The sequence below is a fragment of the Corvus hawaiiensis genome, chromosome 2 (assembly GCF_020740725.1).
Source record: "Corvus hawaiiensis isolate bCorHaw1 chromosome 2, bCorHaw1.pri.cur, whole genome shotgun sequence".
Taxonomy (NCBI): Eukaryota; Metazoa; Chordata; class Aves; order Passeriformes; family Corvidae; genus Corvus; species Corvus hawaiiensis.
Genome location: NC_063214.1, coordinates 11,467,155 through 11,611,333, shown reverse-complemented (window position 1 = coordinate 11,611,333; position 144,179 = coordinate 11,467,155). Strand labels below are relative to the sequence as shown.

Sequence of the window (144,179 nt, the reverse complement as noted above, 5' to 3'; positions counted from 1 at the left end):
GTTTGGCTTCTAAAGAGGGGAAAAAATGATTATCGTTTAATCTCATTAAAAATAAACCTTAAAAAAAAAAAAAAAAGCTTCGTTTGGTTTTTTTTTCCAAAATTTCCAAGTCTACAGTTAAAAGTTAGCAGAGCTGGAAACAAAGACTACATGAGTCATGAGTGGAAATAATAATTGAAAAACCCAACAAAACAACTCTGTATTTTAGTAATAAAATTTCAATTTAATAAAGGTAATAAGCGTGATAGTAGTCTTTCCAAGCTCTTTTGTCTCAAATTATTCTTGGCAAATATTAAACATTTTCCTTTTCCTTTACCAAGTAATATAGATTCATTCAGGGCACTGAAATGAACATGAAAAATAGATTATTGTACACACATGAAAAAAATTACTGTGTGACTAAACCCACTACAAATGATGTCCTTAGTTCTCTAATTCACTTCATGAGAAAAGATAGAGATTAAAGCAAATGCTTGTGGAACGGATCGCATCGTCAAAGACTATAAATAGGTTGCAATAAATACAAACAGAATCAGTCTTTTCTTTCAGGCTAGAGCAGGAAATTAAATACTCTGCCACTTCCTTCAAAAACTGAGGAAAGAAATTTCCAGAGAAAATGGAGCAGTGTTTGCACCTCATGCCAATTTCAATGAACAGGCCCCAAGTTAACAGAGGTGTTCTGACTGAGGTGAGGGGATTTGGGGTCAAACTCTCAGGTCACTTCAGCAGGATGAAGGTTGCCATGGAAAGTGGAACAAGAAGAATCAAGGCCCTCATGTGAAAGACGCAAAGACCAACTCTGGAGGAAGATGTTGGCTGGTTTGCTCTTTGTTTGAAATGCTGTTTGAATGTGTGTATATAGGCCGTAAGTTTATTTCTGTGTTTAAAAGGAATAAAACTGGGAACAATTTTGAAGCCACCTTCAGGTCTTCTATATACAAAAAATTTATCTTCCAAGCTACCATTAGGACATTTGATCATTAAAAAAAAAATTTTTAAAAGTGCTAACAATACAAAGCTTGTGTTTTGAAAGAGCCTACTTTCTCACTGGACTAACGTGCAATTCCTATAAGGAACCAAGTGTAATGCTTTTCTCAAGGGCCTTTTGAATGGATTATTTATTGCTGTTTCCTGTTCAAGTTTTTATGGGCAGGTCAAGTGCCAGAGTGTTGCTCTGCTCTGTCTGCCAAGAATGATAAAAGCTGGACTCCAGTGTGACAACAGGACCATATCTAATTATTAAAGCAAGCAGTGCATAGATTGCAGAGGGGTCCACCCACCAACCCACTCACCCCTGATTTTAATTTAACAGACAACATCTTCATGGAACAGTAAACAGCAGGACCAACAGCAATGTTAATTTATAATGGGTTCTTTTCAAATTTCATTTTTCAAATTTTCTTTTTCCTTTTTAAAAAGTAAATAAATACAAAAGAATGTATTCTCTCTTCTTCCAATTTAATCACATAGTGGCAATGGGGACTAAAGATCTCTTTCACAGCCATGAGCGAGTCACAGTCATGCTGCTCTACTTGAATCCCCCATGCTGTGCTGTCAGTGACCTTAGTGGTGACCTGAAGTAATGGTTATATTTCTTCTTTTTTCTGTCCTTAGGAGTAACAATTCAGCCTCTGTATTCTAGGCATTAGTTCTGTGCTTCTAGTACTGAACAGAGACCAATCATTATACCAGTGAGCATTTGTTACATCTTCTTACACAGTCAGATTTTCAGTGCGAGTTCATTTGAAGACAGACACAACACGTACAGCCCATGATTTACTTAAGGTGTCAATGGCAGGGGTAAATTTATTGTCCTTGAGCACAGTGGTAAAGTGGATCACTTGCTTCCCATTGTAATCAGTTCCACAACTGGCAGACTTTTGAAGAGGTTCACTTACTAACAAGGAGCTTTCTTGGAAGAACATCAACTACTCCAGACAACATTCAGTCCCATACTGTATAATGAAAATTGTCATACACATTTACATTTGCAATGAATACAAAACAATGAAAAACAAATGCAAAAAAAACAGAAGCCATGCCAAAATTAAAAAGACTTCTGCGTCTCAAAGTTTTTCCAATACTGTAATCTCTTTTCACTTCTGAGTTTTCCATTAATTCTGTGCTTCTTTTGGCAGTTCAGAAGAAAAGTAAGCTAAAAATGTATATGGTTTAAAACATCTAATCCTTCACATTGGATGAAAGCAAGCAGAGCCTCTGCAGATGTACATATTAATGAACATTTAACTGGGAGGCAGATGCATAGAAATAGGAAGCATATGGAATGGGGCAACAGTAAACACAATAAGAGCTCAACGCAGATCTGGACACAATGGAATTTAATATTTTTTTATGCTCATAAGGTTCCCCACAAAAATGCACTCAAACATTCAAGATTTAAGACATATAGCTTACATTTGTTGTCCAAAACATGATCTGAGAATAGTGATAAAGACTATATTCTTTTTATCAAAATGGTGCCACTTATGCACAACTTTTTGGTTATTAAAAATCTGATGTACTAAACAAACTGAATTTGAAAGCAGGATAAGAGGAGACTACTGTTTCATGTGTGAAAGAGTATATTATTTCAGAAAAAACCTGTCTTTAGAAATACTTCAGTGGATGCTATTAGGACATAAGAGGTAAAAAAGGGTGACTACTTTGTGGATCTGAAATATAAGAGGCCATATTCAAAATTACAAATTAGGGATCTGGGAAGAAAAAACAGGATAGGAGCTGAGTCTGTTCCCTTGATGGTCTGTGTCATTTTCAGTTTATATTTCGAAAACAAACTAAAAATAATAAGAATGTAAGTGTTGTTGCTTCTCTGCAAAGGAATTCAGAAAAGTGAAGTAAGACTGCAATGTATATGTAACAAAACTCAAGTATAAATCAGATCTTTGAATTTGAATCAGAAGATGAACAGTGCTGAGTTACTACTCAGCAATAACCACAATAACTATAATTACGGTAGGTGTTTCCTCAAGAGAGAACATTCCTAAAACCCTACCCTGGAAAACAGGTACTTTGTATATTGCAGAAATAAGTGGGTATTTTTTTCCAGAATGAAGTAGAACTCTTTTACAAATATTTTTGAGCTTTATTTCTTTAATATCTTCTTCATCGATATGTTAACTCCGTGCTTTAACCAGGAAGGAAAATACATGCTTCATCTTTATACATCCCAAACAACCTAGAGTGAGTTGTTTTCTAGCTACTGGCATAAAATGAGAAAAAAAATCACACAACCAACCACAAAAAAAGCCTACCCAAGAGTCAAGAAGAGAGGAGAACTTGGTCAGCAAGATTAGAAGCTGGCAAAGTTGAAACAGAACCTTCTTCCTTATCTTATGTGCTAGGTGCTGCCAAGATGTGCATGATGCCAGTTACCATGGAAAATGTTTACCTGGAGTATTACGAGAGATCAAGGCCTCCAAATGGTGAATATGGGATGATAGCTTTATAGTCAGACAAAAGGCCATGTACTCAGGCAGAGAAGAAGGCAGCTAGGCAGGAAAATAAAGGCAAGGAGGACTCGAGTACTGGTACCCATTTGACAGAGTACTGTAACCATCAACATTGCCTTGCTCAGAGCCAGCTGGGCCTGCAACAACACAGGAGGAGTGCCGCTGTGCGAGGCCATCTGAAAGTGTGCCATTTATGGGGAAGATGAGTTAAAGCTGGGCTGGTGACAGAAAATAGCTATCAGGGGAAGCAGGGGAGTTGTGGGACTCTTCTGGGAGGCCTCTGCAGGAACACAGCCTGCTTAAACCCAACAGAATAAAAGCTGGCAGTACCTGAGAGAGCTTTGTATTCCTACACTGAGGGCAAACACCAGGCAGAGACAGACAAGAACTAAAAAACAACTGGGCTAAACACCCTAAAGATGTCTCAGGTGGAGCTCTTTATAAAGCCTAAGTAGCCCAAGGGCCACTGCAATATCTACTAGCAACACCTCTTTTAAAAATACACTTAAGCAAAATAAGTAAATAAAGCCTGCCATGTACTTCTGATACAGAATTGCTTTTTTTAACAGTTGATTAGTCGAGATAAACCTGAATTTCAAGCACCCAGACATTTTTCATCTCAGAAGAAGTAGTTTAGTCTTAATGGGCTGAACATCCTTGAGTTTAAGGGAAATACTGTTCTTCACCCAATAACTGTATTTAATGCCCAGTAGGACAATGACCTTCTCTAAGGATTTATGTGAAAATAAGTATGTTTTCATCACTCAGTTAGGCAGGCTTCTTAAATGGTAAAAATCACTAGGAGGAAAGAGAGCCCCTTTTTGGTAAGAAAACCTAAGCCCCTAAAATGCAAGGTGACCTTGCAATTTGTAAACCGTGCTTCCCTATTATGATAAATTATGGAGTAGATAATGTGAGACAGCATTGTTTAATTTCATTTGCTGCCATCTTGGTCCAGAACTGTTTGATTTCAAAATATCCTTTTTCCAATTCAAAGATGAAACATCTATGTAAACACAAAATAATTCCTAATACAGGAGTGACAAAGCATGATATTTGATTTTGTCACAATAAAGAGATCAAAAAAGACCAACTGAGCAACCTCGTATGTCTCACTGAACTTTTCGGTTTATTCCCTATAAGCATTCAAAGTGATTTTTCCAGTCTAGCTATTAATGTCACCAGCAATATGAACTTTCACTACATCTCTTGGAAAGTATGTCATAGTCTGATAAAACCTTTAAAGCCAAGATAATTTAGAACAGACATCAGGAAAAACAGACTTCATTTCATAGTCATCTTATTGCACCTCACTTTCAGCTATTTTTTTTCCTCCATAATGCTTTATACACTCAGAGATGGTGAACGCGATTTTGTCCTGTCTAGGTAACCAAGCTATATTTTGGGGCCTGGAATTTTCATGTGTTTTTGTAGATGGTTTCTACCGAAAGTGGAGAAAGCCATTTTGTCTAATGGGCAGTAAAAACGAGCTGCTCCAGCTCTTTTGGAACACAGATGCTGAACAGTGGTGACATGAGTGCACCTGCAGTGGATGCCCACTGAAGGCTGGATTGCAAGAGCTGATCCCTACATACATCCAGAGAAGAAGAACACACATTTTACAAAAGGGTTTATGTGTGAAACCTGTAAATTGCTGATGTGCCACTAATCTGTGTGCCAGTGAGTACGTGGAGCCCGAATGCCACAGCCTTGTAACCACAAGGCGGCATTAAATACAACACAGGTAACTTGTGTGTAGTGTGTGCACGAGCACATCTGTAGACCTATTTGAGATCTTAATGCAACATAAACCTGAAAATAGAAACATATACTGCAATGCCAGCTAGCAGTGAACTGTGCAAAACAAATGAAGTGAAGCTGTTCTGCAGTATGCCTGTGCACAAGCACATCCACAGTGTTACGTCAGAGCGCAAGCACACAAGGCTACACAGACTTTGTGGTTCTGCATTATAGAACCTGCCACAAAATCTACCCCAGTCAGAAAACTGTTTTCCAGAGTCTAGAAGAAGATTTAATTTTTCAAAATACAAACTACGTTCCCTAGCTCTTTCCAGTCATCAAGACAGCTTAGGCATCTCTTATTCCACCAGCAGCACAGTGCACTGGGTGGATATATTTATTTGCATGGCTGTGCTGCAAAGCCAATGACATAATTGATGTGGCTGAAAAAAAAGCCCCAAACATATCTTTTTTCCTCTACTCCATAGGGTTACTTTTTCAGCCAGATCTGTTATTTTACTAAAGCCAGGAGACAGTAGGTACAATGAAAAAGCAGAGATGAGTTGCCAAAGCAAAAGCTGCTTAAGTGCTGTTGCTGTGTGTGTGTAGCACAGTCTTAGACAGAAATACATGTATGCTGATATATATAAATACATCTGTGTAGGTATGTGTGATATGCATGTATATATGCATATATACAAGTATTATGTACAAATTTACATACAGTATAAAAAATTAAAACTATTCTAAACCAATTTCTCAGGCCCCCTAGTCTTAACATTTGCACTGTAACAGACCTTCACCTCAACAGCAGCATTAGTCCAGGCTCATCCCCTTCCCGCTGTTTTTCCTTATTCCCAACTATCACAGTTTCTGAAGAAGCTAGAAATGTATGCCATCAAACTTTACAAAGTTGCTGACGAAGTCCAGAGGAAACCAAACTAATTATACAGTGCTTTATCTGCATGTTAAAAAGGTAAAACAAACCCCACCCAAACGTTTTGCCTGTGAGAGTAAGTCTTGGTTGGTTCCTATTCAGGTAAATGCGTTTACAAAATATCTGACAATGTCATCCTGACCTCTACTGGAAACCCTCAGCATTTGCAGGATTAAATTGTGGAACACCAGCAAACTCAGAACTAATAATTTAAAGGTGCAAAAAGTACTTCCCAGCATCTTTCCTACTTTAATTACAAGACACTACAGGTAATAGCAGAGAGCTGCAATAGTACCAGCAACTAAAGAGCATGTAAATAAAAGTACTTTGCAATAGGCTCACCTCTACAGCTGGGTTGTATCTTCCCCGACCATATAGAAGGCTCAGTCACACTCGCTTTTAATCTGATCATTTATCCGTATTCATTTTTGAATGTCCATAAAGGGAATGAAAAAATAAGCCACAATAGGTACAAATATTCGCATCCCAGGAGTTCCTAAAGCCCTTAGTGTTTAGGAGATTAATCTGAAGTTCAAAGCGGCATTCAGAAATAGGCAAGAAAATTATCATCTACTAAAATCTCAGGTACTTACAAAAGAGTTATTAACCCTTCTAGGTCCGTACAAGAAATCACAAATGCTGCACAATTCCCTTACGACAAACCCTGGAAGAGGTTAGAAAATTTAATGCCTGGAAACTGCAATTGAAATGTGTAGTTCTGAATTTCAGTGCAACCACATCTTTGGTAAAACATTAGGAGTACATCAAAATTCCCAGAATGGCTGCATTTAGGCTCACTATTTTTTTCAGTACATAAAATCATTTTAAGCCTGTGAATAGCTTGTAAAACTTTTCTAGTATTTTGAGCTATTTTGGTGTTTGCTAAAGCAATTGCTATAGGTGAGTCAAATTTAGAATTGTTCTACTCTGCTTGTATCAGACACATAGACAGCCAGAACTCACCGTCCCAGCTGGGACTGCTCTTGCAAAATCAGTACATAACAGGTGAGGTCACAGCTGGTGCAAACCATGACAGCTCCAGGGACCCACGAGAAGACAGACACTCAAGGTAGATGTAAGTCCTATGAGGAGCAGCTGAGGGAGCTGGGATTGTTCAGCCTGGAGAAAAGGAGTCTTAGGGACATCTTATCACTCTCTACAACTACCTGAAAAGCAGGTGTAGAAAAATGGGGGGCAGTCTCTTCTCCCAGGCAACCAGCGACAGGGAAAGAGGACATGGCCTCAAGCTGCACCAGGGAAGGTTGAGGTTGGACACCAGGAGGAATTTCTTCCCACAGAAAGGATTGCTAAGCACTGGAATGGGCTGCCCAGGGAGGTGGGGGAGTCATCCTTCAATGGAGATGTTCAAGAAATGACTGCACATAGCACTTGGTGTCATGGTCTGGTTGACAAGGTGGAGATCAATCAAAGGTTTAAATTGATGATCCTGGAGATCTTTTCCAACCTAAGTGATTCTGTGATTCTGTGACTATGAGAAGCAGAAAAGGGAGGATCCTGTAGTAATGCACACACTGAGCACCCCCTAACCACACAGGGAAGCGTGTACTCTGCATACTATCAATCAAAGCCACCTGAAGCCATCTGGAACATGCAACAACACAAAGTCTGGACATAGCACAGCACATAGGGCTGTTAGAAAAACTAGGGCTTGGCCTGCTGCAGAAACCAGAGCTTTGGCAGAGAGCAAGAACCTTTCTGACAGGGGTATTTGACAAGAACAGCATTGAAACCAGAATTACTTTAACAGAATGGAATGACTGGATGTAACCTAATATTTAAATGGCACATGCAGGAAAAAGCTCATATTGGTGCATCCCCAAATGCTGCATATTCTCCCACAGACAAATCTGGCACTTTGAAGGCTGAACTGAGAGTGGGGGGATCTCCTTCCTACCCTTACAACTTATGGAGCATCTCACATGCCAGCTTTCTTCTTACATAACATAAGGTGATAAATCTGCTTGTCACAAATAAGTTATGGAAGAACACAAGGTTACTAAATGCATCTTCAAATCAAGGCCAGGATTCTCCTTCAGTGCTAGATCAAAAGCTCAAGTTATATTTGAGCTCTAATAAGAAAAAGCCTTATTTATTGGTGGTTGGGGCATAGGGCCAAGAAAACTTCTGTGTTCCAAATCTGTAGCATCCCAAAATTCTTTACAGTTTTGCACAAGTCTGTGTCTCCATTTCTCCATCACATAAATAGGGATTATAGTATTTGGTTACCTTGTAATAGCTTCAAAAGAGTATATATAGTCCTTTTGTTTTGTATTTAATAAGCTCCTACACTACAGATTTTGCCATTTAAATCTGGAAATTTTCAGATGTCATTGAAAAGAAAGCATGGGAAGAGATGTGAAACAGAAAAATAAAGTGATTCTTACATTAGAATAGCATAACTTCAGGTCTGATGGGTTATACAAAAATATCCATAAGGGAAAGTCAGAGACCCTTGTTTCTCTAACTGGCTTAGCAATAGGGGAAAACCAAAAAATTCCCCAGATGACAGGCAACAAAAAAAGCTATTCAGACTTAATTCTTTCTATATCTGTTAGTTTCATTCACAACAGCTATTTCTTACAGAAAATAAGGCCTTCAGCAACCCACAGAGCCCCATGCCCCTGAGAATATGACTTGCTCTGCATACCTTTCCCCCTCATGCTCCAGAGGGAGTGATTCCTGTGAGAACCCACTGGAAAACAACACAAAGCCAAATATCGGCCTTTGAGGCAAGCAGCAGACACACTGTGGCTCCCCATGGAGCCACACATCACTCCAGAGGGCACCATGGGCAGGTATTCGTGCCGAGCAGAGGGAACACGCCTGGGAGCAGCTCCATGTGCTGCACCAAAGGCTCGAGGGCAGACTCCTGACGTGCACCCATGGCCCCACAGCTGGCATTCCTGCCGAGCCAGGCAAGAAGAGAGGCTTTCCACTTTCCACCGAGTGCTAAATACAAGGAGACTTGGAGCCAAGCATGGCTTTCCCAAAGGACCTGCTTGGTGATGCGCTAAGGACAGAGCTGGAGATGGGGATCTGGAAGATCTGGGAGGCATGTCCAGTGTGAGCCAGCCACACAAGTTAGGCTCAGGCACCAGATTTCCAATGGAGTACAAGCAGGTGCTAAATCCTTATTTTTTTAATAACAAGCATATTCATGGTGGTTCCTTTCACACTTTATTACTCTAAGCCTATCCAAGCACCCCCACGACTGACATTCCGGTATCTTCCTAAAGAGAGGGACCAGCTCTCACAGCAAAGAGTTCATGTGCCTTTTCAGACTTTGCAAGTTGAAGAATCTCAAAAATATACACATGGTAAAATTTTACTGCATTTGGCAAAGAAGAAAGGAAAAAAAAAAACCCTTTCAAGTCTCAGACCAATTTTGCACTATTTCTTGAACTGAAACAGTTTCTCCCCTGAAAATTTACAAATCCAGCGGAAGTGTTTGATAAGTAGTCAGTGATAAGAAGCAAGAGAAGTGATGGCCAAGGCTCACATTAGTAGACAGAAGCTCTGGAGACTCAGACTGTGCTGCAACAGTCTCTATTTATAAACATGATGCAGCCAACTTGCTGCACAAGGGTATTGTGGAGAAAAGATTCTCACAGTCTGCAGGATAAGAATTCCACAGGAGCAAAGAACATAACGGTGGGCATACAAGGGAAGAGAAGATTATTAGGAAGTAATGCCTTTCTGTGTCTATACAGATCACAATAAAATTCCTGCTACTAATTTACAATATTGGCATGAAAGTTATTCCCACTATAGTGTCAAAAATGTATATTTAATGGCAAATAGATTAATACAAATACTTTTGAGGCCTAAAAAACATTTCAAAGTCATGTCTTATTTCCAAGGATGCAAGTGGGTTGTTTCTTTTTTTTGACTTGTAACAGTAAGATCTGGGCAAGGTACAAATAAAGGTTCTAGACCAGAATAGCTTAACGAAATAGTACCATTTATACTTTAAATACACATGATAAACAACTTTGAAAAAGAACAGTATATTATATTTAAATGTGAAAAGTTTCTTTCAAGTTCAAACAATAAGATCCAAAGCTAGAAGCCAAGCCACAATTCCTTATGTACCAGCTGTAATATAAGATGTGGGTTATGTCTTAGAGTGGTCCTCTACCAGTAGGAGTCCCAAACTGAACAAATGTTTTCCAACAATCCAGTGATCATGGCATAGATTTAAACTACATGGAAAACCAAGGGGACACAGAGAAGAGATGCTTTGAACTACACACTGAAACTCAGGTTTTTCCCACCTCTGCCAAAGATTTCTTATGTAACCTTTATTAAATCAACTACAAGCACATATCCCAATACCCAAAACTTAAAATCCTCAGCCGGCATCATCAAATTTGTCCATCAATTATTAGATGATTGAAATACAGAGAAGATATACATAGGTAGCCCACTGCCATGGGGACACTTAAGTATGACTGTTCAGAACCTGAAATTGTAAAATTTTAAACATCTAAACTCCTTGTGTTGAGGCAATGAAAATTTCCTCTCTGTGTGTTTGGTTTTTTTTTTTCTGAGTTTCATTCTACTCTCTCTGCAAAACAAGCAATACTATTTTTTTTTAATCTCAGAGTCTTGTGTAACGAGACTTTAAGAAGATCAAGTTTTGCCTCTTTCCACACACAAAGTGAGAGAGCAGAACCATAATTATGGGTGGAGTTTTCAAGCACAACTACAATAAAAATACCACTCTAGTCCTTTCTGTTCATTACTTTTTCTTAAGGGTCACTAGGCTTGAAGGAAATCATATAAGGCATGTAGTAAAACAAAATGTTTTGACAGTGGACACTGACAAATTGTTTCAGTCTCAGCACAAAAGATGAATAATTTGTAACTGGTTACAGAATATATGCTTTAGACAACATGTTGTCTGTACACTGAACTGCCTTGCAGAGGGGAACAAAAGGCTTTCTAAATACAGCTGAACTTGGGTGTAGGTCACAGGACAGAGCCTGTGATAAGCTATAAGAACATCCAAGGCAAGCACAAAGTGGTCCTGAGAGCACATCTGTGGGCAACACAACACTGACAGTGCTCAAATTGTTTCAAGCGGACAGTCTTGCTTATTTCTACGTAATTTCTTTCTTCATTACTTATTTCTACGTAATGCTATTACACATAAAATAGTCATCCTTCCCTGATGTATTGTATTTAAACATGTGCTACTGTATTTACAGCATCTGTTCCCTCCTCGGGAGCAATTAGCATAGGCTGCTTCTAATGAAATTGACTAAAGGAAAATTATCCAAAAGGTCTAATTTTTCCACAAAAATTTAAAAGAGAAGAAAATCATATGCAAAATCATAGTCATACCTTACACCAAGTTATGCAACTATAGAAAAATGAAACAAACAAAAAACCCCAACAAAAAGACCCAAAATCAGGTGCACCATTACTAGATTTTTTTTCCTTTTTTTCCCCTTAAGTCAGCATCTCCTCCTCACAACTTCCTACATATATCTGTAGGATCATTTTTGCTTCATCATTATTCTTCTTCCTTTTGCTCTCCTACAATAACTTAACTCAAGGAAATATCAATCAAAATACCACCTTTCAAAATATATTTTCATGTCTGAATTTGCATGTTCTGTAATATTCAGAAGTAGAGACCTGCCAAAAATGAATCCTCAATATGTACACATAAATCCAAGCAGGGAAACCATAATCAAATCTGAAATTGCAAGCCAGCTCTGGAAAAAAGCAATCTCTCCCAAGCCTTTCTGAACGCTCAGGTGTGTGATTTTTTTGCAGACCATTCTGATCATCTTCCAGAAGTTCAACACACTTTGGCTCACGAGTGTTACCAAGTGGGACCTAAAGGCATTTTCAATGGGGTTCAAAGTACGTGGGAAGCAAACAGATCAGAGAGCACTGTACAGAGAATGTTAAGGATAAATTGCATTCATGTCACAAAGCATTTTCACTTTTTCAAGGAATCCAAGCTTCAGGCGTTTTGCTGCCACTAAAATAAAAGATTTTTTCCTGAGCTTCACATTTGAAGAACAGGATGTTAAAAAAGCACATTACAAAACAGCATCAGCAGCCACTACAATTTTTTTTCAAACATGAGAGGAAGGGGTAAGGCTATCTATTACAGATCATATAAACCATATTAAAAAAACCCCACATCACCAGATATGGAGTTTATTCAATAGAATCCACATGTACATGCTACAATATGTCTTTAAATTGTGTGGAGCTGCAGAAACAAGGGTAGGTTTGGTGAATAAAAATTGGGTCTGTGCAGGTTGTGCTGGTCCCTCCTTTCCCACTCGTCCCTTCAGTCCCTGGACAAGTCAGCGAACTCACTTTATTTACAGCCTAAATTGTCCTCCTACTGAGAAGGACAACATTGCACCTCTCAGCAGAGAAAGCTCAGTATATTATATACAGTCCAATTTTAACTATTTAATTTTTCATAACTCACAAAGAAAAAAACTAACCAAAAATAAAAGCAAGTTAATTGTCCTGATTTTTCCTTCTGTACACTTGGGAGGGAAATTCCCTGGGGTTTACTGTCTCAGGTATAAAAAAGTTAATGTTACCCCCAAACAGAAGAGGCTATCTGAAGAGTATGAAGTTATATCACTATGACACACAGTGGTCTCTGAACTGTTCAGGAAAAACTAAAACTCACTTCACCCAGCACCTACTCACTTCACCCATGCATCTACTTCTTAGACAGACAATAAATTTTTTTACAGAGGCAGAGTTATGCAATCAGCTCTCTTGTGGAGAGACACCTCTTAGGTAACTAAATCGAATCCTCAATCAATTGTCCACAAAAATAAATTAAGATCTCTTTTCCAAACTCTAGAAGAATATTCATTTTCTTCTGTTTTGTTTTTATGAGAGGACACGGTGTCTTATTGTTTAGAGAAGAGGAGTAACACTAACTCTGTTTTACACGTAATACATAAGCTCCAAAAAAAAATCTTTTGAAGCTTCCACCAAAATGTTTGTCTCAATCTTTGTGAAATAGCAATTTAAAAATATATGAACAAAATACTGCTGAACAATACTTAAGAGAGCAAGGAAGTGCTAGAGAAGCTTCCAGTATATAATGGAAGAATCAAACAACTGACCAGTTTTTTTGCATTTAAACCAGAATAACCTTCCCTTTCTTCTATGTCTCTGCTTCAGTTTAGTTTTAAAACTAAATGGAGTATTTTAAAACGACACTAAAACCCAACTGATTTATGAAACACTTTATAAACGACATCATCTTGAACAGGCCAGCACTAAAACATTTCATGGTGACTGGTTCGTGTCATTTGCATTTTCCCCTCTGAGGGGAACAAAGATTTACAGGGCTTCGTTTGAGTACTAACTTTGAATACAGAGACAAAGTGGCTTAAGTACCTTATCCTGAATGGATGAAAATTGAAACCCTTTCAACACAGCAAAGGCTTGCAGTACATACAACATTTACAATTACTAATGACCAATTATCTGCTAATTAAACACAAGTGGCTCTGCACCCTAACCAATGGCTGCATTGGGATACCACAACATTTATTTTTTCTAAATGGTAATTACTACAAAGCTTAATGTAAGGCTGAGGAGGCAAAGTTTGAATATTGGCATGTAACTACTTACACCTGAGTAACAGGAAGTGCTGAGACTGAAGAAAGAACCCCATCTCTCCAGTCTTACATCTCACCTGGACATTAGATATTTTAATCAGAATTTCAAGAAAGTATCTATATGCACTGGGGATCCAAAGCTGAAAAAGAAAAATTTTGTCCACAATTTTTCCGGAACTTTTTCTTGTGGCTTGAGAATTTCTGGCTGATTGGTCCTTTTAATAGCTCATCTCTTATCACTTGCTTTTTTCCTTCTAATAAACTTGGAAATTTCCATAAAATTCACACTAAAACCAAGTTGCACCAGAGAGGAAGCCATGTTCTATAGTAAGGAGAGAGGTGGATTTGAAAATGCAAGGAAAGTTGTCAGATGCCTTGGCACAGTTTTACTGTCAAATTGGACATATATCTCAAAATATTTTGTTTTATTAATTTTTGGGCATAAATTGAAATCTTTGTCAGAACTTAATATTTCTCTGTCCTAAAGAGGTACACTGATAGCAGGCACTAGGAAAAGGGTTCAGGCACCTGTGCAGCCTTCGTTCCATCCTACATCATAACACGGCACAGGAATGTTGTCTTCATGAAGGGAAGGAGTGGCAGGAGGCACCACCCAAGCAGGAAGTCTGGACATGGGAGGCAAAAAAAAAAGCATAAGGAAGAACAGTGAATAAACTTGTTAAACTCTTGCATAAAAATGGGAGTCTTTGATTAGAGAACACCGAGTGAAATAATTATTCTAATAATTCTCTTTCTGAGTGGTTCACAATGTAGTGAAGAAATAAATAAACAAACATTTCTCTCATTTCAAAGAAAACATTTTGGTTTTTCCCCATGGCATGAAATTCCAAACCTTGATATAATATCCTGATCTTTTTTCTCATAACAGGGAAGTTATTCTCAGAAGAAGAAAGTTCTTCCCAAAGTCCTGGAGCTATTCTGACTGAACTCCTCCTTTATCTAGTTTCCCTTATATGAATTGTGAAAAGATCTCTCACCCATATGCACAACTTCATACCTTGATGGAGTTTTAAAGTAATTCCTAATTTCTTCTACACAAGAACAAATCACTTTAAAAATAATCATTCTTTGGCCAAAATCACATTAAAGCACAACATACTCAACTGTTTCTCTCATAAGTGATGGAAAAATTTACAAGAAAAGGCAGAGGGATAGAGAAATGAAATAGAATGAGATAAAAAAAAGATGAAAAGTTTAAAGAAGGGGAAACCACAGTTTCTGAGGGGCACAGGAACAGTAAATGTGTATGTGTGTCTGTGTAAATAGCAGCAGCTATACAGGGAAAGAATAATGTAAAAGAATAAAAAGGAGTCAGTTTGTTTTGCTTGTAAAATAGACACTGATTTCTTTCCAGAAATGACACTTCAGGCTCACCAGTAACTCTTTCTGAGTTTTATATGTTGCTTGCTCTTTTTTTTTTTACGAAGACAAAACAGTTAAAATGCCAAAGAAGTTCTGATTCAAACTGATATCCCAAGACCTTGTTAGCAGTCAGTACAGAGAATTCCTCTGTAACATGGAAAAATAAATATTTCTGTCCTTTTGTACCAAATCTGTTTTATGTCATGCTATAGTTTAACTATTAACAGGACTCTGAGACGATTAATGCAACAGCAAGTCTCCTAACTCAGAAAATAGCCTATATTTTACACTGGGGTTGCACAAAAACCCTCTTCTAAAACAGACACTGACAGAGATTAATAGTAGATGCTGTAACTTAATCTCAGAACCCCAATGATGTCAAACCTCTTGAGCATCATATACAGTTTATGGTAGGGTATTATCACAATCCTTCAATGGAATTACAGTTTTGTAACTAATCTCTCCCTATCAGTTACACTACACAGAAACTGTGAAGTCCAAATACAAAGAGACCATAGGTGTGAATGATTGCACTTGAGTCTTTTTCCCCAACCATATTTCTAAGCCCTAGAGTGATAAATGGCACAGCAGTTATAAATGGGCCATAGGGTCGGTGGAACTAAAAGCTGAGAGTTCAAAGAAAAGTCACAATTCTTCAGAGTTCAGCAAAAGGCCAGAGACTGATGTCACAATGCTTAATGATAAATGGCCAGGGTTGTTATGCTCCAATTAGAGAAGATAGGAGATTGGCAAACAACCGTGGCAATGGGAACACTACAGCCTCAGACCATTCACATCACCTTGCAGGTTTCTAAGTGTTATGGTTTTCCTGTATTAGTCTAAAATTCTTCATTGACAGAAGCTTAATAGTCACAAATAAACCAGCCACAAGAGGTTGTGGTAATACAGAAATTAATCACACAAATTTAACATAAATCGGTCACATCTACAAGCGTTCATGGAACAACTCCAAAGCGTGAGGAGAGGGACTTTGTCATGAACAAGAGTTATCACAGCAGACTGAAGGCCAAATCTGACAATTTAGCTACCTAAAGGGAAAAAAAAACAAAACAGGAACTATAATTTAGGCACACACAAGTTCAAAAGGATGGTTCAGGAATAATCCTGTACCAACACCTGAATCTCTATCTGTGCCACTCAGAGAAATGGAAGCCAACAGCATCTCTCTTTTGTGGAAAGGGAATCGTGTTTAGACCACTTTTTAGGCATTGAAACAATTGGATTCCAGGCACACACACATCTCACAATAAACTCTTACAATCCAAGTGAACACCCTTCCCACCAGGAGTGTTTTCCATCCCGCACTAGTGTGCAGTCAGGAGATGAAAACTGGTGGATCTGTAAGGTTTGCTGGCAGGAGGACCTGGCCTTTTGCCATTCCTGTGCAGGAAGGAAAGATAATTTAAACTCATTCAAACTCCAATATTACTTCTACTTTTTAGACACCAGACTAATGTATAAACAGTCACCATTGAAGTGAGGCCTGGAACAAATCTTCCTGCTATATAAGATCCAGATTCCAGATAGGCTAAGTTGGAAAGATCACCAGGCATCTCTAAAAAAGATTTCCTGAACCGACTTTCCAAGTGTTTGTTCAGAGTTGAAAGCACCAGACTCCCAGACTATTCTTACTATGATCTTTTATGGTTGAATTTTAAGGAGCATGGTCTAAAACTGGATCACAAAAGTGATCACTCACTGCAATATACAGAAAGACTTGCATTAGGAATTAAATTCCATGCATTTTCTACATCCTGCTCTCAAAAAAAACCCAAACTTAATCTTATTATTTTTTATTGTAGCTCTGCAATAGCAGTAATAACAACAAAGAAATAGTTCTGTGTTGAATATTTTTTACATAAAAGCTTGAACAGTAATGAACTAAAAATAGATATCTATTTGGCAGAAGATTCTCAGAGACAGCACGCGAGGAAATTTTGCATGAAACAGCCTGAAAATGTTCTCCAGAGATGTGTATCAGTGCCTACAATGAAATTGCATAAATGAAATAATTAGTCATCCTCACTTCTGTATTATTGGCTTACATGATGGATTAAATGTCCTAGTAATGTTAAACCGATTCATCTGTGAATGAATGACCAGGCCCCAAGATTTAAAAGAATTTGCTCACCTTTAAACACTGGAGTTGCAACAGGAATAGGAAACACTGTTCACAATATCCAGAACATTTCTTAATGGTTTTTTTTAAATATCACTCTGATTTTCCCTATCAAATCGCTCATTACCATGGGACTTCACCCTTGTTTTCAGAACTTCACTAAAAATAGTATAAATGTTCTTAAATAAAACTTTCATAAAGCAGGAAATGGGGAAATTAATTCCCCATCTCATTCATATGTACAGACTGAACAGGGTTTCTTTATGTGCATATATAACATCTGCTAAATGAGTGTTCACTCCCTCATTACAAATACTCAATGTGTAGCTATTCAATTTTTCACTGCAGAGTCACTACTCTTGATTCAGAAAGTTCCTGAACTACAAATTGTTGAAGGTTAGGAAAATTATCCTGGGATAACTCCTGGGAAGTTTTACTGTTTGCTGATATGTTACACTTTCTTCCTTCAGCAGCCAGTGCTGGCAACTGCCAGGGATGGAATGCTGGGCTCTGTGGTTCCAGTAACCTTGGACTGGTTACAGTCCTGCAATCACACACACACTGCCCATGCAGCTAACACTGCTGCCTTTATTCTTATATGTCAGAGAACTGCATTTACTGCATTGAGGTTTTTTTCAATATGTTCTGGAATACACGCTCATCTGAGAGCAAGAAATATGTTTTCATCTAGGTGTATACTTTCACATTTAAAAATATTTAGAGGTAATTTTCCAAATAGGCCTGCCTTAGCAAGACTGCAAGCCTGACTGATCTACAAATTCTCTGCAACTTAAAATGAAACAATTTCATTTAATTTTGTTGCTATCACTGGCTCTCCTTCTGAAGCATACCTGAACACACACCTGGGCACAGCATGGGCAAATCATGTTTAGTCTGATCTCATAGTTTGGGTTGGAAAGGACCTTAAAGCTCATCTTGCTTCAAGCCCCTGGCCAGGGACAGGGACACCTTTCACTAAATCAGAACCCCAACCTCAGAGCCCCATCCAACCTGGCCTTGAACACTTCCAGAGATGGGGCATCCACAAAGTCCCCTGGACAATCTGTTCCAGTGCCTCACCACTTACAAAGCAAATAAGTATTTCCTACTATCTGATCTAAACCTACTCTCTGTCAGTTTGAAGCCATTCCCCCTTGTGCTGTCACTACATACTCTTGTAAATAGTCCCCCATCCTTTCTGTAGGCTCCCTTCAGGTACCAGAAGGCTGAATTAGATCACCTCAGAGCCTTCCCAGACTGAACAATCCCAATTCACTCAGCATTTCTTCATAAGAGAGGTACTGCATCCCTTTGATCAGCTTGGTGGCCCTTGACAGCTGTAGCACAGGCAGGACAGACAAGGAGGCAAGGAGCAGGTGGCAGCAGTTTGATAGGAGGGCTGGAGTGGACAGTGAGGAAATAAAGCAAGGAGGAGGCAATGAAGAAGACAAGAAAACAAGGCTAAAGTCACATGGATGTCTCGCAACAGACTGATCTATGGGACAGTGGGTCTCTGTCACTGAAATAACAATCAGCTCACAAAAGCTCACTGTCATGCAGTCATCCTCTATTTAGCCAGCCAATTTGTAGCTCACTTAGTGGGGACCACACTCATTTTAGACAGGAATTTTTAATTCACTGTTATGTGGGATAATATTTAAATTATCTGTACTTCTTTGCCTTCTTTTGCACTTCCCTCCTTTTGCAGTTCCCTCATTACCTCCACACCTTTCAGGCCAAAGCTGAGATCTCACAGACAGTCTAACTTGCTCCACAGCCCTGATTCACTCCTTGCAGGTGAAGGCAGCAATGCCTGGCATTTAGCAAGCATTCTGCAAGAGCTAGCAGGGAGGTAAGAGAGGGTCATATGGTCACACACCCATTTCACCCGGCCAGGAATACCCATGTGGTGTTATTACAGACTGCCCTACAAACTAACAGAGAAATCCTGTGGAAGGTCAACACTTAAACAACAAGAGTCTCATCAGGAGAGAAACCAAGGAGTTTCAAATTTTATTCACAATTATGGGCCCAGATTCAGAACATCCTGGTTCTCGGGGCTCATCTGGCCTTCTGAGACAGAGACTCACACATCTGATTTGCTCAGAGTGGGATTTTACATGACAGAGAAACATTGTGTTCAAGCTGTTCCAGAAGTTAATTCGTCTCAGTGATTCAGAGGGGTTTTGAACTCTGATCTCCAAGATCCCAAAGCTGTAACCTGATCACCAGTTATTTTGGAGAAAGTTCCTCTGGCTCTGCTGGAGCTATGCCCCTTTGTATAAACAGCACAAGGAGACGCTGCCTGGACAGCTGGTGGCTGGGGAGCCCCTCCACTCATGCAGGCAAGACAGAAACCTCAACATGAACCTCAGCTTCCTGGTAGGAGTTTTCACAGTGGTGTTACTTGCTACATGGCAGCCCAACCTTTCTCTCTTCTCCTCTTCCACTCACCCACAGGGTGGTCAGGAAGATTTCTTATGAATCAGATCAGGTTTCTTTAACTAGAAAATTTCCCATCAGCTCCACTCGTACAAGGCAGAGCTGTGTAGGCATCCTGACAATTCCTACCTGGAAGCAGTCTGCTGAAATGAAAGCTAGAATTCAGCTTTAGGGGGGGTCTGGCTTCTCCCTGACAATTTCAACCTCTGAGACAAAATGAGTAATTTTGAGAGCAAAGATCAACCTCACTTGAGAGCCTGGACATCAGAAACAGGCAATTGTTGCAAGGCAAACACTGAACTTTGAAGTCCTGCTCTTTCATTTCATACAGCGAAAGTCCTTATCACTCAAACTTAAACCACAGTGACTTTCCTCCAAAGTGCACATTGCACTGAAGCTCTCTTGCGAAAGACTCTGAACTTTTATCTTCCATTTTGAGAATACTGCTTGAAAAAATACAATTTGGCACTTCAAAAGAGACATTTGACTTGTCCTTGTCTCAAATGATTGCCCCTTATAGCCGTTGAGCAACTGCAGCTTTGGGAGCATTTCAAAGAGAAATGCTCTAGCATTTGGTATCAGAGAAAGCAGTTTGAGCTACTGTAATTCCCCATTATCATTTTCTTTGAAAATGTACTATTCCTTAGCGAGACACACAGCTTAATTTTCTCAGTCCTATTTTTAAGCTGTGGTACCTAACAAGGCTGATACTGAAGATGAAGAAAAGGTGGTTTAATGTATTTCTTTTCATTAAATCTGAAGAAAATAATAGCTGCATCCATTTGGGGTAGGAATAGATAAAAAACATCATTAAGTTCTTAAAGTTTGTGTTAAAATGCAATCTGTTATCCTTAAGAAAACAATCATTATCTTCCATCTCAATGAAATATAATGTGTGTGTACAGTCATACATATGTATGCCAATGCACAAAACCACAGGTTTTTCTTTTTTAAATTTAAGTGACAGCATATGAAAACAAACACACTTTGATGTACATACTTATGCTCTAAAATCATTTACCATACTTGAAAGGCCAAAAATCCCAACAACAAAAATAAAATCCCAACCCCAAACTGAGAGTTACCAATATTTCTCTGCATTTCATTTAAAACACTTCATTATCCGTCCTGCTTTCTATTAGATTCTCAGATATGCTCCATCTGACTTAAAACCTTATAGCAAGGTTACCAAGAGGAACAGAATCAGGTCAGCACATTAAACTAGATTTTTCTTTTACAACAGCTTCCAGGCAAATCTTCAGATTTTCCATGTTATTTACAAGGACATTAAGAAGGTCTTGTGCTTTCTACCTCAGTGATTTATTCCTCCCATATGCAGATGTGGTAATTCTTTAGAAGCTGGTTAATTAAATGTTCTAGCAATAACAGTAGGATCTTGACAGACTAACTTTGATTTACCAACCTTATAAAAAGTCTGTCCTTACCTTTCAGAATCTGACTTTACTGTGGGATGTGCTAAATGAGAATAATAATTCTTAAAATAAATTAGCTAAAAAAGTTAGCGTCTTACACCCCAAGATATGGCTGCAAACATAGTAAATGCTTTTACATAAGGATTTGACAATTTGTTATAAAATATTTATGAAAAGTATTTGTAATATCAGGAGTATCAAAAGTTAAGCTATTATTAGAAATGACTTAGTGATAACAGATGCTGTTAAACAGACACCTACTGCTTTTGTCAAATACAATTTGCATAGCAGCAGTACATTCCTACGCAGTTTTGTTAGGAGATAAGGGAAAAAAAGATCTTCATTCAGATAGATTTCTTTCTCTTTTTTTAACTAGCATCTACTTTGCATTCAAATAGGTCTAGGTGGTTTTCTAGACACCACTATACTTAACCCCAGCTATGAGGAATCAGTATTAAGGTCCAAATGTCAAATTTTCTTCTATTCTATTTTCACTGTGTGGGCTGTCTTAATAACCTTGATTTGATACAAAGCACAGAATGTCTGGAACCACATGTGTTTTCCTGAATTTCTTCATGCTGGATTTAAATATTCTTATTTTAACTGGCACACACTACATAATGCAATACATTATTACCAATAGAAAATTCGTCAGAAACCATCTCCTGTGCATCCTGCCTGCCCTTTCCAATCTCCTTCCCCACATCCCCTCTGCTGCAAAAGGCTGATTCACCAGGACTATTAAATGATGTAGTGCTGTATGGTGTGAACCACATGATGCCCCTCTTGCAGAGAGTTGTACAGTGGTTGTAAGAAAGTTTTCAATAACTACTGGGAGGTTTGTATCATAAGTAACTGATAAATCTGGAGTTACCGATTCTCACTCAGTTTATTGATAGAGGCAATAGTGTTACGGCTTTAGATAGTGAATTCACACGAGAATTAATTGCTTGCAAAAGCTTTTAGACAAGAAGAATCCCTGTAGAAAAATATATCTGGGTAACATCAGATGTACATGAGATAAAGAGCAAGTGGCAAATATACCAATGTGTTCTGAAAGATATTTAGGTAAAACTAGAGGCATCTTCTTCAAGAGGCTATTTCCTAGCAGTGTGATATTTCTGTATTTACATATTCCATCAGGCCCAGCAAAAAATTCAAACCTTATCTACACTGTAACAGCATATGCAATCAAGGATAATGTTCTATAGCAAAGATGCTAATATTTGTGTCCTTAAATGCAAATTGGAAAGCTGCAATTTTTCTCAGAAGATAATGTCACACCATCAGTCAGTCATACATACAATCACATTTTATCTATCAGCTTTATCACCAGACTGGCAGTAACCAGAATACAAGTACTGGCGTCCTGCAAATAATGATGACAAATAAATCCCACCACTCCTGCTGCTACCTAAACATGCTCAGCAGCTTCCACAACTGGACACTAACCACAAGACCAAACTGGGACAAAGTCTTCCCTAGGCTGCTTTTGTTTACTTTTAGGGAAAATACTGTTCTTCAGTTACTTTAAGTTATACAGCTCAACAAAAAACTTATAAATATTCTTCCTACAAAACTTAATAGTATATGTATATCAAAGTCACCATTAGCTTGCCTGGAAAATCCCTTAAGAAAAGTCTTACCTTATGTGGAGGAGACAAATTAAACCCAAGTTTGCAGTTTGAGACTTTCTTTTTTCTTCTAAGATGAATTTATCTCTTTTCAGTTCAGTACCTCTGTGCTCTCTTCTGACCTAATTTTGTCGGTGATAAATGCCAGAGTTGCAGTGGAGTCACTTGAGCTCCTGTAAGAAAAGAACTGAAGTAAAAAATGAATGCACTCAACATTCCTGCTCTGACAGATTGCTTGACAGGACACTAAAAGCCTTGCAAGGCTATAGGTGAGGTAAAGCCCCAGAACCACCATTCTTTTAGACAAAATTGCATTTCGGTTGTCTGCTAATTATTCTGTACTAACATAACGAAGTTAAAGCTCATTCAGACTAAGCAAGTCTACATTTTGTTTTATAAGATTAATTCCCAGGGTACTGCACGACCAGAAGACATTCAAATTAAATTTCAGCCTTAGTTTAGACAGGAGAAAGACAAAAAAATGCTTTCTACTGAGAGGCACTGCAAAGCACAGCTGACACAGAAGTTTCTCAATTTAACTGTTTTCTGTTCCTCCCCTACCCAAGCTTCTTGCAGGGAATCACTTGTTGATGGAGGGTCAGCAAATTGGACAGAAGAGTGAGCACAGGTGCACCTGCTCTTGCAGAAATGGGCAGAGAACAGCCACAGAAGGTGTGGGGAGGCTTCCCATCCCAGCCCTTCTGGGGGGATCCCAAGGTGTGTCAGAGGCCCTGCCACAAAAGTCCACACTGCAGGGTAAGGCAGGCAGGACAGCTCAGACCCCTCAGGTAACAACATTAAAAGGGCTCTACTGGCCTGGGTCAAAAGTTCTTCCAGCCCCATATCCTGTCCCAAATGCTGTCCTAGGGGTAACACAGGCAAGCATACCATGATTTTTTGCTCTACTCTTTGCTCCCAGCTTCCAACCTGCACCCTTGGGGCTTATAGAGCCAACAGGCATTTCTTTGCAGGCCTATAGCAGGGCTAAAGCCCTCCTGGACTTACAGGATTCATTTCTCTCCACCTCAGTAAGAGAAAAGTCCCTCACAGAGCAAAGACTTCAGCTGGAGGGGAAAACTGAAGAAGTTAGATCAGATAATCTCATCACCACTCAACACATTTAGGAAGAGGAGTCTTTCTTTGGAAACTGAAGCAAAGCATGTGACACCTTATGAAGCAGTTGGTGGGAGGCCAACAATTAAACAATTGTGGCTATATGTTATACAATATGAAGCCTTAAGATGATGTAATAAAAACATTATTAAATGTTTGCTTATAGCAGAAACTTAACAAAGTTGGGCTATTTTAATACCATGATCAGGTTCACTGATTCACTGCAAATGCTCCAAAGTAATTTTAACTTCCCAGAAATCATGCAGGTATATTCTGAGGTCTCAGTTTGTTGAACAGGCAAATGTTTTGTTATGTAGGATCAAGGAATGCCCAATTCCATCTTCTATTAGCAAAAAACCCCATAAGATATTTTACCTGAAGCATATGAGAACAAAAACTGTCTGTTTACACTGCTAATGAACACCTGTTTCATATTAGATGAGCAAGAAAATATATTCATCAGAAGAGCAAATTTTCCTCTATTAAAACTGCTCCATTTTTCCTAGTGTCTCCTCAGTCTTCTGTGAAAAACAAACAAACTCAACCCCAAACCCTTTTTAAGGAATAGGATTACCAGATTTTTGGACTACTAGTAAAACACAATATTGTAGACATATCAAGGGTACAGTGTTTCCCAAACCTATGTAATAAAATTCCTCAATGTCTGTAAATGATTGACTGAGGCTCTGAAAAGTCAATGTTTAAAAGCACATTTCAAGCCTGACTTTCAGATGCCCAAGTGAACAGTTGAAAAAAAATCAATATTTTAAACAGTACAGCCACAGTTCCTCTGCACTCCATTATTGTTAGAAGATGGGTACATTCACATCAACACCATAAAACAGCACACCCACATTGTTTAGGTATTATAAAAACTTGCAGATCTACATAAGAGGAACAAATTTATGAAAGCATTATAGATTGCATTCTTGTTTTTAAAGGAAGAGCAGATGGTTTTCATACATCCTGTTGCTTAAACACTTCTTAATCTCCTACAAAATATTTGGATTTTCAAAGGTTTAAGGAAATTTAGTATTGCTCCCCAATGTCAATGACACTAAGGTCTTTACTGAAGTAGTGTCTCTTTTGGAAGCTCATCTTAAATTCAAAAGAAAATGTGAAAGGCATAGACATAGATGTAGCAATCATTAGTACTCATTCTTCACCGTCTTTATCCATCTTTTTCACAGTACTTAAATGCCTAAACCAAACAAAAGCAACCTCATCATGTAAAAATTTATACTTAGGAGACAGCTGTAAAAACCAAAACCCAAAACAAAATAAAACAAACAAACAAAAACAAACAAACCCCAAAAACATACAGAAAAACCCCCACCCAAACAACAAAAAAAAAAAAGGTGGGGTATAACTTGGGCACCCAAAATTATTTTGCAGCAATGAGAGATAAAAACCTCAGTGCATCAGTCACTTCTGATAGCAAAGTAATAGCATTTATTTTCTAATGATCTTTTTTTACAGCAAGAAATATAATCTTGTATGAGTAATAGTAATCAGAGTGCCAGCTATAGAAAACACAGCAGCAATATATCCATAGTTTCATACTGCTGCTGTTACACAGTTTCCTAGTTTTGGCACCCCTTTTACAAACACTTTTTAGCTTGTGGTTGAATTGTTCAGGCACTTATAACTTTTCCTCAAGGTGCTGAAAGGATTTTAGAAAAAGCAGTTGGGACTGCACCAGAGAAAGGAAAACAAAGTCATGTTTTACACATGTGTCTAATGTTGCTCTCTGCCTTCCATGATATTAAAAAAGAACAGGATTTCCAAAACTAGGATTCAAAAACTGCATGTTTCCTCCACTTCCAAACCAAGCAGGGCATTTAGCTGGAGGAGGGATTTAAAGGAGTACACTCAGCACTGGTTTGTAAAGCAAAATGGATATAACTTTTATCAATATTACTACTATTAGTTTACAAGGAGCACATGGCACCAAAAACTATCAGGGCTAAAGACTGCTAAGGCCCATCTTCCTTACTTGTCAGTCCCACAGGAGTCCTGGTGGGGCAACGGGCCTTACTATTAATTACTTAATTAAATGCAATTACTATTACTATGATTGCACTACTGCTACCAGCAATTGTGCAGCACAGTGCTGAAGATTTTTTGCAAGGAAGCATCCACTGTGTGAAAGCATCTCCCATGAGCGCCTCTGGTTTCTGCAGCACCATGCCATCAACTCTCAATTCAATTCTCTGTCCTCTCAACTTCCCAGGGATCATGGGATGGGAGTTGTCTATTGCGGACTTCTTTATTCCACCTGCTCCCAAGAGGAGCTTGCATAGTGGTTTGATTTACTATGAGACCCTGATAGTAGCTCAGCTGGGCAGAGCACGGTGTTAATAACACCAAGGTTGTGGTTTTGATCCCTGCCCAGGCCATACACATAAGAGCTGGACTTGATGATTGATTGTCGTGGGTCCCTTCCAACTCACAATATTCTGTGCAATCTGAAACAGGACAGAGAGGACTGGAAAGCAGCTCATTCTGACACGAGTGATGACAGAAAACCTCTTTCCCTCTTCTTCCCTCAGGAGAAGTACAACTAAATAAGGACTAAAAGCTGGATCCTAGGACGAGTTGCCACTAAATGGTCATTTGAGCAAGGGTGTTTTGCATTGGTATCCAAGCGGCTGCTGCTGTTTGTGCAAACAGTGATCCATGGTAGCCATGCAAAAAGCCACACACAAAACACTCGTGACCTCTGGAATCTTACAGTTCACTTGGAACACAAAGGCTTTAACAGAGAGGAAAAAAGGTAAAAATGAGAAGCTGAAAATGACAGCTTAAGTCCACTTTTATCTTTAGCACTTACCTCCCAGAAATAGCTTTTTTTGAAGTTCCATTTAGCACAGAACTGGCTAATAGGTGATTAATTCCCCACGGTGCACTCTCTCCAATAGTTTTAATATCGGCATAATAAAGCTGAATTTTAATTGACTTTGATGTTACAGTTACCTTAAAATGAGTCTTATTCTGCTTTCAACTAAGTCATAAGTAACATTTTCTTTATAAAGTGACAATATTATTCAAGACTTGTGATGTGAACATATCGGATACCCTGGGTAACTAATATGTTCGGGAGAGTGTTGGCTCCACACAGCACTCTAAAACCTGGACAATCACATTTGACCTATGATCTCTATAGATTTTTTCAGTTTCTTTTATGCTCTTTATATGGTTCATTACTTTGAAAGTGATTTTTAGACATATTAATTTTTCAGAAGTCAAAATAAACAAAAAAACTTTAAGGTTATTTTAAGGTTGCATGTTTGCAGAGGTATGAGTAGCTTTGAACTGAAATATTGATTATCAGCTTTCAAGGTGGAACTACCAAGCCCTTGCAAACAAATCTGCTTGAGTGGCAGCCTACAGACATCCAGAACTTGTTAAAACATGAGTCTGAAGGGTTTTGCCTTTTTTCTGAACATACAGCATATTCCATTTTCTCCTTTGTGGAGGAAGAATCGTAATAAACACACAAACACATGTATACATATATGTCTATCCATACACACACATTTGTGCCAATCCCAGATTACAGACAGCAACTGTTCTGTCTCATCTATAGGAGGAGCAGATGAAGACTGACTTGATAGAACATAATCAAGACTTTTTTTAAACATATTTTCAGTTTTCCTGAGTGGGAAAGGAGCATTCAACCAGCTTCACTAGAAGCTTGTGGTTCTAGAAGGAAGACTCACCCCCCCAAACAGAAATACAGACCTCAAACACAGGGCCCAACCTTACCCTTCTTTTATTTCTGCTCAACTTCCTTTCCACACATTGGGGAAGACACATCTTTCTCCACTCTGTCTTTTAAAATTAAAAGATGTTCAAGATCATTATTCACTTTTACCATCTCTGATTTTAATATGCTAACAGCAGAACTTTTCTCTCAGCTGGGGTTTCAAGAACACATTCTAACACAAACCAGAAGGTGATGGTGAGACTACACATCCCCAAGTCTTGTGTCCCTCCCTGCCTTAAGTGAGTGTCAGGTCCAATTGCTGCAGGGCTGGGTTTGCTCTGGGGTACCTGCTCATAAACCACGACTTGGCTTCCAAAATTGAAACCACATTTCCAAGAAGCGTATAATCAATCTTTCAGAGGAGGAATAGGGCAGCAATCTATTTTTCATGCTTTTATAACCCCTCATGACAACGTACCACATTAAGATTTTTTCCAAGTGTGCGTCATTTCAGACTGTACAGGTCACAACTACATATCCCCAGTGAACATTTCCATTACAGCATAACCTCTGCTGAATGAACCACACAGAAGACTTACAAGCCTTGATATGTGAGGGGGGGATACCACTGCACTATGTTAGTTTTAACACACAGGACAACTAATCAGTTCAGAAATCTCCCGGTGTAATCTAGAAAGAGTTTAGCAACTGCAAGAACAAGGACTACCATGGCAAAAAACCAATTTACTGCATGCTTTGGTTCTACAACAAGGCACCAATACAGCTGGAAATAATGTAAGGGCAGGCAAAGTACTGGGGATTTTGAGTTTATATTAAGGAAATTGCCCTTTTTATTTTACTACTTCCACCACTGTAGGTGGTACTCCATTAAGAAAAATTCCTTACCTCAGTCTGAAATTCCATAGCTACAGGTTTCTCACTCGAAGTGGAACCTGGAAAATTTGCATGAATAAGGCATGAGCCTTATCACTGAGTACAACTGCTGCACATATTAACTCCATCCTTGACTTTTGGCAAAGCTTCTCTCTGAATATTTCACAACGAGTACGATGTGCAGCTGAAGAAAGTTCCTGATGCTTCTCAGCAAAGCATTTGGAAGTGGAACCATGGAAAAAGTTCAGCACCAGAAGCATGACATACTTCCTTCTGTTCTGCGCTAGAGACCAGGCTGGCAGCTGGGGACTGCTGTCAGCCCTGGAGCTCTGAGCAGTGACAGAAGTCCATCGTCACCAGGCTGGCAGCCCTGTGACATGCTGCCAGCAAGGCACGGTGTGACACGGCTGGGACAGTCAGGCTGAGCTCTCTGGAGCAGGTAGAGCATCAGCTTTGCTCCAGACAGCAGGAAGGGGAGCAGCAAGCACGGAGCAGCTGCTGTGTTAATTAAATCCATCAAATGGCAGCTCTTTAGCATGAACACAAATGGCTCAGTGCTGGCCTCAGGTTTCCAGCTCTCACAAGCCATGGAAAAGTAATTTTGATGGCTAGAAAGAAAAATGCAATGGGTCGTGAGAGTGGGGGGCTTTAAACTCCTCATTATACGAAAACTGGGTATCAGAGAGCATTTCTGCTGTACGTTGGTTTCTGTTTCATAGGGCAACTTTGTGTAAACACACATCTATCTTCTTTCTTGCCCATATGACCTCACACATTGCACATTCGGAAAAAAAGAAAATTTTGTAAGTCCTAAAGCACATTGAGTAAGAAGAAATGCCTGCAGGAAAGATCTTGTAGATATGCTACAGCAACACAAATTCATCCATCTCTATAACTTTGACCACAAGTCACGGTATCTAAACATCTCAGGTTATCTCTGACATGTTCATGTAGTGCTATTTTGGTCTTGCACACGTGGCACTGAGTGGCACAGAAGCACAAACACTGTACACCACTTTAATTCATCAAGAATTAAAAAGTCACCAACAGAGCTGGTCCAAATATTTTAAAAGACTAATCATACCTTCCAATATGCCCAGAAAATAACATCATTCTATTTTTTAGCTTTTCATACACACACACACCCCCCTCCAGTTTGTCCAGTCATTCTCAGTACTCTGTAATGCGCATCTCAAGGGGAACCCCTTCCAGTCTGTGGGATGAAGAAATGTAATATATGCCACAGGAGGGACAAAAACAAAGGCAAGACAGCATCAAAGGAGAAAAAAAAGCGCTTTGTGAGAGTTTTATTTCTTCTTTCAGCCTCCTGATAAAATCCCAGCTGGTTCCATAAGCAGGAAGTGATGGAGAAGACAAGGCAGCAGCTACTTGGGCATCCTGAGAACCTGCACCACCTTCCTCTCCTGTAGCCCTGACATGGCAAAGCAGGGACACAGAGTTTTCCCTGCCCTCCTTTCCCCAAGGAGCAACTCAACCCTGCCTGCCCTCTGCTTGTCAGCCCTGCAAGTGGAACCAATAGCTGGCTGCACATTAGCTCAGAACATGCTGACATGCCACTCTGGAGAACCTATTTAAAAGGTTAATAACTTTTTAAATCCAATTAGAGGGCCTAATTAGCTAAAGCAATCTTTGGTCTGCCTACTGAATCTCAAACTAGGTGAGCACAATAAAGATTAATCTGTTCTTCATTCTTTTGCAGGTAGCAAAGGGGATGCTGGAGCCCCTGAATGCCTCAGTTTTCAGGTGGGCACCAGAATGACCTGATCAAGCTCAGGTTTGAACTTGCTCTGAAGTTCAAATCCAGCAGAAAAGCTCAAGCCACAAACTTTGTGTTCCACTGTCATGATATCATGATGCTGATACTTCAGTCCTGACAAGCACTGCTACACTTGCTATTTTTGCCATTCTTGGGCACAGGACGTCAAAATTATCTGATTTTCTAGAAAGAGTAGCAGTAAAAAAAAATTGGCAATTTTATTTCTCACTCAGGTATCTCTGTGGAACTTTTCCTTTGTGACCTCAACTACGCCAGGTCATCTTGTATCCACTGTTGCTTTTTCACATGTACACGCTTCCAAAGAAGCAGGTAACCCATCAGTTAGTTACTAACCCACTAATTAGTAGTTAACTTGCTCTAGGCATCCAACTGAAATCTTATTTCATTATTTCATAAACTATTCTTTCTCTTTCCTGCTAGACATCCCTAGCAGACATAAAATGTGAATATATAAATAAGCAAAATTACTATTTTCATAGAAATTTAAGCAAAACCAAAATAACCTACAACAAAAGCTCCTGAAAATTTCCAGTGTGTAGCTCTCCTGAATCTCCCATTTATACACAACCTTAAAGGTAGAAAGGCTAAATTCACAATATGTCAAATTATTTTTAAACATCTGCTAATAAACTATCCTGAATTCTCTTGTTCACAGGCACACCTGAGTCTCAAAAAGCCCCACTGATTTTCCTAGGAATGCTTCCTGGGAGCTGGTACATCTTGCCACAGCCATGGCACTGGTACCAATGACAAAGTGAATTTCAGAGGAAAAGGACCAGTTGCTAAGAACACCACCCCAGGCTGTTTTAAATTCAGAAAGCAGATTAGTATGAATCTGCCACAGGAACTGCAGCCATTACAACAAACTACTGAAAGAAGCTGCCTGTCCTAAAACAGTCTCTAATCACTTCAGGCTTCCCCTGGTAAAATCTACATCTCATTTCCAGCCGAAGGGAAGAAAGGAATTGTTCAGATTCACAGGAACACGCAACTAAAAGTGTAAAATTACTTTGCCCTTGCTGCAGGTCTTAAGTGCCCTGAGAGGAAAAAAGGCTTCCACGGGACCTCTCCGGAGCCCTTCTGCTCGGCAGAGCGTTCACTGCGGGAAACTCCAAGTGCCTACGTTTATTTACACAGCCCCCCCCCGGGTCCCGACGGGCTCGCAGGGCTCTGGTGCTCCCGCAGAACCATCCCGGAGCTCGGCCCCTCACGGACCGCGGGATCCCGGCCTGCAGTGGAGGCCGCGGCCCGGCAGGTGCCGCTGCGGCCCCGCGGGAGGCCCCGCCATGCCCGCGCTGCCCGGGAGCGGGAGCGGCCTGGGCTGGCCGGGACCTGGAACAGCGCCCAGCTCCATCCCGGCCACGGGCAGGGAACGGGAGCGGCCAGGGCTGGCCGGGACCTGGAACAGCGCCCAGCTCCATCCCGGCCACGGGCAGGGAACGGGAGCGGCCAGGGCTGGCCGGGACCTGGAACAGCGCCCAGCTCCATCCCGGCCACGGGCAGGGACGCCTCCCACCGCACCAGGGTGCCCAGAGCTGCATCCAGCCTGGCTCTGAACGCTGCCAGCAATGGGGAGTGTACAAGCTGCCTGGGCAGCCCACAGTTCTCATCACCCAAATCCACACTGAGGTACTCTCAGTAAATATACATAGACGGAACAAATTCAGAGTATTCCAGAATCCTTTTACCCTAGAGGTCCCCACAGCCCTCTCAGATGGCAGCTGTGTCCATGGCTGAGGGCAGCGTTCACGTTTTTCATGGAGCACGGCAGAGATACACTTTATCCCTTGGCAGCCCCTGTTCCCCGGGACAGTGCAGCATCACAGGCTCTGAAGGGATCACTGCCAGCATTAGGCTCTTCAGAAAACACAGAAAGGTATAAAGCAAACCAACTCCAACCCAGAAAAACCCCAGGCTCTGTAAAGTCAGCAACATAAAAGCATTGTCAATAGCACACGTTCCATATATTTACAGGAGAAAAGCTGTCCAAATTAATGCATTCATTTAAAATCATTTCCTATGCAGGTCAGAGAAAAAGCTCAACAAATTTGGAAAAAATAGATTAAAAAGTATGTACACTGCCACTAAGCACTCCACTGAAACCTTCCAGACTCTTTAAGGAGATAGGCCATATAAGAAATAGAAACTTTTAAAATATTGTAATACAGTAAGAGCTTGATCAAAACTGAACTTCAAGTATTTTAGCTGCATTCCTCATCACTAGGCTGTCACCATGTTAAGATTTTCAGACAGCAAAAGTTTCAGTTTCATCACATCCGTGTTCATTTGCAGTGTGTCTGATGTCATTTTAACATTTTTATCTTTCTCCGGTGTAGGAGGCCTGAATCGGTAGGACTGATGCTGAAATTTTTAACTCTGGGGCTTAACATGTAAAAGTAGATTCCCACATGCAATCCTGCTGCACATGCTGTTGGAATATTTGCTATCACTGCAGAGCTGTGAAGGCTGTTCAGTGAGAGCACACTGTGCTGGTGTCAAAGAAAGCCTAGTGCCAAGTCCAACTCTACCGGGTGCTGCATGAAGCACCATCATTCCCTTCAGGGAGACCACTGATTACCAAAGGAGCTTTCCCATTACAATCTCACGTCTTTTAATGCTGTCTGAGATGGCCACAAGACCAAAATTTATGATTTATCGCAGAATCACAGACTGGTAAGTTTGGAACCACAGTGGGTCATCTGGTCCCACCTCCCTGCTCAAGCAGGGCCATCCCAGAGCACACGGTACAGGATTGCATCCAGACACTTCTGGAATATCTCCAGTGAGGGCCTCCACACCCTCTCTGGGTGATCTGTTCCAGTGCTCAGTCACTGCACAGTGAATTTCTTCCTCATGTTCAGGTGGAACTTCCTGGGTATCAGTTTCTCCCATTGCCTCTTGTGCCATTGTTGGGCACCACTGAGCAGAGCCTGGTCCATGCTCTGACCCCTCCCTGCAGACACTGACAGACATGGATGGGGTCCCATCTCAGTCACCTCTTCTCGAGGCTGAACAGCCCCAGCCCCCTCAGCCTTTCCTCATAAAAGAGATGCTCCATCCCTTCATCATCTCTGTAACCTCCACTGGAGCTGCTCCAGGAGCTCCATGCCTCTCCTGTGCTGAGGAGCCCAAAACTGGACACAGCACCCCAAATGTGCCTCATCAGGGCTGCGCAGAGGGGCACAATCACTCCCTGACCTGCTGGCAATGCTCTTCCTAATGCACCCCAGGGCACCATTTGCCTTCTTGGCCACAGGGCACACAGCTTTTTTGTTTATTCCATGGGCAGTTTTGTGATGTCATGACAAGAGAGGTTTCTTCTTACTGGAAACTTCTTTCCAGAGGAAGCACTACTAGGGAAGGGAAGGAGTCACACACATCCTACAAAAAAGCTCTTCATCAGGGAGCAGAAATATAAGCAATGACTACAGAAATACGAAAATGCTGTAAAACCTGAAGGATACACTTTGCCATGAGTCAGTCAGTCAATCACAATGTAGCTGAGTACTCAGTAAGCTGGATTCAGTTGAGTGCAGGTTTAAAATAGGATAGTCCTCTTCACTGTTAGAAAGTAAGGCCATCCTTCCCTTATCCAACAGGGCTTGTACCCTAGAAAGGAGAGGCTCAGAAAGGACTTGAAGTGAAAATGAGCTCGCAGGTGTGACACTACGCAGGAGTATGGCAAAGCTGGCACTCAGCCGAGGAAGGAGACAGCTGAGAGACTCAGCTGGTGACAAGGAGGGGAACAGCCAGAGTGCAGACAGTGACTCTGGTGGAAAAGATGGGGCTTTGCCCAACTGTTTTCAGCTGTCCCTATTCCAAAAAAAAGCATGCCGGTCCCCCTAAGGTTCCTGTCCAAAATACACCTGTTTCCCCTCTTCTACAGTAGGGAGCCCCACTCCATCATTTCTCATGGACTAACCCAGCTTTGCCTACATTATTGAGAAGCACTGAGTCTCCTCTGGGCAAAGAGTCTGTTCAAACCCAGGAACAGGGAACAAAGCCACCTGCAGAAATCCTGATGAAAGATCTCTGTCTGCTCATACCTCTGAGCGTCTCTGTAGCTGACAACACCTGTCATGTCTTTTCTGAAGTCTGCAGGGACCAAACTCCACAATACTCTCTCTCTGGAAAGAGGTGTTAGAAGTACAGTACTTAAAAGCCCTCAACATTTACTCATTGTCCAGCACTTCCCTGTAGACACTGTTTGCAGTTTGCACAGCACCCTTTTATAGATGGCTTGTGAATAGCATGTGCAACCACTCCAAATCATTCAGTCTTAATAGCAGAAATAACTCAAGACAGATTAGTTGAAACCTGACTGTAGTACTTGTGTCTCTTCCCCTCTTAGCCAGAGCTTACCAGTATTTGGTATCTATCTTAAACCTCTTGTAGCTCTCTTTGCCACACAACTCATCTTTTCCTTGAAAAAAACAAAGGAAAAAAAAATAAACAACCAAGCAATCAAGAAAATGATAGTCTGCCCTGAGCCCACTACTTAGTTTCAGAAGTGCCTTGGTTGGGGACAGTAGGCAGTTAGCCAGGTAATAGCATAGACATTACTGAGGATAATTACTGCAAAGTTTCACAACTTCGCTGAACTGACAGAAAATTCTCATTGGAATGCACCGTTCTTTATTGCTTACCAAGAACTGACATTAGACATTTACAAAACAAGCCTATCCAAAGAAAACATATAAAATTACTACAGAGCAGATAAAAATCCACCCTACATACTTTTAAATCAGTGTGCTTAGCTGTGTGCCTACTCCAGGAACAAAGACAAGAGAACAAACACACTATGCATGAAAGTGCCTTCCCGAAGGGATTATGACCAGTTTGAACACTTACCAGATCTTACCTAGAAACTTCTACTTTCTTAGAAAAGATACGCAGCTTTCCTAACCTTGTGGGGAACTGTGTTAAGGGAGAAATAATGTCATTTTACTTTGTTATTAAACAGAAAACATTATGGCTCTTCTCTGTCAGCTGCAACCAACAGGTAATTAACTCCATCACATTCCATTTCAAACAAATTCACAGAGCACAAAGCACCATAAAATCTCGTAAGTCCAAGTAGCACAGGGATGTCACTGTCTCCAGTGGAGTAGACCAATGGTGAACAGAATCAGTGCTGTTTCACTTTCTCCCTACAAAGCATTTGAGTAACAGCCTTAAATTGAACCAAGATAAGGGGAGAGGGGAGTAAATTCCTCAAACACAGCAGTATAAATGTATTCTTTGTATGCAAAGAATGCTGAGGATTACATCCTACAGAAGGAAACTGAAGTGATAAATCATCTGTTCAAGCATCTTGCAACAATCACAAAACTAAAAATCACCATCAGCTGAGGGTGGAACAAGTGCCAGTGCCAAGTACAATGACAGGTTCTAATCTCACGTTGAAAAATAATGGAGATGACAAATTTTCCTTCAGAAATTCAAAGAGAAATTATATGCATTTCAAAACAATGTACTTGTTCAAACAGACTGAGCAAGGGAGGGAGGAAATAAGAAGTTTTTTGGACATCCAAACTCAACTTGGACTGTGCAGAACAGTATTATCTTCCTGGAGGAATAGGGGGATTATTTGATTTTGTGGGGGCAGTTTGTTTTTGTTGTTTTGGTTTTTTTTTTTTTTACTTTCCAGACAAAAGAGCTTCATAACCAGCTTACAAGAATGTACTTTACCTTGAACTATTTAAACTTACAAGTTTTTTGGTTTCACCAATCAAGGTTCCTTACCAAAGCCAATCACTCCAACATCTTCCCTAAGAACACAGGAGGTTTTCTTCAAATTGCATTATATAACACTGACTTCTTTGCTTAAAACTTACTTCAACAAATGTATTTTTTTTCTAATCCACATAAAAGTTTATTATGTTTACATAGCAATTCCCTCCAGCTCATGATCCTGTATTATTGATAGTTTTTAAGCAACCCCTCCCCAGACTCCCACAGGCTTCCCAAGCCCTTAGTCCACATTCAGCTGAAAGTTTTACTGTTACAGATTAAAGGTCACAGACAAAATGAACACTTTGTTTCTTGAACAGTATCTAGAGCAATTACTGCCCTTCCCCTATTGCCTGTATATCCACGAAGTGCAAATGGGTCCAGGGAACTTTAACACAGATAAAAAAGCAGATATGGTCCTGAACAGTGATAGGAAACACCCAGACACAGAACACAAACATGGGTAAGGACTGCAGTTACCAACTGAAATCAGCACAGCAGGAAAAGCTGCTTTTTACCAGAAGTTATGTTTGACTGCAGTTTTAATAATTCAAGACAAAGTATAAAGATCAGGGTAAACTGAAGATTATTGCACATGAGGAACAGCGTCTACAACCTTCATAAACCAGGACAGTGCTGATACAGTACACAAGACACCCCTCACACTCCTAAAGTGCTCAGTTAAGTCAGGCTCCAACAAATTATTTCCCTTTTTCTTTTTTTTTTTTTAATTGATGTGCCAAGACATGGTACAGAAGAACTCTGCAGTTTAGTTAACTCTGGCTAACTATCCATAACTTCCCTCTTTCAGGCTCTCAAATGCTAAGCTGCCAGACAGTATACATGTGGATGGTGTTATTCAGCCCACAGATCCTGAACAGGCATTTCCAGGAAAAGCAAGACAAAACCTGAAGCCCACACTAATCAGATGGAAGCAGAGGAATCCTGGCTCTGTATCCTGGTGGTGAAGGCACAGTGGTTAGTTCAAGGTGATGGTGAATCAAAGACTTAACCAACTACAAAGCCTGGAAAATTAATATTCAGGTGACTTCACTGGGGAACAACAGGGAAATAAAAAGTGAAAGAATGAACCATGGAGCCCAAACTTTAAGAGGTACGTCAGTTTAGATATGAAGAGAGTGATGAAGAATGACCATATCCTAATACTCATGATAAATCCATCCTGTGACCATCATCCTGAAAACAAGCCTTTCCCACTGTGCATTTCCCAGCCTGCGAGAAGTGGATTTGGGTTGATCCCAATCACCAGAAAGCAAGTCAAGCTGTTCTTTCAAAGTGCTACCTCAAGAAAGAGTTTTTGAGAGGCAAGAGTCCTTTCCTGCTACTTACAGCAAAGATCTGAATTTCATAATTGAGAACATTCCACAGCCAAGTCCAAGATTTTAAGGGCATGACAATAAAGCTGGAGCACATGTGTGTACAGCAGCAACAGACGTGTCTGCAAAAGTTCGGGGGCTTTGCTCCCATATGGATCAGAACGGGAATAGAAATGCTGAACCAAGCAGGAATGTTCTGCTGGTTCTTGCCTATAAAAAAAGATGCTCTTTAGCAGTTAAAAGTGTTTTCAGTGAATAACTTATCCACCTAGATCAGGACTTCAAAAGATCTTCAAGGACACAGTACGTAAAGAAACACTGGCTTAAAATAACATGAAAAATAGTTGTTTCACTTGAATCACTCACTCCCCTTTGGAATTCCATCTACTGCATTTTGCTAGAAGACCTCTTTAGATGAGAGCATTTTCATATCTGTATTAATCTCCTCTCCAGAAACAAGAAATGGAAAGATGCAAACCACTTTCCTCTCACTGCCAAGACTGATACTCACTTTTTTGGCATTCTTCTAGATTCAAACCTAGAATATGTATTTTTTAAAAAAATGCGTTTATGTTGAAAAATGCTGCACAGATGAGTGACTCACGGCAGACTTGGTGTATTGTTCCATCAAAATTCTTTACCTTGTGCTTATATAAGGCCTCCCACAGACATTTGGACTCACTGGAGCTTGAAAGAAGGAAACGTGACAAATGAAGAATATGGGCAGCAACCATTGTCTCCCTTTATGAACCTTTACGTTTGTTGGACAGTATCCAGCTGTCTCGTGTGTTGGTGTCCAGGTCCTTTCTGGAGCTGCAATCTTCACAGGAGTAGCCTAAAAGTAACCTGAAAGATACTTAATACAGACATTACAAAATTTTGGTATGTTAATGCTTGAACACGAAGCATGTGCTTTTGGCTCTGCTCATACTTCAGGTTTTCTAGAGCAAAGCTGTTCCTGCAGTAAAGCACAGACTGTCCACAAAGCTGATTCAATAGCGAAGGTCAAGTCTTGGTGTCTGGTGTGATTCCAAATACCACCACATCTTAGAAGTACAAACTGACTCCTGCCATCCTCTCCACTTGTTCAGCTCAATTCTGCTGTTGCTCATAGCCTTCTGCTAGGCTGAGGCTAACAGACCTGCTATGGCAGCTTGAACTAGAAACAACAGCATTCTTGATACTACCAAAATATCACTTCAAGTACAGCAATAGGATTGGGAAGCTAAAATGAAGACACATGCTTGGGCAGGATAAAAAAAAGGCAATTAACTAAAAAAGGACAACCTCAGGGTCTTTCTCAGTATGAAGCAACATCTGGAAAAAACACCATCTTTCACCTGATGGTGCAGGTGATTTTGTAAATGAATTTTGGTTAAGTTTCCTTAATCTTTTTGTGTTCTATTAACTGAAAAAAGAAACCCTGATAAGGACCTTCACAATACCAAAGAGACCATATCTCCTTACATAATTCAGTCCCAGAGTATCAGGTAGCCAAATGGACTGTGTGTTTTACTACCTTGCAGTTACTTGTAGATGTTTAGTGCTGGGCATTGTGAATCCAAACTATCAACTGCCTTACTGCAGTGAGAAAAGCAAGGCTTTTAAGACAAAATTAACGATTTTGCTGAAAGTTTAAACTCATATATTTAAAATATATAGAAATTGCAAAATACATATATATTTATTTCTGCTCTACTGCCTTCTCAATTCAACTCAAAAGTTTCTTTGCAAGGGAATACACATTTATCTTCAGTACAATGAACTTCAATGGATTATTTTCATACTTTCAGAAACTGAAAACAAAAAAACTGCAACAAAGAACAAACCTCATCCTTTCTTGCTTCAATTAAAATATCTTAGGTATTCTTCCCAAATGAAATAGTTTCTCTTTTTACCTTAGAAAGAGTGCCTTTCCCCGTGTGTTTGTCATGAAAGATTAACCAGATGAGGGTAACTGGCTCTTTCAGGGTAAGAGGGGAGCTTTCCTTAAAAGCTTCCACAAACACGCAAACTCAAAACCTGTTAGCCATAACAAAAAGTTGCTCTTTCACAACTAACTCCTTTTACTATTATTGAAAAAGTGGGAAGCGATCTGTTCAAAACCTTGTTCAAAAATACAGCGCTAAGTAGGCATATTCTTGAGTTTCAAATCAAAGTGGAACAGGGGCAAAATGTGAAAGCTTTTAAAATGTATTCTCTCCCATTTCATGGTAAGCATACCTTTTTTTCTTAAGAGGGATATTTCACACATCAACAGTCTCAGACCTAAAATAAGGCTCCTGTGCAGTATTTCACTTGTAAAAGGTCAATATCAATATTCTTTTTCAAAAAAAGAATTTGATAAAATAAATGGGTAGTTTGAAAAAGCATGAAGCACTGCAATACTGAAAAGAGGAGTAGAGAACAGCCCTGAACAGATTCTGAATTGAAGGCCACATTCTACTCCCAGTACACTGTGATCCAGTGTCTCTCCAGAGTGAAAAACTTCTCAGACTGATACATGCCGAGATTGAACTCTGCTGCTTCTTGCATATGAGATGCCCACATTTCTGCCCACTGCATTTCTAGGTGGTCTGAACTTCATCACTCCTACCCCTCCCTCTGTGGCCTTTATTAACAGATATTCACACCACTTGAAAGCCTGTAAGGAAAAGTTGTGTTGCTCCAATAAAAACACAAATAAATATTCACATATTTTACTGATCTAACACAAAACGTTTTCTAAAAAGAGAAGGAATCAAAATAGTGTCAGGTAACAGGATTACTTAGGGACGCATTAAATCTCTTTTTCCACAAAATAATTAAGTTTCTTCATTAAAACCAGACAGTGTTTCAGTTCTACAAAACAAGCCAAATAGATATGTTCTTTTACTTCCAAAAGAAATTTAATTAAGACAGATAAAAGATTTCTGAGATATTTTGTTGCAACAATAGCAACCCATTTCAAGTAAAGAATTAACGCTAAGATTTTATTTCTGGTCAATTACATGACTAAAATACCAATTAAAAATGGATTAATCCTTAAGCCTCATAAATTCCGTTTTTTAAAACCTTTATTTTCTCTACCTAAATCAATTTTTAGAAGTTTTGCTCAGAGGGTGCAATATATTTATACTGAAAATACTTTTAATTTTTTTTACTTCCATTTTTTTCTAAGAATAGAAGGAAGGTGCCATTATTGTTTTGCTTCAGAAGCCAGTCCCTACTATTAGAAAAGATTTGGCATGGCCATTCACGTGCACACTAAAGTGCTCAGGTGCAGTATCATACAGACCAGTGAAGAATATACAAAACACCATTGTGTATAATACTGTGACAGTTTTTCAATATATTCACATACAGTAACCTCCGACTACCTGAAAGGAAACTGGCCATAAATCCTGAAGAACCTTGTCTATAAAATTGAGTAACCCATCAATATACCATATCTCTTCTAAAAATACCCGTATTTTACAATAATATACAAGGTATCTGCTTGCAAACACAGAAGTAGCCATAAATAAAACTTTATTCTTTCTTTTCATTTACAAGCTACCAAGTACCATGTATTTACACAGCACTGGACACTTAAAGTAGTTGCAGTCACAAAATGATCCAGACAGCTGTTGATAAAGTAAAGGATCTTAAGATAAAAGCAAAGTAATACTGTAACAGATAAATGGCAAAAAAGCAGTTTTGCCATAATGATCAGACTTGCATGTTGCATCAATTCTGGTTGAAACGACTGAGCGCCATGCGATTCTCAGCTTTAATTGTTTGCAGTCTGGCTAAAGTTTGTACAGTCATTTCTCTTTTGCAGTTATTAAAATAAAAAAGTTAAAAACTATAGCAGCAACAAGCAAACCCTGTGACAGGAAGGCAAGGTTTAAGAACTAAAAAAGTTTATACAATGTGCTTAGGAAGGTCTGCAGAATTTATCTTCCATCGGCTGGAGTTCGACTGAGTGACAACATGATTCGGGCGTATCTTTCACACAGTTCATGTGTGGAGTAGGAGGGTAACTTTGGCGGGTCATTGAAACCTTTGATCTCTGTAGAACAATCTAGCAGTTTTGGCAGGAAATCTGTTAGTTTTTCTTGCAAGTTGGCTGCAAATCAAACCAGAAAAACAAACATAAGCATTTATGTCTGCATGTGGAATTGTCCTTTTTCTGCCCAATGCTGACTTTTTTTTTTATTAGAGGGTGGAAGAGGAGGAGTTTCACTGGGAATAATTCAGATTCTTTAGTCCAACCAGCAATAACTAGGACATATCAATTCCTAGTAACATATTGATATAAATATCCCTTTGGATGGTCTAACAACACAAATGCTTTTCTATTCAAAAAGCATGTCTCTTTTACAGCCTGATACCCCAGTGCAAGACATGGAAAAACTTTTTATTTAAATGTGTACAGGATTATTCAAAAGTCAGGGTAGCTCAAAAAGCATTACCACAGTACCAAAGATACAGGTTTAATTCCAGACGTTGACAACATCATACTTATAAAAGAGGTGCACAAGGGCATTTTGCCTTAAGAATAAATGACTTACGTTCCATTTCTTGTCCAAGATAGGAACACCAACGGTTTCTCATATCTTCCACAGCAACAATATCTTTCTCTTCCATTTCATCCACCAGTAGTAACGGCAAACACGGGACAATAAGCTCATTCATAATGATCAGGCCATTATTTACCTCCTGATCATCTCCCGACTCAAACAGTGCTGCAGCATGTTCATTTAGTTTCTTCAGAAACCACCACAAAAAAAGGAAAGCCTTTAAGTACGCAGCATTTCACATTCTACCATGCATTGTTATCAGTTTATTTTAAAGCACAGTCTTCCTACAGAATTACGTGGCAATTTGTATTAACCACAGCTGTTTTAACATTTACAGCATGATGCATATGCTCTACTAATGCACTTGAACTTGTGCTGTTCCTCAAGCCACTTCATTTCATACCTGCCAACTCCAATTTTGCAGCTGTTTTGTTAAGACTGAGATTCCATCACCTGCTTTCGCTTTTTCACTATTGTTAAAAGTGACATAACAAGGAAAAAATCCCTTGTTTCAGGCACGGCATCATTACTGATGCCTTTCCCAATATTTGTCTGCCCATCAAACCACGGCAGCAGGGTGAGTCTGCTCAGCAACATTGTCAGCCACTGCTCCGACCTAGCCCAGACATGATGGCAGTGAGCACACTATTTATAATCATAAAGAAAATGATTGGCTATTAAAAAAAGAAAGAGCGGGGAATAATGTTTTCTTTTTTACTTTTGCTTTTTTTTACAAGCCTCGGTATTAAACTGCTAATGGAGGGAGGTTTGGGGTTTGTTGTACGTGATGGCAACACTCTTTTACTAATTAATTTTATTAAAGCTACGCAGCAAACTTAACTTTTTGAGACATACACTTCCCCCTTCACTTACTAGCAAACACTCTCGTCTGTAGTGAGATATCAGCTCTTCATCGTGCCCTCTGTACGGGCCTTTGGACAAGAGTTCTTTGTTATTCTGGTAAGCATAGATAAGATAGAGCAAGGCTTCCATGTAGCTGAAGTGAAGAAACAAAAGTATTAGATGCAACATCCACGTACCACCTGCATCAAGGTAACAACTGTGTTCCTCAAAGAACAGGTAATTCCACTTGCTGGACAGCAAGTCCACCCCTCCCCACCAATCTCTTCATAATGTTTTTTTAAACCATACAGTTTTGTCTTTTACAGAGATTAGAACAAATTACTTTATTATTAGGTTAGATCATTGCACCTGAACTCTGATCCAAAGCTCACTGAAACCAATGAGTATCATTTCACTCACTTCAAAACTAGCTTTAGATTGGCCTTGAGCATCCATGAAAACTTAGTTTTTCCTGAGTGCATTTGTCACATTGGGTTTGAGCTTCTGTTGCCATAATTATCTTGATACCGTTCTACACCTCAGCAAGTAAGACTTAAAGCGGTCACCTTATTTCTAAAACAAAAACTGAATTTTTAAGCTTCATTAACTCTAAGTTCTTCCAAGTTGCTTGAAATCTCACGTGATGGAAGAAGCCATCACAGCATTTCAAAAGCAGAAGTGCTGTTAGACTGTTGATATGTCTGTCTTTAGTCCGAATGCAGTAGATAAATGCAAGGCTAATTGGTAGAAAAGGAGTAAGAGGGGACCCAAGAATCTATCAGTTAATCATTGACAGAGATCCTTTCACGCACAGATGAACAGTCTCCCCTCGTACTGCTACACACCATCCCCTGCAAACACCTGAAATGGTCAATTCTCTGATTTACAGAGACCCAGTTATGACAGACAAACACTGAAAGCAGTTCAGGCAGCTACCCTAAAAACAGGCAGTTTGATATCTCATTTTTATTCAAATAAAAAAAATATATAGGAAGAGAAATTTCCTAAGGGAGTGGTTAAAGGAACATGATATTGTGCATGCACTCACACCTGATGAGAGTATGAGCTCATGGGTCAAGTTGAAACTACCAAAACCAAATTACCAAGCTACTGAAAAAGGCTAAAAATTATGTACGCACACAGAGCGTACCTCAATACATGTCAAGAGTTTTCCAAAGTAAAAAACTCAAGACTTGAGGTAATACCTCCCAATGAGACAATATAAAAATAAGGGAAAATTGAAATCTCAATGGTTCCTTAAAGCTTAATCCTCTAATACCCCTGTTTAGAAGAACAAGATGAATCCCAACATTACAATTTCAGAATCTCCTGGAAGTTATGTTTTCCACCATGAGATCTGCTCATAGTTCCTGCAATCAGAAATATTTATTGCTTAAGTAGTAGAAGTAGAGTTACAGTTCACCAACATTTTGTCCTAAAAATAAAAAACGATGCTTTCATTTAAAAAGTAGTCCTATTACCGTCTCCTCAAGTCCATTTTTCCTACCCATGAAAGTTCTTCATACCACTGGTCAGCAATGAAACTGATCAAACAGTTGAAAATTTAATGTAGGAGGAGGAAAGGGGAAGAAAAGATGATTACAAGAACTGAAACCGCTGGTTATAAAGCCAGAGAAGGAGGACCTTTTCTTCCATTCTTAGTTCAGTTATTTGTGAAACTGCAGGATGAAGCTAGTGTCAACAGCTCTGTTGATGGAAATTAAAACTCAGTGGTGGCAGTGGCCTTATTTCCAGTCGCTCTCTTCTTGCTTCTCCCCTCACTTGTGTGTGACCCTTTCCTGAAACAACTGTGGTGCCATGTAACAGCAAGGTAAATCATTTTAGATTATCATGATTGTACATCCAAGCTCAGACTCCTTATATATCTTGGGTCTGAGGAATGGGACTACAGCGTAAATTAGCAAACAGAGCCATAGAATCATAGGGTGGCCTGGGTTGGAAAGGGACCTCGAGGGTCATTTGTTTCCAACCCCTGTGCCGTGGACAGGGACACCTTCCACTACACCAGGTTGCTCAGAGCCCTGTCCAACCTGGCTGTGAACACTTCCAGGGATGGAGCCTCCACTGCTTCTCTGGGCAACCTGTGCCAGTGCCTCACTACCCTCACTGTAAAGAATTTCTTCCTGATAACTAACCCAAACCTCCTCTCTGCCAGTTTGAAGCCATTCCCTCTTGCCCTGTCACTCCATGTTCTTGTAAAAAGTTTCTCTCCATCTTTCTTGTAGGCTCCTTTCAGATACTCAGTCAAAGGTTGCTTTCAAGTTCCCACGCAACCTTCTCTTCCTTCAGTCTGAACAGCCCCAACCTTCTCATCCTGTCTTAATCAGGCAGGTGCTCCATCCCTCTGATCATCTTGGTGCCTCCTCTGGCCTGGCTCCAACAGGTCCCTGTCCTTCCTGTGCTGGGACCCCAGAGCTGGATGCAGCACTGCAGGTGGGGTCTCAGCAGAGCGGGGCAGAGGGGCAGAATCCCCTCCCTGCCCTGCTGCCCACGGGGCTTTGGATGCAGCCCAGAACATGGCTGGCTTTCTGCCTTCTCACACCAGAACTGCACATAAGCTCAAGCCTGTGCAGCCTAAGCCTAAGATCACTGAAGCTGCTCACAAAATTCTGGAGCTCACTGGGTCAAGGCTTTGGAAGAAAGCAGAAAGCACAGAATGGAAAAATTTTAGCAGTGCTTTGAAAAAGGCATTTTAGTGAAAACTGAAAAGCTGTATTGGCTTTCCAAGAATCTTAAAAGGCAACTGGTAAAACCTACAGTTTGTTCACTTTTAAGTTGCTGCCAGAAGAGTGACCTGCAAGCAAAACTCCTACCAAGGCTCATTATCTGGCTAGGTTCATCTCAGCCAGACTACATCTCACTCCAAACTACAGTCAGAGGAGATCTGCCTGAAAGACCCCTTAATCCTTCACCTGCAGTGAAAAGTGGCCCTTGTCACCCACCATCAGGGATCACAAGTGACCACTGTAAGTAGGCATGAAAAAGATACACCAAACTACTTTAATGTTGATTTTTGTGTTTGTTCAACACAATACAATTAAAGAAATCAGAGACTACTTGAATGAAGGTCGACTTTTAGCTCCATCAAGACATTAAGCACTGCTAGGTTATCACTTAGTGTTATTGAAGCTAAAGAAAGTTGGTCAACAGAGACATGGGTTTGCAGGAAAAAAAAGCCTCAAAACAGTCCTACTAATGAAAATCATATTTCTACTATGAAAGTCTATCCTTTCATAAATATTTTTAAAGTTACGTTTTTATGATTTCAGTGTTAAAGGAACTGACAGGGATCAGCAATTTAGTCTCATTTCCAGCATAAGGCTGGTACCATTGCCCTCTCGTGTGCAAGGCAGGAACCTCAGTAAATCTCTGAGTCCTTTGGGAACCTGAAGCTGAAACACAGGAAAGCATTTGCCCAAGATGCCTTTGGAGTGGGTCACTGGATACCCAGATCCTCACTCATCCACTAACTATACTTCAGCCCTACCATCTTTGTATCAAGCACTTCTTGAAACACTTCTGAAATTGTACTTTTTATTTCTGACCTATATTAGAGTGTAAGATTGGTGATCATAAGCTTGTTTTCTAAATTATGAGAATGTTTTGTAATGAACACCTCACCCTAATTCAGCAAGTTATTGTAAATAATGGAGAACTTTTTTAGCACATAGCAGAAACCTGTGCTTCCCTCTCTCCTCTATGGCATAATCAGAATATGTTATGGCAAGAAGAAATTTACTGAAAACATTGGTATTTTACAATTGAAGGTGCCACTCTGGAGTTCCAGTGCCAAGGAACTTGAAGATGTTTCACGCCTGCCTGCAAGCTTAGACTGCATGAAGCACAGGGGTTCCTATAAACCACACCAATGCCTGTGATATTTTTGCCTCTTTAAGGGATGAAGCAACACCAGAGTGTTTATTTTTCAAATAAGCCAGGCAATCTTCTGACTAGCCTTTGTACATGAACTGTTTAAGGCCAATAGTGTAGCATATTTCAATTTAGATTATTAATAAATGTACTGTTTATTACATGATGGTAACTCCACGACAACCCAAGACTGGGCTCATTGTGTCAGCCAGTATAAAAACATGTGTCTTGTCACAAAGGCAAGGCTGTGTCTTTTGCAATAAATTTTCCTGTATTGTTTGGGGCCTTTCTTTTTTGGGAGGATACAAGACAAGAAACAGAAATATGAAGCAATTTACTACACAACAAAGAGACAAAAAATTAAATTTGATTCCCACTATAAATTTCCCTACCTATTGTTTTATACATGAAAAATCAGTGATTGACTACATTTATACTGTAATCACCATTATTGTTGCATGTGTAGATCAGAATAAATCTGAGCTGTTTTGAATTAAGTACATAAATGTCACCCATTTTATACAGCCACGATTTCTTACTTGGTTCAAAAAGAGAAGGGAATGAATCACCACGGAGTTAAGGACAATCAGCTACAATTATGACAGTTATGCATGATAGTTTTTCTCAAATATGTTCTGTTTTCCTGACCTTTGGAGCCCATCATAGGAGGAGTTTTGGCTCAGACTCATGCAGAAGGTAAAACTGCTTGACAGGGGCTTGACTAATTGTGTCTGCTGATAAAAGCAGATAAATGTATGTGTACAGGTGCTGCCAGAGAAGGAGGGCTGAGAGATACCCAGAGCACTCAAGAGTAGAACAGAAGGAAGAACAGGGGTGCATGTGGAGGGTGCTCTGAAAAGAACACATGGCTTGATAATGGAAATTGGAAATGAGATTGGAAATGGAAATTATGAATAGGAAGATGCAAGACTGAAGACATCAGTAGACTGAACAAATGCTTAACTGAAATGAAGAATACATTAAACACTTCTAAATTTAAAAAATAGCTTTACTTATCAATATTACATTTTGCCTTTTCATCGTTCTACTGCATTTGAGTTCTGTACTACCACTTACCTCTTTTTTTGGAAAAACTCCAATCCTACCATGAGAAACATGGTTGTTTCCCTGAAATGTCTATAGTCTTGATGCCATCTCTGCATGTAAGAAAGCGTAAATAGAACTTCATCCACAGAAATGAAATATAATTAATTTTTTTAAACACACACCCCCCCCCCACTTAAATTTTGTGTCCAATAGTCATAGCAAGTGCATATTAAGATATTAAGCTCAATTTTCAATACAAGAATGACATAGAAAAAACCTGAACACTTTACATGGGAAGTGCTAAAAAATCCCAAATGCAACTCAGATGAGATGTTGGCACTGAAGCAGAACATTTATCTTACTGCATCACCATTTATACAAAGTGACTCCTGGTTCACTTTACAGGTAAATGCTCCAGGTGAGAAAGGCACTTTCTCTACAGAGGGTTAATTGCTGACTTGCAATTGTGCATTAAAGATAAAATAGGGGACATCACACCGTAAGACACAGCCACTTGCAGATTCAACAGAAAGACCTTGAGAAAGCATCCATAAAATGCCAACTCACTATACCAGACTGACACGACCTATGGAGAAATCCCCAACTACCTATTGCAGGAGCTATAAAAGGGGCACTTTTCTGCAGAAGAACAGAAGATAGCTCTAAGAGTGGGGAGTGGGGGTAAGTCCAAAATTGTTTGCTCTCTGTGCAGCATCATTTAGAAAACGGTAAAATGTTCAGCCCTGCACAGCCAAGAAAATGCAACCAGAATGCCACTCTGAGGGTCCTTCCCTATCAGGGACTAGGGAGGCACACTAATGTAGCAGCATCTACTGTAGGTCCTAAACCAGGTAATGAGAAGTGGCAATTAGAATATTTGTCACTGGACTTGTGAGGGAAAGATTACTGCCATTATCCTTCTGATCAAGTTGTTTGGACCTAACAGCACAACAAGGAGGTATAGGTGGTGCACTGGGACCTGCCCAGGACATAAATATTCACTGTTAGGAGGTCTTAATGACCAGAATTACTCAGACTTGAAACTGATACTGGAAAACCAGCTACAGGCTTAGTTTTAGATGTGAGATGATTATTTTAGCAATTATTAGTCACGATTATTTAATGTCCAAGATTCATTCTCACTTTCCCTCCAAGTTTTTCTAAACACAGGAGGAAAAATTAAATGCATAAGCTGGTTATGCATGGTCTCGGCAAAGAAAAGAATCTGCTGCTCCTAAGAAAATGGGAATGGCTGCAGAGACAGCTGGAGGAAAAGCACAAACGGGACTGTGCCTGCTACGCAGCTCTCAAGAGGAGCAAGGCTGGGCACAGCCCACTCTCCTCCTTCCCTGCCAGCTGTGTCTGCATAGAGAAAGCCATGTGGCTCATGTGGTGATAAATTACAAAATGGTCTTAATGATGTCAAGACTCGTTAACAAAGTAAGGACAGACTCCAACCTGACACTAATTTATGGTTCAAACACTGGAACTACAGATGTGGAAAAAACAGCTTTAGCTCAAGAGCAGCCTTTGGACAAATAAGGGGTGTTTAAATAAATAGCCAGTTTTAACTTCTTGGTCTGAGACAAGAAGAAATTTGTGTAGACAAAATTCAGCTTTACCGATAACTCTTTCACATTACAACTGAATTTAAAGCATAAGAAATACTGACCTCATATTCCTCCATGTTTACTTCATCTGGCTTTATCATTTCAAGTTTGGCTTGAGCAACTTTCATGATGTTACGGCACCTAACAAAAAGCAATAAAAAAATCACGAAATATTACTGGAAATTCACAGAGGGTATTATCCTTACAAAGACAGGAGCCTCAAACAGTATGAGCTACAGCCTTATGCAAACGAGTATGAAAATGCTGTGGAAAATGTACATTTTATTATGCATGGTATAATCAGCAGGAGAAAGCATACTTCTGAAGTATGTGTGATGGAGGCCTGTGCTATTTAAAGGATTACTTCTTTTATTTTGCTAAATTGCCACATTGCTCAGTCCTTCTTTTAATTTTAAATTTCAGATAGCTTGAAACTCCCTGACACTTACTTTGCAGAAGTTTAGAAGATTATTCCCTACACAGAAATCAGACTAATGTTTTCTAACTTTTAATTTACCTATTTATGTAAGTAAGTAGATGGAATTTCGAGTGGAAGAGAGACATTGTCTTGCTCTTAAGTCAGTCACTCACCCAGCTGGAAAGGCTCTGCTGTCTACTGCTGGCTTTCAGGGCAGTGAGGAAACACACAGTGAAAGAAGGTACAGAAGTCTATGTGCAAAATTATGAACACTGAGCATTTCTACTTATTTTAGATGAGTATAAATGCAACTTCTTGATTACTCTTTTAACAGGGATTTTTATAAAGATGATTTGTTTTACAAAGTGAACTTGCAAGCTATTAACTAGGAGATAAAGCTAAACACACCAGCCAAATATGAAGGGGTGTTTCCACACATCAGAGAACATTCATGAACACAGGAAATGAGATGTGCAGATCTTATTACCTTTCATCAAAGCTGAGATTGTGATCTCCAAACTGCTCCAGTAATGTTCTCTCAATTATCTTCTTTGGTGCCTGGTTTTGGATGAAGTAAACAATTGCATGACGCAAACGATAATCACATTCAGGTGGTGGATCTTCTTGGGCTAATTTTAGCAGACGTGTGTATTCCAATTTAATTGCCTACATAATTTTAAAAAATAGACATTATTCCTTCTGGCTTCTAACTCAAACATCACAGACACAAGATAATTTACATCCCATCACATTTTGCCTACAAAATTTTTTAACGGTTCCACAGGCCACCCTTCTAAGAAGTCTAAACTATTAAACTTTTTAAAAAAGCAAACAAACAGAAAACAAACAGATAAATTGTCAAGTTGGTCCTTTCTCTCCCCTGTCAAGCCTGACAAAATCCCAAGTAAACCCTCCCTTCAAAAGTAGTTTCTGTCCTGTGCTATGTCTCCCTGAAAGGAGATTTATCCAGTCCTCAGATTTTCTTTAAGCTCAAGACAAGTATAAGATTTCAGATGCTTGACCAAAAGAAATTTTCTGAAGTCTCATAAGGTAAAAAAAGTACCTCTAATACATGGTTAAATGCAAAGACATGAATAAAAAATATCCTAGACAAATTTTAGTGAATATGTATGATTTGGAAAATAATAAGTGGGAATGAAATATGTCTTTCAATGAAAAACAAATGATAGGATTTCTAAAGAAAATAGTAATTCAATATGAACAGTACTGCCCTATAGGGCAGGATGCAGCCCTCACTGAATATTTTAGATAAACTTTAGAGGTCATCAGAAGCATTTACTTTTCCAGCTTTGCCAGCACATTAGGTTTTAATGAACATCTTTTGATATGTTCATTATATTTTTTTCACTGAAACTATACAGCATAAACAACAGCAACAAGAAAAATAATTAGAAAAATGGTGACAAATGTTAACATACATTCCAGGTGATCAGATGGTTTGCTAACACATTAGCGAATTTTCAGTACAATACAATGTATGCACAAAATAAAACACCAAAGCAGTTAGGAAAAAAACAAAACAACCTGTTCAGTATTTCAGATGCCTTTATGCTGTAATACCTGGCGTTTAACTATCAGAAATTTAGGCTCCCATCCTCTGCTAATAACACATTTTGTTTCAGGACTAAGCATACAGGATAATAATCATACAGGTTTAAACATAGAGCATGTGGAGACCTTTACAACTTCGGAGAATAGAATATTCTGCATCAATATCTTTAAATACTCATGATATGCATTACCATTAAAAAGAATGTTTAGGACAACATCATAAATGCCAAAAGCCACCAAGTTTCTATTCTCTTACATCTTAAGTTCTACCATTAGAAAGTCCACATTGCTAACAATGAAACCCTGTTTATTGAGGAAACAAAAATAAACTGCTATTAGGCATTTAATTTTTCATATAATTACTTAGGAGGAGGAAAAATACAACACAAACCCTATATTTTTGTATTAATTTTTAAAATACTGTGATATTCTACAGATTCAGAAATCTTATGCAAAATGAAGTAAGAACACTATTTCTCTACACAGAACACAGGAAAAAGGGACAGCAGAGAAAAGTATTATATGCTTTCATTTTCTCACTCAGGATATTATATAAAGATCTTAATGGAAACATTCTGCAAGGAGTTGTCTATAAAGGTTAAAGAACAATGATTTGAAGAGACCACTGACCAAGAAATATCTGAATGTTAGTCATGTCTTAAACCTGAGATCTAGAGGGGGAGTGAAACCTTGGCAATGTAACAATGACCCACACAAAGGGGTTTCACCTGAGTTAAATTAAAATGAAGATATAGAAACTCCCACCCCAGTTTTCTGAAAACACTAATTTAATTTTAAAAAAACCACATGAAGGAACACAGTAACAGTATTAAAAGATATCACAGAAGCTTTTACAGTAAGTTATGGGAAAACATGAGATTTAATCCAATGCATCCCAAAACAAAAATTTTGCTCCTAAAAAGGACCACTTCATCTGTATCCGTTCATACGAATGTATTCCTTCAAAATGAACCATGTTTCACCCCTTCTAAGTATTGCAAACACAATTCAGTAGAAAATGAGTAAGGAATGTTTTCTACTTTATGTCAAAACATTTTCTCACTCAAAGACATTCTGCCCCCATAAAGCCTAAATGTTTAAGCATTCGAAATTAAAGAGTGAAAATAATTTCAACTGAGCATTGTTTTGATAACTCTGATGCATTAATTTTATTTTGAAGTAATTTTCTGTTTTAAAGCTATCAAAACACCCTTCATATTAAAAAATATAATTAGATATAATTGAACTTTCTCATAAGGAGTGATTTGATCAAATGAGGATTTTTTTCAACTTAAAAAATAATTGTCATATTTTCATTAATAAATTTGAAAAAAAGAGCAACCAGGACTGAATCCCAAACAAACCCCATTTCACTCAACAGAGGCTGTGGCAGGTGCCTCTCCCCTCCCTGAGATCAGGCACAGTTAAGAGAGACAACCCTGCAAACATGTCATGGTTATAATCCTTCTGTAAGTATCCACTTCAAACACCCACACAAATAGACAAACCAACCAACCCATCAGGTTTCAATTTCCTTGCCAAGGGGTTGCAAACTTTTTGTTGGTGATGGTAGGGTTTTTTGTTTGTTAGCCTGTTGTTTGTTTGGGGGTTTTGTGGCTTTTACAATTTCTTCCAGTGGAAGTACACCATAACAATTAAGAAGAAAACAGACCACTACTCAACGACAAGCAAGAAACTTCTTTCCCCTCTCCAAATCACGTTTGAGAGGATTTTTCATTTTATACCATGTCAAAGCAATTCCCTTTCTAATATCCTGGAAATTCAAGAGGCCACGAGCTAAAAGTGCTCAGAAGTTTGTGTATTTAAGAAAATGAACATATTCTTAAGTCTGGTATCACAGTGAAGACTAATCACCGCAAAAAGCCTAACATCTAATTCCCAGTAATAAAAAACTGCCTAAATAAATATTATTGACACCCATGGAGTTACCCAAAAGCAAGCAATTTATTAAAAATATTTTAAGGAGTACAAACCAAGAACATATCGTTGAAATAAACAACAAATGACTAAAAACTAAAGTCCTGGGCAAAAAAAAAACGTGATGTCCCACAGTCTAGCAAAGGCATGGGTTTTATTACTAACAGGAGAAAAAACCCACAGATTTTTACTGATTACACATCTAGGTTTCGTGTTACGAGTATGTTACTCGCTACTATTATTAAAAAGCTAAGATGCAGAAAGGTATATGAGCTACTGATATCAACGAGGGCAAATATCTGTGTATTTTTCAAGGGAGAAATATCTAAGTGAAGGACTGATATAAAGAAGTATGTAAAAATTGTGGAAAGGACTTTATATACAGAAAGGGGTTGAGAGAGTAGCATATCTAACAGGAAAAGTCAAGAGGAGAAAAAGTTGAAAATGTTAGTTATACCTTAAAGAACCCTGCTTCTGGCCCACACCTGTCATAAACATTCCTGGCTTTACCTATAGCCATGATAATACCTTGCATGTTCGGGGTCAGCATGACCTGCCACAAGGGATTGAAGGTAAAAGTTTTGAATAATTAATATTTTAATGATTAAATTCAATATGCTTTTAGTCTCATGCAAGATGAAAAAGCAACTTAATGCATGCATACATCAAAATGGCACATTTCAATACAGACCTGGTGAGCATATTCTGCAAATCAAATCATGGCATGTGTATATATAGTTTTAGTGTAACAACATTAAAGGAATCTTACAAAAAATAAGATTAAAAAAAAGAAGTAAGAAAACTGTGTCAAAAAAGTTACATGGACCAAACTTCCCAGGAAAGAAACACGCACAGTTCAGCATTAGTACCAAGCAGAAACTGAACACTGAATGAGTGCTACCCATGGCCATCTAATGATTTAAAAAAAAAAAATTCAACTAGAAAAATCACCCAGTCACACTTCAGATATACTGCACTAAACCCATGGTAAACTATAAAACCTGTATTTTATGCATATTCCAAGGTCAAAATAAGAGACTCACTGCTGCAAATGCAATCAATCCCTGAAGCATCTGCAGAAAATTCCTTAAACAGCAAACCCAAAACAATTAACAAACACCAAGCCAAACACAAGCCATCTCTCACTGCTATTCACATCAGTTACACACAGTTTGATACATCCAAGCTATTCAGGAAAGCCTTTCTCCTTTTTTATCTGTAAGCAAAGAAAAACACTCCCTCTCTCCCTGCCCAAGGTACTGCTGGCACAGCAACAAAAGATGAAAGATCTTAAACTCCCTGCAAGTCTCCCACACATAACAACATTTTTAAAAAGTGAATACACTTACAAAATGAACAGGGAAATAGGCAAGAAAGTTATCCTCTAGGAAGACAATGTCATGGGGACAAAAGTAAAAAGAAATAAACTAACAAGCAAGTCATTATACGAGCTTAAATCCTCATTTCTTTCAAGCTGGAGACTACACATCTGTGAGAAGCTAAACTCAGTGTGATGATGTCAATTAAACCATTTTATTCCCCACCCCATACTCCCAGTTCTAACTGATCACACTTCCAGGGCAGAATGACCTGAAATATCCATTTCCCTAGGGAAGCTAATGCCCTCCAAGAACCCACATTCAGACCCCTGAGAATATGGCTGCACCAACCCTGTTCCCAACCACAACAAACACGGAGTAAGCAGTGACAAGGGAGGGCAGTTTGATGACCTGCAGTGTTGCTTTCTACTGCTGAAACTGGGCAGCAAAAAATAATGCCTCTAAGAGTAACAACGAGCCTCTCAATTATTCCTCAAGTTGTACCAGGTACATGTCTCATCCTGAGTCTGAATTTTTTTTTTTTTTTATAAGATTTGCAAGGGTAAGTTCTACCAGCCATAGCACTTTCAGGTTACTTTCATGGCTAATTTAATCCCCAAAGCCTGAAAAGCTTAACCTTGGCAAATAAGAGATCAGACTTGAACATTAGCTTTACTAGACTGACAAGAAAGCACAAACATTAAGAACATCCCTCAGTGTCCTGTCACTTTTTAAATAATGCAACAGTGTGCAGTCTATCATCAGCATTTTGAAGGCTACCTGGCCTAATATAAACATTCAACCTCCACAGCTGAAGAGACAAATACACCTTCAGTGTAAATGGTACCATGCAAAGCGTGCTAAATTAGAGTTTGTAGTGCTTTCCTTTCATATTTCATGACAAACTATGACATTGGTAAAGATTACAAATCGCTAAGCATTTAGTTTTGCAGAAGTCTGTTAGGTGTCACAGTGTGCAAACATGCCAAAAATTCTCATCAGGCAGCACAAGAAAGCACCGAGGAGGAGCGGTGCACACAACTGCAATCAGAGGTACCTCATCGTCATAACCCCCCTCCTCTGACTCAATGACAAAAGTCCCTACATCAGGGATCGCCACCTCTACCACTCGCTGGGTAGGAGCTGCTTGAGCTGGGGCATTAGCAGAGCTCTGCAGAAGAAAACCATTATCAGTATGTGTCTGGGGAAAAAAAGGACAATCATCATCATCATCAGAAAAGACAGTAAAATTATGGAGAGATGCAAACTAACAGGCTGATCTAGTACAATGATGTGCACTGCTGAAATTCTGAAAAAATTCAGAAACTGTATCTATTTAGAGAATACAAGTGATATTTATAATTTTTTAAGCAATACATTTTAAAATTAAGCCATAATTACTAAAATTATTTCATTTGTTCTTTATTCACTAATGCTATCTTTACAGGTTAGTATACCAGTATTGAAACTCTAATATCCATTACAAATTTAAGGCGCTTGGTAAAGGATGAGTCTGTGAACCACCATTTTTTGTACATTTCACCCCAAAATTACTAAGTATATCATAAAATAACAGAAAAGTTTAGGAAGGGGCCTCAAAGATCATCTAGTCCTAAAGATGCCACCCACTAGATCAGGCTGCTCCAGGCCCCATCCAGTCTGGCCTTGAAGAGGGCCAGGTCAGATACTTCTTATCTGAAATACCTGATGAAGTCACACTAAAGGATAGAAACAAGCTAAAAGCTAACATTTCCTGATGCTCTGAGAGGAAAAAAAAAAAAACAAACCAAAAAAAGCTTCTAACAATCAAGATATTTTAAAGAATATTTAAAGGAGCATTACATTCAACTGGTTTGGTTTTTAGGAGAGCAATTAAACAGAAAACCGGGAGAAGATTATCCTAGTCACTAAAATTCTTGCTACGTTAAAGTAAGTTTTAAACAATGGAGACAAATCTTGGCTCCTATGGTCTATCACAGAATAATAGGCAGTTTACAACATTTGCAGAACTTAAACCTTGGCTCTAATCCAAGCAATCACAAAATGCCATGCTACTTGTTCTGCAGTTATAACAACAGTCTCACTTTTTAACAAAGATTCCAAAACATACTCAGTATCTATTTACACCCAACACTGTACAAATACAAAGGAAGACTGTGCAATCAGAGGGCAGAAAAAAAAAAGGACAAAAGGCAGAAAATGGACAAAATGAAAATGTGGTGAATAACCTACAATCCTGTTACATGCGCTGATGTTGGCTTTCCTTTTAAAAATGGACAAACAAAAAGTGAATGAATGGAATATATGCCTGCATGTCTGAATGCATATGGAAGTAGAATAATTAGAAAGCATGCTGATACAGTGAGAAGGAAGAACAGTTCTGCCTAAATGAAATTTGGGGATATAGAGAGCAGCTTTTAAACATTAACAGAGTACCTTCAGATTAACTAGAAATTTACTTTACATTTTAACAGCTGAAGTACATTTGTTTCTAAATTATGCTTGCATGATTTGTTTTTTTTCTTTTGTCTCATTAAACAGATCGCGGTGTTCCCCAACCACAGTCTTGTGAAGTCCTAAGGCTGACCAGAGTGTCAAGTGTCATTATCCTGAACTACAACACTTGATCCATGGAAAAAAGTCTAAGATTCTTTCACATCCCACTGGGATGGTGCCCACAAACCCTGGAAAGAGGACAGCATTATGAAAGACATTTCATAATGTGTTTTGGTATCTTCATAGCCACCTCTTCAGCTGGAGTAACACGTATTAAACAGCCTCCCACTAAGCTTTTCTGAGAACTCAAAAAAGGCCGATATGCAGCAGCCTAAGCCTTTATGGCAGAGCATTTTTTCATCCAGGGTTAGATGAGTTTCCCTGTTAGCTTTGATTTCAGTTTAGCAGAGGAAGCATGCTTCCCTGCTTTCCTGACACTACAGGAGGGATGTAAAACACAGCAGGTCAACAGGGTGTCAACAAGCAGTCACATAATTTTCAAAGATTTTAAGATATCTGGGGCCAGACTGCTTCTGTTTGATGAGGGCTCACACCTGATCTTAGGAAGCATTCTGCAGAGATCTAAATTGTTTAGAGGTCTAGTGGTTTCTAGGGATGCCTAAGGAAGCCATACTGTACATTTATGGATATAGTTTCAAGACATGTGCGTATGTTGTTTTAATGGTCCTTGGTTTTGTGGCAAACACATTTGTCATTTATCTACATACTTATAGGGAAGGAAAAAAATATTTGCTGAAAAAAAAAGTCAAATATGAGTTTCATTAATAACCCATAAAATAGTTGATGTCCCATTCCTCTTAGTACATTTTGTACAAGGTGAAAACGGAAACAACCAACAGTGATGATTAGAGACATTTTAAGTTGATATAGGCATCCTATGAAACACAAAAAATGATTTTCATCAAGTTGTGAATCTGCATTAAAGCTACAGAACACTGCTGAAAACCCCCTTATTTTTCAAATCTACATTAACTTTCACAGGTCTGTCAAAGGAACTCAATTATATTCTTATATTTCTCAGATAAAAACCTAAATGTCTAAAGCAGTACTTTTCAAGTCTTTTACATGGTCTGTCAATGTTTACTCCTCAAAAATACATGGGATCATCTAACATTTTTAAAAGATGGTGGGCACAAACAGCTGATTGTAATTTGAACAATATGCTGTACTCCTGACAAGCATTTTAATCCCATAGAGAATACCTATTTTAGTATTTTTTTTGCACTACGCCCATTACTGTTGTACACACTTTCTGAAGGGACTTTAGTGTTGGACAATCCCTGAAGATAAAGCAATTTGCAGTTCAAAGTTTCCAGACTCACACCCTTTTATCAGTGTTTGTATCATTTTCACTTGTAAAATAAAAGCAAAAGAAGTATTTCAAGCTTCAAAATGTCCTCACCGTATCCATTATAGCTTCTGGACCTCTATCTTCTTGTTCAGCTAAAGCTTTATTGATTGCTTGTACAGAATCTTCTTTTAAGTGCTTTGAAATATCAGTTCTTGATGGCTGCTCTAAATACTCTGGTTCTCCTGCTTGAACTTAGTGACAGAAATAAGATAACAATTTTGTGTGTTAACATAAGGATGAATTTTAAATTGATTAGTTTTATTTGGATCACTGTCTCATAGACAAGGTAACCACACAGAAAATGCAGGGTAGGTCACACAGTTCACAAATACAACTTTACACCAGTCTGTGTCTCATGTCATCTTCAACACTTCCCTGTGAATGTATCTCTGATTTTATATCAGGAACAATAGACCTGTCCTGTCTATAGACCCATTAAAGCTCTTGAGTGAGGGGTGTTCATCAATCAATCATCAGGGATGATTGAGAACAAAGATGAAATTCTAGTTGGAATTTCTGTGGGATACAGAATCAACATATGGAATGACCTCCAGCCACTTGAGTGCAAGATTTATTTTTACTTTGTAAAATAATAAACACATTATATTTTTCTGCCTTAAGGGAAATCTCAGTCTCCTCCACTTGAGAGCAATAAATTGATTAGTACAAATAGTGTCTTATATTCCTTACATGATGAGACCAAATTTTGGCAGACAAATAAAACATTCATTTTGTACTTTCCATTACTAACAAAAGAAACAGCATGAGTCTCAAAGTGTTTGTGAACTCAAAACTTAGAAAATGATGAAGTAACTCTCTGCAGAGTTTGCAAAACAAGCAATGCCATTAAATCACTGCACTTCTTACACTCATTTTGCAGTCACACATAGTTATGAGAAATATATGCTCAATCTTTAGGACTCAAATACAGCAATGAGAACATCTGGACAGATAATCCATCATGTCATCTCTCATGTAATATATACAGCCCACTGCAATGGAGCAAAAGGTGGATGTTACCAAAAACCTGGCAGGTTTTTAAGTGTCAAAGCAGCTCTCGTTTATAATCAGATTGCCAGTGGTCCTTATTAGCTGGGTTCCTACAAGCATTGGCCTCACAGCTGCTGCTCAGAATCTTTTCCACAGTTTTAACACCCTCATTTCCACACAGTAATTTCTTAATCACGCCCTACTATTGTTATATCTATTCACTGTACAACACCAAATAAATTATTCTGCTCTTCAGCTCTAAATGCTGCTCTAATTTAAAATGTGAATGAAGGTCTCACACTAAATCATCCTGAATAGAAGAAATATATCGTTTACAGACTAACAGACCCTCAAAACAGACTGGTGAGACCTATCTTAAAAAGCTTCCATTTCTACAGGGGGAAAAAAAAAAACCAAAAAAAACTCAGGAACTGGGAGGGAAAAGGCAAAAGAACCAATAAATAATTATTTTCTTTAAATAAAAAATGAAATGCAAAAAGCCGCCCCAACAAGGCTAAACTTCAAGTACAGTTACCTTAGCCAAGTAAATGGCTGTAATTCAAGATTACACAAATTAACTTCTTCCTTTGTTAAGTTGCAAAATGAGATGTACAATCCCCAGTGATTTTTGGTCCTACTCCCTTTACAAATAGGTAGAAGCAGCTAACCTGGAGCAGGAGAGGGTGCTGGTGCCCTGGGTATCTGAGATAACAATTTCTCCTGCTGTGCCTTCTGAGCAAGTTCTGCATCCCACTCTTCAAGCTCTTTTTCAAAACGTTTATTGTCTTCCTTGACATAATCCCTTAGATCAGAAGGCAGCGTGTCCATTCCAACAAGGATCTGTCCTGTTTCTTTGTTAAATTCCTCTGTGGTAACATGAAATGTAAGTTTCAGAAAAAGAAAGAATAGGACAGAAGAAAGTATGTTCAACAGATTTCCTCAAGTGAATTATCAGAAATGTACGGTGTAACACCAAACCCCCCAAACTATGTTAGTTTTAACTGGTTTTACTATCTGTTGAGCACTCTATGTGAACATTCAGAGAATAGTAACAAACCCCCCCACCACTGCTTTACAGTATTACTGCCACAGAGAGCTGGACACAGCTAAACTTCCCAAGAGAAAAGGGGAAGGAGAGCAGGCCTACAGGAATTCAGAAAGTCAGCTGATAAGAACACCAGCTAAACTGAGTAATCTTCCTTTTGTTTTGAGAATGGTCTGTGCAGGGGTATGCCAGATCCCAGAGGATCCATCAGCTGTAACTGTCCCACAGTGAACAAGCCTCAGACTAAACTGGAATGGCACAGGCAGCCTACAGGGCCCAAACACCCTATGGCTGCAAGTGCGTGACCAACCTTGGCCATCTAGGAATGCCAAGGGTAATATTGGCTCTCATTCAAAAACTGAACAAATGAGCACTTGAGCCTTCTGCCCTATGTGAAAACAGGAACCTGAATATTTTCCCTGACCTACTACTGAATCTCTGGACACTTTCACAGACAGCTCTCTGTCTGCCATTATCAAAACCTTCATGCTAAGGGCTCTCTGTCCTCTCTTCAAACACTTCCATACAAAGCCTTATAGCTGCATATTACTACATGACCTGAAAAAAATTTCCCAATCCATGTATTAGTTAGATTTGATGTGTGGTTGGTAGGGCTAAGTTATTCACATTTCAATTTACTGCATAAGCTTTCAAGTTTCCACGCTCCAGTAGAGTGTATCAGAGCTCTGAAGCTTAGGGAAAAAAAGCAGCTACATAAGAATTTTAATGTCAAAAGGCTCACTTCTCTGTTTCTGTATTTCTCCTCTAATCTTGACATAAACCCTCCAAAATTCTGCAATCACTTGTCTAAAATATTCACAAATTAGCAAACAGTTTATTTTTTTTATCTTAATACTGCTGAAACACTGGCATTGTCTTTATTGATCTAAAAGTTGAACAGCAATTGTTCCACCCACAAAAACAATCTAACAGTTAGGGGCAGGAATAAAACTTTCAATAACTATTAAAAACATTTCAAAAATCTGGAAATCCATGTGAAAGAAGTTTGCTTTACCAATGCATTTAGCTATTCTATATCATGCAGAATCCATGTCGATAACATTACCTTGTATCAAGTATTGCTCCTTGTCATTGATATACATTAGACAATATGCACTGGCATTCCTGTAACCACCAAAAGAATCTCGTTCCAACTCTTCCCAAGTTGACTTTGTCACAGAAATATCATTATATTTCATCCATCTGTTCTGGTGGTGGTCATAAATATATGCCCAGTAGTGTCCTGCATTCGCCTGACCCTCATGAACTAGCACAGCATGCAACCTATAAGGAACCTTAAAAAAACAAAACAGAAAATACAACAAATGTCAACAAACCCTCCTTAACAGCATTTAGTTCCTACTGTATGCCAGCAATAATTGCTACATGAAATAAAAGTAACTGAACTAAAGTTAATCAGGATCAAAACACAACACAGAAGAAAAACAAACAAGTAAAACTAGCAACTCACTAAACATAAGGGCTTGAAACTGTGTTACTTACCACTAATAGTTACATGAGATCTTAAAAATATTAGTCAGTGTAGAACATAAATTCTACTCTGCTGTCTTTACTGCCACGCATCATTTTTTCTAAATTGCTTAATATTCCTACCTTCATTGTATCTACCAAAAAACCCCTCAAATAAGTCAGCCTTGACTGCCTGTGATTTGCTTCAGTTCCAACCTGGAAAACCTGTCAAGAAGTCTGGAAAGGCACATGCAAATTCAAGGTAATAAACTCAGTGTTTTCTGTGTGACAGTAAGAGAATTTATTGAAATTGATATCTGTGAGTTAAATACTTCAGTTACCCAAAACCAAAATTCCTACAGTAGAATAGGAACACAACTAGTATTTTAAATGTATCAGGAAAAGCATTGCTAAGTAAAGCATGGAAGACCTGAAGAGGTCCTCTCCTCCTCCTGAGGCAAAGGGTGATAGCAGTTTCCAGGATCAGTGTAAAAAGAATTCCAGGCTACATTTGTAAACCAACAAGTAAGAAGATTGGGAAACTTAGTTTCTGTCTAAGTAGCTGGAAATCTGAAGGAGAGAGAGAAGCAGAATGAATGAGTTCTTCCTTCCTTACAAGTCTTTTGAATGCATCTTACAGATTGCCTCATTTTAACCTGCTGGAATAGCACATGAAACATAAAAGGGAAAACTGAGCTTCCCTGCTATGCACAGTGTGCCTGAATGACAACAGCTCAGCTGGGATGAAAAATCCAAAACCAGCTTGTACTGGTGTCACAATCTGGACTGAAGATAAACAGTCTCTCTAATTCAAGGTGTACTCAGTACCTTTTGCAAATACCATTTAAGTACTGCAACAATCATAAATACACACAAAACTGTGACTTGAGAAACTCCCTGAAGTTATTTTTAACTTTATCATTCTCTTCCAGGCTATATGCAAGTGCTGGAGATTTTGCAACTCCCCTTGAACTGTAAAGCTGAGTGACTGCACAGCAGCTGGAATCAAACAGCCTGTCATTGCAGAGGCCAAACTGTACTCTGAACCTCCCAAACACAAGAAGTATATACAGAAGAAATCCTGGAAAGTCCTTAAATCTGAATGCTCTGGGGTTTTTAACATTGGTTATTAAATCAGTGTGAAAGTCTCCTTAAAATGGTTGCAAGCCTGTGTATATGCACAAAAAATGCATGCAGATCCTGATTTCAAAAAAAAGCGTCTCTTTAGACTTTGACAGAATAAAATTTTCTCACCCTAAAATCAGGCACTAAAAATCCCCATTGAATTTAAATTGTTTAACTTAAAACCATGCTAACTGGGTCAGCTTGAGGGTCCCCACCCTCTCCTCCAAGTCAGGAGAAGCAGCTGTCAGTCATCCTCGCCAAGCTTTCAGGAAGGTTCCCCACAGAGCTCTGTGACCAGGGGACAGGCGAGTTCAGTGCCAACAGGCATCTCCTGTGATAAACCATTACATCAACCGTAATCAACAGTACAAGGCAACACAAACACAGGTGGCATTAAACTTTGTAGTTTACACTCACACTCACTTTAACCAGGAATGGAGCTTCACCAACTCCATCACATGTAGCTACAGAACAGGTATGTCGAAGCTGCTATATTCAAGATGAACTCCCACAGAAAAAACAGTTGTGTCTCTTTCCCAGCAGGAAGTTCGCAGAAGGAAGGAAATAAATAAGCAGCTGATGTTTCATTCAAGAGAATGAAACAGTAAAGATTTCAGGAATGTATTTCATATGACCACTTGACAAAGGTTTTATGGACTATTGTAGTCTCCTCAGAATCAAAAAGAACAAAAGGAGAAGACAAAGAGCTTCTCAAATAGTTCATAAATATACTAGGAAGCATCCTGCAAATATTATAGGTTCATCTTAAAAATGTGTCTAATTTTATGCACCTAGAACTTGACTTGCAAGAGAAAAGTTTTCAATCCTGCAATTGTATTGTCCAGAGAGGAACATCAATACTGTGAAACTGCTCCCAGGGGATGTAGCAATACCTGGCTATCAATCACCCAGAGACAGAGACAGGCAGGGAAAAGCAGACAGCTGTGCGTACCTGCCTCCTTCCTATTGTGCCAAAACAGCCACAGGGACAAACCAGCTGAGCTGCAGAAGGGCAGCTTCCCTTCCAGCCCGTGATTTCAGATGGGTTCAGCACCTGCTAGTGTTTTACTAAGTAATCTCCTTCTTCTTTTGTAATGACAGCTGACTTGTATGTTTGCTATCCAGAGGTATTTCCTCCTGCAACACCTAAGCCAACACAGGTAGACTACTGGGATGCAAGTTACCAAATTAATTAATTTTGCTGTTAGATGACATGTAGCCTGTGGCCTTCTTGTTATAACACAAGTATTAAGGAAAAAAAACTGCCTACCAGTAGCAAGCTTAAAGAAAGTCATCTAGGCAAATCTGCCTGAAATCCTTAACATCAGAGTTCAGCTGCCAGGAACTACTACAAGCCATGTACAAAATGAAAACATACCTCAAGGAAAACTGTAAGCTGAACAGATCTTACTTGGAATGAAAATAGTTCTTACTACTACCAGAAAGTAACAGAGGAAGTAATCCTTAACCTTAAAACCTGTCAGTGAGAGAACATGAGTATATGAACATAAGAAACAGCAGAGGAGCCACAACTCCACAGTAAAACATTCTAAAAGCACTGTTCAGATTACACAGAAGGAGAATTTGATAAAAGACAGCTTAGACTAATAATCAGGGTTGTGACTGATACCAAACCCAGACAGTTTAAAAAAAAAACAAAAACAGCAACAAAAAACCAAGCCAACAACAACAAAACCACTCACTGGAATTAACTACAAATCCAAATCAGGAACCTTGAATTTCCACATATTAGCATGGAAGTTGCAATACACAGTGGCAGTAAGCAGCAAAGTAAGTAGTACTTTCCTGCGTCTAATGCTTCAACACCTTAAAGCCATAAGGTTACTGAGCAATATGGACAAATCAGGGCAAGAAAATTTTGTTGTGCAAAACTTCATTCAGGTGAAAAACGAGGATCAGAGATAGAACATATTTGGGCTTTTCATCACAGTTGCTTGAATTTAAGCTTGTCACCTGCAAAATATTGTAATGCTGTCTTTCATCTGACTGTGCGCAACTACAGGGCTTGCAAAACCCATTATGACTTTCCAATGAAATTTCCCAAAACACTAGATAATTGTTGTACACTTGCTCTGTTTTCAAGCATCTAAGAACTTCTAAAAAGTGACAAAAAGGATCTATTTTCAATTATCTCACATCAAAACTGTACTTACTTGGACCATTGTTTTGTCAGAGTACATCAATTCAATTGTCCGATGTATTCTAGATATACTTTCTTGTAAATCTGAAAGACAAAGAGAAGAAAGAACCTCTCTTCCACAAGGCTGTATAATTGCACATGGCTGCATCTCTATTTTCTCTCACAAAAAGCCAAACGGGTGCGTTTCACACGTGCTACGTCCGTCTACATGCCAAACGCTAAACTTTCCTGGATGAAAGATTTCCCCGCCTTGCACCAATCCTTTCCTGCAGCAAATGCATTCCCCAGTGTGCGGCATTACCTCTTGTGTCATTCTCTACTTCAGTCCTCCAGCGATGCAAGCAGCCCTCCAGGACAGACAGCTCCTCCTCCGTGATGTGCCTTGGTGCCGGATGCATCGGCAGGTCAGGTGGAATCCGTGATTGTGTGAATGGTTTATGTATTACTGATCTTTGTACAGGAGATGTGCTTGGGACATCTGAAGATGAGGGCCCCTGCTGTTCTATTGTGCTGCGTTCATTCAAAACATGAAATACAAAAATTGAATCATCACATAGACAGACCAAAAGTTTTACCATAAAAACAAGCTTTTCATCTGAAAATGGGCATTTTAAAGGTAACAATTTCCTACAGTGCAGTTCAGGACAGCTAACTACAATAGCAATATGGAATTAGTATGTAAATTCTGAAAGCTTTGTGGTATATTACATATTAGCACAACAACAGAGTTTGCTTTATTTGAAACACTACTGAACAATTTCAAATCACGTCATACAAGTAAGTAACTGGTTTGAAACATTTACAGCTAAATGGCAGAGAGAGAAGTCACAGCAGTTTGTCTTATGGCCAACTGACCATAAAATCCAATAAGCACAAATTCTCAGTTTAATAACTTCTTAATGTGTCTTATGCCTAGCAGACATACTTTTTCTAATGTCCTACCTACAACTTAAGTTAGGTGAACAGCAATAATGAAGGGACCTCTGATATTTATGGCACACTGGAAATGAGCTACCAACTGATCTAAATTCGTTCCAAACCACTCTAAGTCAAGCTGCAAAGCAGCCATCTTAGGAGAATTCTGCAAGAGCAGCAGGGTAATAAAAATGAGGACTTGTAACAAATTTTTTTCTTTCCATCAGCAAGATCACCTATATATAATTACACTGAAGAACAGAAATGTGAAGATCTTCCTTGCAAGCTACTGAACTTTTGTGTACAGCATCATAATGCAGCCTGAGGAACCTGGATTCTTCAGGAGTTTAGAAAGTTCTGAGAACTTTCAGAGCTGAAAATGTCACTCCATATACCATGTGTTTCTATGGATATACAAAAAAGCCACAATACTTACATTTCTACAGAACAAACTTGCTATTTGAAGAAGTTTCAACAGTGTCTTACTTTTGATACTGCATTTCATGCAAGCAATGGTAACTTTTAAAAGTTTGTCTTCTCTTATCAATCATCATTATTTCTGCTGGCATTATATCAGTAAGACATTTGATATCTTTTTAAAGTCTTTTTAAATTCATGTACTTCACTTCTCTGAACAAAAAATTTAAACTTGACTGAGCCAGAAGACAGAACCCCACTGTCCAAATACAATATACAAAGCTATGTTATAAACTGTTATAAATTCCATTTATCCAAAGTTATACTCTATTACCATAGAATTATTTAGGTTGGAGAAAACTTCTAAGATGATCAAGTCCAACCGTTAACCCAGCACTGCCAAGTCCACCACTAAACCATGTCCCTCAGTGCCACATCTACATGTATTTTAAATCCCTACAGGGATGACTCCAACACTGCCCTGGGCAGCTTGTTCCAACCTTTGACAACTCTTTCTGTGAAAAAATGTTTCTTAGTATCCAATCTAAACCTCCTCTAGCACAACTTGAGGCCGATTCCTTGTGTCCTGTCACTTGTTACCTGGGAGAAGAGGCCAGCTCCCATCTGGCTATGACCTCCTATCAGGGAGTTGTAGAGAGTGATATAAGGTCTCCTCTGAGCTTCCTTTCCTCCAGGTTAAGTCCCCCCAGCTTCCTCGGCTGCTCCTCCTCAGATTTGTGCTCCAGACCCTTCCCCAGCTCCACTGCCCTTCTCTGCACATGCTCCAGTACCTCAATGCTCTTCTTGTAGTGAGGGGCCCAGAGTGGGACACAGGATTTGAAGTGTGACCTCAGCAGTGCCCAGCACAGGGGGACGGTCGCTGCCCTGGTCCTGCTGCCACACTATTGCTGATACAGGCCAGGTGCCATTGGCCCTCCTGGCCACCTGGGCACTGCTGGCTCATGTTCAGCTGCTGCTGACCAGCACCCCCAGGTCCTTTTCTGCTGGGCATCATCTGCAAACTGACTAAGCCTACACTCAATCCCCTATACCAAGTTACTAGCTTAAAGAGAGAGAAAAACAACATTATTGGACATTTATGGTTCTGGTACTTTAGCTACTCGGCTTTTAAGAAGTCAGATTATTAGGTTCCTGACAAACTTGGTAGAATACGTAAACTGCATGGCAGAAAAAGAGCTTAGCTCCCAGGCAAGAAGTAAAGAGATGAACTGCACACCAGAAACCGTGACGCTATGCAGCACACACACTCTGCCCAATTCAGATTCTTAAACAATACACATTGGAATCAGTGACCTCACCAGATCTTCTGTCTATTTAGAATTGTAGATTGGGCTGTGCTTGAAAATGGTAATCTCCTTGTGAAGACATTTTTGTAAGTGCATGAGACAAACTCAGGTCATTAACATTTTTGTTTATTCAAGCCTGCCGTGCTGAAAGAAAAGAGCAGAAACTTTACTCCCCTTAGGAGACGCCTGGTTTTATTGATCTGGTGAACAAAGCAGCTGAACGTGCTCCCTCTCTCCCAGAGGCTGGTTTGCTCTGGCCTCTGCCCCAGGGAGCAGAAGGCAGCCCTTACCTGGGGGGGATCTGTGGCGGCAGTGTGCCGCTGGCGGGGGCACTGGCACCCAGGTCATCCACGGGGGACGTGCACACCGGCTTGCTGGAGGCGAACTCCAGGGCATACTGCAGGACATCTACCAAGGGGAATCGTTTAGGACCAGAACCATAGCTTAAATATCTGTTAACCACAAAACGTATTAATGCCATGACTCACAGATATTAAAAAAAAAAGATTAAAAAGAAAAAAAATTCTTTGGTTTTTTTTTTTTTTTTTTTGGTTGACTGCAATTAATTAAAGCAAGCCTCTCTTAGCATGTTTCATGAATCAGAATTACACCACTTATACACAGCTTCCAAAGAAAGGAGAAAAGAAAAGAGATATAGAAAGGAAATCTCCAGTAAATAACTATACACAAGGTGTATAATTGCAAAGAGTTATTTTATGTAGCCCATAATACTATTTGCATTTACACAGTTATCTATAGTACCGTTCTAATCTCTGCTGTAAAACTGTGAGGTACTCTTTGAGTCTCTTGATTTCATCTCGTTTAATTCTTGTTATTTCTCTGTTTTTGTGCATATACCTGTAAAACATGAAATTTAGAAAGTAGTATCAGCCCACAGTATCCCAACAGTGAAACTGAGGTCTGTCCCCATCAACCACACTGCATAGTGCTAATAAAAGCTCACACCCTCTAGAACCTACAACATACCTCAGCACTAAAACAGAACTGAGAAGAAAATAAGCCTTCCCTTCCACAACTTTCAGAAGATGCTTTTTCCCCAGTGTCAAAAGCTCTGTTCATATCATGGATGACAAACATGTAATAGAAAGCTACTATTGGAGAAAGTCTAAATTAAGTGGTTTAAGTAGCAACCACAGAGCAACACTCTTGTTTCATTGTTTAGGTTCACAAACAACATTCAGCAGCTAACTGAAAGCCATCCTGATATTTCTGCTCTACAGAGAAACTGCATCCACTCATGCTGAAAATTGACTGCATGTTTGAAGAGTATCTGGAACACCACGAAATACCCAACTTGTCACCCTCTTTCCCAAATGGACCCATAAACAGTGTGATTTTTCAAAGTATTTTGCCTGTGTACACAAGTAGCTAGCAATAAATCAAAGTGGAAACAGGTTTTTGACACAAAGGAGCAGTATGTCTTAAATTGTTATCTATGTGTATTTTCTGAAATAGATGAAACCCATGAAAACTCTAACTTGTATAAATAGAACATAAATTTACTGTGATTTAAGTGAGCATGAAAAACATAATCAACTTTAACAAACTCACAAGATTTATTTCATGTTCATACTAAGATTTCATTGATAATATCATACCATACCTGTCTAGATACAAAATTGGAGGAAATTCTAATTTGTTGTGTATCTTCTCTGGTCTCCCCAAAGCCTGATTAAACTCAAATCTTGATAGCTCAAAAGTTAACACAGGAGGAAGCTCTGTGAACCAATGCTGGATAAAAAAAAAAAAAAAAAAAAAAAAACAGAAACTCCTAACATTAATGCCTTCCAATAGCAGAAATTCAGTAATAATGGTACAATACCTGCACTCTGACACAGCTGTGAGAGAAATTGGTTTTAGAGGGTGGGTCAACATAAAATTTCTGAAGTTCCCATCTTCTCCCTTAACTGTAAACACAGACCATTTGTTGCCCATGGTGCATCAAAGCTTTGCTGTGTTCCAGCAGAGGAGGCAGAAAGGCTTGTTCCACTCACATTTATCTCACTCATACAAAAGTCAGCTCATGCATGAACCTACCTGCCTTGCCAACTGTTCTGTTCTCTTCACTCCTCAGTGACATGAAAGGGTTGTTTTCACTGCTAGCAAGTGCTCTTCCTGCTACAGTTCTCCCAGACTCAACTTCCTGATCCTTTCATTCACCTGGTATCATTTAAAGTTTCTAATGACCCCCTCTGAAACAGGATCAGCAAGTGTTTGACATTTCCTCCATATTAACAGCTTGAAGTTTCTACTCATGTCTCTAATCACTGCCATCATCATCTCATCCCATTTGACTTTGACTACTCAGTAGAGGTCTATCCACATGAGACTTCATTTCTTTTTTTACATACATTGCTTCTCAACTACAATACAAATCCAGTTCCAGTACTGGAGATCTTTTTTTTCCTCTCCATTGTCAAATGTAACAACCACAGTCTACCCATTTAATAACTTATGGGTATCTGACCATCACCTGAAGTTTCTCTGATTGCTGCAGACACCCCTGGCACATATTTGTCATCAATGCCATAGTCCAGACGTGGCATTTGACTCAGGGCTCACTTCAAGTTCTCCTATCCAGCCAAATATCTTGAATAGTCTTTTCATACAATACCTGGCAAACAGCCTTTTTTTCATGTGCTCATGGCTAAAATCGTCTTGAAGCATGATTTAAATTCCTCAGGACAGGGAATGTCTCCCTTTTCTGTTTCTCCATTAGCTCACTTACTGACACCCTGCTCTGTGACTGAGGCTTTTAGACATCATGGTAACAGTAACAACAACAACAACAACAATAATAATAATAAAAGTGAACAAGCTAAATAACCCATTAGAGGCAATGGTGGGAATAAGGAGAAGAAATGCAACACTACTTTGAAGATCAGTTAAGAGAGACCCTGTTAAAGCTACAATAAATTCAGAGTTCTTTAGTACTTCCAAACCTTCCAATGCATTGTAACATCTTTCAGACATTGTATTTAAATGTAACGACTAAAAGAAGCAATATTATTATGGATTATTTCAGGGAAACATAACCAATTTACTTTTCCATGGTAATAATGCAGCAATGTTCTTCTAGAATAGGACTTAATACATTACTGTTCTTGGTTTTCCACCACTGCCAGTCTATTGTATGACTTCTATTTCCACATGCTAAGAAGCCAAGCCAACAATTTCACAGAACTCAAAGCTTAATAGTATAAGACCTGTACATCACTATCCTGCTGTTTCCCACCTTCCCAGCATTACAAGTTAGAAAAGCCTCAAAACCAAACCAAAAACACCAAAACACCCAAGTCTGACATTTCTAGTCAAGCATTTATAACATAACTGACATTTTATGCATGAATACACACAGGTTTTAACTGTATCTTCGTAAGATGAACAACTGGGCTCTTGTAGCAGGTACATACAAGGTTTCACCTAGCATGAAGAAACTAAACTTGGGATTGTACCAAGAAATTTATGAGATTTTGTTTTCTTCAAATTATATTTCAGGAAATATGCTCATTGTAAAAGGGATGGTATAAAACATTTGTTGTAAAACACAAAATTGGCACCAGAACTTCAGACTGGAGGATGATTTCAGTGTGCGTCACTAGGCTTCACAGTTAAACCCTGTGTGTACTATGATACGATTAAAGGAAGCAAAACTTCATTACTGCAAGAGATTGACATCAAGGAAGAAATTATACCTGAACTTTTTACGCAAGTAGGAAAAAACCTCCTACAATTTCCAATCTTTAAAATAACTGTGATGAAACATGAACAGCTGGGTAAAGAGAAACAGCTCAGCCTTTACAGGCAGTAACGATTCCCACATAGACAGCAGGTGCCATGAACCATAAAAACCAGACAAGAAACCCAAAGAAAAATAAAGGGCACTACAACAAGATACTAAGAGAAGTCCACAGAAGCACTTAACTCACCTCCTGGCCAGACTTTGCAGAGTTTTCTGAATGGAGAGATTCAATTTCCCCTTCAATCATTGCAGCTTCTAGGCACTCATGCAGATCTTTAAAGCCATTAACCTGCAGTGGATACTGGCCAAACATTTCTGTGTTTTCAAATTTTTTACCTTCACATGAAAAATTAAACAGATAATGTTTTAGAAACAAACATTTACTTGAAAGAAACCCTATCTAACCTCAGTCAATTGACCTAGTCTACTGAACAATACATACACACTTTCTTATCGAACAATTTAATTATATGGCCAAAGACAATTTAGGCAAAAATGTTGCTCAAACAATATTGAAAATTACTGTATTTTCCTCTTCAGCCCATTTTTTGTATTGTTTTAGCATCTTCTGGTAATAAGCAAACTCAAAATTACTTCCCAGCACGGACATATGGGAAGTTTCACACATATAAATCAAAGTTCTCCTCCTGCAGATAGGAGCTTAATAATACAAACGTATGTTGTATCAGCGAAGTCAGTAGAATTGCTGGTATGAAAGAGACCTTTGTATAAGTGCATTTTGCAGACATAAACCACAAAAGAAAACATTCATGATTTCTGTCCTGAAAACAAGATTATAATTTGGTAACACTGTATAAAGATGTAAGAGCAAACATGAGGAGAAATATGGGGGACAAGTGATTTCAACCCAAGATTTCCATTTATTTCAACCCAAAGTCAGTAACAAGTCTTGCATCTCCTAGTTTTTCATTTACTTGATTTTTATATATCTCCTCTGTTAAAATGAGAATGTAAGGGATGAAAGTAGCTAAACGTAAAGGAGCGAGAATGCTAGCTCCTAGCAAGAAATCTGCCAAATGGTTCTGAAATTTGACAACAGCTCATTAGAAACATGTTCAAGGTCACAGAACAACCTGGAAGCCACTGCTTCATTCAAATGTAAAAGTCATTCACTTGGATGGAGGGCAGAATCACCAACATTAAAATGACTCAAAAGTATTTTCATAGCCTCTTGGAAATAGAGAACAGTACAGTTCTGCAGATCTACTAACTACATACAGATAAGATAAAGGCAAGCTTGTTGTACAGTCTCTTCCTCCTTAGTGCTCTCTCTGACACTGCCCTTGAGCAGGTTTCCACTGACTGGTTTTCCAAAAAACTGTACTTTCAGGAGGGTGAGTTTTCCATACAAGAAATTGTGCAGAAGGAAATACAATAATGACGTTTTAAATTGCATTAAATGAATCAGAGAGAGCATGAGAGATCAGCTCAGTGAAATACAGTATCTTGCCTTCTGTACACCATCAGTAAGCAGTAACACTGCCTTCATAATTTCTTCCAAGCATTTTCCCCTCAGCATTTCACCCCAACTTCTGTTTTCATAACCTTCAGGAGCTGAGTGTATGTTCTCAGTGCAGCAGTCTTTGTGGATCCCTGCAGCTCGCTGCATTTCTCTTCAGTCTCATACTTGACAAACCGTATTTGTCACAGACAGATGTATGTCTGTGTGTTCTCCACATCTGCTTCTGCAGAAGTAGCTAAAATCCTACAACTGCATCAGTCACTTGTGTGCTTGGACAAGCACTGAACAGACATGACCAGAGAAGTCCAAGTAAATTCTGATGCATACCTTCAAGTACACCTACGGCTAGAAATCGTCCATAAAACAACTCCACCATTGGATTCTTTGGTTTCTCTCCATCCCTAAAAAACAGGAACTATGTTAGTGCACAAAAAAAATAAAATCAAAGTCAAAGCTACAACCTTTGATTTATAAAACTATGAACAGACTATTCTGAACTCATTATAGAAATGTTGCCCATTTCAGTGTTAATTTATTTTTGTACTTTCCTCTAATAACAATGATTCAGTTATTTGCAGGGAGAAGTATATTCTGAAAACTAATATTCAGAAGTGTTTCATTCTAGGACAATCTGTGCAAATCAGATTCAATTTGTGAGTGGTTAAACTGTACAAAACCCTTGTAAAAACTATTTCTTGCAACATCCTAGAAAAAATTATGTATTCAAAAGAGTTTCCAGATGCTCGTTAATACAAACTCCTGATATGAGAAAGAGGAGGGAGGTTTTGAAGTATTTCAACTACAGGATCAAAAAGCAAAAAGGGATTCAAATTAAAAAAAGCCTAATTGATTACCTACAAAACATTTCTACTCTTTATATACTCTGGACTTCATTGAGCTAGATTGCTAACATGAAATAAGAGGGTGAAAAAAGACAACTCATGGAAAAAACCCGGAAGTATTGACATGTATGGAGAAAACACACTTGAACTAAAGCTACAGAGTCAAAATTTTTTCAGCCATACAGAGAAGTGCATTTTTGGTCATATGGTTTGCTTTTCCCTCATCCAAATGTTCAACATACAGAGCTAGAAAAAAATCTTACCTCTCTTCTTCAGCTTTAATTTGGAAGGCATCTTCTAGCCAATCTAATAATTTGTGTGTGAATTCACTAACGTCTTGCTGTTAAACATAAAGTGATCAGTTCACATATGTAACAGAACACAATGAAGTGTCACCTTACAAGACCTATTTAGCAGAAATCCCTTCCCCTCCAACAGCGTTCCAAAATCACACTATGTCTAAGACTATGCCATGATTGTTTTTTTATGAGTGGCTCTGGTGTTCCTCAGCAGTGACACTGTCCTGTGATCCTTGTTACTTGGGCTCAGCTTTCACACCATGCAAGTCCAAAGGCATCTTGTGAATCCCATTGTTCAAACCCTTTGGTATCTAACAAGTGGTGACTAATATTACTTCCATCGAGCACTAAATTCAGTGTGCTGTTGTAATTGAACACCTCAGCCACGTAACCTTATGTGGGAAAACAAAGTATCTGAAGAAACAAAATGTTTCTCAAAAAAAAAGCAGAATACGCACATTATGATTTGGGTAATAATCTTGAATATGAATATTTAAATCCTCCAAAACAACATCTAGACAAGCAATATAATAGGATTGTACTAGCCCTGGATGTACTGTTATATCAGAAGAGTATTTTTCTTTCAAAAACCCCCAGACTTAGAAGCTAAGCTACATCCTAAAGGCAAGAATGTTGAACTATTAGTTAATTTCTATGATAATAGGAAGAAAGTGCATTGAATAAAATAGCTCTGCTGTCTGGAATATTTTTTTTAATCTTTCTAATAAAAGTAACTAGAAATCACATAATATTGTAGGAAAAGCACAAAGACTACGATAATCAGAAGGTGCTTTCCTGTGGACATTTTGAAATTCTGTTGCTCACTGTAAGTATTTCCTAATACAATATGACCATATGAAAACATGCATAAACTTGATTAAAAATACATGGAAATTACCTGTTGGGAATCATTTGATTTAAAAGCATCTTTAAGGATTTCAACCGCTCTTGATGGATCAACATATTTTCGCTTTGAACCAACTAAAAGTGCAAACAGGTACCTCAATTCCCGCATGAAAGGCAGATTCCTATGTTCCTGTAGGTGAAGAATGAAAATATTGAACGAAGTGATAGCAGAAATCTACTGTACAGAAGCGTTACCCAATAAACTGAGTGTATAATGCCATAATAATATGCAAGGTTACTTGTAGTACTACCAAGGTAGTGCAAGGTATGCCTTTTACTTGTCAGTTTTACAAAATAATGCAGTTCTCTGACAAGAAAATTACATTTCAGAAACTAAAAGCTCCCTGAAATCATATCTAGGTGATGCTGTTTTTCCTGAAATGGGCCTGAACTGACAACTGGACAAGAGGAGTTGCATTTAGGACAGAAACGTTTCTCTCAAGACTTACAAAGCCTTAAGTAATACATCACAGCAATATGCATTATTTTACTGAAATTAGTATTCCTCTATACCTCTAGCAGAATTTCATGTGAGCCTACACACTATTCAGCACCTTTTTTAAGCTTAATTTTTACTGAAGACTAGATTTCTAAGGTCTACATTAACCTTTATTTTTCTCTTGACACAAATAAAATAGCTTGCTCTCCTTTCTACCTAATTTGAAGTACACTTCATGTGACTATGGCATTCTTTTTCTGGTTTCCAGAAGAGAAGAAATACTTTCTGCCTGTATAATGAAAAACAAACAAACTGAAACACAAATGCCATAGATTTAATCACAGGTTACCAATGCTGTGGAGATCAGATATCTACTCCTGAGTAGATAGTTGGCAAATGCTTGTGAAATTAAACCCCATGTAATATCCACTTGTGTTTAGAACAAAGTATCATTCAAAGGCAGCACAGATGTCTGATGCTGGTCAAACTGGAATTGCTTGATGACAAACTATTTCACATGCTCATTGAACAGCAGACTTGTTTAGTCACTCCTGTGTCAATCCAGTAGGCATAAAGCTTTTTGTATGTAAAATCGGGTTTATTTCAGCTTTAAAAACTGCACAGTGAGTCAATGTGTTCCACATAATACCTAGAAAATACTTCTAGTCATGTAAATCTCTGAATTTAACTTGCTCTGCTAGTCCACCTTGCCGTTATAAACACCTGCCAGCTATAAACACTGCTTGTTCACAGAAAAGGCTGAAGACTTCACATGCCACCCTAATTCAGCATTAAATCATCCTAATTTCAGAACAAAATCAGTCTCCCATTTAGACACTTAAAGCCCTATGAAACAACAAAAGAAGGAAACGAATTGCAAAAGTTGTATTTTTCTTGCTGCTTTCATAAAGTAATCTAATAAAATGAACAGAATTTCAAATTTTAGGTAACATTTTATCAAGATGCTTCAATACTGGTGATAATACAATAATAATGTAAATTATTAGCCACAGAATACTCTAGATCTTACCTTATTTTTGTTAAATCTGAAGTACATAGGCATTATTATAATGTGCATAGTACATTACTGCATTACCCAAATTTACACTACTAATTTGGCTGAATTTTAGCCATACTTGTAGCCTTAGCTTGAAAAACTGGCAACTAATGTCAGTAGGATTATTTGGAACAAGTATCTACAAAGGCTACCAAAGTTCTCTAAAACTAGGGAAATTCTTGCTGCTTTTTGAAAAAGCTCCATTTAATGCATTAGACATGATCCTTGACGAGAACAAACCCTAAAATCCTCAAAGTAAGGTGGGCCAGTTCCCAAGAAAAGGTATTGAGTTCCACAAAAAGACTTTCACATTAAAACAAAGAACTGATGAAGTGATCACAGCACAGCATACAGCTCTCACCTCTAAAGCACCCTGTACACCAACACAAAGGACCCCTAAAATCAGTTTTTAACTAAACACTGCATGGAAATCTCATAATCTAAGACCATTCTCTATTTTATCACCTATCCTGCCTACATAAATAATTTCTTAATACATGTTGGAACAACTTACTACTATAAATGCTTATAAAGCAGTCCACATATTTAATACATAGCAAACATTCATTGCAGCCAATCAGTTCACCAGGAGAGTGAGATAATGATAAGATTATAGTAATACCAGAACAGGCAGAAGGATGTGCAAACCTGTAGGGCAGTAACCCCCTTCCTCTGGTTAAAAAATGTTTCCTGAAGATATCACTGAGGCCAAATATTTAGCTGGTCTCACTGTGTACAGCAAAAATGTGCGTACACACTGTTCATGTTCAAGAGCTAAGAGAACTGGGACAGCAAAGAAGCTGCAGTAACTACAGAGAACTGCATTTGTTTTACAGAAAGAAACCAAGGGAGAAAAATTATTTTCAAACTAAAAAGAGCAAGATCAAATTGGAGATTTTAAGTGTATGCCCAAATCCAGAAAATCAAAGACCAATTATCTGAGACAAATAGGGTGGGGCTGTTGTTTGTTTGAGGGTTTTTTGAAGTAAAAATTTATACCAATGACTTCTGGATTAAAAAGTTTACATGCCAAATTATTCATAGCATTTGGATTCAACATATTGATGGGAAAGAACAAACACCCTGCTCTGCAATATTCCCTGAAGTACAACCACATGCTTTAATGCTAAATCAAGAGATAGTCATGACCCCAGCATTAAACTCTAATTCCCACCAACTGGAAGAACAACAGGATGTAAACCCAAGTATTCAAAATCTGGGATTATTAAAACATGTCCTTTATTAGCAAGGAAATTTGATCCTGGAGAATGTCAGTCACATATGGTAGTTAATATTAGAACAAAAATAAAAACAAAACCAAAACTAAGGCAAAATGGTTTTAAAATAAGTAAGCAGTCAGAAGTAAATTCCAGGGCTTTACTGTTTTTTTTTTTTATTGTCAACAGGTAACTTATATTACAACTTTTAATCAATCTGCCTCTAATTGCCTTCACTTATAAAGATATAAAGGCACCATATTTGGGGGCATGCATGGTTATGTCTTCTATCTAAATTCCAACTAGTGAAGTGATCCCTTATCCTAATTGTTTTTCAGCTGTAGATAAGACAGCTGAGTACACCAAGTAATAACGTTACTTCATTCTGGAATGAAAGGAGAGGACACAAACTACTGCCAGAGATTCTTTCCAGAAAGCCTGCAGAAAGCAAGGTTTCTGCACAAATCCACGCACTTGCCTGGAGTCACACCATTTCACACAAACTTATTATTATCATTGTCTGTCATGGTCAGAATTTCTAATATATGGCACTTTGGAACTGCTAAAGGCATTTGGCTGCAAGTGTCAATGCTTGGGCTGGATGTTTTTGTAAACAACAGCTTCTTATTAGCTATTTCACACCACCTTTTAGATGCCAATTGCTTTTTACATGCTGAAAAATGAACACAATTTCTGAGTACTGAAGGATATTACTAAAAAATTATATGATGAAAAATTAAATAGTGGGCAGCAAGTCAATCTAAAAATAAAAATATTTTAGTACAACTCTTTGGTAAAGCATGACCTTCTTATTATAATACACTGCCCCATCCCCACCTTGTGTTGGGAACACTACCCATGTTTTATTTTCACACCAATCTCATGACCTAGTGCAAATATGCTTTCCTACCAAAGTAAGTGACTTCTTGCACTTTGAATTTGGTGGAGAAAGAAGGGGGCAGGGTAGGGGAGAAATTATCCAGTCCTGACTGAACATTCAACTTGCCTTTTATGGTACATGCCCAGAGGTTTAGAAAATGGACACTGTCTTCCCTTTGTCTGTTTTCTTTTGCTTCTCTAATTACAGCTCTTACTTTTGCTAGTGAACATTCCAGACAAGCCTGAAGGGACAAGCAACTAAGAACAGGCTAACAACACACTCCCTTCTTTAAATCTGACAAGAAAGGGGAAACAAAAGTCTAATTTACTGTGAGGGTGGTGAGGCACTGGAACAGGTTGCCCAAAGAAGCTGTGGATGTCCCATCCCTGGGAGTGCTCAAGGCCAGTTTGGATGGAGCTCTGAGCAACCTGGTCTAGTGGAAGGTGCCCCTGTCCAGGGCACAGGGGTTGGAACTAATTCATCTTTAAGTTTCCTTTCAACCTAAACCATTCCATGATTCTAATTCCTTGATATGCAAAAATTCATTGCTCCATAAGTTCTTGCTAAAAATCAGGCTACCAAGTGTCTTCACATTTCATACAGCCACTTCCTTTTCCCATTTCTTCCTTTCCATTTCTTAGCATAGAAACCAAGGGGCCCCATTATATCTCTCCTCAAAGGATGCCCATGAAGGCAGAAAAACTGGTCTGGTTTGTCCCTCACTCCATGACCATTCCCCCTTGCCAGTCTGAAGTCACAAGAATCCTAAGCCAAGGCCATCCCCTCCCCAATCCTATATGAGTACCAGGATAAAGATCAGAAAATTTATGCTTATAATCACCTCCTGAAAAAGCCAGAAGAGACAAGCTAACAACCAAAAGCTCAATCTCAGATCATGAGTGGGAGGGAACTGGAATAAAATAAATTTGCTAAGACAAGCTATACACATGAGAAATGTTCTACCTCTCTCAGCACCTTGCCCCATACTCTGCTGCGAGGCTGATGCCATTTATCTAAGCTCAGAGAACTGTTAAATGGCACCTCTAAAACCCACGATGACTTGAGCTAGAGAACAGTGCAAAATTCAAGTACAAGACAGAAATGCCCTCATAAGCCACAAGGGGAAGTTGGCTTCTTGTTTTACCTTTTGGTTTCGGGGCAAATCTTGAGCATTTGCAGGAGGATTGAAATTCAAAACTAGTCTTCGAAACTCCAGTAGGTTAAATAATGACTGAAAAGAAAAAATTAAGAAAATCTTTAAGCTCTTCTACAAACAATAAAAAACTCATCCAAATAAGCCTTAGCAAAACAAATGGAGTGTTAAACATATGCAATGTTAAGTTTTATTTCAGAAGGAAGATTATTGCTAAACATATTTTCATCAGAAGACAATTATTTTTGCCAAGAAAACAGTGTAATAAAATATCTCTGCACTTAATCACATAAAAGGAACAATACTTTACATGATAGGCAAATTACGTTTTACAACAAGAATTTTATTAATTGTGTAACTGTCAGTTTTCAAAATTGACATGAAATACTGTTTAGCCATCTAAAATTCATCTTGTAGGCCCTCTATCATCTACTCCTCAGTGCACAGAGAGTACCTCTCTGCATATGCAACTTAATTCCACTTGCCATTAGCTGGACATTTTGCATTCCGTTCTCCCCTCCCATTCCGATATAATCTGAGGGATGCACATTAGAGTAAGGAAATTGGGTTATACAGCTTTGCAGGTAAGGCACTGATAACATTCCCATTTTATGGACACATGAAAAGACAGGTGTCTGTCTGTCTGTCTAGGACATGAAAACAGGTGTCTGCAGGCATACCCACAAAGAACTCCACAGTGTAACATAGAGCCTGGAGCCAAGAATAAAAGAGCAAGATGACTCTGGGTTGCAAAAAACAGAAGTCCAAAGCATTGGCTGAGAACTGGAGGCCTCAGCACCTATGGAACTGCATCACTGCTTTTCTATACAGGCAAAAAGCATCTTAACTAAAATCGCTTCATTACAGAAGAGCATTTTGATGAAGACAGGGTAGCAGGAAAGGTTGGAAGTAACTTAAACATGCTCATCAGAGAAGCACAGGAAGGATTTGCCTTCCTATTTGTACCTTCTTGGGTTTACAATCTATGATTAACTCTCCTCCCACTGCATCACATATCTTAGCTATTTGTTTTGGAAAGGCAGAGTTTGCTTACCCCAGCAATAGACTTTGATCCCAGAACTTGTCCTACCCATGTAAAGACTTAAGTCACAGATCACAACAGGTTTAACAGGTTTTCAACACCACACTGCCAAGTGAGTGAAACCCAAATTGTGAAGAGGCTCTGCACTTATGCCAGTAATTTAGAACATACTGATAGGAAAAAAAAAGGTTATGAAAAATTGTCATGTTCCTGACTCTCTTTGTGAAAGATCCTGTACGGAGCCTAACCTTTTCCCATACCCCACAGTATATGGCACCCCCAACAAAACGAAGAGGCTACTGTTGTCACACTTCTTTTTAGATTTAAAAAGTATCAAAAACATCAGTTGAAAAAAGACCTTTCTGACCTTGGTGAATCAAGGCAGACAACTGAGTAGTCCAACTTTTTTCCTGTTTTGCTGTTCAAAATACATGTTCCCCTTTTATCCATCCTTGCAGAGAAGGAAGATTAAAACAGAGTTCTTTGTTTACTTACTCAAAGCATAGAAAATGTTAATATTTAATTCAAGTGTCAGTCTAGAAGCTGATACTAATTGAAGTTATGTCTCATGATGTAACAGCATTCCACTGGTGGGCTCTTCATCAAGCAAAACATAGCAATGTTTTATGTACAAAATAAACCAGCTGCTGAAATATAATGTCCAAAGGCTGAATTCTCTCCATAACTAATCCAAGTGCCATCAAAGTGCCAAGCAGCTGAGCAGGCCAATTTCATAATACAAACACACAAGTTATGTACAGAAAACTGTATTCAAGTTTAGCATTTTTGCCTGGCATTCAAACCAACAAGTTTTCTCACAAAAATTCTGTTTCTTTAATTCAGAACTCTACTGATCATAACTCCATGCTTTCCAACTGACCTGCACAAACCTATCCGTGCAATCTGCTGAGTGTAATTAAGAGGATTGTCCAATTTTGTCTTTTCTTCTTCAGCCTTGTACTATTCAAAATTTCTTATGCAAGATGTTTAGTTATTAAACTTCTCTCCAGAGCAGGTTACACTGTGCATGGCTGTTTTGAGTTGCAGCAGAACCCTCACAGTTCATCTGCTGCCAACACCACTAATGCACACAGGACAGTGTCATGTCGTAGCTCTCCTATACTGAGCTAAATCAACTCAAGGAAGCTTCTACCTTCACTAAAAAAAGATGAATTTCCCAGTGTAAGTGTAAACAAGTGCCTGAAACCAGCTATTTTTGTGCCTGAAGTACCTCAGTGAGGAACCTGTAGTTCTTCCTAAGGTAAGGAGACAAAAATGAGCTCACTTAAGCCCAGCAGAGACCTCCAAGGCCAACCACTCCAAAGCCCAGAAAGGGGTGAGGCAAAACAATTTCCAGTTTGCTGAACCAACTTCTGTCCAGGCTCCCTGCACCCAGAGTAAGTGGCCCATGAGGCAGAAGCTGCTCTTCAGCAGCCACCAAGAGACACAGCAGAGACTGTCTCTGGCCCAAGTGCCACTCACTAGCCCCAGCCTAAAGCTCCAAACACATTTGCTTTCCAAACACACTGCATGAAGTGGCACCTCACCTCTTACCCACTTGGCTTCAGCTGCACAAAGGTGTCAGGAGCCCCAGTGCAAGAAAACAGGCAGGATCCAAAAGGCAGATACTTCACATCTACTATACTTGATCAAATACCTTTACAACTTACTAAAGTATGCAAAACTTATACATGAAACAAAAACTCTCTACAAGGTGGGTTTGTGGGGTTTTTTTCCCCAGTGTATTTAAACCATTTAAAAGCTGTCATCTGGAAACTTGACCAAGTCAAGCTAAGTTATACCAATTCAAATCACTGTGAAAATCAACAGATTTTTGGAATACTGCCTTGTACTCTGTCAATTTTGGGGGGTGAACAAGACAGTAAAAATAAATGAGAATAAACAAGAACCGAAATCTAGTGTCAGTTTAAGGCATTCACACCAACAATGCTGAATGGCAACAGACATATTGTGCCTTTCCCCTGCTATCGGTGGTTATGATGTATTTTCAGTCATGCCAGAGAGAAGTAGGTAGAGTTGTAGCTCCTATACTTCTATACTAAAACATTCACTTTTCTGAGTAACGCTTACTTACATTGAGTCCAAACACAATTTCTGAATTTAAGTCACCTTGGCTTCCCTTAAAACACTCTGCTTATCCCTTTCTCCCCCTAGGATTATCAAACGTAAGGACCTTGGCAAAATTTAGGTTGACTGCGTGAAGGGTTAATTCTTAACATTCAAGAACTGTGATGCTGCATTAATGCTGCAAGAATAGAAATTAGTCAGCATATTACATTATAAATGCCTGGCATGCAACACAGGTCATGAAAAGCCACCAGCAGAGTCCTAAATTAATAAAGTTACTGACATCAATAACACTTAGAGAGTAGGAAAACACAACTTCTGAGTCTAGATAAAAGATGAGCCAACAAGCTGCTGCAGAAAGCTTCAGACAGGCTCTCTGATGGATTCTTGCAAGTTTGTAAGCATCGGGCACTAAAACCAGCTGTTTCACTAACAGATTGCTGAAAACATTTGGTTCTCTTTGGCTACAAATTTTGTATTCGTTTCCAGCACTGAGAACAAAAAACAAGAAAAAGGCAAAAATTTTCCACAAGAACTGTGCATTATTAATATGCATCACCTCTATACAAGTTTGTGTGAAATACGAAGTTCAGAATACCACAAACACAGACAGCTTCCCACTGAATTTGCAAAGGTTAAGCTTGGAAGGACAGAAGGAAGACAGAACAGAAGGAAAAAACCCAAAAAGCCTGAAAGAGCAACCCAAAGAGCTTGAAAAGCAACTCTTGGTAAGGAAGGAGAAAAGCATGCATTCCTACAGAGCTCCTAAACAAGTTCCTTTAGGTACTGGCATTTAGCTAAAACATGATCTTGCATAAGTTGAAAACTTAGATGTATTAGCACATCACAACACCCATTTTCCTCATTTAGTCATCTAGGGCCTTTCATGCATTTCCAATTTGACATTTATTTATTTCATTTTTTATTTAAAGCCACAAAGCCAAGACCATATCTACCTTCATTTTGTGTAACAAGCAGAGAGCAATCTTAAATAGTGAATACATTATTACTGTTCTAAAAATAAAATGCAAAAATAGAGCCCTATGTCATAAAGTATATTAATTGGAATAGTTTGCCTCTGCCAACGTGACAAATTAGATTTATGTTCTTACTTCATTTTATAAACAATTTTGGTGATTTAAGGTATATAGAGACAGTTTTAGTAAGGCAGATTGGCTATTACTGGAGTTAACATTTTATTCATGTTAATAACTCAAATCAAAGAAAAACAGAGCTATGGAATATATGGTCCTATCTGCGTGCATTGCCATGTTTCCTCCAATAGAATAAAGCACTTGAAATTTACTAGTTATCAATATTTGAAGTGCTAAGGTTCAAAGTAAAAGTACTCCTAAGTACTGCACAAATTAGTGATTTAATACTCCTGCATGTCTCCAATTGAATATTAGTGTCCAAAGCTCCATATTGCAAAAACATGAGCAACTTCACTGACAGCTGAGTCCAGTTCTCACCAACGTGCAAGCCTTTTGGACTCTATATCACTGTATCTTGAGAGAATTGGGACTGTTCAGCCTGAAGAAGGCTTCAGGGTGACCAACTGTGGCCTTCCAATACCTTAAGTAAGCCTACAGGAAAGATGGACAGAGACTATCCTGGAGTGACAGGAAAAGACAGAATGGAGTCACACTCACAGAGTAGGTTTAGATCAGATATTAGGAAGAAACTCTTTACTGTGAAGAGGACAAGGCACTGGCACAGTGGAACACTGGAAGTGTTCAAGGCCAGGCTGGATGGGGCTCAGAGCAACCCGGTCTAGTGGAAGGTGTCCCTTCCCATGGCAGGCGGTAGGAAGCAGATAATCTTTAAGATCCCCTCTATCACCCAGGCCATTCTATGGTTCTAACTTGGGAGAATCACTTCTCTCTCCTCTTTAAGGCTTTCCACTTTTTCTATTTATTGAATTTTTTTTTTCTCCTTTTTGGTTCATATTCTTGAACCTACTTTCTCACAACAAAGTCCATAAAGTGGCTGCACCAGTTGCTCTGCTTGGCCCAATGTTCCCTTCTATCCTGCTCCTCCTTATAACTTACTCTAAATTACTCTGGGGTTGTCTCCCACTCCACATGTTCATGTCTTATCCCTGTTAAGTCATAAATCCTGCTTCCAGAATAGAGACTAATGACAGGCATTAAGAAAATTAGGAAGTCACCCAAAACATAGTTTTGTGCTTCTTTATATACACTGAGGATTTGGCACAGTCCAAAGCTTCTCTCACATTCTTTAGAAAACTTCATGTGAGAAAGACAGAAAGGAAGTGAGGAAAGCAGCTTCAGCCTAGGACTTGAGCAGGTTCCTGTTCAAACTTCACTGTGGAAGTATAGGAAGAGGAGTTTTCTTTTTCTCTTTCCCGCTGAAACCAAAACTCATACAGACAGATATGACACTGCCCGACGGCTGAACTTCAGCACAACCACCCCACGTGTACAGTGGCAGTGACCAGGAAAACATTTAGCAATTTCAGAATCACAGAGCAATTCAATCCCAGGTCTCAAAAGTTTTGGAAAATACCTCTAAAAGGACATTTTTACTTGCAACCAACAAACCAATTAGCTTTCCAAACTGCTGAAAACCTAGGTATGAAATGCAGTTTTAAGCCATCATGTCTTACATCTCTAAAAGGCTGAGGTGCAACATGGAACAAGATGGAAAACAGCTTGCATACTGTTGGAGATAGAAAGTCAAACTAAGACCTCTAGAAGGCTTGGGTTAAGTCAACATTTTAAACAGCTCACTATGGCATTACCAGCCTGCATTTAGAGAACATTTACTTGTTTATAGCAACAAACTCAGAACACTACTGCAATTTAGAAGACAGCTAAGTATGATATGTGTCCAGAAGAATTTGCTTTATGCTTGTGTCTTGGCACATACTAAAAAATGCCGTTCAACCACTCCTCTATTACATGGTCAAAGCAAGAAAAAAAAATCCGTTAGGACATAAAACAACAGCCAACTTTTCCTTACATGGTTACAGTTTTCAACTTCTTGCCTAAATGAAGTGACATAAATTTAAATAACACACCTAAACTATGCATCCTGTATCCTTTATTCTAACTAAATGGGCAACTATTTATGAGTCAAAGTGAAAGCCATGATTCATTAAAGCTTTCCATAACTTTGCAACAAATTTTGCAGTATTACACATCAGTAAATATATGGTAAGAGTTTGAAGTATCACACAACCTGAGGGAACCAGAGACTACAGAAGCACAAAAAGCAGGAAAAGGAATACCCTGTCAGCAAATATCATAGGATGACTGAATTTGGAAGGGACAGGTTCACTTTACAGGGCAACAGAGGGAATGACAGAGGAATGGAAAGCAAGAAACTAGATTTCCAACATCATCATTCCTCTGCCCATGAAACTCTACAGAACGGTTTATATCTATACCCCCCACCAACCCCTGCCCCAGGCTGCTCCACAGTGAAAAGAGTGGAAAGAAAATATTCCATCAATGACCATTTTAACTCATATGGGGATTGAGCACTGAATGTTCTTTAGCCTACAGCCTTGCACTGCATGCCGAGGGAAGCAAGGGGCTCATGTACAATGTATATATGTGCACATTTAATTATATAATCCTAGTCTTTTTGGTATTAATGCACTACCACATCATCCATCACAATCCTTCCCATTCATCGTGACAAATGAGAAACATAAAATAATGTACAAGTTAGATACTTGTGGTAGGCTGCTTTAAAGAAGAACAATATTGGTAAGAACAGAGGAGATCCTAACCTCATATATATTGACATCAGGAAAACAAGAAGGCTGCTCCCAAACATAAAACTACAGAGTAAAATGCCAGAAGTGGTGTTAGGGACCCTGAAAATAAAAGTTAAAGAGCACCCTTGGAGATTTATGCTTGTTAACTTCATTCAGCAAGCTATGCACTTTTGGGGAAGAAAAAAATCTCATCGGACTCTGACAGACTCACAGAGAAAAGAGTGTGGAGATGCCAAGCCCCAGCTGTCCTGTTGGGATACCTCATTTGGTAAAAGGAGGGGCTGCAATCTGGCCCTCTGGAAGTCATGAGATGGGGAGGAGAGTGCACATGGTACGCAAGGAATAGGACTGGAGAAAGGGGAAACAGCAGCATTTACAGTACACTTTTCACTGATTCCCCACACACTTTCCTCCTCCCACAGAAATCTGCCTCGGCACACCGAGTCTGTGACATTCTCTAAACAACCTGGGCATCATCTCCCATGGCACCCTTTCTACAGGGCAGGTCCTGCCAGGACATTACTTCTTGCACATGACCAGAACCCTACCTGGGACTCCAAAAGATAAAGCTAGTCTAGTGCAATGTCTTAAACCAAAACATCTAGGGGAGAACTTGCACAGCCAGCAAGCTTAAGACATGATTCCAACAACTCATCCATGTCCTGTGTTACTTGCCTTCTACATCCCACATCCTGCAAACTCTTAACTTGGGCTCAGCGTGACACAAAGGAACTGCTCCACAGGCTCCATAAATCTATTATTTCTAAGTCATTTTCAAGCTATAAACTCTTACAGCCAAGAAAACTGTGACGTTACCTTTTCACAAGGGAGCCACTAAAATCTACTGCAGAAAAGTAAAAACATACAGTGGTATGTTTGTGTTTTGTTTCTTTAAAGAACTTGATGTCTTAAGTTCTGTTTCAAGAGCAGACATATGTAGTTACAATAATGAGAATTTTAAAAAATTAATAAATAAACAACACACAGCCAACACAGAAATACTCTAAAGCCTCAAGATTTATGGGTCCTTCATCTAATTAAACAGTAGCAAAAGCATGCATGGGTGAACTCCTGTCCCACATGTAAGTTTATTACAAGTTCAAGAAGAGGTAGAAAAATCATTAAGGAACTTGATTCATTTCTTGGCAGGTGAGGAAGAAATGAACGTGATTTAATGCAGTTTTGTTTCGACATATTGTCTTGGGGACTCAGTTTTAAATTGTTATTATCAAGTCAGAAGTCCTCAACAGCAGGGCAGATTTTTAGAAGCTACACTGCGGGAGAAATATTACTGCTCATTCTAATGCTGCTGATTGTAACTGTTGAAAGCAAAACTTTGTTTTGGAGCTCTCTGAAGAGAGACTCCCCTCTTCACCTGCAGAAGAGGATGACTTCCACATGTGCCTACTTCTCCAAGGCAAAATAAATACAGGTTAAAGGCAACATTTCCAGCGATATTTTAATCTTGTTAGAGCTTGCTGTCACTCACTACAAATGTCTGGAGGAATTTCATGCTCTTAATGCAAATACACAAACCATTTATGACTGCATTTCACTAAGTCAGTTAATTGGTACATACATTGCAAAAGGAAAGCATAAAAATGTCAAAATCTTTTTTTTTTCCCTTAACAAGCACCCCTTAAATAGAAGGAAGATTTTTCTTTCTTTGCAATTTAGTTTTAGATTATATTACACAATATATCATTGTGACTGACAGTAGTTAACATTTAGATATTGTTGACCTAAGCAACGTGTCAGGTTACGAAAGCGTCCCAAAGAAAGCAAGAAAATATTTCTACATAGTCAATGCAACCCAAGTAGTCAATCTGCCCTGGGAATAAATAAATATGGTATTAGCTCATGTTCTAAATTAACATGCATTAATTTCCTGGGATGGTTGCTTGAAACATAAATCTTCCTGGCTGACAGATAATATTAATAACCTAAATTTTCAACCAACTGAAGTTATAAATCTTTCAATGGTTTGCTTGAAGTACATTCCATAGACCTAACTCCAGAAGTTTCACTATCTTTTAGGATCAAGCCATTATAATTCCAGACACCACAGACTTTTCACATAGTATGGCTGGTGACCATAAGAACTAGCTAGGTCTCTTTCAAATCTGTTTTCAAGGTATAAAGTTGCACACTGGGTATAAATAACATGAGATCATAGGTCTAGCAGAGGTTTTTACATTCTTTGCCCTCTGCTCTTACCTCTGTGGTTAATGAATTAAAAATTCAAGTTTCCATGAAAACATTTATTTAAATATTTGCAGTTTCCTATATATAAAAGTCATTTACAGAAATGCACACACACAAAATCAGTCATCTGTAAATTTGGGACTACTAGGAATGTAAAATCTGATTACACAATAGAGAAGATAAAACACCAAGTCACATTATCTCCATAAAGATCTTAATGAAAATAAAATGTTTGCTTCTGCTAGGACAATGTTTCTGCTATTGCAAAAAGAGCTATGCATGCAAAGGAATAAGGAAAGGAAGAGAGATGAACAAGGGAAACATGAAAAGATCTCTAGGAACACAGAAATTTTTAACACCTGTTAGTTTACTAAATGCCTAAAGAGGCCTAAGAACATAAAAACTTCAATATGAAGGAGGGGTCATAGAACAATTAAATCTTTCCATTTCATTATCCACAGCGTTACCTACACGCAACCTGCAGGTAAGTAAATCCTTCCTGTTAAAAAACAAAACCAAAGCAACAAACAAAACGACCCACCACAAACAAAACCAAAAACCTCCAAGTCAGGCAGAACATGGGTAACAGTAATCCAATGTATGCAGTCTACTGGGATTTCAGGGCAATTTCTGAAGAAGTCATTCAATGAAAGCTTTTAACTAAGCGCCAATGAGGTGAGATGGAAGGTCCAGGCACAAACAAATAGGCAATCAAAAATTAAGAGAGGAGCAAGAGCCAAACATCTGTTCCAGCCTGAAGGGAGGTCACTGCAAATTCACAAACTCTGCGCTGGTAAGTAAAATCCAGAAGAGATCTAAAAAGGACAGCAAGTTTTGACCAGGTTTACTCAGTAAAGAGATATGCAGTGTAGTAAAAGCAAGAGTTGGCAAACATGAACTGACAGAAACATCATATGAGACTGAGTATCTATGTAAGAAGAAAGCTAAATTCAAAACTGCTATGTGTACGGTGAGGTCCATGGTGGAAAGCAACTCTGGAATTTATAGATAATGATGAGCACCAAACTAACTAGCATTATTCAAAACTTTGAATTTATGCCAGATGGTTCCATGAAAGTATCAAATCAATACATGAAGCAGAATCATAGTTAAAAGCAGAGTAAAACAATTAGGAAGGGAAGACAGAATGAAACAGAAAACATTAGTATAGAATAAGAGGGTAATTCAGCTCAGAAGATACTGATGGAAGTCTCTTGTCAAGCCTCCCACTTGACCTCACAGGAGGTCACCTGTGAGATCACACCAGGATACTCAGGGCTTTTTTTCAGACATCTTAAAACTTTCCAAGGTTTGACAGACCCTGCACAGCCTCTCTGGGCAACCTCCACTGCCTGCCTGTCTTCATGGGAAAAAATGCTTCTTATATCCAGGCTTAATCTTCCTTATCTCAATGACTCCTATTACCTCTCACCCTCCCAATATGCACTGCTCTAAAAAGCCTGGCTCCAGTAAATCAGAAACCTCTTTTATTCTCCATGACTTTTCAAAAATGAGAGAGTTGCCTTGCTAAGACTTTTTCCCACTGTCTCTAATCACCACTGGACATAGCTCAGTGGGTCCTGTGGACTTTTATGGGTCAAATTAGCATCTTGAACTCTACTATTTCACAGTTGCTGCACTCAAGAGTACCCACATTACTCTACCTCTAGTTCTCCCATTTTTGGGGAAGAGCAGATTCAGCTGTGCATCACCCCTAGTTGGCCCATCAGTGCTCATACCAAGAAGTGATTCCTCAAACCCTCCAGAAATCTGGTTTGCTTGTGTCCTGCTGTGTTGGAACCAGCAAGTCAGGATGCTTATTAAAGTTTCCCATAGGAACCACAGACTGTAATCCAGAGACTTCCCTGACTTTCAAGAAGGCTGTGTGCACATCCTCATCCTGAGGTGGGTAGTCTGTAGCAGATTAATCATAATGGCACACTTCTACCAGCCTCTCCTCTGATCCTGATCCACAGACTCTCATCTTAAACTGTCACCTTGTCCCACACAAGTACCACACACATTTGAGCTACTCCTTCAGGAGGAAGGCAGTGCCTCTCCTTGTCATCCCTACTTGTCTTTCCTGAGGAGCCTGTATCTCTCCCTCATACCACCTCCAACTGACAGCACACTCATATCTTAAGAGCTTTCCTCATCCCCCAACTAAAATGCTACTAGAGCTAGAAAAGATCTGGGGAACAGCAACAAAGCAGATCAGGGCTTAGAATAGATTCTACAGGTGGCAGTTCAGCATCCAGCCTGGAAAAAAAAAAGACCACTGAGGTGTTGAGAGTAGGAGAGCAGCCCACAGAACCATAATGGCAATCAACTTCTGTTTGGTCCACCAGGAGACACGGAGGCTACTGGACAAAGATAGTGGGAGCCAGGTTCAAAAAAAACCACATGAAACTGAGGCAGTTCTTCATGCAATAGGAAGCACAACTCTGGAATTTCTCCTCAAAGGACCCTATGGGTGCAAAATTTTGCAAGGTTCAAGGAAGACAAGTACATACAATGGAGGTCCCCTGGGGCTTACAAACTAAATAAACTGCAAAGGATTAAAAAAAACCTTCCAAGATAAAAGTAGTGGGAGGCTCAGGAGTGTTTTACTAGCAATATCCTGAGTACTGTTTACACTCTTCTGTAAGCACCCATCTGTGGAAATTGCTGGGCAGAACATTGATCTAAATGGACTCAGCCTGAAGTACAACAGTCATCTTTCAACAGCCAGTATGAAAGTAACAGTATTAGTTTGTCTGAAGTGCTTCAGCCTGATACCAATTTGTTAAAAAGGGGTATTAAATATTTTATTTTCTTCCTCTCAAAACCTCAGACTTCTATGAAAAGTTACAATACTCTGCATTTGTTTCTTGTAGACTAAAAAAAAATTTCCCACTATTGTATTCCAGTTTCATGCGCAGCTTTCTGTAGGTTAAAATGCTTTTCAGTAGATCTACGGATTATTTACAAAAACATACATCTCCTAAAAGATGAATTCATAAAGTTTATGTACATCAATTATTGATATTAGAAAGTTAGCTTTCAGTATGCAAGTTGCAGTATCTGTACTCATTTCCCTACTCACCCTATCTTTTTATAAAAAAAGCATACATATCGATTGTATTACATAAAACAATCAAAACCAGTTGCAATTGCATCCATCAGACCTTCCCCTTCATTCTTCTGAAGTTTCCTTCTTTATCAGTTATTCCTTTTACCTTACCCAGCTATGTGTATCCCCTTGTAGCCATTCGAGTAAGCACTCCATGACTGAGTATCTCTACTCTTCTACCTACCTCCATTGTCAGCCATCCCCTTTCAGTCATTTGCATGTGCTCCTTTTAATACAAAAAGTCAGTTCCGTAACCCCATTTTCCCATGCTCTTTGGCATCCACAATTGCCACTGATGTCAGCATCAGCTGCACACACCCAGGATCTTCAGAGAGCCAACTCCTTGTCTTCAACAACTTCTTAATAAGAAACATTTTGAAGCTTCACTTAGATATGCTACTAGTACTTTCTACACTTCAATCTGACTTATGGGCCGACACATTAAGAGATTCAATAAATAAGTAATGCTCATAAACGTCTCATGCAGTGGCCTGAACTTCCCAGGAAAAGAGATGATTTTAAGTTATTCACTTAAAATGAGCTAACTCACCTCCCAATAGATACAATGAAGAGTGCACATAGCTAATTGAAGAGTGCTTACCTGAATGACAGCACTAAACCAGCACGTGTTGCCAACATTCTTTAATCCTACTGGGCAGTTGTCTTGCCGCTTTCGATCATAAGGGTTTGGAGAGTCACTCCATACCTCTGGATGCGTCCTCTTTAAACTTGCTTTATTTTCTGCAATACTGGCTTCTAGAACTCTTCAGGAACAGAAGGGAGGGGAAAAATGTGAGAAAAAAAACAAAAACCCCAAGAAAAACAAACAAACCCCCCCCCCCCACCAAGTAGTAAAATACATTCAGGTAGTAATATAGACATGATGATGACATCATTCACGTATTGCTGCTGAGCAATATATGCAATATATTATATTATATGCAATAACATGTCTTCAAAATGCTATTTTAATTTTAGCTATGCTACAGCAATTCCATTACCTTTTGGAAAATGGTATCAGTGAGTGCATTAATCTCCTGTGAGATCTCTAGATTACAAGAGCCATGTCTACAAGTCATCAATTATTTAAGAACCAGATTCAAACAGGATGGATAAATTTTGGGCAGCGCTAATAGTACAGTGCTTTCATCTACAAATGCTTTTATTGCTGTGCAAAGCAGAAAGTCGCCAATCTTCCACTTACTGACAGGAAGCCAAAGCTAGCTAGGCAACTTTCAAAAATGACCGCAGTTTTCTTAGTTTCCACTTTTGCAACTCATGCAACTGTGGCTAATCCCTTCACATGGCAAGTAATTACTTTATGAGCCATGGAGAGACATCTCCCTGCAATTTTTCAAATGCCACCCAACACTCTAATTTGTATGCTTCAATGTCCACTTTCTTTGCTGGAAACTGTTCCTATGCGATTTATGCTGAATATCCGTATTCCACATGACAGTAAAACCTGATGGGTGTGAAGCTCTCCAACTCAAGCTTCACTCAACACATTATTTCTGTATCAGCATGCATGCCCAGCCTGGCAACAAAGTACACTTTTGTGGCCAGGTATATTCTATATAGCAAGATGGAGGTGGATGCACTGAGGTCATGTAACAGTGGCTCTAACTCATAGGACAAGAGCCAGGTGTGTGCACTACTGACACAGTAGTCACTGTCCCCAGCCATCCAGTCCAACTCTGAAACAAAAAAAAATGCTGAGCTGCTCTCCAACACCAAGCACAGGATTTCACAAGCTGCATCACAAGCGTCTAGGCAGTCTGAGCAGCATGAAGAGTTGCCCCCTTTCAGTTCTAGACTCACTAAACACAAAAGAAAGGCCAGGCTTAGGTTAGTCTGTAAAGGGAGCTCCTAAAGGATAAAGTTTGAACATCTTAGAAAAAACATAGAAGTGGACAACCCCCCACCCCATAATCCCTCAGTTTCCTAACTACACCTTTATTTCAAGCTATGTTCCTGTTAAAGAAAGAAAAGCTATCTTACCAAGACCTGTGAAGCATCAGATTAATTTACTGCAGATAACTGCCCTGGGGAACATACTAATTTGTCATTGATACTTATTTTGGAAAAAATACAGTAAAAGAGAGGCATTCTAAATTTGAGAGACCATTTGATACAAATACCATTTTTGTATGCATCTGTCTCAGAAAGAACATAAAACTGGTAATTTCCTAAGGATTAACCAATTTAGTTTTTTACACCACCTTGTAAACAGCATTGAAAGGACAGGCACATAATCCACTAAGACTTTCTGTTCTGACGTCTCTTCAAACAGTGCACAGGGATGGAACCTGACTCTGATTGTTCTAAGAGTCTTTTCTGATAGTGTTTTCTATTAAGAAAACCCCAAAATGTAAAGAAACCATCAAATTCATTTCCCTTTTCACCAATACAGTCCTTCAAAAGTGTTAGATGACCAGTGTATCTTTGCTTTGAGAGCAGAAGTTGTCATTGAGGACATTAAAAATCAATTAAAAAATATCATACATAGTTCAAATAATTTCTCATGCATGTAGAATTGCTTAAAATCTTGTTTAAATTAAATTGAAGGGACCTTTAAAACTGACAGGAAGATTGACAGACTGGAATAAATTTAAATGATTTTGTAACAGGACTACAATACCTACTTCACACCATTGGGTTTCATGGTAACAGTCAAACTTCCCTTTTTTTGTTCCCCCCACAAGCTCAAGAATATTTCAAGGTATTTCAAGATTCAAGTTCAGAAAAATAAACATTCTCAAACTGAAACAGTTCCTTGACTCCATGAGTATTACCATTCATCAGCTTAATTACCTACTAAAATTTCTTTCTTGTATTTGAATCTGTGTTTCTTTAGCAGGTAAGAGATTTACTTATCTCTAGCTCGACCTGAAATGTGTTTCCATGTGTTAATAAAATATTTGATTCCGAAGGCGTCATAGTATTTTTTCCTTAATTCTACTCATAATATTATCTGTCCTCAGAGAGCACAAGCAATAACTGCACATTCTATGTGCTGAATTAATTTTCAGATATAATGATAGCTGTGATGCAGTTAAATCAAAAATGAAAAGTGAAATAAAGTGTAGGGAGCACAGTAAATAGGAACCTAATGATCGGCTCAAAAGCTACATAAATAAATGTATTTACTAGCACAGTGAGATATCTCATATAAAATGCTCACTGTCTTACATTCATAGAGCCACAATTTGGGACATCACCTGGATCAAGAATCTTACACTGCTTGACGAAATGAGCATCCTTCCAGAGAGTTATTACAAGGATTTAGCAATTCTGATGACAGAGCTGAAGCCCCACTTGGTGACCCTCGGGGACAGTCTCCAGCACACAGCCATCAGCTACGTGCAGGGCTTGGCATCCCCCCGGACTCACGGGACCTATGCCTCCCCCACCTCTGAGGCTGGAATCTTGTTTGGAGCGAAACGCTGTAGCAAGGGTTAGTTAGTGCCAGCCTCGGCATGAGACTTGAAAGCAGTTTTTTATTTCTCTGTAACAAGATGGGCACATCCAAGCAGCTTTGCAGAACAGCACAGGGCTCACCTAAGCAAAAACCCCAGGGCAAGGCGAGTCCACAGCACAAAGATTCAGTCAAACCACTCTGAGGAAGCCCACTCAACATGCTGCAGAAAAGCCCACTCTGTCAGGTTACTCAGCTAAAAGAGCATGGGAAGCTATTTGTACTGCAACTGTCTTACAGCTGGACATCCAGGAATATATCCCTGACTCTACAACATTCCACAATCCCACCTTGGATCTACACACACAATGCTTAACCACAGTGCAGAGTTCCTAGCAGTTTCAGTGACTGTGATTTAAAAAAAAGCCCAGGGATTGTGCATCCTTTATGCCCTGACAGCCTGGACTCATTTTTATATGGGCATTACTGCAGGCACAACACAGGCCAGCTGACTTCTCCTTCCAGTAATATCTCACTGCCTTCCTTAGTGAAGCCCTATTTGGCCAGTTTCAGACTCCTTCAATTCAGGAAAAGTAATATAAACAGAAGACACTTTCTCACAACAGGAAGTACATTGAGCATGCACATTTCTCTGGGAGATGTAAAGAGGAAACAGGAAAAGACTTTAAGCGTGCCATGTACGAGATGTTCAGCTCGGACGCTTGAACATTTCAGATGCACTCCTCTCAAAACCTACACAGTAATCAGATCTGTCCTCATTATGCAGCCTAAAGCAATTACATTCAGGAACACAAATTCTACATGCATTACAACATTAATTACACAAGTCGAGAAATTCCATTAATTCTCACTTGGAAACCCTAACAAAATCTGTGCAAATTAGGTTCCAAACCACTATGAATACCTTTGAAAAAATATTCTCCACACCAAAAACTATTTAAATATGCACATGGCCGGAATTTTTAAAAATGAAATATTTCCACAGTTACAATTTGCTTATTATTGACCTCCTATTTGATTTCTGCTTCTTGTTTTATCTAGAAAATCAAAAGCATCTAGCTGTAGCTTGACTTGTTTACAAACACAGTGTTCTACTTTTTGTTTTGAGAAGTTCTGCACAGATCCTGCACTTTCTATTGGAATGCCAACATTCTTCTGCGGTGTATTAACTACAAAGCGGGGGTTTTTTTGTTTTGTTTTGTGGGGGTTTTTTGGGGGGGGGTTGTAATAAAACCAGTCTGAAATTCTGTCCTTAACGAAACTGATTGAAAAGTTCGGATCAAGAATTCTGAACTTTCTATATTTGTTCAACACTGACATAATTTGCCATCAGCTCAGAGTGCTTCCACGTTACTGAGTTGATCTAATGTCTCAATACTGCCAAAACCTTCAAGATCCTCCCTCATCTCTCCATCCATTCACCAAGTCCCACTCCATTCCTTGTGTCATGAAATACTAAGGATCCTTCAGTGAATATTTTTGTATGGCTTTGTGAAATGTATTTGTGCAACAAATGGTCCAAAGAACGCTCCAGGAAGCATAGAAAATGTGGTGCAGCGCACCAAGGGGATTATGACCTGCAATAAGCTCTTCACTTGACATTGCACATATTACTGTGCGCAATTTTGCCATTAGATGCAAGTCTCTATTTCACAAGACCAACATTTTCTTTGCAAATAACCAAGCAGTTTGTCTACATGCCTTTGTACACATAGAAAAAAAGGCATACTTTGTTATTTCTTGCAGCCAGAAAAATATACACTGTAATTTAAGTAGAAAGCATTTATGGGCTAAGTTATGGGCTAAGCAGATAAGACCAAAGAGAAGTTTTTAGTTTCAAAATTGAAAAACAAAGTCTTCAGCAAATATCCTAAATCTTCAAGGCTCCCAAGAATTGAGCACAGCACAAGCAGTCAAGGCTTGGGAAAGGAAGAAGAGGGAAAAAATTTTCCATCCCCAGAAATAGGTCCATCTTTCTGAGTGCCTGCCTAAATCACAATTCTGTAATTATGACAATTCTGACCTTCAAAAAAGAACAAGTGAGAGCTGACCTTCTGAAAAAAAGACTGGAGAGAACTTCCACCATCCTCCTGTACAGATGCACATACCAAGGTCTTAGAAAAAAGCAACCCCTAAAACACTTCTTACACTTATTAATGAGAATATAAATCCCTCTCATCCTACCTTTTCCTCCTAAAATATGTTATCTTAAATTCATATAACAAGATGGCTTTTATCATAGATGGGGGGGGTGGAAGGGTATGTTTATTCTTACAATTAGCACATTTATTTTTCAAAAGGAAAAAGAAAATTACTGTTGATAAAGTAATATAAATAAAGCAATAAAATATCCATATTCTCAGAGACGGAATTTTCTAATTAGTCATTTAGCCTGTCAAACACAATGAACTGAGAAAAAGAGTAATTGTGGTTAATCTCCACCATCTAAATTATTTTTCTATGAAATTGGTCTTTTACAAGGAGGCAGTACTTTGCGTCCTATCAAGGATCAAATCATTGCCTGTTTCCCTTAGAACAAGGCCAGCCACAAATGAAAAACTCAACATTCCTCCCAAGGCCAGTTACAGATGGAAAAAAGAAACAACATCCCTCCCACACAACCCTACACCCAGGCTTAGTTCAAGTCCCAAACATTTCATAATTGTATCAACATTACCAAAAAACAAACTGTACAAAAAAGTTATCATAAAATCTGATCAAAAGTTAACTCAAAGACTCTTATCACACCCAAATTGAGAGAATTAAGTTTATAAAACTTTAAATCCAGAACTTCACTCAAAGCTTATAAATCTTATTTGTTAAATAGGTCAATAACATTCATCATCTGCTAAAATAGAGCAGCTGCTCTTAGTATACTCAAGCCATAATATTAATACCCAGTCCCTCAATCTCAGCCTTTGCACAGAGGGAAGAAAACGTTATTGTAAAAAGAACACTGCAAAAAACAGGATAAAGTATTTATTAGCTTCTTAATTATATTTTGGTTTTGTTGCTTTTTACCTGGTACACAAGAGAAGCTTTGGGGTTTAGGTCCTATTTAAATATGACCACATATTCTCTATCTCCATCCACTTCCTCCATATTTAAACAAATATATCAATATGAAACATACTATTAAATCTTAGTCCACACATAATAGACTATTTTCCAGTGTAGAACATACAATACATTAAAGCAACATCCTGAAGCCAGGCATATCAGTAGCACAAGTAAAAGTAAACAAGTTATTCTTTGTTAAAAGTTTAAAAAGCAATACAGGCCAATCTCCAACTCTTTAATTTAATTTCTGCTTTATATAAGTTGGTTGTTTACCTGCTAATGGCTTGTTCCTCATCTGTTATTCCAGTCTCCCTGAATGCCCTGTTTGATTCCTCCAAACTCAAGGCAATTGCCCTCTGAAGATCATCTTTATCATCTCCAGTGAGATCAATCACATCTGAAAAGCAAAACTATCTTTCTCAAAATTAAAAGTGAAACAGAATGAAAGGTAAGTCTTACTGTAGAGGAGAGAGCCCACGTGGATTGCTGAGCACCATTCCAGTCCATCCCTCCTGTGCACTATGCTCTTCCAACCACTAACCCTGCTAACAGCTCCCTTCTGCCTCCAAGCCAGATAAAAACCTCAGCAGCTTGCTCTTGATATGATGGGCTGTAGTTCTCCCTGCTCCTAATACTCTTAAGTGTCACAAAGCTATGGGACAAATTTAGGAATCCATGTTTTCTGAAAGCCTTCTTAAAGCAATACACTTAAATCCATTACTTCAGCTACTGAGATCAGTTGCTTCAGGGAACACATAATGAAGAGGACCTTACTTAAAAAGGACACCTTAATCGAGCATAGTTAATTTTTCTCCTCATGAAGAAACAATGTAACGGAGTTTTCCCAACACAGCCCCAAATTCTACAAGTATTTCTGTACCCTGGTGAGCCAAATATTTCACACAGCTTCATAACAAGCGGGAGAGTTCCTTATTCAACCTAATTATTTTCTATCCGGTCTGTGCATTCCTTTTCTGAACATATTTAAATCCAATTTCATGTACTGGAAGTATTGCATCTCAACATGAAAACAAATACTGGAGACAAATTGAGAATCCATACTTGGATACATGGGGAATGCTGGATGGACTGTATTTACTGACTGAAAACAGCCCTACTTCTGCTTTCTTTACCACCTCTTCTTATCTAAAGGATCAAATACTGACATCCCGCATAAACTTATTTCCTGAGGGCAGCAACAACACCCCTGCTTCTGATTCAGGTGGGATCCTACTACACACCACAACACAAATTATGTCCCTATCAGGTACAGCCAAGCTTTTAGAGCAGCTAGAGCCTACAGGAATGTCCATCATCTGCACATGACCTTCAGAAAAGTCAAGGTTACTGTCACCATTTCTAGGGTCAAAAGTCTCGTTTTCCAAGTCAGACAGACAGAGAGGAAAAGTGCAAAAGAGACTTTTGCGTGCAATACCAGACAGACACGCACAGGGAGCATGGGCTGGTTTGAGTCTCCCTCTTCCAATGCAAAGTTTACCCAAAGAGTTACGAAAGGCACTTGTCTCCAGCCTGGGGTTTGGCCATCAGAAGCTGAAAGGCTCTAGGAGAAAGAGATACAGATTTGAAACTGGCAATTGCTCACAAAGAGAGACAAGAGGTTTGTCAGCATTTCTCCTTCCACAGGCCAACCCAATTACCCCAAAGAGCTTGTCTGTCTAGGTGCGGACTTCTCTCCTGCATGGGCTGGCTCACTGTAGAGACTGTAGCATCCCCTGTTTCCCTGAGCTTTCTTTTTTTGGGACGTTTCTCATTGGATCAGAACAAAATACTGAACTCAATATACAAGAATCATTGCCACAGCCATGCATGAACAGAAAATGGGATGACTTGTCCTGGCAGAAAGCTGAAACCAGAAAGAAGTTGTAAAGAAACTTTTCTGTTAACACCAGCATCTTCAAAACCTAGTTTTAAACTCAGCCCTGCTTCCTACAAATAATGGTTGAATTTCTATTTTATTTAGTGGGCCTTTAAAGGAAGCACTCTTACCTGCAGAGTGCACTGGGCAATCTGTCATGATCTAGAAGTACGGAAAAACACTATTACTATAAAAGCAGCACTTCCTAATTTTATTCTTAGGCCTTCTACAGTCAGCTCAGATCTTCCAGCATAACAGAAGGGTGCTTCAACTCAGATGCCTGAAATTCTCCTTCAGAAGTACTGAAGCAATTACAACCACCACCAGCAGAAGTCTCCCCGAGAGAAGTTTTGATAAATAAGCTGCCATGCTGAGAACAACATAATTTGGGCAAAAATACCACCTCAGCCTGAGTCACAGGCAAACCTGGCTCTGTCCTACAGCCTCAGAGAAGGAGGAGACTAGAAAGGTTGACAGAGATATGAGGATCCCCTCACCACACACACACACTACCTATTATGCTCTAAAATGTGGTGCTTGTGTTGTATTTTCTGCGCATTTACAAGGAGCCACACACAGCACCTCATCTCCCCTGGAGCCAAGCTGCATTTCTCAAAGTAGCAATAGTGGTCACAACCCAGCAGCCACACATGTTGATGGACAAGTACAGGATTACTCTGGTCACTTCCTTATGGAGAGGAATGTTCCTTGAGCTATTCTCTAGTCAGGTAAGAGTGATGAAATTTTTATATGACAATAAAGGAAATTAGATTAAGAAGTCAGTTTCCCTATATGGACAATATTTTCTAGGAAAGAACTCTTAATGTAGGTGAAAATTATGTATTTAACAAAACCTCCCCCATTATATAAAAATCTATCTGGATCAACTCCAACTCACACTTCCATTAAAATATTCAACTTCTTTGCACCTCCCTAGGTCTCTAATTTTCATTAATCTATACCGCCACCCTATGTGTTTAGAAGTTTATTACCATTCATATTACCAGTGATTACATAATTTTAATATTAAAACCCAAAATCTTTTATTACTGTTTGCTTTCCAAAAGCAGATGAGCCAAAAGAGTTTGTTTTGGCATGCTAGGGTTTTGTAGTAGACCCTATAGGATTCTCTTCAGAAATATTCTCTTAATACATCGCTCCTGCTCTGCATGAAAAAAAGACAATAGTGTGAAGACCTGCTGCCAGATACTACCACTACATGGGAGTGGTGCAATCAATTCATGTCACAGAGGGTTTACCTAGCATAATTTATGTCAAAAACTACATTTATAAATATCATCTAATCCATGGTAATCTACTTCACGCAAGCTTTTAGTTCACAGGAAATGTAAAATAAAAATGGTTTTGAGATTTAAGATAATGTATTTTAGCTCATGCTTGCTGTACTTGGAGCAGGTTCAAGGTCTTTTTCAGCATCTCAGCTGACACAGTAACTCATTAAGCTGCAACACCTCACATACGACTTGAATCCTAAATCATAAGACGCTAAAGAAGACTTCAATAGAAGTCATAAAAGAAGGGTAACAGTCTGAGACTAAACCCTTCTATCTATAAAACCAAGAATAAATATATACATTTATATATATGCTACCTTGTCTGCACAGTTTGTATTCCTGTCAGATGGTTACAGATTATACAAGAGTACATACAATACATGAAGTTCAAGAAGGTTTTTTTTCTTGTTTTTGTTTTAAAATATCTTCATGTTTTATAAATTCTTGCATGGGGATGTTAATGTTACAGCTATTAACAGTAGTACTCATTCATGAAACTGAGCTACTGAAGTTTCCTATCTGACCAACAGACTTCTCTGAGTGTGAGTTTGAAGAAAAAGATTACTTTTACTCAAAGTTTCTCAGACACACAAGTTTTTTCTGTGATAGGCTGAAGGATGCATTTCAGAAAGGTGTAAGAATAATGCCACTTGTCCAAATTTAGTTACCTGACTTTAATTTACATTTAGCAGTTTTGTAACACTCCTCTCATTTAGCCCACAGAACACTTCAGTTCTCACTGGCTCATCCTCATAAAGGTACTTATTACTGTAATGTCAAATAGCCTTAGAAAATGTAAACATTCTTAACCAGGCCATGACTAGTAAATAAAGTTTGCTTATGAAAAAGTTCTATATGAGTGAAGAAACTGCTCACCAACACAGTCTGGCTTAGTGCATTCGTGTTTATTCAAACAAAATTAGCATTCATAATTAATCACTTGTTTTACAAAGAAATGTATTCTTGGTTTACAATATTATTATAAAATTATGTGTCCTGATACGTTAGATTCAGAGAGTTTGACATCGTTTGTAATTCTGCAAAGCAATTTTAAATTTTATATTGAAATTTGTGGCAAATATAATAGTGTATGTATAATAAATGCACTCACTGTATCTATCCCCATAGATCTTCCTTTTTTCCTAAGCACTTATTAATCTGTTTACTTAGGAAGTTTCTATCATCATCTAAATAAATGGTTCTTACTTGGTTATTGCCTAGGTCATTAAAGTAATTACTGTGTTGTTGACTCGGTACTTATATGAGGAGGAGGCAGAGTAGAAACTTCAAACTTAAGTAGGCTGGGAAACTCAGCATGAGGGACAGATCAGAAGCAGCAATTGAACTCAGGGACAGGCAGTAGAACATCCACTGTGATGCAACAACTGGAACAGGAAGAGAAAAAATGAAAGGGCAGCCTTAATGGGTTCAACGGAGTGGTGCCAAGTATTAAAATCCAGCAGCAAGATTCCAATTTCAACACATCAAGAATATAAAGATGTAAAAAAGAAAGTTGAGACTACATCTGGTTTATTTATTACAAGCAGGGCTATGCAAGATCCTATATACTGCCACCTATTCTGTGATGTTAAATTCACAGTGGTCTCAGGCTCCCAACATGAAGATTTAAAAGAATTTAGGGGGCTGTATATGCCAATTTTGGTTTAAACTGGATGGGAAGAGAGCACCCAGCACCCCTCCAGCTATTCAGCCAGGTCAAACTGCTGTACTGGTGCAGGAGCTTGTAAATATTAGCCACCACTATCCCACAGCTTCCCCATCTCAGCTGCATTTACAACATCCTACGATTATAACACCTTAAACTGACAACTCTCACACCGATGGGGAGAGGTAATCATGACACAAAGCAACAAGTGAATCTGTAAGATGAGAAGACGACCTCAAGGTACAAGACTCCTGACATTTTGAAGCAGGGACCTTGACATACCAAGCTGGCCAAACTCCCAGGAACCTGGATGGAGATGACACAAGTAATCCCTGAAATAGAAGGAAATGTAATGAAGAATCATAGCGATGGCTGAGTCAGGTAAGGTGACAGAAGAAGCCACTGTCAAATTCTCCTCACAGAAACAATAAGTGAACAGCTAGAGAATGAGGACTGACTAGGACTTGTGCCAAGAAGGCTCCAGGAGCTACAGCCGACTCATGTTCAATCTGCAATTCACATCATCGCAGCACTGAAGAAAATAGGAAGTGTTACACTTCTGTCAGAGTACTACATGGATATTTATAGAGATTCACCTATTTTTCTTTAGAACTAAGGTGATGTCTTCATTACTGTTTCAAGTGCCAGAGCTCAGAAAAAAAGCAGACTAAAGAAGGTCTAGAGGAGAAGAAAAAAAAAAAAATGACAGTAGGTATAGGAAATGCATCCAAATACTTGGAAGGAATTTAGGCTGTTTCATTTAGATCTGAGAGAAGTCTTATAATACACTGTCTTCGAGCACACAACACTTTGAGATAAAAGGAATGAAGTTTACTATAATTTCCACAGGGGACACACAAGGAGTAAAGGACTTAACCTGAAGCAAAAGGAATTTAGGCAAGACACTAGGAGTCTAAAAAGTAGGGACAGTGAAGCTCCAAAACAAATTACCCCATAAACTTTTCAGAGTCTCTAGAATGGAACAGTAAGAAATGTTTTATAAACACCACTTCAAAAGGATTTAGGTACAGCTGAATCTAAACTCTACCTTACTGGAAAGGGCTGACTGAATGACTTTTGAAACATATGCAAAGGCTCAAACTAAGAACAGGAAGATATAAAAAGCCAGAAGCCATGAAGTCTACAATCCTCAAATTATGAAATGCCACACAAAACAGTTACACTGTACTATGCCCTTATAAAAGGGCTTGAAATCTTTTGTTTTGGCTACGGAATGTGCAATTGCAAAGACTAATAATTCAGTTTTAATGAAAAATAACTGAGTTTTCAAAAGAAGGGAGGGAGAGAATTTGTCCTGACAGCTGTTTCATTGGAACACAACACAACTTCCAAAATACATCTCTACATTCAGCTGCTTCCTTTAACCCTGGGTTCTTCAAGTTCCTTCAATAATAACAAGAAAATGGATACATTCTTAGCAATCCAACAGTTCTGCTGTGCAGCCATAAGATGGAAATACACAAAATTACTTCAAATGGGAATAAAAAGGTTTCTGGAGAAATCAATAAAGTGAAAATATTTGAAAGTACTACTCAACTTCTTTCGTTTTTCTTTAAGCACAATGCCTAGGATTTACTCTAGCAAGTGGAACATTAAAATTACCTTAGATTAAAAAGTGTGCATCTGTACATTGCAAGCCTATTGTTTAAGCACTTTCTCTTCACAGATTGCAGGAAGGAAAAGAAAGTCAAAATATTAAAACCACCTTTGCAAATGGATCAGATTAAGCTTGCATCACTGTTGATGTGAAAATACTACATTTGCAGGTGCTTGCACATGCCATTTTGAACAGACAAAAAGGCAAGCATTGTGAGTAACACTGATTGTGCAAGTCAGTCTTTATTTAAAAGATGAAGTAGATTTTATGCAAATCCATTAATATTTTTGCAGCTGTCAAAATGTTGCATTTTGTAATAATACAAACCAGGTTTCCTTATGCCTCCTACCATCCAGGATGCAACTCTCACCCCACTTATGACCACTGTCACTTTTGGAAGAGCCAGTTAACAATTCATGCTAATCACTGGCTGTTATGGTACACATTAACATTTTCATTTTACCCCTTAACTAAGTAACCACGTCAAACAAATGCAGTCAGTCAAGCTCACAGAACACATCTGATGTATCTTTACGCAAGGAATACATTCAACAGCCTTTGTAAATGGCTGCAGGTTTTTCTGTGGCATAAAAAGCAGCCCTGGTATTTGTCTGTGACTCTCTCATTCCCAGTTTGGATGCTTTAACTTGGTGGGACTGCAAAGTTCAGTGACTCATAACATCCCGAGTTCCAAACACACAGGTAGTTAAGCAGTAAGGAACAGTAAGGGTGAGTGATAATTAATTCATGTAATTATACCTATGTGGGATAATAAAGGGAGTCCAATTTGAGAGACAAGATCCTGTCAGCAACTCAGCGTAGCCACTGAGAACTGCTAATAAGAGTTCTTTTGCAGAAGGGAGCGGTGATGGTCAAAGCCATCACTGAGGAAGGTGTTCCATCCTGTGCCCGCCCTTCCATTCTCTCCTCACAAGTCATTGCTCTTTCATACTCCCTTGCACGACAGCGTTTACTAACACAGGGCCCTGAGACTTGGCCTTTTAAGTGCACTAGGCTTTTAAGTCTAGAATCCAAATAATTACAGGCAAGCACATTACAAGGAAAGTGTGGGTTTCTTCCAGAAGCTTTCACTAGATCTCTGGGGGCCTGGAGAGGGCTCCATGATCACACTGCTTTAGGCTTTTGTTCTGCTGTAGGTGTTCAGTTCTTGCCTTGTAAGTCCTCCAATATGATGAAAAGTTGACAAAGATGCCTTTATCTCATAATGTGTTTTCAGTCTAACTAAAACAACAAAGGGTGGCCAAGGGCTCTCAACTTTGTTGCCAGTGAGGAACTGACCAGACACCCAATGATGTTAAAAAAAATTTTAAAAATCTATTTTTCCCACAGCAGTTGGTGCTTCTTGATAACTGACTTAGTCATGCTGTGTAACTCTAAGGAACCTGGGTCTGCACTTCAGCCCTCTAGAAAAGAGAAGACAATCCTGAAATTCACCTTGGAATGTACAACTCAAGACCTACTCTTCTCAGTTTGACCATCAGCTATGGGCAATGTATGCTCTTGCAGGTTTGATTCATATCCCTTTCCATTGTCCCTCATTTCTTCAGTAAGGTTGTACAGCACAGTGAGTGACAGCAAAACCAAATACTTCTATTAATGAGATTACTCTTAAATCTAATTAAACACAGACTCCAAGAGAATCTAGCTTACTATTCCACTGCCATAGTAGGTTGTCAGTACCAGAAAATATAACACAGTGGTGAGTTTGTTCTTAAAAGCCTTCATTTCCTCAGTGGCAATTTCCTGACATTGAAAATTAAACACATGGGGAAGCTTGTGTGTGTTTTCTTTCCAAAGGAGTGAAAAGAAAAAACACACAAAAAACCCCAAGCCACCCACCACAACTTAGTGCAGGGATAACACAACTGCCTATAATGCACTCGGGACATTTTATACAGGGTTGCTAGTAATACCAAGGATTTAAATGCCATTTTCAGATCTGACATGCTGAGAATAAATTCATCACTAATTTAAAAAAAAAAAAGTTTAAAAAGTTCGTGTCAACCTTCTACAGACAAAAGATAATTGTACAATTGATAAGGAGATCTAACTAAACTTCTTTACATTGAAGCCACCATGAGCAAAATAAAGGGGGGAAAATCCTACTGCAGGAGACACTAAATAATTCTACTTGTTTAATAAAATCTACATAGATGTACTACATATATGGCCAAAGAACTGATACATAATTATTCTCCACTGCACCATGAATAAAGTAACTATAGCATCAAGAAACTCAGATTTTACAGATATCAATCCCACTACAAAACTTCCTTTGACTTTTATTTCTATGTTATTTCCTATATTTATTTGCAGAACACATTTAATTTTTTCTCCCATAAAAAAAAACTACACTAAAGCAGAGGACTAGAACCTGCACAACTTAGCGAAATGCAGGTTGTGGGACCTCCATATCAACTAAATTAAACTGTTTAAAATCAGGTATATTTAATGCTAATTTCATATATAAAATACCTACTCTTTTATTACAAAGTTCACACTTAACCTCCCACTTCTCCCTTTGGGAAAGTCATTCCTGTCAGGGAGAAACTACTCTTAAGGTTATTAAGCTTTAGCATATCAAGGCAGACAATGAGACAATGACAGACTCTTCTCCAATTATGTTTTGATGGAGGAGTACCCAGCTTTTGCCTTAAATCTTTACTGCATGACCCCAAAATAAATCCTGTAATATGGGGGGGGAAGGAAAAAAATATGGAAGGCCCAGTCATTCACCCTTTTATCAGTACCATACATACATGTAAAGGTAATACTTAAAGATAGCTCAAATAAAAAAAAAAAAACAAAAAAACAAACAAACAAAAAAAACCAAACAAACGAAAAACCAAAAACAAAACAAAACACCCCCCACTGAAATAAGAAAGGAAAGAACAGATATTAATCAAAGAATTGATAAGTAAGAATTATCTGCAGATTAACAGTTTTGTCACAGGCAAGTTTTATTTCCCATGCCTTTACACTAAACTTATGAAAAGAAAAAATACCTACTGGTGTCTGCCTGGCTGCCGACGCTGATATATCTGTCATTCCCAGGAAGGGCTGTTTGGTAGTAAGTTGCCTCCTCTAGTTGGGGAACTTTGGCATTCTTCGCGGTGAGAAAAGCCACAGCCAACTCCAGATTACCATTGCTGTCCTTTAAGCATAAAAAAACCACGAGAAGTGAGAGTCCCCTCACTCTTTTTATAATTTTTCTTAAAAGCAAACTACATGATTAGCAACTTCAGGTCAATAGCCATTGTACTGTCAGGTAAAAATACTGACTAGAAAACAAAGTTTCCAAACTTGACATATTCTGCATATTTCACTATTTTTAACCAAAATAAAGATAAAAGATCTTATAAAAACTTGTTTTGGTGAAGTTTCACTTATTTCAGAAAAAAAAACCCAAACCAAAACACCGTCTTATAGTGTAGGTCAACCTCTCAACAACACAACCAGCACATTCACAGGCTTCTCAAAAGCAGTCAGATGAATTTTTCTGAAAATCTACAGTTTCATTTTTAAAGCCAGAGATCCTGGTTTTTGAAGAGCAGTTGTGCACATGACTTATGCTAAAAACAACTATCTATTTTTTGTGTGTGTATATATATATATTTGATTTAAATTACTAAATTCTCACCTACCATGTATAAATGGCTAAATAGTTCTGCTTGAGGGACACAAAGCATTTTTAAAATTTTTTATATCTATTTAAGTATATGGAAATAGAATACAGAGAGACCTGCCATTCTTTACTTGCATCAAAGAACTCTTCTGTGCTGTAGAATAAATTACTGTGGTTGAAAAAACAGTGAAACAATACCAAATTAGCAAAGGCTGGCAAGTTTAAGCAGAGTTCTTCATTTGGCACAATGAGCAAGGCGTGTGCATGATAGAAAACAACCACACCTTGACAAGAAAACACCACTTGATTCCTCAGCAGCTGACCAGCTGTAGCAGCACCAATGCATCCCAGAACAATTCACACAAAGGTTAAAGCCAAGTCGTAACATTCCTGTCTTTTCATGTTTGAACACTGGATTAATTTTTATGTCAGTACCAAACGAGAACAAGATTCCTTGTAAAGTGAACAAGCCATCATTTCCCCTGAAATAAATTCAAGCTGGGAAGGAAGGGAGGGACAAGAGTAAGAAAGGGTGGGATTTATGGCTTTCACAGGCAGTTAAGATACATTCAGGCACATTCAGCTACAAGCCAGTTATCTTACCTTCAGTGCCTGTTGTAGTACTTGGATGTCATTGATACCAGTGATCTCCCTCAGCTGATTTAAAAATGTTTGCTGGTGCTAAAACAAAAAAACATCATCAAAATAAGATTAGAGCCAAATAAGAGCAAAACCAATTACTTACAAAAGCACACTCCTCCACAAATATTAAAGGCATCTCCATTTGAAGTTTATGCACCAAAAAGGGGTAGAACCTTCATTACTCGAGTTTGTCTTAGTTTCTGCAATTCAGGCACTTCTAATTCCCAAATGTTATGATTTTGCATTTTCGTGGGCTTGCTTGGTTTTGGATTTTTTTAAACAAAAAAATGGGTAACCTTAGGCAACGTGGATGCAACTAGCCTATATAAAGCCACAATTGGCCCTTCTAAACAAATAAAACTCCGCAGCTTTGGTCTCCAAAGGCAGTAGGGGAAATAGCTGACTGAACTCCCATCAAAACCAACTTCTTTAACTCCCAGTTACTCTCAACCCCATTATTTCCTTAACGTAAATAATTCCTAGTCATTCCAACCACAAAACCAGGAAATTCAACTTTACTGATCACTGAGGTGTTTGAAGAGAAATTCTATTTAAAACTCCAAACAAAACAGTTTCTTGATACTGAAACAGAACTTCAGGAATCCATCCAAACTGCCTTCCTAGACCAGTTGTATCCAACTCTCCCAAATCACATTAGTCAGCACCCATGACTGAGTTTAAAGTAACATTTGGAACTAGAAAAAGAACAAGAGGTCCTGGGTCTCTTAAATACTCATTCTGTAAGAACTTTGTGTCTTGGTTTTGTTTTATTTAAATAAAAACCTCGTCCCACCCCTGTTTAGAGCCAACAGATGATTCACTCTGTTCATGCTCAGCTATCACATCACAGAAGCAAAAAGCAGGCACTAAGCTGGAACAATCCTTGAATTCCTGTTAACCATTAAAAGCATCTTAACCATTAAAACCATGAAAACACAGAGCACTGACCATTGTTCCATACTAACAAATTTAATTGTTCCTTTGGCAGATGGGAAATGGAGAAAAGATATTTTCAAGTGGTTTTTCTTTTTAATTCTTTGCCCACCACATCCTGAACTCCAAACAGTAATTTAATCTATGAAAGAGAAGATTTTTGTAAAGTACAGGGTTTTGTTTGCAAGACAAAAAACATATTTCCTATCGGGAATAAGTAAACATTCTCCTGCTACTCTCCAAATTCAATTTAAAATAGCAACTATAATTGTCTTGTGGCTACTTCTAAAATACTTATCTTTAAAGTGAATTATTTGGAATCAAATACTCAAATACCCTTATTCTCTCCTTATCACTGCTTTGTATAGAGGAGGAAATTAAGAGCTGCATGAATGCTGAATTCCCCAGTGTGAAATTAACCTGGCAGGCACTACTTCATGCCCTAATAAGTTGAAATAGAAGGCGTATAGTTCAGGATGCTTATGAATTACATACACAATCTTCCCTTCATTTATGATCCTAAGAGACACTGCTAACAATCCAATTTGCCTCTTTCTTTTTTCTTTTCCTTTTAAAAACCCTTCTGTTGGCACAAGAGAAGTGAAGTGATGCAGGAAAACAAACTCCCACTCTATCCCCATCCCTCACCCCCTCGTTTGTTTACTCTGTGCATTTCATAGCACTGTACAAAGCCATGACTTGTTTCCCCTATAAAGTTGCTTTCCTGCCCCTATGTCTGGAAAGAATCAAAGAAAAGAAACAAAGTATTTGGGAAAAATAATTACAACAGCATTAAAATTGGCAGCAGCAATCCACGGGCATGACGGTAAAGTGGATTTGTTTTCTTATTTGCCACCAACATGATGGTGAACAAAACAGAAAATAGTTTCACTGTAAATTATTACAACAACAAGTTATAACAGATTTCTGTATCTTCCACAATATATACAACACTTGGAAAGGCTGACTGGAGGATCTTCATTGTTCACAGAGACTGGGAAAAGGCAGAAGAGACAGTTTACCAACAAACAATCTCTTAGCAGTTCAAAATACTGGCTGTTAATTTATGAGCACAGCTGTGACTTATAAACTTAGACATCTGTAGTTTATATCCACATTTCAGTATTCCAGTGTAAAAGCTGTGCTTCAAGGTCCCCTTACATTTAACAGATCAGAACCAGGCCCAGAGATGCTCCTTTCTCATCAGGAGATGATTTAAGTATTTAAGTATACTTCTTTTTAAGGCCAAAAGTTTAAGGCACTCAGCTTCAGAATTTCTAACTGGTAATTAAAAGAACAACATGGAGAATTCATAATCACCCTAGTTAGAAGTGACAGGAACTAAGAGGAAAATTAACAGTTCTCCTGAATACCTTAAATGGAGCTTTGGGGCATTTGTCTGGTTTAGACATTGCTGGTTTTTTCAGCTACGTGTGGACAAGTTGCCATTAATTTCTAATTGACTTATTTCAAATCATGCAGAATTTAAAGAATGGATACATTCCCTTTCTAGAAGAAGCAAAATTGAAATTGTTTCCACCCGATCAACGTGTTCTTTTAATACCTGCTAACAGACTAACAGATCTTCAGAAACAATTGTAAAACTGCATAAAGGAGCTAAAACCTCCAACTGGTGGCCTTCTTTTCCACAAATTCACCATCTGCCCTCATCCTCTCAAATCTGATGTAATTGCATCTTTACTGTGTACTGACCTTTCTTGCAACTGGATGTTTAACTTGTCACTATTCTCCTTCACTGTTTTAATGACAGTTTCTTATCACCCATGAAACTATATTAACACAGGTAATTCTATTTCTTTTCATTTTAAGTGACTGAGCAGGCAGCTACTATCAAACTCTTTCCTCATTGACTATCAGGGGCTGAAATTCAAATTTCTTTCTGCTTTTCTTTTCACTTAATATGCTTATGAAACAACTGCAACCATATTCAGAGAGCTAGTATTACTTAATTCCTGATGTGACTTCATTTAGTGCATCTGTATTACTCTGCAAAAGTCAAAATGAGTAAATTTCTTTTTTTTTTAAATAATATTCCTTTAGCTCTGGTTATTGTGGCATACAGGAAACTTATTTTACTATTACCCATGACTGAAGCTTGGAGATCAATTTCTAATGCAACTGCTAAACAGTTAAGTCTCTTCTGTATGATAAGAAATACTTAATACAACACTACAGACAGACTTCTACATATGAAGCAAGCCACCCTCCTCACGCCTATTAATGCTCATTCTGATTACATTTACTCTAAAAGCTTTACTTTTCGTGAAGCTTGGGCTAACTAGAGCTGAAGTGACTAGCATACAGAACCTCAAATGTCTAAAAACACATAGATATATTAAACAATTATAATCATAATTCATTCAAAGGCTATACCCAATAATACCCAAAAGAACTCACCCTAGACTAAAACGAAGATAAAAAATTAAGAAGGCAGCAGACAAGTATTTACAAGTGTCTGAAGTACCTACACCAATGTATGCTCATAAAATCAGGTCAGTGAGGGAAGATTCAGATCACAACTACCAGTTCTAACGTAAAAAAGCTGCCGTATTTTTTCAAAGTGGCTCTTTCCTGATTCCCTAGTTTTTCCAAACTTGCCTCAGCAGAGGTTCAAATTCTGAATTATAACTAACTGTACTTTAATTCAGTTTAATAAGCAGCCTTTCTTTTCAAATGGAGACACAAACCAGACCATTCCAACAGAACCAGGTGCACCTACAGGTGCTAAGAAATTCACCCCCATTCTTTCAAACTTGCCTGTACCCACTTCTGTTTGCCATCCTATCTTTAAATTTACATGACTGATTCCATATCTTTTCACTAGCAGAGATCCTCCAGTTTAGTGAGTCAAGACTCCAGGAATATCTGCAGTGCTAGGACATATGTGCACATAGGTCATACACACGCCCATTCTCCATGGAGCCTCAACAGCATTTGACTCAACTCTAAGAAGCCCCCAGGACCTGAACTACACCACCAGACTGTGCTGCTACAGCTGTTGCAGGGTACCCCAAATCCTTGGCCACACAAAGGAATGGTTCACTGATGCTATGGCTGCCCTTGGATCCAGCTGCTCACACCACTCACTCCCACCATATCACACAGCAGTCTGTTCCCTTGGGGCTTTCATGCATGAGCTATTCCCAGCCTTTCCCTTTCCTCTGGATCCCTGAGGTATGCACTATGTATCTTCAGGCTTTCAGCTCTTGGATGATTTTAACTAACAGGAAATTCTCCCATTTTCCCGGACAGAAGCCAAATTTGTGTATTAGGAATGCATGCCCTTATTTCCAATTCTCTCCTTTTTCAGCCATCCCTCCCTTGCTGTCAGGAAATGCCCAATTAAGATTATCTGGTTTATAACCTCACACAATAGCATATTCAGTAGCTGTGCCAGCACCAATGAAGCAGAAAAAATCTACACTACAATCAGCTTAGGGAGATACTGTGCCCAAATTAGTTCCACGACAGTACTGTAAACTCTGATAACTTCCTACAATCAGAGCAAAAAGCTAAATTACACAAATTCTTTTTTTGGACAAGGCAAATCTCATAAACTGACTAATACTGAATTATAGTGAAGATAAATTTGGGGAGAAAATTAGCCACCTTTTGATCTGTTTATTTTCTCCTCTCTGTAGCTTCTGACGAAGCACACGTAAACTTTGGCTTTATTCATGGCAACATCCAAATGTTTGCATTTGCAACACAAGCATTTACAAACTCAGAAGATAAAACAACTCTCTTCCATTTCCAAGCACAGATAAAGTTGTATGTTCAGGAATGAATGAGATGATCCAACCATTAGCAGGAGAAAACAGGATCCATGGCCTTACTACACAGTTCACATTTCAATAGTACATAATGAAAATGTACTAGGGGCACCAAGCTGATTAGAAGTATGGAGCACCTCTCCTATGGGGAAAGGCTGAGAGAATTGGGACTGTTCAGCCTGGAACAGAGATGGCTTAGGGGTGACTTGCAGCCTTCTACCACGTAACAGGAGCCTACAAGAAAAACTGAGATTATTTACAAGGGCCTGCAGCGACAGGACAAGGCGGAACAGCTTCCAACTAACATAGAGTAGGTTTAGATTGTATATCAGGAAAAATTCTTTACTTTGAGGGTGGTGAGGCACTGGAACAGGTTGCCCTGGGAGGTTGTGGATTACACATTCCTGGAAGTGTCCAAGGCCAGGCTGGATGGGGCTCTGCTACTCTGGGGTAGTGGAAGGTGTCCTGCCCACAGCAGGGGGGTTGGAACCATACATATGATCTTTCAGGTACCTTCCAACCCAGGCCATAATTCTGATACCTGAGGGATGAATACTTTTATTAGAGGCAAAAAGAAAGAAAGAAAGAAAGAATACAAATGCTGAGAACAGCATCTTGACTCAGGCCCTCCACACAAGTCATACTTTCTTTACTTTCAAGTGCAACACTCATTTATAAGACCTATTTGTTGGAGGAAAACTCAAATGACATCGCAAATATATTTTATATTAAAGACAATTCTAATGAAGCCTGAGCCGCAGAGGACCTGCTAATGGCACTGCTTGCAGACAAGTAGCTAATAAGCTGGTTTCCTCATATGATGCTGCTGTAATGAGAAGAACACTGAGAGCTTAGAGGAATATAATCCTCTATAAACAGGCTTTAAGTTTCTGCTACAAACAAATAGTTTAACGTACAAAGGACAAGCATACTAAAGACCCTCAATTACTGCTGTGAATATCATTTTCTGCCACATTAATCATATCTCCCAGGAATAGTTAAAAGGCCCACAGACACTGCTGTACATTATAGCTTCCAGCAACACAGATACATTAAGCATTTTCTAAATATACTGTTGGTCAAGTTCCAAATAGGCAAATAAAAACTAACTCCTTCCATGAAAATACTGAGTTGAAGCACAGGGAAAACATGCAGTCAGCTCCAGAAGGCTTTGTTGAACGTCTTTGCTCTTCCCAGCTCTCATGGGTTTTCCCCATGTTTATGCAGAATAAATGTATTTATAAAAATATATAAATTAGAAAGTGGTTATATGTATACATATATTTTTAAAAGCACTATTTTGCTAGTGCAAAGATGAAGTTAAATCTCTGCACCAGCTGTAAGGTGTTCCTTAAAGCATAACAGAAATAGGTTCCCTTGCCCAGCATCTGCTAACTGAGCTTCCTTTTGTTCAGGTATGAAAAGAGAAACCTCTTACATGACATTGTATCCTCTAAGAAAGTAGGTAAAGATATATTTTTATACACACACAGATGCAAAATGCACCTCAGCTTGGCTCAGACAAAAATCACCTGTGGAGAACAAAGGACATGCACAAAGACAGCAGATTTTCAGTCCAGGACTGCTCTGCACAAGCTGCCAAAATCTGACAATTACAGCAGCAGCTTGTACAAAGTGCAACTGGACTGAGAGCAAAAACTTACTTCAAGGAGGCAAAAGGACACAGTGTATGGTAGGAACTTCCAGCCAACCACAGCCTAGCCCAAATAAAACTTTAAGGGGGAAAAGGATTGAGTGCACTACTTAGGTGCATACACTCATCTCTCAAAAATTAAATGAAGGATTCTACATAATCATAGCTTTATGTAACCCATATTGATCCTAGACAACACACAAAATACTCTCACCATACTTCTATGCTTTCCATGCTTCAAGTGACATTTCAATGAATTTTACAGTTTGATATTAAGGTTTCTACACAACATGAGACCATGCATTCATATAAACACTCACTATTTTGAGCCTCATATGTGGCCAAAAAAACCAATCTTTTTCACTCTCAGCATATGCATTTGTCTTTATTCAAGCTACAGTTAAACATTTTGAAATGAGATTTTAAGGAGAGACTTGAGGAGTTTGGTTTGTATTCTCTGACACTAAATATAACACAAACTCACCTCTGACAGTTATTTACAAAAAAGCATCCAGAAATTATGAGCCAAATCATCACCTGCATGGGGAATATTCTTGCAATGAGCAGGAAAACCACCTGCTCAGTTCAAAGGGGGGAATTTTAAAATTAGTCTAAGAACTGATTTATGAACACTTGCTTGAGTTTCTAGTTGTTACTGATAGCTACTCTGAAATGAGCCTCAGTGACAGGATGATAATCAAGAAAGGAGCATTAGTACTTACTGAAAACAAAAAGGTGTCAGAAATGTAAAATTACTGCGAATTTTGAGATCTGTGTGTTTTAAAGCATCATGATTTCTCCATACCCTGCTCAGCATAACAGTGAGCTTGCCAATAGTAATGACAGCAGCTCTAAAATTAATTAACTACAGTAAAACCAATGAGATCTCCAGTTTCACTTAACTAGACACAAATTAAATTTCAGGTTGTATTCGCTGGAAACACCATGGGAAAACCTGCTTCACAAAAATCACTTTTGATTCTTACATACTCCAGTAACTGTGACAGTAATTAGCAAAAATCTCTCTGCTCCAATTCAAGTCTGTTGGGTGATTAGTTACTGGTGGCAGCGGGGCAGGTCATTCAAAGCACCAGCACTATTATCTGTAAACTACATATAAAGTTCAGGAGGATTCCTCCAAGAGCCCACCCACGGACAACAGCTGGGCACTGCCACAGTCCCAGTGGTTCACAGCCCTAGTCCCACCTCAGCACCAAGACACCTGCCAAAAGCATGCACAAGCCACGGCAAACTGAAGCCAGCGGGCTCAGTCAGATGCAATGTTATACAAATAGAAAGGAGAAGAAGGCTGGAGGATGACAAACACACAGCAAACTGTGTGTACATAAATCCACGCATACAGAACCACAGGGGTAGGGGGTTGGAAGAGGCTTCTGGAGATCATCTAATCCAACACCCTGCGAAAGCAAGATATACATACACACATGAGGAAAGGCTGAGAGAAATAGGGCTATTCAGGCTGAAAAAGAGAAGGCTTTGGGATGACCTAATTGTGGCCTTTCAGCACCTGGAGGGAGCCTACAGGAAAGATGGAGAGAGACTATTTACAAGGGCCTGGAGTGACAGTACAAGGGGGAATGGCTTCACACTGAGAGTAGGCGTAGATTAATATGAGGAAGAAATTCTCTACTGTCAGGGCAGTGAGGCCCTGGCACAGGTTGCCCAGAGAAGCTCTGGATGCCTCATCCCTGGGAGTGTTCAAGGCCAGGCAGGATGGAGCTCTGAGCAACCTGGGATAGTGGAAGGTGTCCCTGCCCATGGCAGGGGGTTGGAATAAAATGAGCTTTAAGGTCCCTTCCAACCCAGATCATTCTATGATTCTATGATATTTTTCCAATCACTCCTGGCTACTTACTGTTCTAAAAGTTTACTTCTTAATTTTATTCTTGTGTTCACACATATTTACCATCATGCATAAACATCACCCTGCTCTGCACAACACAGAAGAGCTCCCAAGGAAACACCAAGCTAGCCCCATTCCTCCTCACACTGCCGTTATGATAACAAGGGCAACTATTCTAGGAGCAAACAAACCAGCTCTGGAAATTCCAAGTGTCCTCAGATCAATGGGATCCCAGGCTCCGTAATACTTACAAACAGTAACACTCACACGGGCTGTCAGACCACAAGCTGCTTCTAAGGAGCCAGCTGCTCTTCCCAGGCTGTAGCTCCTGCCAGCGCCGGGCAGCCCAGGCTGGTGTTGCCAGATGCCACTCCTCCCTTGGATCAAGCACCACCACTCACCCACCCAAACCTCTGGCAAGCCAGGCCAGGCTCTCAATAAACCATCAGAGTCGCTCTCCACATTCAGTAATTTCCTGCCAACTTAGTGAGAGCCAGGGGTGGGAGAAGGGACAGGATAAGACAAAGACTGCACCGATTTCCACTGGATTCAACTGTTGTGGAGCAGCAACCTTTTAAGAATGAGTTGTTTCTCTGCCATTATTTTAATCCTTCTTTTAATCAGTGAGAGAAACTGACAGGGGAAAAAGCCTCCCGCATTCCCCATCCTACTTAGGCAGCATTGCTGAAAACTTACACCAACAGGAGGTGAATTAAAATTCTTACAGTGACAGAGATGTGGTGCTCCTGATGTACACTTCTCACAAGTGAACATGCACAATCAGACCCACTCCTGCACCAGCTGAAATGCCATACACTGTTCTCCACTCCCTGCTTTAGGTGTGCACATCCAGAAGGATTTCACTTACTGCAGCTGTTGATGGCACAAAGATCAAAGCTTCCACTTCACCTCAAACAACTCTGCTACGTGCCCTAGGTAAGTGATACCAGGAAGATTTCACAGTTTTTCCACACAAAATTCAGCATAGTACAGCAGAGAAATTGTAAATAAAATTTAAATTGAACTTTTTTACAGACAGGTCTGTATTACAAAGAGGCCACTGTATTCAATAGAAGGGACACATTTGGGGAAAAAGCTCAGCTGTCTGTTTTGAATAAGAAGGAAAAAAGAAAAAAACAAAAACCAACCAAACTTAACAGAAAGCCTTTCAATAAAGGTTCTTCCCTTTAGTCCTATTAAAAAAAAAATTAGTAACAATTTCCTACAGAAACAGGCCTTGTAATCACAGAGTGGGCACGTACCCAGGCACGTCTGCCCTCCTGTCTCTCAAAAGCAACATCCCTGACAGCTCAAAGCCACCTCCAGCAGCTTGGCCTGACCCCAGGGATCCCCAAAAGCCTCCACAGCACCCCCAGGCTCCCTGGCATGCTGGCCAGCCAGAGTGTAGCTCCTCATCACACTTGCCTGCTCTTGCCCACAATAAGTAAGAGACAACACAGCGGGCTTGGAAGAAGAACAGAGGGGGAACACCTCCACTCCACTGCAGTGAGGTCTGCCAGAGGTGAACTCATCCCACAGCCTCAACTGGTCACCCCTTCCCCAACTGTTGGTGCATTGGAAGACAAAATTACATCAGAAAAGCCACATAACCCTATTTTCAGCATTCAGTAAAATGATTTGAGAGCTTATCCTGCCCCCACTAATCATTTAAAAAGAAATCGTATGAAGAGACACATGTTCTTAGCCTGGGGAGGGGAGTGGGGGCAGGGACAGACACAAGGCACAACTCTGCAGAAGAACAGCCTACAGATAACATTAAGCCACGCGAAATCTGGGGTAGTGTTTAACAGGTCACCTGGAAGGTGACAGGTTTCTGACAGCAGTTTCAGCTTCTGAGGGAAGACAGCTTTTCCTGGGTCAAGCACCAGGAATGCGCTGGCGTGTGCTGTGTCCCTGCGGAAAGGCCACTGCCACACCACGGACTGTGAAGGGCAGCCAGCAGCTTTCACTTGCATTGGGTAATAACCTCCATGGATGCAGGTGATATTAGAATTGAAACGAACCTCAAACACAACAGAGACACTACGGTATTCAAAGACATGGTAAGATTTGTACCAGGGATCAGCACGTAATTTTAGTACCTCACAATTAAAGAAACAGTAAATTCAGCACTGCACTCCACAGAGGGCAACTGACATTTTCTAGGCCATTTTCTTTCAAGGAGAAAGAACAAAAAGATAATGCTTAAAGTTTTGGGGTTTTTTTTTAATGGACTTTGAATTACATTATATTGAAACACACATTTGCCTCACCTCCCACAGAAAGGTGGGTATTCTAATACATTCGGACACAGTCTCAAGAAATTTACGACTTTGGTTCATAAGCACAGTTTGCTGCAATTTAGCCCTGCCAGTTTTCCCTGTCTCAGTAGTGTCATAATAGTATCACCAAGAATGACTTTCTGCCATCACCACATACCTACCTGAAGCTTCACAAGCTGACTTGAATAAAAGGGGTACAAAATACTCCTCTAATGAGTTCACATTTTTGGAAAATTATTTGAAACAAAACCTTAAATTCTGTGCTGCCTTCCTAGCAGCAGCATTATGCCAGGACATTTTCCATTAAATGACAGATGATAAACTCTGATACTAAAATCTTCAATCCTTTTCTACTCAGTTGGGTCATAAAGCATTCAGTACCTTCCCTGGCCTCTAACAACTCAGCAGAGCCCGTGCACTGCACACACCCTCCACTCAGCACTAGCAGTAGGTGGCACATTCACCAGTCACCTTACAATCAGCCCCAGAAAAAGCTTCAAGGCAACACAGCAACTTAGCAAGAGCTGGAACTGGTTATGATGGGGAAATCTGGCTGTCTTCACCATTGATAAATCCAGAGGTTATCCTCTAGACCAGCAGACTGTACTCAAAAAGGCAGCCCAAGCAGCTTCAGGAGGGGGGACAACAGCGGTCCAGACAGGGCTGTCACAAGACACATTCTGTGGCTTTCAGCACTATGTCCTGTAAAACACGTGCAAGACCAGGGGGAACTTTTAGAAGTTGCTGGTAAGCTGTTGGTTATTTTTTAATTTCCAAACAAGTAATGGAATACAGACAGAGAAGACTTAATTCTAGTATCCCATTAAAAAAAAAAGTTATAAGCTTAGATGCCAGAATTAAATAAAACTTACTAATTACTACCACCAAATAATTAAAAGGTTCTAATGTAAGAAAACTACACAGTAGTGGGAAAGTCTCTAAACAAAAAAAACATGGTCCTCAAACAGGTGGAGATAGAAGCAGATTTTGAAGTAAAGAAGCTGACAGATGGGAAAATAGGTAATACCAAGAAGGGAAACCCCTGTGTAAACCGTCTATAAAGCCATTTAGCTTTAAAACAAATTCATATTTATAAGCTTAAAAACATTCTCATATATTCTCCCATGGTTCTGTATCAAAACAAAGCAAAAGTTAAAATCTGCGAAGTATAAGAATGCTTTCTCAGTCATAACCTAAGACTTCTGGGATACAGCATGGTATTCAGTCCTCTAACCAGGCCATTTATACCTACATACTGGAAAATGTAGGGGAAAAAGAGAAAAGTACTCTTACAACAGCTCAGCTGTAGTCCCAGGAGAAATTTCTTTTCCAAAGTAACTAACTTTCAGGAGAATAAAATGAAACCAAAAACAAAAGGAAAGTGAAGTAGGAGTCTGTTCCCGTCACCTCCTCTTCTGAAAAGAATGAGGAACGTCGAGTGCCAAGGCATACCCAGCCTTTTCCAGATGCTTACTTTAAAGCACTCTCAAAGCACACACCTGAACGTAAATGAATACTATTTTCAACTTCCATGTGACACTCTCCTTTTTTTTTTTTCTGGCTTAATCCCAGTAAAAACACAGCTAAATTCAACTTCTCAAAATGGCTTTATGTTTAAATTGAAATTTGATTGAAAATCAGCATAATTTTTGGTATGAGAATAGGCATAGAAATTTCAAGCACAGGTATCTGATTTTCCTTAGTCACACAGCTTTGAGACAGACAGTTATCACACAAACCATGTGTGACTTCAAGCCTACCACTTACTATTCAACAAAAGTAAAAGTTGGCATGAAATACAGCTACATAATTCACAATCCAAAAATTTTACACCTCAGACCCTAATGTCAAGTGAACATCCTCTTCTAAAGGGAGCCCTCTGGATTTTGGGGTACAACACCAGTGAAATGATTACAATTGGCAGGAAGAGGCCACGGGGAGATGGAATGCCATTATATCACATGCATTCATTTCCACAAATTCTGTGTATAGTAAGATACAAGGGTCAATTAGATTTAAATAGTTCCAGATCATGCCTTGAAAACACTATTGTCTCTCTGACAAGCTTTTATTAAATACATTGTTCTGTCTACCTCTGCTTACCGTAAAGCTGAAAATATGCTTTCACCTGATGGCTAAAAAAGCTTTAGTCAAGGATATTTTAAGCACAATCTGCATTTTCTTGGCACCTAAACTTTGATAAGCTTGACTGTTGCCAATTAGCGTATAACAGAAACATTTTTAAAGAAATGCTGTTCAGAGTATAATTTTTTTCAGCAAGAATCCACCAGGTAAAATAATTCAGAAACCAGCTATAAACAAAAGCATCAAGTCAAAACTGTGAATCTCAGAATAAAACCTGCTAGGATTTGCATACCAATATTTCTGATGCCCTTAAAAAAAGTGGTTTACATACACAAATCTGTGTCAGACAATGTTTTCAAAGTTAACCTAGTTGCAACTCCAGCCTTCAAGCTGTTCCACATCACATGTCCTTTGGATTCCACCTCTCCAACACCCTTAGAAGGAGAGATACCTTAAAACTGTGGACACTCAGTGGTGCTACTGCTCACAACAGGGCTGTTCCTGTTAAAGTCCCATCACCAAGTAACACCAGATTTCAGGGGAACTCTCATGCTGATGGCTTTCAACACGCTCCTGAATTTCATCCTTTGTGGCAAAGAAAAGCTAATGACATTTACAAAACAATGAAAACTACGAAACCCAACTGAAAAAAAAAAAAAAAAATCAGTGCCTTCTTAAATTGCAAGAGTCTAGTCTGAATAGATTGATATGTTCATTGTGATTTTCAAATGCTTGGAATGAATGATGTTACTGAACTAAATACATGGGGAAACCACTCTATAATTAAACAGACAAGAACTCAGAAAGCCTCCCACCGATGACCGAAGTCATCAGTGTCCAGCTCATGACATTTTGTGTCAATCTGCCCTTTACACCATCTTAGGACCCAGCTTCACAGCATTTCACAGCAACTTCAACATTTTGAGTCAATGTTGCTTAACATTTCATTCATGCTAAAGCCTAAAGCCACAGATTCTGCACCACACTCACCAGGAAAATTACTGTGTAGTTCAGTATGAGAAAACCACCTCTCTCCCAGAAGATAGAGCCCTGTGAGCATCAGCAGGAGTCAGCACACCCCCACAGCCACTCCAGAACACAGGCTGGTGTACTCGCCTCAAATACTGAGGCAGGGGAGGTGTAACCCTCTGCAGCCAAGAGACACTTTATCCACTTCTGAAAAATGGGGTGGTAACAGAGCACAAAGGTGGTATGGACAGGACCATTCAAAAAAGTTTCATGAAAATTTTCCACTAAGGGTCTGTAGAGCTCTTAGTCAATTCCAGGTTTTGAAGTCCTACAGAAATCTAGCAATAAAGAAATGTAAACCCTGCAATACAGTATGAGAGAGCAAATTGCAGTGCTGGAAGAAAGTAACATTTCAGATGGTCACCACAGCACACACTGCTCCCCATTTTACCTGAACGTTTGGCTGAGGTGTGCAGGCACAATACAGCTTATGATAACATCTATATTCAGCACAGTATTAAAGTAAGGTAACAGGGAAAAATCTGACGTGCTGTCCAGAACACACTGTGTTGCCAAATTAAGAGATACAAGTGTTCACCAAGTACAGCAAGAAATGGCATCTGCCTACCTGAGGAAACAGGAAAAACTATTTCCTTTTGCTTGGCACAAAGCCTGAGTTTGTACTGTCATGCAAGGAATGCTCTGCAGGAAGACATCTCGCCACCTCAACACTAAAGCCTCACAGCTTTAGTATGTCTCCCTTTTTTAAATAATAAAAAAGATGAGCTTATAGAAAACTTTCAACTTGCACAGTTTTGCATGCAATCAACTCCTGTGATTCACAGTATCAGCTTTTCCCTATTAATTATGCTTGACCACTCATGAACCAGAACATTGGACATATCATAGTCCCAAAGGGAACAGAGGGAGCTTTCATCCCATGTGTCACACACTCAGCTCCCTGGCAGAAGTCACACGTGAGTGACATTACTTTCACTCCACCACTGAAACTGAACCCATGCTCAGTCCAGTCTGATATTTTCCACTCTTGGCAGATGCTGACTTCTTTAACAGCACCCCAACTGATAAAGTGTAATCATTAGCTAACAGAAGCCATCTCTATTTCATGATGTGAATAAAAGACTGAACTCTTCCCTGAATTCATAAAATCCTTCTGAAATACACTGTCACAACAGCCTCTCCTACATTACTCACCTAACACTCTTAACTTGTGATTTGAATCATGATACTACACTGCTACCCCAGGCAGGAGTCAACAGGCCCCTGCTGAGAACCTGAATTCCCTCAATTTAAAGGTGTCTATCCACTGACTCAAGACCATCCCATTGGTAACTTAGTCACCCGGGTTTGATGAGGAAGTTTAACAAAGCCAGCTAAAAAAAACCCAAGCAAAAAAAGAAACAAAAAACAACTATACAAAATAAAAACAACACACACACAACCCTTCACTGTGATTCAAGGCAACCTTTACCCACTTTAAAATAATCGCAGTGGTTATCACAAGAGAACTAGAAAGTGAAAGCACTCAGGATACTTTCATTTCCAAGAAAATCTGCTCCCACACCTGCGGCTTTTCTAGTCAGAGGAAGTAGAAAAGACTTTTCTCTCTCAGTCAGGTCCCAGCAACTCCCACACACCCACACCCCCCTCAGATTTTTAAGAGCTCTGTTCCATAACAAGTGCACAAAATCAATTTAAAAAAAAACCAAAAACACAACCAACTAAACAAAACCAAAAATTCAGCCCTTTAAAGGAATTTTTTCCTACACAAAAACATGTAGCTCTTAAGCTTTTTGTTTACTTTTTATGCTAAGGAATACCAGGAACGTCACATTTGACTCTTAGCTTTTGCCAGATGATCAGCTGGGAATTGCAAATCAGTATCTTCACTACAGAAAGTGAAAAGCAATATTAATATATCTTTAGGCACCTCTGGGCACCTCAATAATCCCCCCATCACTGGCACTGCCAGCAATGGCTGTAAGGGGGTCACTGGTGCAGCTCCCCAGACAACTCCTGGCACAGGTGAGGGTCAGAGACCTCCCTGCTGGTTCTGCAAAAATCTCAGCCCATCCTGAAAAGGCATCTCCCAAGTCTACTGGGGCCTCAGGTTGATTCACTAACCTGGCCACTTGGTCCCCAGCACCTGGGACATCCCTCAACCTCACCATTCACATCACTGGAGCTGTGGAGCCAGCTTCTCAGGGACTGAAAAACTGGGCTAGGTTCTTCGGCAAGGAAGAAAAGAAGATTTAGCCAGAAACAGAACAGAAATCCCATCTTTTATTCTACTTTTCTTTCCCCTTCAGTTACCCAAGTCCACAAACACCAGCTGATCTCACAGAATTAAGGAGATGCCAGCCACAATGTATCTTCTCAGGCACAGGAGTGTAAGAAAAGCAACCGTTCACTTATCCTTCCACTTATCTTTATGAAGCACTTTAAGAAATGGAAAATACTTTTCTATTTTAAGACATGGGTAATTTGTTTTTTTGACCTTTTCATAGAAGCTGATGAGTTTCATCATCTTTTATTGCTGCTGCTCATAGTAGCTGTGAATACAGTTATCCTAAAAATATTGGGGGTGGGGTGTGGGGGGAATGTGCGTTAATTATTTACTAAAGATATTTTAAAATAATATTACAAAATGTTACCAGGAAAATCTATAAAGTTTACACTTTCATATTCTGAAGCAATATTTTTCTTTCGAGGTGTGGACTGAACATACTTCAAGACATTATTTCAGATAAATTCTAATGATAGTACTACACTTGTAAACTCCTGCAACCACAACCGAAATCATTACTGAATTTCTGTGAAGGGTTTTCTGAAAGCAAAAAGTTTTTAAACTGCTGTTAAAGGTTTCATAAGGTTGCTGATTCATATAATGTTATACCAATAAACACAACCCTCCAAGATCCAGCAGGCTTGCATAGACACCAAACAAAAAAAAAAACAAAAAAAAGACAAAAAGACAAAAGAAACAAAACTAACCATGCACACCTCCACCCACTCCCACCAAAAATCCATCAGAACAGTCACAAAACCAGGAAGCACTCAGCAGACCACTTTGATGAGGACTTTCAAAATTATTTTGAGTAACTGGCCCTTGCACGTTGCTCTAACTTTCAGAAATACCAACAGGAATCTGCATCAAAGGTGTAACTATAAGTATTATAAAGTTTTTTGATAAGAACTCTTTTCTTAAATACAGAACAAGATGTGTTTGCAAATTACTTGGTAGTTGGTGCAAACACCTTCAGTGTTGTTATTCTGCTCATCCTGGCCAAAGACGAAGCAAAGCTCTGGGTACCAGCACTGGAGCTGTAACTCCCCATATTTGAGCCCTCCATTCACGGAGCCCGGCTGTCACACAGTGCAAACACAGACAGCTTCCCATTCATGGGGAGATGCATAACCCATCCTCATTCCATGACCCAGGGGCCATTTCTAAGGTGCAGAGGGACACCTGCACGTTGGTCACAGGAAAGAGTGGCTCGGGCCTTGTGATGAGAGAGGGAGTCTTCAGCCCCTTGGATCCACCAGGCAACAATACAGAGGTTTTAAAGGTTTGAATTTTAAATCCTTGGAAGGTTGGCACCTATTAAGATGGGGAAAAAAAAAAAGAGTACACAGCTCCCAAGATACCTTCCTTGCGTACCAAGTGCTCAGTAGATACTTTGCAATCACTTCCTGCCATTCAGGGCTGCATCATGTCAATTGGTGGAGACAGGCGACTCTATCATCCTCTGCATGAAGTGGCTGCTGCTTTCAGCAAAGAAAAGCACTCAGTGCCATGTTATTAGATAAATTTTTAAATAATAAGTACACCAAAATCATGGGACAAGCAGAGTAGAAATACACATGAGCTAGCACAATTTTCACTTTTTTACCCCAAAAAAGAGCAAGAGAGATGAATTTAGTATCAGACCTTGCTTTAACCCAGGCATTATTTCAAGTGGTAAATATCTTTAAAAGTTTGTGCTTCTTTCAGAAAAAGAAAAATGAGCTGAGTTGACACGCCTAACTTTACTATTCCTGAGTTTACACTGCCAATGCACTGCTGAATTACAGGTCTGAAATAACAGTGGGTGTGGGAAACCAAAGAACAGATGTAACAGCCTTTAAATTCATGTATCAACCAAATGTCAGGCTCTCTCCGAAAGCAGTAGAACTCGATAACACACATTGCTGAGAGGCCAGCTAAGTGCCAGCAATTAAAACCCAGCTTCTTCAATCTGCTGGTCTGAGATGACCATCACAGTAATTATCAGAGCTGAGACAATGCTGAAACACGTTTGACCTCCCCACATCATAACTTCCAGTTACCAGAAAAATCACCATTCACCCAGCCCCTGAACCCACTGTGTAGGGGACACTGGACGAGGGAAGGGTCTGCACACCATGAGAACTGTTAACTGATTTCTGTGAACATTACCTATAACTTCCAGACACCAAACGATGTCAGAGAAGCACACAAGGGCCATGAGCAACAAGAATATTATGATTCATTATCTGCTTCAGGACATAAATGACAAGTTTTAACTAAGGGTCAAGATGACCAGTAGAGATGAAAGAAAACCTTCTTTTAACCTGATGAAGCTGCTTTAACTACACAATAAACTAAAGATAGCTTCAGTGGGAAATGGGCTGTTTGTAGTTGGAGCATTCATTAATACAAACCTAGATCTCCAAGTGCTGGTGAAGTTTGACACATACGTCCTGTATGACAGTAAGAAAACATCTAATGAACAATGTTGGGAACCACAGTTCTGAATAAGGTATGCTGATGACTCAGGCATCTCTTGTAAACCTAATATATTTCTGCTTGTATGTGGTTTCTTCACACTAACAGAAAACAATTGCAACAAACTTTGAGGTCTCCAGAACAAACTCCCTTATTTGTGGAGATTGGAATTCTCCTCTTTCAAGAGGAGACAATGAGTTAGTGCTATGGTAGCCTCTCCACCTTTCATCCATGCATCAGCCCACTGCACTTTCACGATTTGCCTTCTTACAGGCAAATACCTGATCAATGTTAAAGTCTGTCATCCAATTAGCTAGTCATTAGTCTCGCTAAGCAATGAGATACTCACTTTGGAGTCAAAAAAAGCTTTTTTACAAGGTACTCTCAAGATCTGCCTTTCCCTCATTCCCTAAATGCATGCAATTAGGGATAAAACAGGTAACAAACAATTTCAGATAATAAAATAATCAACAGAAATTAAAAAAAAAAAAAATCCTGCCATGAAAAAACCTTGATATTTTATCCAGTTTCTCTAGACACTTAGAGAAGTGACCATCACCCGCATGCTGATTACAACTTCACAGCTACTGCTAGCTTTATTTTTTACTGCAGCATGGATTACCTGGCATATAACTCAATCAATCTTCAACTTCCTTTTGGGCTTGTCCTTGATTTGAAGCTCAAGTAATCCTGAACTACTGACCCACAACCAGTAGTTTAGCTGAAAATTAAGGATTCTCCTAGTTTAGCTGAAAACTAACATTTCTCCTTCAGGATTATTGTCAGAAAGCACAAAAAGGCAGCACTGATCAGGGTCCACAATGCATCATGTAACAAAGTATCTGATGTGATTATTACGATTTATTAAGTGAACCACTGACAAGAGGTTTTGTAAAAGATGATCTTGCTCACGAAAGTCCAGATGCACAGCAGCAACATCAGTTTTCAAACACAGCAGACACATGTAGCAGCAAATCTGCTATATTAACTTGCAAGCACACCCCAGCTGAAAACAGACAGAGGAACAAAATCAGTCTGTTCAGCCCTTACCTTCCTGCTGAAGCAGCCAAAATTGCTGCTAACTACTTCCAACTAGGAGAGCAGTCCTCGGCCAGACACGCCCTCCCTCCAAAAAAGCTTCTTAAATACGAATTGTACCACTTTAACCAATTATCCCTTAATCAGCACATTTCCACTGTCCACTCTTACGGCTGCAGCCATTTAACTTCCACACCGACTATACCAAAGCATTATACACCTTTACCCCACACCACTAAAACATTAATAAAAATCAGGGATGAGGCAAGTCATACCACTAACCACAAGAGTTGCATTAACCTACAAGTTAGCTTTAAACCTTATTATTTTAAAAGCACTGCAATTTAATTTCAGACATTTCTCTTGACAGTTCAGTTCAAGCGAAGGAAAGCTTTAGAAAGTATCTTTTTTTTTCCCTTCTTTTGACAGAGAAACACTCTCCGTGCGTCCAGGCGCACAGTAAAAGCTTGGTAAGCGCCGTCATTCCCTTAACCCCGTTCCATGATGCACGTTAACACGAGTCCCTAAACCCGGCACTTTTTCACTCCAGCAGGAGCGCGTCACTCGCTGGAAATAGCGTTCACCTTTGGCAGGCGCGGATGCCGGCGCTGCAGGGTCACGCCGGGCATGTGCAGCATCTCCCCCCGGGCCCACGGGGGGCTCGGCCGGGACCCCGCGCTTCTCCTGCCCAGCCCCGATACCCCCGCTCTCCCCGGCAGTCTGCAAGCGCAACAGGCCCGCCCGGGGCCGCGGGGAGCGCGCCGGGGCTCTCCCGAGGGCAGCGCCAAGCCCGGGGCCGAGACGACCCGGGGCCGGGCCGGCGGAGGCCCCCGCTGCGGCTCCGCGGTCGCCGGAGCGGCGGGGCCCGGGCGAGGCCGCGGCGCGGGGAAGGCCCGGGAGAAGCTCGGCACGGGCACGAGCAGCGGCGGCGGTCGGAGCGGGCGCGGCCAGGCCCGGGCGCGGCGGGGACGCGGAGCCGCTCCAGGCCGGGCCCCGCCGGAGACTCACCTTGGCGGCGCCGCCGGGCTGCAGCACGTTCTGCTCCACCGTCATGGCCCCCGCGCGGCTCCCGGCGGCGCCCCGGACTCGGCGGGTGTCGGCGGCGCCGTGCGGCGGCGGCTGGGCCGGGCCCGGGCTGGGCGAGCGGGGCGGGAGGCGGGGCGGGAGGGGGAGCCCGAGTCACCGCCCGGCGGGCGGGGGCAGCGCAGCCCCGCTCCGGCCCCGCTGCCACTCCCGGAGCGCCGAGCGCCGCCCTCGGCCCGGCTGCGGCTCCCGGCGGCGCCGCCCCGCGCACCTGCCCCGGGCGCAACCCCCGTCCGGCCCCTTCCCCGCCCCGTCACACCGCCCGCCTCCATCTTGAGAGCTCCCGGCGGGAGCGGGGCGGCCCCGTCGAGTCCCCGCGGCCGCCCCGCTCCTCCCCCGGGAAGGGCTCCGCGTCCTTCGCCGGATGCAGGGGCGGCCCCGCCGCGTCCCCGCGGAAGGCGAAGTTTGCCCCGCTGTGGGCGAGCCGAGAGCAGCTCGGACCGGCGCCGCTCTCCAGGGGATCGCCAGCGATTTCTGAGCGGTTCCAGCGCTGTCGCTGCTCGTAGCGACAACAAACCGTATCACCAAATAAATCAGAGAATCAAAGGATGGTTCGGGTTGGAAGGGACCTCTAGAGATCACCCGCCCCAACCTCTTGTCAAGGCGAGGTCACCATGAGCAGGTGACACAGGAACGTGTCCAAATGGGTTTGCAGTGTCTCCAGAGAGGGAGACTCCACGCCCTCCCTGGGCAGCTGTTCCAGTGCTCTGCCACCCTCGACGGAAAAAAGTTTTTCCTCGTCTTGAGATGTTTTAGTTTATGGCCACTGCTCCTTGCCCTGTCACTGGGCACCACTGAAAAGAGTCTGGCACCATCCTCTTGGCACCCACCTTTGAGATACTCGTATGAATTAATGAGATCCCCTCTCAGCCTTCTCCAGACTAACCAGGCCCAGCTCTTCTCATAAGAGAGATGCTCCAGACCCTTATCACCTTTGTGGCCTCTGCTGGACCCTCGCCAGGAGCTCCTTGATGAGCCCAGAACTAGACACAGTAATGGTGCAACCTAAAGTTTTAGGTCTTCCCCTTCCCTGAGGTTTGGCTGGGTTTGTCTGGGTGGGCTGCGAGGTGATGGTGTTCAGCATTCACGTCATTAATGTATGTGGAGGGTAGCAGGTCTTGGCAGCCCACAGTGAATTTTGGCACCACAGATAAACAGTATTAGGGAAGAGATTGTCTCTCTGTCACCCTGCTCTGGGGTGTCAAGGAAAGGATGAGAAAGGACTCCGCTTTGGGCATCAGCATAGGCAGGGCAGAGAGACTCGGCTGGCCAAAACACATTTGACCAGAAGCAGGTGAAAGGCAGCAGAGAAGCCCACCTCACATTTTGAATGCCTGCCCAATGCATGGTACCTGTGTCCCAGCTACATTTCCAAGGCTGGCGAAGCTGTCTGTAGGAAAAGCTGAGGAGAGCAGCACAGTTCTGAGAGCCCCGAGTACCTAAAAACATGACCTGGGAGCCTAATGCAACAAAATGAATTGTGGCTGCTGCTTGTCTGTCACGCACAGCCTTTATGACTCTGTAATTCAAGGCCCTCCTCTCCCCACAGTAGAGTACGGATCTTTTTAAAACTGAGGTTATCAGGTAATAACATCGCTGGCAGATCCTGGACTTTAGGTAAAACACGAGCACAGCTCATGACAACCTGCAACCACTGCTTTATTTCACAGTAGCTTCTGTGCAGGAGATGTTGCAATGTGATCAATATTTGCACTCCTCAGGTTTGTTGCTCACAGATTGTATCAGTTTTAATGTTTTTTGCCTTTTATGCTGCAATATGTGAGGTGATTTTTAAAATTAATGTTCCCAAAGAATTTATTGTGCAAAAGACAAGAGAGTATGCAGATAATATAATGAGATCAGAAATGGCTTTCAAATTGCTTTTCTGGGGATAGGATCGGAAATTCTCTCTGCTCAGACTGATGGCTACATGTAAGAAAGACAACAGTAGCAGCTTGGGGCTTTTTTAAAAAAAGTTTTCTGTAGCAGTTGTGCAGGAGTGCTAGCCCAATTCCTCTGTCCTCTTCCAATATATAACCATGCTTTTCCTTATACATTTTTACAGCTTCTTCACTGTGTTTTTGACATGTTCTATGTTCAGATAATTTTCATCAAAACTATTCATTATTTACATTATTTGAAAATATTATAAACAAATTAGCATTTAAATGAAATACATTTGTCTTGCAATATTTTTTCAAGTGTTTTCACTGTTTCATTTAATAGCTTTCCTATGTCCAAAAATAAAATGTGTCCAAAAAGAAAGAATAAATCGTATGTTTTGTTCAATTCTCTTTACATCAGGATAGGATGACAAAGTATCACCTTCCATTAAATTCCCCTCCCCCAATAAAATTATCACTTTTAAGGGCTCCCACTTCCTAACTTTCTTTAAAATAAAAAAAGGCTGAGCAATCCAATCCTGAGACAGTGATTTGCCATTGAAATACATAATCTGAACCACAGCCATGCACATTAGGATTCTGTCGTACTTATGGTGCTGCTGGGAACCACAGGGAGCAGATTTCCCTGTTCTGTTTGCAGCACAAGCTCTGTATGAAGTAGATTGAGCACAAGACTGGAATTTGTACCTCATCAGAAAACACTAATGCTTTTCTCAGGGCCACAGTTTAGGAAGAGCTCTTGACTTGATGCTACTAATACTCCTTACCATCCCTTAATATCTTAATTATATATATATATATACATATATATATGCACATTTCTGCAGAAGTTTGTCAGGTTTCCCCTTAGTTGCACCTCAGCTTTTAACAATACTACAGGGTTTGGCTGTTACCAGACATGATTTTATTGTTAAACAATCGGTGACACGTTGCACAACCACTGCCTCCAGCTGCTTGGTCCCCTGAGCAAGGCTCCCCCTGTCTGCACGTCCTCCTCACCAGCAGTGCTGGAGAAGTGATTCACCTGAAATACAAGCACAGGCTCCCCTCCCCCTTAAACTGGTTGTTTTCTTCTGCTAGATCAGTTCCCCAAAATGGTTCACTGACTGGCTGCAGGAACAACTGTGCTGGCCCAGAAGAGAGGGTGACATGGGCTCAGCGATGGTATCCATCAAGTTTCATTTCACCTATCTCTCAAATCAGTAAGTGATCGCGCCTTCCTGATATGCACACTGCCACTTGGAGGGAAAGCCTGTGCCTGCTCACGGGAATCGTTGTTTTCCCATTTTTGAAAAGAGCAGCCAAAACATCAGCCAACCACAAAACACTTCAGCACATGTTTTATTGTATACAAAGACCATGTACAACAAGAAATAGCTCATTATTTCCCTCCATTTTCAATAGACTTGGGTTTGTCTTTAATTAAGTGCAACATTTATTTAGCGCTTTAATTAGACTATGGCTGCATAAGTTACAGCTGGGGAAGTACAAGTCAGGGCCTCTTGGTTTTCTTTTCCCAAATGTGTAACCTGCTGTACTGGGGATGAGAAAGCACTGCTTCAAAAAGCGCAGTGAACGCTACAAACACAAATTCTGTAATTAAGCCTGGACAAGAGCTGCCCTGGATTCACATTTATAAACCCCATCTCGGCGCACTTTCACTTAGGCCTTTTGGCTCTGCAGTAAATAGTTCATCCAACTGACAAAACCACGGCCATTCCAGCAGCTTTTATAGCACGACACTTTTGAAATCATCATTTGGCAATTACTCTCTGTGTCACTGGTAACCATTCAAACATTGCTTTGGCACTGCAAAACCTCCTGGTGGTTATTACCCAAGGGAGCCAAAACAAAAACTAACCAAAGCTGTAACACAGGAAAGAGAGCTATTGTCATCTGAAAGCCTTTTGAAAAGTAAAACTAAAATGACATGAATGTAGGTTTTGTTGCTCTACAAAACACAGCTTCATATTCCATTGTTAATAGATCTTAAATTGAAGGTCCCTGACCTTCCAATTGCTTTCTGACAGCAGATGTCTATTCACGTGCCTTCTTAAAGTCAGGTACTACATTCAAAATAAAAATTCCCAGATTTAAAATCTTGACTTCATGTAACTGCAGCTGAATTTCACAGAATTTACAGATTTTAAAAGAACCTTTAAAGTGCCCTTTTTACCCTAGCCATCTTCACATTTTATTTACTTTCTTGACCACCCTTGCACATTGATCATATTATTTCACACAGTTTTCCTGAGAGGCCATAACAGTATGAGGCTGAAAGCAATTTAGAGCTCAGCAATGACTACTAGTCCTTCCAGTAGGCATTAGCCACTGTTTGTCAAGGAGTAGAAAGTTACAGAGCTGTTTCCAAAATACTTCTTTCTGTCATTTAAATAAGCATGTTTCACAACAAATCACTATTTCCACTGAATTCATTTTAAGCAAAATAATAATTAACATTCCCCCTGGTTTGGACTTTACCTAGTGATTACTTCTGATGTTTATTTTGAAACTATTTGAGCTCAAACATTTATAACTTTTAGTACCATAAATGTGTAACTGTCATATTCAAGGTCTAAACAATTTATTTTGGATTACAAAGCAATCAAGTCAGTTCTATGTATTTTTTTTCCCCTATTCTTACTTTGCATGCAAACTTCCTGTTCTTCTTTTCCATTCAATTTCTCAGTCATTTCTTGCTTTTTGTTGAAGCAAATGCTCATTGACCGTGATGACAACCTATCACAACTCCCGGATGAGATTCCCATACATGCAGTCATGTAAATGCATGCTGCACTCTTCCTTAAATAAATAATGACACACGATTGCTTTCTTAGCCAATGACCATACATTTGATGGTCTATGTGGATAAACAGGGCTGTTCTCCATCAGGATCCTGTAGTCCACACATAAAACTAGGGGTCAAAACTGACAGGACTGTACAAAATTCCCATATTTTGCTTCTGTCATTTTGTATGCCCTTCTTTCTAGTTACCCATAATCTGCTACTCAAAGAAATGAAAGGCCCCAGACCACTGTAGTGCATAATTTCACATAGGTTTCAGGTCCTGAGTTCTCAGGGTGATATTAAAATACCTCAGCTAGTTACCCAAGTTCCCTGTCCTAGGTATGGAATGGCCTTGGATGCTTCAAGCTGGGATCCACAACATCCAGCAACTTACGACCTGCTAAATTGCTGAGGGAGACACGTGCCTAATATCCTACCCCTGCTACGGACAGGGAAGATACTTCTGAACGGGTGGAAAGATGCTTTACATAGGGATTCATGTTTCACAACTAAAGCTTAATGATCCTTGCTCAGGTCCAACCACCCCATGTCCTTATCACAGCCTGGTGTCCAGCCTCCTTGTCTGGCCACTCCTCTGGAATGAGGGGAATGTGGACACCAAACCCCTGCTAGTGTAGGAGGGAGCAGAACTCAAGGGACAGTAAATATGAGGAGCTTAAGTAAGGAACAAACATCATTACTGCCTTCCTCAGTGGCTGTATTTTTAAATGAAGAACCCAAGGCTCTGCATGCCATGTTGATTCACCCCATCAGCATGCTCGGAGCTCAGCTATCAAGTGCTCTCTGGGAAGATGAACTGGGGAATACCACTGCTTCCCTTTTAGGGAATGTTCCTAGGTATTCAGCCCTGGCAGGGTTGAAGCACACACACAGAAAGAGCTTCCTCAGCATTTAGGAAACTTTTCTGGTGACAATTTGTTTGTTTAAAAATTTAGATGGCAGTTAGCCTTTTTTTGTGGGGAGGGATTTTTTCCCTTATAAATCTTAATTTTCAGTTGACCTGGCTGTAGACAGGCAGTTTTCTATAGACCATGGTGAGCAAGTTTCATTGTATTCATCCCAAAAAAAAGTTAAGGAAAGATCAGGCAGTCCCTCACAAATGACTATGACTTCCATAGCAGGATTTAATTACAGCTTTTTCTTTTTTTTTTTTTTCCCCCAAGAAAGGATTTTAATAGGATCTTATAGGATTTTTATAGCCTAAAATTTTCATGCCCTCAGCCTATTTAAATATATTTTTTTTAACTTAATAGCTCTCAGTCTGGATCACACGAAGCTACTGAGTAAACGGTGTAGAAATTTCCTCAAAAGGAGCTGAGTGTTTACATTTTTGCATTCCCTGAGTGGTTTTCTCTCTTTTATATCCAGTCATGGGACAAAATGTCCTTCATTTTCTTGATTAAGTGCCAGTTTGGTTTGTATCTTATTACTGACTGTACCATATTATATGTAAAAAATCAAGTAATACAAAATATTACTGAGGTTTGCATGGTCAGGCTCACACCATCGTGTATTTTTTACCTGCATGTAGAAACTAAATGCTTTCTAAAATATATTTTGGCAGAAATGAATGTGTTCTGCATGTTACTTCAACGACCCATGGTGTCTCACCACATTTACTGTCTTCAACAACAGCAGTTTTGTAAGGCAGAAGGCATAAGAGAAAACAAAAAAGGGTTTTGTTTTCTTCTCATGGTTTTAACCAGCAAGCCTACTTCACCTAAATAGTACAGAAGAATGCTGACAGTTGCAGACCATTTCACCTGACATACTTGACTTGGTTTATCTGAATGTAGTGTTCACCTGAGTGATTAAAAAGTTATTGTTCTAATAATTAATTCTGGGGAGGTTACCTACCAGAAAGAAAGCAAAAGGAAGTTTTTAATCAATATATAATAGCACTTTAAGACCCCTTTATTGCCGTTAACCCTCTTAGAGATGCATTGAGGGTGGTTGTGGCTGTTGTCAGTGGCTGCTCTAGAAACAGCTGTAGGACAACCTCCAAATGAATGTGCAACTTTACTCTTTGTGTATTCACATGGGGAACAGTATTGGGCTCCAAGAGTACACTTGGCACCACAAAATCTGTCACTTTATATATTCTAATGAGATTTCCAGTCCCCCTTGTCCTGAGAAGAGCAACTGAAAGCAAAGTCATTTAATATGTTCAACATTTAAAGCTGATCTTGTCTACAGATTTCACTGTGACTCTTCCTCATCACGTTTGGTATATAAAAATGAAACCCACCTAATAGTAAAGTCAGCTTAGTGACCTTTACTACTACAGTATCAGGCACAGCACATGCAAAGCCTTTAAATGTAAAAACACGGACAGCTGGGGTGAAACATAAGATTGAAAGGATGACACATTAGCTAAACAGGAGCCTGAGGAGATGAGACAGGGTCATAAATTGCATTAGTCATACTGTTTGAGAAATGATCTCCAGTGGCACTTGCTTCTCAGTGGTGACTTTCATTGATGATCTTTAGTATTCACTGGTAAAACTCTATTCAGCTTCTTACACTATTACACATTTGGTACACGTTTCCAAGGAAAACCATCCTCGGGGTAAGCTTTGCTGCCATGGAACTGAATGTGCAGAAGGCGGGGAGTGCTACACTAGCTAGGACTCCGTGCTGAACAGCTAAAGCAAGGGTTAGCTCTGGAGAGGGAGAATCCATGGCTTTAAAAGGAGACAGGAACTGAGGTGGTGACATCAGGCAGTGCTTTTGGGGAACCTGGGAGCAGCAGCCTCCTCAGAAACACTGCGTACAGATTGACAGCAGGAGCTGCTCGGAACAGCAGTTCATGCATGTTTCATTGAGGCACACTACACATGAGCACACTTTGCAATTTAAAATAAGCTCAATATAGTATTCCAGAGAGTCAATGAAAAAAGAAAAACTCCAAAGGCAAAAACCTAAGGGAAGTGTTTGTTATAAAAATAGACAAATTGAGACAATAAAATTGTTCATCACGTGAAAAGGATGGGGACTGATTATCTAAGCATGAAGGCAGAGACAGAGAAGGTTTATTATTAGTAGGTGGTCAGCATTACAGGGAGGTAAAGTTTCATACACTTAGTTTAGTTGTCCGTGTAGAAATGTGGGCAAAGTGTTCATTCTGAGGGCTCTACTTTTATTAACCAAGGCTGGGACATGGAATGCCTAAACAGAGCTCAGGAATGGCAAAGCATTAACTGCAGGAGGACACAATCACAAGGAGGGACTGTGGGGAAAACCACACACTATGAGGGCAAGCAGCTCTCTACACCAGGTTAGGCAGGTGACTGGTGTGGAAGCTGTGCAGAGCGCAGCGTGGGAAGTGGCCAGGACACAGTGTCCCACCACACTGGGAGCCTTTGCAAATACACCTCCATGGCCTGTCAAAAAGTCACAATGCTGCACTGGAAATACGAGTTTCACACACATGGTGACAGAGCAAGGGAAACAGGACAAGAGACTCAGGACTCCCCATCCCACAAACTGTGCATCTATAGTAAGGTGAGAAGTTCAGGTAAACACATCTTTATGATATGGGAGTTTTGTTGCTGTTGTTGTTGTTTGTTTTCTTTCAGCTATATGATAAAAAATAATTCAAATTGTTCTTTATTCTAGTGGACTCTGGTCACTGCAGAGGAGAGACGTGGATCAATGTAATAGACAAATTCAACATCTTTGTGTAAGGTTCTTTGATTCAAAGGGTGTATTTACTAATTCACACAATGACATGAGTTTGGATCTTCACTAGGTGAATTCAGTGGAAGAAAAACTTTGGCTCTGGGATCTTTACTTTAAGACCAGGTTTTATGGACTGTAGAGCCAATTTTGACTCAAGTGGTCATGGATTTGAGGACTCATCTAGAAAGCCCCTAGATGAAGGCATCTATTTCCTCAGAATCAGTGTTGAAAGGCCCTAGATGAAGGTATTTTCTCAGGACCAGTGTCACTTCTTCTGATATATTCGATTCTGATCCATTCTTCATGCTTGCTATACTTTTTAAAGTGATCTAAACTTAGGTTCATGAATGCTATGTCTTTACTGACAGTCACATCCCTAAGACTTTCACAGATGACCAGGAGAACTTATAAAGGCCAATAGAGACTCAACTTTCAAAACCACTACTACCCCTTCTGTGTAGTGGAGCTTGGACCCCAGCTTGTCACTCAGACTGCAGGGTAGCACTCTGCCTCTGTCAAGAGTTAGTACTCATTTCCTTCTTGTCTGCTTACAATTGCAAATATTTCAAAACAGAAGAGTCTTCCGCTTTTTAGCCCTTCTAGACAGACACCCTTATGACAGACCAGGAAAAGACAAACTAGGGAAGTAGATGGCATCAACCCATCTATTATTACTACTTAGAAAGTTGCAACACCTTCTGGTTCTGACACAGCTATCACTGCACCTGCGCCAACACGTCTAAAACCCTTTCCATGGACTGTTCTGGAACCTTTCAAAACCCAGGCAGTACAAAGCCAGCTAGCTCGTTGCACCAACTAGATAATGGACATCTGGGTTCACAACCTATATAACCTTGTCTCCTGCTCTTCAAGGCAGTTTCACTCTGAACCACAAGCTGTATCTTTAGTCCAGCTCTCTGGGGAGGCTGCGTGAAGAAAATGCACCGTGGTACAAGAGCAGGCAGCACATATGAACTGACACGGCTGGAACAGTCCTGCTCTTTCTGGGTCTGCAGCAAAGCTGCAACCCGATGCCACAAGACCAATTCTACTTGCCAGGAAACACAGAAAAGAGGGTAATTTGGAGAAAACCATAACTATCAGGGCTGTTGCTAGTACAAAAGTTACTGCTTGTGCCTGAGTTTAAGGCGAGAAATTAATGCCTGCTTTGGTAACATCTGAGACATCTAATGCTGGAATTTTTACCTTGCCAAGTGGAAAGCTGCAGCAAAACTACTGTCATATTGCCACACATGGAGGTACTTCTACCTTCTCCTGTAATTCCTCTTTACTGTTTCAACTTGGAAGAGTAGAAATTCTTTGTAGTGAAAAACAAAACAAACCAAAAAATCACCACATTAAAGAATTCATTTTACTAGGATAGATTAACTTGTAATTGAAGACTCCAGCTATTGCATGACTGTGGCAATAGTTTGTTTGAAAAGACTTTTTTGTCTTTTTTGAACGTGTGCATATGTTATGTTGCCATTTAGGTGGCGCCGCTTTTTGCATAAAATTTACTTTGCATAATTACAGGCAGTTTTGCAAAATATATATTTGAAATCTTTGGTGCTTACTTACCATGTATTTTTTCATTTAGTTGAGAATGTTTGTCATAAATATCTGTTGTCTGTTATATGGGGCTAAGAACTGACCTCTGAAATACCATGGAAAAAAGTCTGGAAGTCTTTGCAAACTCATGAATTATTTCCTTCTTCTGTTTCTAGGCCCTCCACAGTTTGCTATCACATGTTTGCCAGGGAAAACCATCCCCGCAGAAAAGCAGCTGCTGGCGCTGTGTGTACATGACTCAGATGCAAAGTCCAGCAATTTTCTTTAAAGTGCTGACAAAAGCTGGTTTGGGCCAAGAAAGAAGACTTTGTACTGAGACACGTGCAGGTGCTCCACCCCTCCAGGCCACCTCTGGCAGGGACAGGACAGACGAAACAGCTGGAGGGGTTCTGCCTCTTAACAACCTCAGCGTGATTTGCAAGGCTGTCCCTGTGCTCGTCCCTGGGCTACAGGAGTGGCTAAACTGCTTTGTTCAAGGAACAAACACAAGTGTTATGAATAACAGGGTACCTGTGTGACAGGTGAATTAAACTGGGGATTTCTCTCATTTCTAAGTAGAGTAATTCAGTGGGAAAATTCCAGTCAATTGAGTTCAGAGCATTCAGTTCACAACACCTCCAGGTGTGGTGGCATTCTGTTGAATCCAGGGTAGAAGTGAAACCTTTCTATGGTTACTGCGGACAACTGAAAGCAAAAACTGGCCCTCATGTTCTGCATTTCTGAGTCAGAGCCACCAGCTGTACCCTGGGTGATGGAAACCCTCTGCAGACAGCTCACGGCACAAAACATGGGATGTGCCAGCTTTGTGGGCTTCAAGGGGTGCCAGGGTAAGTTTGCTGGCTTGTATGGGGCACAAGGAAGGGAGGTAAGCACAAAGGCCATCAGATGTGGGATATGTGGGGTATTAACAGGGCAAGAGACATAACAGAGAAGGAAAATTATGATCTAACATACTGCAAGTCATTCTTAGGATCCAGCAAGACTTTCATGTTCAGATTTCTATTTCACAGACATTTCTCTCCTTCCCATTTCTTTAGATGCCAAAAATGTCTATTATTTCCTCCATGTTTTGTTCTCCATTTCCCCTTTCCCTGTGCATTGTTTCTTCCTGTTTTCTGAGTATTTGCAAAACTCAATTCAAAACCAGTCTTTTTTCCTAAGTACCAGGTTGTAAAATACAGGAGCCAATTGTTGCTCACTCTCACTGGTGTAAAGATAGATCTAAAATTGAACTAAAAATGTTGAATGGCTGAGCTTTTTTCATGTACAGACAAATCTCATTATAAAACTATAAAGAAGAATTATCCTGCTGTCCTTCCGAGATACATAGTTTAATTAATACTGGATATATTTAGTTTCCAGAGTGCCTCTCCCACACACAAAAGCCATGGTAAAACAGGAATATTCAGTTGCTGCATAATGGGAGGACATTTATAAAAACAAAGCTGCATTAAGCAAAGCATTGTTCATTTAGATGGATGAGTTGCAAGATGTAATTAACTTTAATGTGAACTTGCACACATTACATGTATGACTAAGAACCCATACAAATACCTAAATTAGATTTTTAACTTGACTGTGCAGAGTTTGCAACCTGATTGTTTTGGTAGACATTCCAGGCCTGGTTTTACTAGTCTGTTAGGTGTACAACTCCTTGGCTTACAACAGCTCTGCATGGTGTACAAGGGAGGTGTTATCTGCATTCCTTCATATGACTAAGTTACACTGCCATGAATCTGCTGTATGCAAATTAAGATGAAGGACAAGATTCTTGATTCCACCTACAAGAAGGAGTAACTCATTTGAACAGAGAAGTAATTCAGACATAGCTTGAAGGGCATTTTGAACTAGCACAGACATGCTCATTTGGTGACAAATACTCCTCTAAGGTCTACACACTCCTCCTACATGGTCTCCTACATAGGATTCTAGCTAATTAATTTGTCAGACTATATTTCTACTTCAATTTACAGAGTAATGAGAAATACATGGATGTGACACGAGAAAAATCTGTTTCGACAGGAAATTGGTCAAAATCCCCAGAGGAAAAAAAAAATCTGGCCAATAGATGGTTATTACACTTGGTGGGTGTTGTAGTCAAAGCATGGTGCAATGCTCATTGCACAGCAACTAGTTGCAAAGTACTAGTCCTTTTTATTCCATGTTTGAATTTCCACATAGCAGGAAGAGCTAGTGAATGGGCTCTGCTTGGTTCACACTAAAAGCTTCTGCCTCCGCCAACACTTCTCCCAGTTATGAAGGTGGTCTTTTCTTTATAACAACAGTTTCCCAGCTTTCTGCTGCCAGCCCTGGCCAGCTCCCAGTGAGACCTACCTTGCAGCACTCCGTGGTGACATGTGAGATGTGGTAACAGCCTATCTGACATGTTCTTTAGGCTTCAAAGGTAATATCCAGTTTTAAATATACAGAAGTTTAACCCCAGCCAGCACCTAAGCACTGCACAGCCACGTGCTCCCTCCCCCTCAGTGGGATGGGGAAGAGAATCAGAAGGGTAAAAGTGAGAACACTTGTGGGTTGAGATAAAGACAGTTTAATGGGGAAAGCAAAAGCCATGTGCACAAGCAAAGCAAAACAAGAAATTCATTCACCACTGCCCATGGGCAGGTGTCCAGCCATCCCCAGGAACGCTGGGCTCCATCACACGAAACTTGGCAAGACAAAACACCATCACTCCAAACATTTCTCCTTCCTCCTGCACAACAGCAACCTACATTTCAGGTAATTGACAGCCTTATGCTTTGCAAAAGCATAATTAGTCTGAGACCATTGATATTTACAGCTTAGGAAAATCTCTTCACCCAGTTTTCAGAGAAGGGCACAACTAAGCTTCAGTGCTGAGGCACCATTTCGAGGAACATGTGGAACAGGGCTTCCACACAATGTTCAAGCCGTCCCCACTAAAACAAGCAGGTGGCTCAGGAGATCTTAATCCACTTGCAATTGTGAGTTGACATTTAAGAATCTTCTCTCTCTTTAAAACCATCAATCAAAAGTATTTACAGAATCATGACTCATGATTCTATGAATCAAAAGTATTTGCAGATTTAGGAAATTGTCACTAAACAGACCTGGCCGGGAACTGAATTTTCTGTTTCACAGAAATTTTTTCTCCCAATTTCAAATTTTTCCCATTTAAACCCAATATGTTTTGTTGTTCTGATGTTGCAAGACATTTCCTAGAGTTTAGATTTCTTTTATTATTTTAAATAACAAATTTCACATAAAAAAAAATTTTACATGGTCAAAATATTCTTTGCTGGACTTTTTAATGCTTTATCAGTTCTCCTTTGAACAGACTTATATCAACTTAGCATATTTTTCAAAGCATTTCAATTTTGACAGAAATAATGCTGCGTTAAGAAAAAGAATCTCTGAAAAAGATACACTAAATATCCCATCTGCTGTACTCATCATACACCTTTCTATTTCTTTCCCTAAATTTACAGTTCCTAGATAGATTCATGAGCACTCAGAACAGAGACACGAAAATGATAGCAGTCATTCTGGAAAGCTTTAGTTCAAGATTATTTTATGGCTTCTTCAGTTATTTCTTTAAAGATATTCTTGGTAATATTGCTCTAGTAGCTATTTATATCTGAATGAGAAATGCCAGGGAAAAAAAAAAAAAAATAGCCCAGCTGTGCTTGAGAAAATGTTTTAATCCATAGCAGCTTAGAGAGCCACTGCAGAGCAGTGACCCACTGAAAGGAATCACTAAGAAGCTTCTTCCCCTCCCTTCAGGTCTTTTCCTTATGAGAGTAGGTTTTTAAAGCCCTCATTACAAGACAGAAATATTGGAGGTCTTTTACATGTGTGTCTTGGGGTGACTTATGATGTGTATCCCCTATCACCAATTGTACCATAAGAGCTACTCTTGGATACAGGCACACCTCTGCTTAGCTCTGTAAACCTCACACCCTTTTCATTCAGCCTGTACTTCAGAACATTAGGTTCCATCTCTGTGGGGAGGGTGGCAGTGAAGCTCCTGATGCAGCATTTCTTAATCAATAAACTAAATTCGTGAGATGACTTGAATCAAGGAGCTCTAAAACCATCACCATTTTGCACATATTCACTGCTCCTTTAAAGGACTAATGGTTTGACTTGTGACTTGCATTTTAGCTTGAGGAGTGGCAGATCATTTTTTGACTTGGTCCAGGGATTAGACATTCAGAATATACTGGAAATCTCTCAACTTACCCAACTCAATTAAAAAAGATGCATGTAACAGCATTTATGTAGTGTTTTGACAGGCTTTATTTTCTGCTTAAGTGATTCAGTTTCCCCTGGATACATATGGCCCTCTCTTTGTTATGCAGAATTGGAACTGCACAGAAAGAAGATGAGGTTATTGGTTATTGGC

At 39.6% G+C, this 144,179-nt stretch overlaps 1 protein-coding gene and 1 long non-coding RNA gene across 3 annotated transcripts; both read right to left on the bottom strand.

Annotated features, from left to right (window-relative positions):
- Positions 1–40,896: 40,896 nt before the first annotated feature.
- On the bottom strand, positions 40,897–129,871 carry USP25 (ubiquitin specific peptidase 25). 2 transcript variants are annotated; one of them, XM_048293582.1, is made up of 26 exons: positions 129,755–129,871; positions 109,321–109,398; positions 108,102–108,246; positions 98,890–99,013; positions 92,719–92,881; positions 79,914–80,000; positions 75,169–75,306; positions 74,235–74,311; positions 73,457–73,530; positions 71,834–71,982; positions 69,508–69,635; positions 68,646–68,741; positions 68,174–68,335; positions 65,546–65,754; positions 65,258–65,328; positions 61,555–61,783; positions 60,112–60,309; positions 58,505–58,644; positions 55,643–55,756; positions 53,724–53,819; positions 50,244–50,422; positions 49,401–49,479; positions 47,759–47,838; positions 42,821–42,944; positions 41,939–42,134; positions 40,897–41,493 (listed from the first exon to the last, which is right to left on the bottom strand). In XM_048293582.1, exons 1-26 carry the CDS (start codon positions 129,797–129,799, stop codon positions 41,321–41,323), a joined length of 3,354 nt encoding a protein of 1,117 aa, XP_048149539.1. In that variant the 5' UTR covers positions 129,800–129,871; the 3' UTR covers positions 40,897–41,320. The 2 variants fall into 2 exon arrangements, with proteins under 2 accessions (XP_048149539.1, XP_048149540.1); XM_048293583.1 differs by lacking the exons at positions 53,724–53,819; positions 55,643–55,756 and having other exon boundaries at positions 129,755–129,869.
- LOC125321189 lies at positions 102,674–103,879 on the bottom strand. The gene is made up of 2 exons (XR_007201477.1): positions 103,736–103,879; positions 102,674–103,172 (listed from the first exon to the last, which is right to left on the bottom strand). It is a non-coding gene; the product is annotated as an uncharacterized LOC125321189 (long non-coding RNA).
- Positions 129,872–144,179: the final 14,308 nt, after the last annotated feature.

Excerpts from the sequence above, each read along its gene's own strand:
- USP25 (XM_048293582.1), bottom strand. The coding sequence starts at position 129,799 with ATGACGGTGGAGCAGAACGTGCTGCAGCCCGGCGGCGCCGCCAAG. Across the intron at positions 74,312-75,168 it reads AATCAAATGATTCCCAACAG|CAAGACGTTAGTGAATTCAC; the intron begins GTAATTTCCATG and ends TATGTTTAACAG. Across the intron at positions 49,480-50,243 it reads AATCTCAGCTTTGATGAAAG|GTGCCGTAACATCATGAAAG; the intron begins GTAATAAGATCT and ends GCTTTTTGTTAG.